This window comes from Apodemus sylvaticus, chromosome 19, assembly GCF_947179515.1.
Source record: "Apodemus sylvaticus chromosome 19, mApoSyl1.1, whole genome shotgun sequence".
Classification (NCBI taxonomy): Eukaryota; Metazoa; Chordata; class Mammalia; order Rodentia; family Muridae; genus Apodemus; species Apodemus sylvaticus.
The window spans coordinates 16,238,463-16,381,897 of record NC_067490.1 but is presented as its reverse complement, the minus strand read 5'-3'; the positions used below and the strand labels follow the sequence as shown (position 1 = coordinate 16,381,897).

Sequence of the window (143,435 nt, the reverse complement as noted above, 5' to 3'; positions counted from 1 at the left end):
CGCCTGCCTCCCCGGCACTGGATTGCAAGCTCATTCAGACTCTTATATGAACACTCTGGTCCCCATTCTTATGTATAGCAGGCACGTCCCCCACTAACTCATTGCCACAGGCAAAGGCTGCTTTCCAAAGAGATGATACAGACAAAACCCACAGGGGCAGGAGGCGGGTAAAGAAAGCCATGACCCAGGTGCCTTTGTCCTGTTGGTGTGCATCGGGACCAGAGTCCAATTTAGAACAGAATGTGGAGGTAAGGATAGGGAGTATTTTCTACCCAACGTGTCATTTACCCATGGGGTAAAGGTGTCTGTTGCAGTCAGAGCAGAGACCTATCAGGATTAGGAGTCGGACAGATGTCACTAAGGCATCCAGGCGTGCCCTGGATGGCAGGGGGAGGAGTCTGAAGAGATTCAACACCAAACAATCTTGAAGACTTAACTTGAAGAGCCAAGCAAAGGGCGGGGATGGTTGGGTCAGAGAATCTCCAGAGAGCCCTTGGGTGTTCTCCCCTTCTCCCTTCCATGCCCTCCCGCCATGGACCCAGCTAAAGACACTTGAATGGGAACAGCTCTTTGGATTTTCCCACTGTACTGGCTGGTTTTGTGTGTCAACTTGACACAGGCTGGAGATATCACTGAGCAAGGAGCTTCAGCTGGGGAAATGCCTCCATGAGATCCAGCTGTGGGGCATTTTCTCAATTAGTGATCAAGTAGGGAGGGCCCCTTGTGGGTGGGGCCATCCCTGGGCTGGTATTCTTGGGTTCTATAAGAAAGCAGGCTGAGCAAGCCAGGGGAAGCAAGCCAGTAAGGAACATCCCTCCATGCCTCTGACTCAGCTCCTGCTTCCAACCCTGCTTGAGTTCTAGTCCTGACTTCCTTTTGTGATGAACAGCAATGCAGAAGTGTAAGCTGAATAAACCCTTTTCTCCCCCCCCAACTTGCTTCTTAGTCATGTTTGTGCAGGAATAGAAACCCTGACTAAGATAACCACTTAACACACTGCTGACACCAACATCCATGTCAGGCATCTACAATAGCTTCCATCTATTGTAAAGTAAGGTTTACAGCTGGGGTGGTGGTATCTGCTGCTGATGGTTCTCAGAACTCAGGATGCAGAGAATCCAGGATTTGAAGCTGGCCTGGGCTGCCCAGTAACTTTAAGGCAAACTGAGACTACACAGCTAGGCCCAGTCTTGAAAGAAAGAAAAGAAAGAAGAAAGAAAGAAAGAAAGAAAGAAAGAAAGAAAGAAAGAAAGAAAGAAAGAAAGAAAGAAAGAAAGAAAGAGAGAGAGAAAGAGAAGGAGAGAAAGAGAAAGAAAGAGAAAGAACGAGAGAAAGAAAGAAAAAGAGAGAAAGAAAGACAGACAAAAAGAGAGAAAGAGAGAGAAAAGAGAGAAAGACAGAAAGACAGGAAGACAGAGAAAGACAGAAAGACAGACAGACAGAAAGAAAGAAAGAAAAGACATCTTTGCCCTACTCAAGATGATTTTCAATTTTTCTAAAATACTATCTTGTCTGTACTGTTCAACATGACTTCCTGTTAGGAATTTTCTTTCTTTCTTCTTTTTTTTTTTTTTTTTTTTTTTGGTTTTTTTGGATTTGGTTTTTTCGAGACAGGGTTTCTCTGTGTAGCCCTGGCTGTCCTGGAACTCACCCTGTAGACCAGCTTGGCCTCGAACTCAGAAATCAGCCTTCCCTTGCCTCCCAAGTACTAGGATTAAAGGCGTGCACCACCACTGCCTGGCAGGAATTTTCTTAATCACCTCCCCTCTCAACTTACACACACACATTCATATTCATTCTCTCTCTCTCTCTCTCTCTCTCTCTCCCCCCTCTCTCTCCCTCCCCCTCTCCCCTCCCCTTGCCAATTAATTTTTACCAATCTCACCTTTTATCTTCAGGACTTACCATAAACATCAGCAGTTTTCTCTTACCCTCTATGGGTCCCTACTCTATTCCCAGAATCCCTTGCCTGCCTTTGTCCAGGACATTCATCAGAATAACACTGTGTACAGAAAATGACACTGCATCCTGCCCAGCCAGCCCCACATTACTAGACGTTTCATGGCTTCTCCAGGCAGGCTCTGCATTGAGTAGATAATTCTCAGCATGGCCCTTCCAGGTCCTCCATTTACCAAGGTCCCAGGCCTTTCCCCATCGATGCTTCCCAAAGGCGTAGTTATCTGCTCCAAATTAGGCAAGTCTAGTGTCTGGAGTTCTATAGTTTTCTGTACAAATAGGGAGTATCTATGTCTTTCACCCTCCTCCAGATCTACATGTAAGTCCATCTTTTCTACTGAAGTGCTCCTAATTTCCTCCAAATGAATTTGCTCCACCCCACCCCGGTCTGTTACTTTCTCTCAGCATAGATACATTCTTCTTTCCTTGTGGTTGGTATTTCCCTACATCTATCTATTTATACTTACAGTTTTCATCTTACCCTTATTACTAGTTATACCTACTTTCCCATGAATCCTCACTCACTTAGTATACCTTGTATCAGAAGGTATTCTGTAAATATATCACTCAGGATCCCTACAAACTCTTCGTAGCTGCAGCTATGTAAGGCAGCTCTCTCTAATTACCTGGAAAAAAACAACCCTTAAAGGACCAAGACACCTGTCAAAGAGACAGAAGCTAAACAGAATTAGAAAAGTGCATTACAGTACCAGCCCGCCACAGAAACACTTATTTGCACCACAAATAACTGATCTCTAATCAGAGGACCCACTAACAGTCTATTACACATTATGATGCCAACACTGAAAATTTCTTACATCTCAAAGACATCAGAATTTACCTCATACGGCTGCAGAACACACAGCTCAATTTTTTTTTAACCTTTGTGACAAAGGTTATAAAAGGTTTTCAGATATTTGCTGAAACAAAACAAAATGCAAATGACATTTAAGTTTGCTTGAAATTATAGAAGGGAGGCTCTGGCTATCACTCACGGGGAGAGTCCTTTGCATGGCGTGTGGGTTTGATCCCCCACCACAGTGGGGAGTAGAATTAGAGGTTGCTATTATGTATACACACATACACACACACACACACACATATGTATAATGGACACAGCGCATATATGCACAGGAGGGACCGTTGAGATGCTCGAATTCACTCATCTAGAAGATGGGGCTTTCCTGGGCAAGGTCAAATGGTAAAACCAAGGTTTGGACTGTTTGACCTCCAGTCCAGCACTCTTCTTACCCAGATCCACTCACCCCAGGACCATGACAACTGGTGTGCTCTGCTCTCCATGACACCCCTGTGCTGGAGTGAGGCTATGTTTATGTGCTCAAGAGAAACACACAGGAGTAAGCGAATAAAAAAACGATATTCTCTCTCTCTCTCTCTCTCTCTCTCTCTCTCTCTCTCTCTCTCTCTCTCTCCAACTTTGGAGCTCACAAAAGGTTTGAAATGACACTACTTCATAAGCTTTGAGAAAAATTTGTGTTCAAAGACACTCTCAGAACCAAGAAAAACAAGACCGGACATGACTGCACACTTCACAAAATTCATGCAGACTCTGAACGTAAGGAATATGCCACAGGACACCTCTCCCCACTTAATCTTATTTGCTCGTTTTAAATGGTTGACCTTGTCTTGTTTTGTTTTTTGGGTTTTGTTTTTTCAAGACAGGGTTTCTCTGTATAGCCCTAGTTCTCCTGGAACTCACTCTGTAGACCAGGCTGGCCTCGAACTCGGAAATCCACCTGCCTCTGCCTCCCAGAGTGCTGGGATTACAGGCGTGCGCCACCACCGCCTGGCTCTTAAATGGTTAATTTTTTTAAATGAGTTTTATTTTTATTATTTTTGTATGCACAGGTGTTTTGCTTAACTGAATGGCCATAATGTCCGGAGCCCATGGAGGCTGGAAGAAGGTGACAAGTTCCCTGGAACTGGAATCATAGACAGTTGTGAGGCATTGTGTGGGTATGAGAATCAAACACCAGTGTCCTCAGGAAGAGCATCCAGTACCTTAACCACTGAGCGAGCCATCTCTCCTGCCCCAATACCGCCTTTTGATTGCTACATTGTCAAACCTTACCCTCTAGTTCATTTTAACCAAGAGAGATGGTGTTTCTGGAAAAAAAAATAGAAAAAGAGAGAAAACCTATTTTTAAAATGTGCATAAAACATGAACGTACATACCAAGCACTTCTTATTAAACACTGCTTTTCACAGCTCTACTTTTTTTTTTTAAAAAAACTTAATCTTAGTTTTGTCTCTCTGTGTATATGCACATGTGTGTGGCTTCCTGTAGAGACCAGGAGAGGGCATGAGATCCCCTACGGCTGGAGTTGCAGGCAATTGTAAACCTCCAGACAGAGTGTGGATGGGAACCAAACTCCTCTGGAATAAGAGCAAACACACTTTGAGTCATCTCTTCTCTCTCCAGTCCCCAGAGTGCTCTCTTCTATTTTTTAAAAAAGTTATTTTTATTTATTTTTTATGTATATGAGTACACTGTAGCTGCCTTCAAACACACCAGAAGAGGGCATCAGATCCCATTACAGATGGTTGTGAGCCACCATATGGTTGCTGGGAATTGAACTCAGGACCTCTGGAAGAGCTGTCAGTGCTCTTAACCACTGAGCCATCTCTCCAGCCCCAGAGTTCCCTTCTTAATCACTGGCAAAGAGTAGGTCCTTAAAAAAAAAAAAAAAAGAAAGAAAGCTGGGCGGTGGTGGCACACGTCTGTAATCCCAGCACTTGGGAGGCAGAGGTAGGCGGATTTCTGAGTTCGAGGCCAGCCTGGTCTACAGAGTGAGTTCCAGGACAGCCAGAGCTGAACAGAGAAACCGTGTCTCAAAAAAACAAAAAAAACAAAAACAAAAAAAAAAAAACCAAAAAAACAAAACAAAACAAAACAAAAAAATAGGAAAAAAATGAGTAGGTCCTTAATAATTATTTGAAAAAAAAAATTCAGCCAGGCAGTGGTAGTGCACGCCTGTAATCCCAGCACTCTGGGAGGCAGAGGCAGGCGGATTTCTGAGTTCGAGGCCAGCCTGGTCTACAGAGTGAGCTCCAGGACAGCCAGGGCTATACAGAGAAACCCTGTCTCGAAAAAAAAAACAAATAAAAAAATCAAAAAAAACCAAAAAAAAATAAAAAAAAAAATCCATCTTAAATTGGGCATGGTATTGCACACAAATGGATCCCAGCACTCAGGGGGCTAATGCAGAAAGAACTTTGGTTTGAGGCAGGCTATACAGAATCTGTCTCAAAGTAACAATTATTAAAATAATCAAGGTACTACTCTTGAACACTAAGGTGGGACATCACTGACTGTATACTTTGTTGCTACTTGAGACAGAAAACAACCAGCGGCTGAGTGGGGACACTTTGTATCAACTGGAAATGTGTCCAAGCCCAGAGCATTTTATCTTAAGTGTGGGTGACAGGGCGGGCCTTGCTTTTTGAAGTAAGAGTTGGAATTTAAAGTAAAGATTTTAACAGAGATTTCAGCGCAGGTGGTAAGGGAGAGACAGTATGTATAGCCAAGGGCAGGGCTTCCCGGGAGAGCTGCCTCTTGTCACATTAGTTAGTGATTTTCAAAATGTTCAGCTGTAAACATTAAGAAACAGGCTTTACATCATGACTTGGTAATCACATATACATAGTTCTCTGCAGCACCACCCAGCTATATACTCCCAAACTCTGTGGCACCAGTGGAAAGTAGCCACACTAAGTGTGCACATGTATGTGCACGTGCATGTCACACACACAAGGAGGGGAGGGAGGGATGAAGGGAGAAAGGGAGAAAAAGGGGGTTATCTGAACAAGTTTAAAGAGGAAGGATGGGTGTGGCTGTGGCCCAGTCCAATCCTTTGAAGAGGATACTTTAAACCTTCCCATTAAGCAATATGGTATCCCTTAAGATAAGTAGCATACACAGATCAGGAAGAGAGAATGGCAAAAATACCCAGGAAGAGGTGAGACAGCAAGATTCGGAGCTTCTAAGGTGTACATTGCTTCCTCTCTACCCCAAGGAGAACCGCATATGGAAGGCCTTTGTGCTATCTGTGTGAAGCTGAACCAGAGGGAAACTAAATGAACACGATCTCAGCTTCTTGGGGAGGGAAGGGGTTACATAGACCAAGAGAGTCTGCATTCCCCCACATATGTTCTCTGGTAGGTGGCCCCCACATTACAAATCCAGGCCTACTGTGCAACCCAATGATGCCACTCCAGGACTTTGATAGGCAAGAGAAGGGTCAAGTTACTTAATACCTGTTTTCAATAAAACATCATTTCTTCCGATATTTAAATGGGGGTGGGATGGGGAACCAACATATTGCTAAGCAAACATTAGCTTCCCTGTATCACTTTTGACTATCAACACTGAAGGAAAATACAGGCCCCGATGCTTTTTGTGTATTTCAGGGAGCACAAGGGGCAGGGATGCTCCTGGCTTCCTGGAGGCAATCTATATCCATCCTTTGGTTTTTAATGTGTCTGGCTCCCATGAACAGATAGATGTCAACAGTCTCATCTAAGTCTATTTATCCCCTCAGAGAAGGGGGTCTCAGAACCCCCTTTCATCTATGATAAATTATCTCATCTTCCTGCGTCTTTGAAAGAAAAAAAGTACAGACAGAGTAGACTGAGTGTCATTACAGGGGCTTAAGGACAGGAAAATTCCTACCATAGATTCTTCCTTGAGAAGGAATAATGCCTCCTCTCTTGAGGCAAACTGACCATCTACAAATAATAAAGATACTTTGCCCCATGTGTTTTCTTTGGGGCTATCTCTCTCCTTCCGTAATCTTCCGTTTGATCTTCTGTAAAAAATGGCTCATTACAACCTTCTAATGTGAATTACCATCCAAAGCCTCGCCAGGCTCTTAAACGATTGGACCAATTGGCAATGATGGCAAATGAAAATACCACAATAAAATGATACCATCGGACTATCTAAAGAACTCCAGGCAGTTGTTTTTCTAAACCCCTCTGGAGGAGTCCACGTTTCCAGGGGCACAGGGAGATGAATGAAGCTGTTATTCTCCAGCGTTTGGTGGCAAGGGTCATCTCTGAGGAGCAGGGTGACCGAGCATCACTCAGAGCTGAGCTGTGGTGGCGATTAAACATGCAGAGTCCTAATTACAGGGTTGACCATCATCCCACTGAGCATCCGTCTTCATTAAATTCATCTGACTGAAATCTTTCTTACGTGTTTGCCTTTGAGATGGGGGTCTCTTATAGTCCAGTCTGGCTGCCACCTCAGGATGAAACTGAGGGTGACCTTGAGCCGATCCTTCCCAGCCCCGTCTCCTGAGTGCTGAGATAACGGGAATGAGCCACCATACTAGGGGTGTGTGCATGCTGGGGGAGCACTTTACCAACTGAGCTAAACCTCCAGCCCTTTGGCTTCATGTCTTTCAGTTGAAAACAAAAGCAACCAAGCAAACAACCAACAACATAAAGGGACAATGGAGGAAGAAACCTGTGCTTTCTAACTGTCCCATTACTCATTTCCATATACCACATATGTGGTCCTGTGAACGCCAGTTAACATCTCCTGCCTTTGCTTCATCATCTGCAGAATGGGAATAAGATGGTTTCTAGGTCTACGGCTTCAGGAAGGGACAGACAACTCCCAAAGGATAAAAGCTTTTGGCGTGGTGTTAGGCAGGGTGACCTCCACACATGGTGTGGTTGTCATCCTTTGGGATCGTGTATGGGGAAGAAAACTGAAGTCAGTCACAGAGCTGGGAACAAAACCTGGAACCTCTCTTGCCCTTGGTGGCCCAGGCACAGAGGATATGGCTGCTTAAAATACCGTGTTTCCTAGAGCAGCACAGATGGACACTGTGATTTTTAGGATCATACAGCTCAAAACAGTTATGAAATCTGCATTTTTCATTTACATTCGCACACACAATTTAGATTAATTATTAAAAAGCCAAAATGTTCAATTTGGGGGAACCAAAGGCTTCTTTTCTTGTTCATTCTTGGGGCGCTGGCATTGGAACCCTGAGCCTTGAAAGCAGTAGGTGTGTGTTTTAGCACTGAGCCACACTCCCAGGCCCCAAATGTTTCATTTTGAGACAGAACACTATACAGGGAAGGATAATTATCTGTGTCACGATATTTATGGAAGAAAAGCCTTTTGTTTCACTCTTCACTCTTCAGAAGACAGACCAAAAAAAAAAAAAAAGAAGAAGAAGAAGAAGACTGAGGTCTAGCACATAGCATGTAGCATGATTATTACCTAAAATTCTTTCTAGTAAACACAAAGGAAGAGAGGCCGAATTGTTGACAATGGCTGCATTAGGGTTCTTTCTCCTTCAGGTCTTTAAGTGTTCAGTATTGTAACATTTATCGTTTAAAAAAAAAGTCATTTTTTTTTCAAAGCAAAGTGTACTGAGGACTGAAAAACAGTGTTCGCAGAAGAAACACCTAGAAAACAACTAACAATAGACACCCAGCCGATAGCTGCTCTCTTTTGTCAAATCCGCCGCAGGCTTCTCCCCTCAGATTTTGCTCAAACTTTATCCCTTCAGTGATTTAGGCGGCGGCTGTAATAACATCTTTCTCTATGTCTAAAAATAGGCCACGGGTGTGCAAATTTATGAGCTGAAATGCAGAACTGGCACAGGGTGTCTAAATTAGAGCATTAAATCCTTTCGTCTACTCGAGCACGGGGATCTATTTGAAGCGCCTGTGTCCACACGCTTTGTAGAAAGACACAGTTTTAATGCAACATCTTTGTTCTTTTCATAGGTGGAGAAACGGAAGCTGTGAACATTATTCTCAGACGTGCCAAATCACTTCTCCAGAGATGAAGCCTGGGCAAAACTCATCCCAACTCCAGCCTCTGGTTCCCTCTTTAAAGAGAACAGAGGAGAACATCAGGGCTTTTGACCTTTTCTTGTTAACCTCACCTCAACCTCAGGGTTCAGCATCTTTCCACCGGCAGCCCTGGGCTCTGCAGTGACTCTGCTCCTGCCCTAGGGACTGTCTCTTTGCTTGCACTCTTGACTACATGATTGCAAACCTTGGGTTCTATGAACTTTGAGAGGCCTGATACTTTACGTAAAGAAATAGCACTGCACAATAGCCTGAAGTTATCTGCTTGCTTTAAAAGATACTCAAAAAAATAAAAAATAAAAAATAAATAAAAAAGAAGAAGAAGAAGGCTAGGGGCTTGAGAGATGGCTCAGCAGTGAAGAACATTACTTCTCCAGAGGACCCAGGTTCAATTCCCAGCACCCACATCAGACAGCTTACACCCTCCTATGGCTCTGGCATCAGGATACCTACCTGATGCCCTGTCTTTCCTCTTGTAGCCTCTGTGGCCACCCCCATACATGTGGCATGTACTCACAGATACACACACTAAAAATAAATCTTTTTTTTTTTTTAAAGGCCAAAGGTTAGCACTGAACTTCATTTGTTGGACTGAACAAGATGCACATGAGAGTCTGAACACAGGATGTCAGAGGGTGCTGTGGCAGCTCATGGGCCAGCCTGTTCAACTTGGACTTGGTTCTAAGCAAGATGACAGTCGAGGAGGAAGAAAGCGGGGGAGTATCAGTTGGGGGTGACGGGGTGGCTGGCTTGTGTGACTGATGTGATTTGTGGCAGCCAATGACAGGAACAGAATCCTGTGACCTCCGATGCCTTCTCCAAAATACCAGTTCGTCACAGATTCGCCATCGGCTATATTTAAGGTTATCTTCATACTAGACAACTCTGTTTAACACACAAGATCTACTGAAAAAAAAAAGGAAGATAAAAAGAAAGAAAAAAGGAAAAAGAAAAGATGTGGACATTTGCCATGCTAACATAAGTCAAACATGTGAGCTTAGCATGAGCAACAAGATGTATCAAACCTACACATTCAATAATGTCTTGTTTCTCTGAGTGGATATATACTATAGATAACCCCTATGGTATCTAAGAGTTATTGTGTGTGTGCGTGAGAGAGAGAGAGCACAACGCCACATTGAAATGCCTCACCATTATGAAAGGAAGCAAAGTTTGAAAACTTCCAAATGGGAACCAACAGTACATCAGCGTTCAGGAGTCGGTACGGTAATGACGACTGCATCTTCAAAGCCAGGCTTGTTTATATGGTTAAAAATAAAGTGCAGCCGCGTTATCGTCAAAAAAAAAAAAAAAAAAGAAAACGTCATTATTTAATAAATGCTGATCTTACATTTTATACTGAGTTGACCTTCAGCAGCACAAAGAACAGCGACGATCTACACAGCTAATGCTTGTACCAGAAAAAGAAAAAGAACCCTAAAATTTGGCTGCGTGTAAAAGTTGCTGTCCTCTGTACCGAAAGACGCCTGCTTCCTACTACCCTAACTCAGAACATTTGCAGTCAAGTGTAGCTGGAAAGGTTGATAAAACGTTTGGGGAGCCACCTATTTCTTGTGAAATCAATTACCAAACACATTATCCAATGTTGGCGCATTTGCTTCCAAAGTGCTCCCAAACACCACGTTCCCGGCAGCAAGGACTACCGCCGTAAAATGTTAGAAGACACTTGAGTCAGGGGACAGGCCAACACTAGAAATGGGTGCGGTAAAGAATACAAAGACAGGGTAGGGACAGATCCTGTGTGTTGACTGACCCTCCGATTGTCTTCCTCATTCTCTGCTCACACATCAAAGCATCCAAACGATTTAATTTGTGGTCCTTGGTGTTGTGTCTTCAACTCTACATCTAAGTTTATCGTGAGGGTGTAAATATATATATATATATACAAAACAAAACCAACAACCTGCTTGGCTTGACTTGTCATGAATCACAGCCAGGAGGTCATCTTGCTGTGTATCAGCAACTATGTGTACAGCTATGTGACCTGAAGTGGCAGCTGCGTGCAGAACCACCAAAATAGCAGGGGCAAGAGCTTTCTGCTGGCTCCTCGGCCCCAATCTCGCTTTCCCAGCCCTTCCCTCCCACTGAACACCAGCCGACTGCAGAGCCCAGAAAGACCCAGCCCCACGCTCTGAGAATAAAGGCTGAAGGCCCACCACACCTTCCCTGTCCTCCCGGGGAATCCGGGGTGCGAACACAGGAAGGAGGGCTCTAGGGACATTGTGAGGACGCACGGCGTGATCGGGGACGCAGGCCGCCCGTTGCTGAGCAAACCCCGGCCCAGCGGGGATGCACACACCCCGGGACAATCTGGCCACCCTACGAGCACCCGCACCGGCGATTCTAGGCTCAGCCTGGAAAAGGCACGACCGGATCGGGTCGCCCCGGGTTCCAAGCACCCGGACCCTGCGGATGCACGCCTCACCTGTACGGGCCGATCGATCGGGACCCGGCCTCCCTAGTGCCCGCGCCCCTCCCACGCCGTGCGCCCGGGGTTCCTGGGGACCTCTTGGGGACACCCAGGCCAGACCTGGCAGCCACTCACTTTCTGGATCCGCTTCAGCGCCATGGGGCAGGCGGCAGGGGCTGCGGCGGGTCCGCGTGTCCCGGGCTGCCGCCTCGCGGGGCTGCTCCGTGTGCGCCCGGGCGCGGTGCGCGAGTGTGCGGGCGGCGGCGCCGGGCTCTTTTGTTTCCGCCTTCGCTTTGCTGGGAAGGAGCTTGCGCCCTCCCCGCCGCACCCCGCCCGCCTGGCACACTGGGAAGTGTAGTCCCTGGCTCGGCCTCTGCCGCCCGCGCGGACGTCGTCCGGTCACCCGTGGGTGACAGCTGCGACCAGGCTGCTGCTGCTCCCTGCAGCCGCTCTGCAGAGCAAGGTCCCAAATCTGCAAAAAATCGGGACAGCAGGTGAGCTGTCGCTCTTAGGAGCGGCTGCGAACCACGGATTGCTCCTCCTCGCACAGACTCTGCAGAGGATCTTAACTTCCTTTGCAGATATTTCTGTCTCTTTTCCGCTCGCCCCTGGGGGAGTGAGGAGTCTTCGCCAATTGCATTCCACCTATTTTTTTTTTTTGAGACAGGGTTTCCCTTTATGTCTTTTGTCTCCACCTCCCAGAAATGGGATTGTAGCTTCCCGCACACCCAACCCTTAACGTGGTCTCCGGCATCCGAAGTCAGGTCCTCTGGGCTTGTGTGGCAAGCAGTTTACCTACTGAGGTGCCCTCCATTCCCTTCTCAGTTCTCGTGATCTCAGATCTTGCTCGTCCTTTCAACCATGACTCTTTGGCTTAGCACCTGCAGGTTGAGTTTTCGCTTTGGTCAGTCTCGGATTTCTGACAGCCTTGGTCAGTCTTAGGTTTCTGATGAAACTAAAGTCAAGCCATTCCTTATCTGAAATGGTTTTGAATCCCATTTTGCTTCTCAAAACACACACTACCCCAGCTTCCACAGTGTCTCTGCAGCTGGATCAACCACTTCTGGGAAATTCTCATCTCCGGGCTTTGCAGTATTCCACAGAAGAACAAGCCCACGCCCTCTACAGAAACTAGAGATGGGCTGCAGCCCAGAAAGCTCCGGGGAGACTGTGCCTTGCAGAGGTCCCCTTGCTGTATTTGCAAATTGGTCTACTTTCCTGTTCCCCAGGACCTATCAGCTTCTTCTTCTTCTTCTTCTTCTTCTTCTTCTTCTTCTTCTTCTTCTTCTTCTTCTTCTTCTTCTTCTTCTTCTTCTTCTTCTTTTTAAGATTTATTTATTTAGCTGGGCGGTGGTGATGCATGCCTGTAATCCCAGCACTCTGGGAGGCAGAGGCAGGCAGATTTCTGAGTTCGAGGCCAGCCTGGTCTACAGAGTGAGTTCCAGGACAGCCAAGGCTGTGTACAGAGAAACCCTGTCTCGAAAAAACCAAATCAATCAAACAAACAAACAAAAACCCAAAGATTTATTTATTTATTATACGTGAGTACAATGAAGTTGTCTTCAGACACCCCAGAAGAGAGCATCAGATCTCATTACTGATGGTTGTGAGCCACCATGTAGTTGCTGGGATTTGAACTCAGGATCTTCGGAAGAGCAGTCAGTGCTCTTAACCACTAAGCCATCTCTCCAGCACCCCACCTCTCCTTCAGCTTCTCTTTCTCTCTCGTGGCATGGGCCCTTTGCAACCTTGGCTTTGTGAAATTATTTTCCAGGAGCTGTACTTGTTTTCTGAGACAGAGTCACTCACAGGGACCTGGAGCTTACCTGTTGGGTTAGCCTGGCCAGGTTTATTTATTGTTTTTACCTAATCAGCATCGACTTTACACACAAGCCCCACCATGCCTACATTTGTACATGGGTCCACGTGCTTGCTGGTCAACATTTTATAGACAGTGTCTTCCCACCCATTATGATTATTGTTATTGTTGTTGTTGTTATTGTTGTTTTATCTCACCCCAAAAGAAGAGTGGCATTAATGCAATTCATCTTTTTTTAGCTAGAGACCAAACCATAGATTGAAACTTCTTGTATCAGATCATGGGACTCAGGGTCTCATACACACTGGAATAAGCACACTGGGAACCATTTTTCGTTGAGCATACCCCGAAACCCAGCTTAGGAGTGTCAGGAAACACTCCTGATCAAAGAGACTTCTGGGAAATAGCTAAGTCCCGCCTTCCACAAAGAGCTGTACAGAGACAAGCTGGACCCCTGAGCACTGTCCTGCATCCTTGTTAATAGAGTCACACACCAGAAGAGGGCATCAGAGCTCTTTATGGATGATTGTGAGCCACCATGTGGTTGCTGGGATTTGAACTCAGGACCTTCAGAAGAGCAGTCGGTGCTCTTAACTGCTGAGCTATCTCTCCGGCCCCAGAGCCTTATTTTTAATATAGCCTAAGCAGCTCAATGGCTGGGCCACTCCCAAAGTCCACGTTGCTTATACCTCCCCTCCAATACTCGTGAATTATTACTTCTCAAGTCTATATTCCACCTTTGCTACCCAGTCGGGGAGGAGCCCCTTGGAGCCTCTCTTACCTGCTGTTCCATGATTGTTTCTCTGCCTTCTGCAGCTCTCCTGTCTGATCGGCTTGCTTCCCTGGCGTGGCAATCCTTCTTCTCTAGGTCCCCTGGCCCAGGAAATCTAAAGTCCTGCCTCTGTCTCTCTGCCCAGCCATTGGTTGCCAGCAACTTTATCTATTAGGGCAGGGACTCACCAAGTCTTACATGCAGGAACCCAATTAGCATAATATAAGCAATAAACCTAATCCACAGCACTGCGTCACTTGAGGACTTGTTCAGAAGGAACAAGGGTCTAGACCATTACTGCAGACATGCGTCTAACCTTGCAGTTGAGTGAGACCCTAGTTACCTTTCTCATTGATATAGCAGTGGCAACATAAGGGAGGGAAGGTTTATTTTTTCCCTCTCACAGTTTGAGCAAAGTTATTTTGGATGGATGTCACAGAGGCAGGGGAGGGCAACCGGCTTAACTGCATCCACCGTCAAGAAGCAGAGAGAGCATGGCTTTCTCCTTGTTATTCAGTCCAAGACCCCAGCCCATAGGATACACTGCCATACTCAGAATGGATCTTCCCTCCTTGGCTAAAGCTTTCAAGAAGCAACCTCAGATATACCTCAGTGGTGTGCTCCTGTGAGGATTCCATACGGAGTTGAAGATGATTCGGTGGATGGCTCAGAGGGTAAGGCCTTTGCCCTGCAAGCATGAATCCCTGGGTGCAATTCACAGGTCCAAACAAACCAGACATGGTCCTGAATGATTTGGAGCATGGCTCAGTAGGTTTTAGTCTACTGGCTAGAGTCCAAACAATGGGAAATAGGGGCAGAAATATCAGGAGATCAAGGTCAGGAGCTCAAGGTCACCTCATCTTTGGATACATAGTGAGCTCAAAGCTATAAGAGACTGTTTTCAAAGCAACAACAACAACAAAACCCAACAATAATAAAGGACAGCATCCTTTAACTTAAGGACAGCATCCAAGGCCCTCTTCCTACTTGAGTCATGGCCTATGAAGGAAGGGTCGCCATTTGAGAATTTGTCAGAAATGTAGGCTCTTAGGACCTAGATCTGACCTTTCAAGCTTCCAAGTCATGCTAAGCACATGGAGTCTAGAGTTTAAATATCCAGCACTACCACCCTCAGGATGCACACAGAGAGGGGGAGGGGGAGGGGACAGAGAGGGAGAGGGAGAAGGAGAGGGAGGGAGGGGGAGGGAGAGAGAAAAGGGGGAGGAGGAGGGGGAGGGAGAGGAAGGAAGGATAGTTAAATGAACTATCCATTTTGAAGGTATTGAGTATTGGCAAGGTAGAAGAGGATGTCTCCCCCCCCACACACACACACGCACACACACACATACACACACACACACACACACACACGCACGCACATGGATGGTGGGACTTTGAAATGGTGGAGGTCCTCTAAATGCTAAACACGGAGTTACCAAAGAGTAGTAAAGATTGCCAACCACACAGAAACTCCCCCGTGAGTATTCAGTCTGACATTTTTCATAATGAAAATGTATCAACAACAACAACAACAACAAAATCCATTCACTGCCAAATAAAAACAAGCTATGTGGCCCACCATAGTGGTGAATATTATTTTGCAATAACATGGAATCAGTGTCCCAATGTGCCAGCGAGGAGTCCAGTTGCAGAAAAAATTATACGCTGTGTGATCTGTTTATGTGAAGTGTCCAAAATGGGTTGCAAAGTAGATTAGAGGTTGTCAGGGTTCTGGGGAGAGGGCTGGACATGCTTAGAAGGGATTGGGTATGAAACTTGTCTGGAGATAATGAAATCATTCTAAAATTAGATTATGGCTATTGTTACAGAACTCTAAATATGTTTAGAATCACGGAATCCTTCAGGATGTGTAATTATATCCCAACAGAAGTGATACAAGGAAGGAAGTTCTAGGCACCATGCACGAATCTTTCTATGTCATTATAGACATTCCATTTCCTAGATTCTTCCCAGGGCCAGTCCTACATCAAAGAACATGGTTTTATATTTTTCATCTAAGCAAGAAAAGAGCCCCGAGTCCCCTATCTCAACCAGCATCTGTAAAGCAAGAAGATCCCTGACTGGGAACTCTGTGGTCATAGTTGAGAAACCCTAGTTGAAGCTGAGAGTATGGGGATGGGGGAGGGGCACTTGCGCTTACAGGGCTGGAGGCTAGCCCAGGCACAGGGAGCCCCCCCAGCAGCTCAGCTGTGCGGGGGTGGGGGGGGTGGGGGGTGTCCAATGACCTCAGTTCCCTGGGGCCCGACTCAGACAGCCCCAGAACAGAGTGAATGCTGGATCTTTATGTGTGTGCTTTTCCTTGTGTGGGTGTGGGTGTGGGTGTGTATGTGTGCGAGTTCGCGCATGCACAGATCTGTGTACATGTGTGTGTGGGTGTCTGCTCCCGTCCTTCGGTAACTTGTTTGAAGCAGGGCTTCCCACTTTTGACTGGAACTGGTCCATTTGGCTGGACTAGGCGTCCAAAGCGATCCTCCAAGGAAGGACCTTTGACCCGGCTAATGCTGGGGTCCCCAGCTCACACTCAGGTTCTAAGTCTTGCTAGACTGAACCATCGCCCCATCCCTGGATGCAGGATCTTGATGGAGAAATGTCCTGGCTCAGAAATTGAATGGAGGGGACTGGAACATGTAGAGAAAGGATTGCTGACTGCACGGAAGAGATGACCAAAGAGGACTCTGAAACGGACCCTGAAACCAGACAGGGCATGCCCACCGCGACACATCTACTTGATGGAGTCTGTGGTATGTGGGCAGTTTTCAAGGACCTTGGAGGAAATGGCGTGGTGACTGAGTCAGATATCCAAGAGATGTCAGATGTCCAAGAGTCAGCTGTCCAAGAGTGAACGGGGGATGTCAGCCTGGAATCGAGGCTGCACAGCCAGGGTTAAGGGAGGCAAGCAGACGGAGGCCGAGTTGTCCTCATCGGGACTTCCACCAGCTCCGCTGTCTCTGAAACGGAAGTCACCTGTTTTCTGATTGTGGATTTTGCATCTCCTCCATCTTGCCTTTATGGAGAAATGTCTCTTTCGTTGCAAATGCCTGAACCACTCTGTGTGTTCTCTCAGAGGCTGTGCTACCCAGTAGCTGCCCTTCCCTGTAGCAGGCTAAGCAAAAGTTGTTTTGCCCCCCCCTTCCCGCCCCGCCCCCCGCCCCGCCCCCGCCCCGCCCCCCAGGGCTGTTGGGAGCTCTTAATTGTCCCGAGACAGCTCTTAGCTTCTAGGCCACCCAGGCCTTCATATACAACAGAGCCTTTTCCTGCTTGTGGTTTAGGGGTCCCAGAGCAGTAAAACCAGAATCCCCAGGAGGCGGGGCTTCAGCGGGAGAGCTGGGGATGGCTGGCAACAGGTGTTTGGCTGGCTCACGCTGTATTACAGGCAGTCGTTCCTATGCTCCCAACAGCTGTCCGGGGTGTTGACTCTTGAATCCCACACCGCTGTCAGCTGCAGGCCAGAAGACTTTGGGGTTACATCCTTGGGCAGGCCCCTCTGCTGTCTTTATAGGCTCAGGGTTGACTGTGGCCCTGTTTGAAATTAGTACAGAAGAGCAGAAAGTGTCAATGGAGGCAGGAGGAACTAGAACCTTCTGGAACCTTCTCAAGAGCAATGAGCTTCCTCCTGGCGCGCTTCTGCCCTGTGTTCCTTACAGTATCCCAAGGCTGCTCCGTTCTAATGTTAAAACAAAAACAAACAAACTCTCCAAATAAAGCGCTGAATAGCCGGCAAACACACGTTTAAATATTTTTTGTTGTCTTTTGTTTCCTTTTTGTTTTTATATATCTATGGGTTTTTTTTAATCGATGAAGTCTGAAAAGGAACAATCTATTTGTGCTCTTAACTGTAATTGTCATAAGAAAGTTGTTATGAGCCAGGTGTGGTGGTGCACGCCTGTGAGCTGACCACGACAGAGGCAAAAGCAAAAGGGTCAGGAGTTCAAAGCTACCCTCCCACTGCGTATTGAGGGCAGCCTGGGCTAGATGAGTCCATGTCTCAAAAATGAATCAAGAGAGGAAGGGATGGGGAGGAGAAGGGAGGTAGGGGAGAGATTCTGTTCTAAGTTAGCCCTTCTCAAACTGGGCCAGGGTCTCACCCACATTAGGCTCAGTGGGCAGTGGACAGGTTCTGGCAGCCCACTCTGAAGCAGGAAGTACTTTCAGACAGAGCCAGGATGTTAACACCTGGACTGGGAATTGGGCTGTAAGGGTGGAGGAAGCTTGAGGCCCAGCTCTCTTGCTCTCTGCTGTCACCACAACGGTTGGAGGCCCTGGGTGATAGCATCCCCCTTGTCTGATAGTGAGAGGTGCTACCTTAGTTCATGCAGCAGTGTGGAGAGTGTAACACTTTTTCAAAAGACATTGTTACAGCTCTTGGATTTGTAGCCGGGCTGGTTAGAGAGGATGGCTTCTGGGCTCAGCCAGTAATATCTTGCCTCACAAGCATGAGGCCCTGAGTTTAACAGGCCAAAGTGACTTAAAAAGGCCGGGTGTGGTGGGCGGTACATGCTTGTAATCTCAGCACTGAGGATCAGATCCCTGGGCCTTGCTAACCAGTTAGCCTAACCTACTTATGGTTCTAGGCCAGTGTACTGGCTGGCTTTGTGTGTCAACCTGACACAGGCTGGAGTTATCACAGAGAAAGGAGTTTCAGTTGGGGAAGTGCCTCCATGAGATCCATCTGTGGGGCATTTTCTCAATTAGTGATCAAGGGGGAGGGCCCCTTGTGGGTGGTGCCACCTTTGGGCTGGTGCTCTTGGGTTCTATAAGAGAGCTGGCTGAGCAAGCCAGGGGAAGCAAGCCAGTAAGGAACATCCCTCCATGGCCTCTGCATCAGCTTCTGCTTCCTGACCTGCTTGAGTTCCAGTCCTGACTTCCTTTAGTGATGAACAGCAATGCAGAACTGTAAGCTGAATAAACCCTTTCCTCCCCAACTTGCTTCTTGGTCATGATGTTTGTGCAGGAATGGAAACCCTGACTAAGACAGCCAGCAAGAGAATCTGTTAAGTAATAAGGTGTCTGGTGAGTGTAGAAGGAGACCTGAGGTTTGACTTTTGGCTTCTACACACATGTAACCCCACACATACACAGACACAGACAGACAGACACGCAGACAGACGGACAGAGCAGGGGTGGCACTTCTAATACTTAAATTTTGAAACCTCTGACTTGGCCCACAGTCCTTGCCGAAAGGAACCTTTTTTTTTCCCCAATACTATTAATTATTTCTCCAGTACGTAAGAAGTCTGGTGACTGCCACAGGAATTTTCAGAACTGTAGTCTCTTTCTTCTTTGGTGTGGATCTTTGTATTGGGTTATGGTATAAATCCTCCCATCAGAGACTTTCAACCTGACCCTGACACTGGGTCACTCTGAGACTGTTTCCTCTGTAGAACCATTGCACACAGCTGTCCACTAAGTCGTCTTTTGTTACTATAGATGATTAATCAGCTCTAGCCTCCCAGTGGCAGTAGCGCAAGTTCCTTGCTACCTGTCCCAGTGTTCTGAGTTTCCAAATGAAACATACCACACACACACACAGTCTTTTTTTTTTTAAAAGATTTATTTATTATTATATCTAAGTTCACTGTAGCTGTCTTCAGGCACACCAGAAGAGGGCATCAGATCTCAATACAGATGGTTGTAAGCTACCATGTGGTTTCTGAGATTTGAACTCAGGACCGTCCAAAGAGGAGTCAGTGCTCCTAACCGCTGAGCCATCTCTCCAGCCCCCGGCACTTCTGCTTTCCGGGCATGGCAGTTCTAAATCATCCTCCTTCTCCCGGTCCCCTCGCCCAGGAATCCTAAAGTCCTGCCTCTGTCTCCTTGTCCAGCCATTATCGGCCAGCAACTTAATTTACCAATCAGAACCAACTGGGGACAGGGTTCCTTGGCATCTTACGTGAGAGATTCTCATACAATTTTGGGAACCCAATTAACATGATACAAGCTTTAGCTGAAATCTACAACATCTTTGGTGCCATAATTATTGTACTTCATTGCCCATTCTTAGAGTCATATAGGACAATATATTGCAATTTACAGAGAAAGGGATATTAGTAATTTCAACCCCACTATAAGCTGTAATAAGGGCCTGGAGAGATGGCTCAGAGGTTAAGAGCACTGACTGCTCTTCCAGAGGTCCTGAGTTCAATTCCCAGCAACCACATGGAGGCTCACAGCCATCTGTAATGGGATCCGAGGCACTTTTCTGGTGTGTGACTGAAGGCAGCTACAGTGTACTCATATAGATAAAAATAAATAAATCTTTAAGAAATGGCTGTAAAAAAACGTGTTAATTTTGTGAGAGTCGTTGAACAAGTCTACAACACACAACCCATTAACAAACAAACCTGCTTCCAAGAGCCCTGAGACATAGCTGGCTGCATTTTCGGCAAAGCTGAGCAGGATCTAATTATAGGCAATAGACACAGAACTGACTTTGTCATCAATTAAGAGAGAGAAAGACTCTAGGAACTTACCAGGACCTTCACAAAAAGCCAGGGTGTGTGTGTGTGTGTGTGTGTGTGTGTGTGTGCTTCTCTGTGCCTAAAGGACACAGGTGGTTTGACTTAGCCAGGGAAAATATAGTCCAAAATATATACCCTGGTGACATCCTTTAAAGTGTTTAGCTTATTTGTTTATTTTGTGTATGTGCATTTGTGTGTGCATGACACAGTTCTATGATGCATGAGTGGATCTCAGAGGACAAGTTTTGGGAGTGGGTTTCCCCCACTCTATCATGTAGCTTCTGGAGAATGAATTCAGGTCTTCAGGCATGGCGGAAGACATGTTTTGTTTTGAAGTTTATTTATTTATTATATGTGAGTACACTGTAGCTGTCTTCAGACACACCAGAAAATGACACCAGATCTCATTATGGATGGTTGTGAGCCACCATGTGATTGCTAGGATTTGAACTCGGGACCTCTGGAAGAGCAGTCAGTGCAGACACTTTTACCTGTTGTGCTTCCCCATCCCCCCATATCATCTTATTGCCCCCCCCAGTAGCTTACTATGTTTATGACTGTCTGGATCTTTTATTTATTTATTTATTATATGTAAGTACCCTGTAGCTGTCTTCAGACACATCAGAAGAGGGGGTCAGATCTCATTAGAGATGGTTGTGAGCCACCATGTGGTTGCTGAGATTTGAACTCAGGACCTTTGAAAGAACAGTCAGTGCTCTTAGCCGCTGAGCTATCTCTGCAGCCCCATGTCTGGCTCTTTACTCCCCAATATCCTTGCTCTTCCCTTCTTCCCTTCTTCTCCCTGACCATCCTCCACAACCAGGCTTGTAGTCAACTCCCTCAACCCTCAGGACTTCGGATACATCATCTCTCAGCAGCCCCAGAGCCCTTGCATCCTGTTGGTTTTGTATCTGGGCGGCTGTAACTCGGGTTGTGAGGTTCATGGGGGGGTGGGGGGGTGAGTCTAGATTCCTGGGTTTAGAGCCTTAAGTAGAACTCAGCTACAGCCATAATCACACACTATGGAATGTGACTGCTGATGAACCAAAGTGGGCAAGTGGATGCCAACTGGGGAGAGCTAGAGAATAACAGACAATACAAAAAAAAAAAAAAAGGCATACATTCACATCTTTCGAAGTATGTCAGAAATTAAAGGACCATCCCCAATGTCCTCCGTGGCTCTCTGTGGGGTTTTACAAACTCCTGTGTGCATATAATTCCTCAACGTAAAATCCATTCAAAAGTATGAAAGCTATGAATGCTTATATTTAGTGATATTTTTTTTAACCTTCCAAGTTTTGTTTTTTTTTTGTTTTTTTGTTTGTTTGTTTGTTTTGAGTCAGGGTTTCTCTGTGTAGTCCTGGCTGTCCTGGAACTCACTCTGTAGACCAGGCTGGCCTCGAACTCAGAAATCTGCCTGCCTCTGCCTCCCAAGTGCTGGGATTACAGGCGTGCACCACCACGTCCTGCGAACCTTCCAAGTTTTATTTACCAAACATGCTCACTGTTTTTATTTGCTTGTTAGTTGGGGGTCGGGCTTTTTTGGGTTTGTTTTTTTTTTTTTTTTTTTAGCATTTAAATTTATATAGGTGTAAACCTGGAATGCTTTCACTGACTGAATCTTAGTAATACGTGTAGAAGCTTCTTTTTTTTTTTAATTCAAAAATATATATTAGTGGGTTGGAGAGATGGCCCAGTGGTTAAGAGCACTGACTGCTCTTCCAAAGGTCCTGAGTTCAAATCTCAGCAACCACATGGTGGCTCACAACCATCTGTACTGGGGATCTGATGCCCTCTTCTGGTGTGTCTAAAGACAGCTACAGTGTAGTTACACAGAATAATAAATAAATATTTTATTATAACATGATAATGTTATTAAATATTTATTATAACATGATTAGAAGAACCTGCATTAAGAAACTGAGACAGGACAGGCAGTGGTGGAGCACACCTGGAATCCCAGCATCCTGGGAGGCAGAGGTAGGTGGATTTCTGAGTTTGGGGCCAGCCTGGTCTACAGAGTGAGCTCCAGGACAGCCAGGACTATACAGAGAAACCCTGTCTCGAAAAAAAAAAAAAACAAATCAAAAAAAAAAAAAAAGAAAGAAAGAAAGAAAGAAAGAGAAAAAAAAAGAAACTGAGATAGTTGATTTTTAACCCTTTACAAAGTTTCCTAGATGTTTTCCATTTACTATTTTTTATTTCATTTGAGTCATTATTAAAATTGTGTCCTGGTAAGACATAAAATGCATAAAATTACATAGAGAAATCGTGTCTCTTATAGAAGATTGGGAATCTAAAAATAAATCATTCTCAGAATTTCTGTCTTAAACATTTTTTTTTAGGTTTAGAAATGTTTAAAGTCTTGGGAATAATAGGTCTACATGAAGTTTTTGGTGATGTATTAAGGGAAAGGACCTTTTGAATAGAGTTCTATGGTTTATGGTAGAAAGTAGAACATTATATTAACATGAAAAGTAAGAGAGCTATGCATGTTTATACTTAGTGATTTTTAACCTTCAAGTTTTCATCAACTTATATTTCATGTTTCTGACAGTGTGTGGGGGCTTGGTTAAGAACGCACATTTTACCAATTCTGCTGACATACGCTGGGATCCAGGACTCAGGGCAGGAGAGTCAAGACCTCAGGTATAGCCTGGGACACGCCAAGACCTCATCTCAAAATAAAAAAATAAAAAAATAAAAAACGGCCGGCAGTGGTGCCTCACGCCTTTAATCCCAGCACTTGGGAGGCAGAGGCAGGCGGATTTCTGAGTTCAAGGCCAGCCTGGTCTACAGAGTGAGTTCCAGGACAGCCAGGGCTACACAGAGAAACCCTGTCTCGAAAAACCAAAAAGAGAAAAATAAATAAATTAAAATAAAATAAAAAACAAAGGAAGGAAAGTCAGAGTAGGACGCTTCTAATTAGCACATTTTCCTGCTGATGCCCACCAGCTTTGGGCAGGGTCTTACCCGGGAGACTTTCCAGTTGTGTGGATAGCAAGACACAATGGTTTCGCCGATTGAGATCAGAATACTGTGATCCTCTGGGCAGGCTTTGCCGCCACCTCCTGCGGTGTGTTAATCATGCCTGTAAGAACAGATGCAAACTAAACAGGAAAAGTTGTGAGATTGATCTAGTTCTCTATCTATGTATCATTTATATATCCATGTATGTATGTATTATGTATCTATGTATCTATGATCTATCTACCCATCCATGTATCTATATATCTATGTATCTATGTATCTATGATCTATCTACCCATCCATGTATCTATGTATTATGTATCTATGTATCTATGATCTATCTACCCATCCATGTATCTATGTAGCTATGTATCTATGTTGTATCTATCTTATCCCTCTTTTCTATCTATTCTATCTAGCTGTCTATCAATCCTATCTATCTATCTATCCATTCATCTATCTCTATCTACCTATCTATCTATAATCTATGTATCTATCTATCTGTCTATCCACCCATCCATCTCTATCTATCTATCTATCTATCTATCATCTATGTATCTGTCTGTCTATCTATCTATATATCTGTCTATCTATCTATCTATAATCTATGTATCTATGTATCTATGTATCTATCTATCTATCCTCTATCCTTTCCCTTTCTCTCAGTGCTGGGACCAAACTCCAGTCTCATCTAGCTTAAGCAAGTGTTGCAGCATCTAGTTAATCCATTCTTAACTCCTGCTCTAGATTCTTGAATGAAGGACACGCGGGCGCGCGCGCACGCGCACACACACACACACACACACACACACACACACACACATATACACACACACACACACACACACACACACAGTTATTTTTAATATGGCCTAAGCAGCTCAACAGCTGGGCCACTCCCAAGGTTCCAAGCTGCCAACACCTCCCCTTCGATACTCCTGAATTATTACTTCCTAAAATCTATATCCTGAGCCGGGCGTGGTGGCGCACGCCTGTAATCCCAGCACTTGGGAGGCTGAGGCAGGTGAATTTCTGAGTTCGAGGCCAGCCAGAGTCTACAGAGTGAGTTCCAGGACAGCCAGGACTACACAGAGAAACCCTGTCTCGAAAAACAAAAACAAAAACAAACAAACAAAAAAAAGATTAAAATATATATCCCATCTTTGCTATGGGAGCAGCCCCAGGGGCCACTCTTCCCAGGCTCTTATATGACTGTGGGCTCACACGTCTCCAGCTCTCAGACCTGATCTTTCTGGTCCCCCACCCCCACCCCATACCCCTCACGGTTCCCTTAAAATCTACAGTCCCCCCCCCCCCCCGTCTCTCTACTCAGCCATTGGCCACAGCAACTTTTATTTACCAATCAAAGCCAACTGGGGGCAGGGACCCTCAGCGTCTTATAGGCAGATATTTGGGGTCCCTGTAATTTTGGAGAACCAAATGAATACAAACGGCATTAGAACCAATCCACAACATTTGAGACATCTGAAATCCTCTATGATTGATTCAAAACGGAAATCTTCTTTGCAAGTTAGGTGAATCCCGGTCTTCTTGTGTTTACCAGTCAGGTTTTTTTTTTTTTGTTTTGTTGTTGTTGTTGTTTGTTTTGTTTTGTTTTGTTTTTTGTGACAGGTCCTATTAGTGAAGAGCCAGTCATTCCCAGGTGCCTTCAGGTTTATGGCTGGCTTTGCCGGGGTGGGGTAGGGGTGTGGGTGGGGCGTGGGAGGTAGGGCTGTAACACTCCTGCAGTTAACGCAACAGCATGGAGTCTGGGGACAACACTTGGCACTGACTTTTCCTGAAAGCGTGTGACATTTATATTATTGTACAGGTACGTCCCCCACCCCAGGGCTGGGGACCATGGGCAGAGGGGATGCACTATCTCTGCTTCTTTCTTTATCCCACGGTGGATCGTATAAATGGAGCTGCCTCCTTTCTTTGAACGGCTGCTTCTTGCCTATGGCTCTGGGCTGTGATTTTTTTTTTCTAAAGATTTATTTATTTATTATACGTAAGTATAATGTAGCTTTCTTCAGGCACTCCAGAAGAGGGCATCAGATCTTGTTACAGATGGTCATGCGCCACCATGTGGTTGCTGGGATTTGAACTCAGGACCTTCAGAAGAGCAGACAGTGCTCTTAACCACTGAGCCATCTCTCCAGCCCCTGTGGTTGGTTTTTATCTGGCGTCTATTTCTTTACTTCAAGGCCATCTCTTTTCACTTTCAATTATCACAAAAACACCATGCGATAATTTTAAGCTTACATCCTTTACAGGTTAGTAAATAATTCTGTTTTGGTTGGTTGGTTTTGTTTGTTTGAGACAATTTCTTCATGTAGCCCTGGCTGTCCTGGAACTTGCTTTGTAGACCAGGCTGGCCTTGAACTCACAAAGATCTGCCTGCTTCTGTCTCCTGAGCAGTGGAATAAAAGGCATGAATCACCATGGTCCAGCATGAATAAATTCTTGCGATGGATTCTCAGATGTGGAATCTCTAATGCCAAGTGACATACACATTTTAGATTTTTAGGGGCGGGCAGTGGTGGCACAGATTTTTAGAGGTAGCGTCATGAAATCCTTCATAAAGATTGATGCACTTCCCTTTTGAAATCTCATCTGAAATGTCATTATTTTCTTGTAAAAAAAAAAAAATGAGAGTCGGATCTGTTAGTGCTTTGAACTGCCCCTGCAGGCTCTCCCAAGGCAGCCTTCCACAAAGGCGAGTGGTTCTTAGATTACTCTCGCGTAATCTAAGCGCCGGGTGGGGGGTGGGGCAGGGGTCCCTTTTCACACAGGACCCTGGACAAGGAAGAGAGCCCAGTGCAGAGACATCTCAGGGGAAAATGGATTCTCTTCTTCCTTTGGTTCCTCTGAAAGTCTTGAGAAGTGGAGTGGAATTTTTTGTTAAGATTTATTTATTTTAGGTATATGAGTACACTGTCTCTGTCTCCAGGCACACCAGAAGAGGTCCTCAGATCCCATTACAGACAGTTGTGAGCCACCATGTGGATGCTGGGAATTGAACTCAGGGCCTCTGGAAGAACAGTCAGTGCTCATTTTGAGGAGGAAGATAAGTATGAGCCTGTTTGCCCTCCAGTCTGGGATGCTTATTAAGAGTTGTATAAGATAAATGTAACTTTTCCCTTATTTGCAGTCTTTTTTTTAAAAAAAAGAATTATTTATTTTTTAGAGGTCAGGAGGGGTGGGGGCTGGGGACATCCAGGTAGTGACAGGGGGATGGGGAGTAGGTATGGGATGTGGAGCAGTCAGATGATGGACCAGGGCGAGGGGTGGGGTGGGGGTGGGGGCGGATAAAATATGGAGTGTAAAAAATTCCGGGAGGACCCTGGTGGCACATGCCTTTAATTCCAGCACGTGGGAGGCAGAGGCAGGTAGACCTCTGAGTTCAAGGCCAGCCTGGTCTACAGAGTGAGTTCCAGGACAGCCAGGGCTACACAGAAAAACCCTGTCTCGAAAAAACACCAAAAAAAAAAAAAATTAAAATTTCAAAAGAAGAATTTTTTGCTTTGTTTTTTGAGACATGGTTTCTCTGTATAGACAGCAAATAACTATTTATTAATGTATATGAGTATACTGCTGCTGTCTTCAGACACACCAGAAGAGGGCATCAGATCTCATTACGGATGGTTGTGAGCTACTGTGTGGTTGCTGGGATTTGAGCTCAGTGCCCTTAACTGCTGAGCCATCTCTCCAGCCCCCTTACTTACATTCTTGAAGGGTCTTGTGGGTGAGGTCCTTGTTGTAAGGAGCCAATGTAGACCTTGAGCTACAAAACCCACCAGGAAGTGAGAACTACAACAAGCCACAGGCCACGCGGAGTGAAGTGGATCCTCCCACAACCAGTCTTGATGGGAAACCACAGTCTGACCCACATCTTGATTCCAAAGAGATCCCGGAATGATGCCAATGCTGGATTCCCGGCTGATGAAAATTATGAGCTAACCATTAAGGATGTTTGACGCTGCTCTGTCTCGGGCAATACCCAACAATAAATAGGTAGCTGGTGTGGTGGCCCAAGCCTGTCACCCCAGCGCTCAGGCAGTGAAGACAAAAGGGTGCTATGTCCACAGTAAGTTCAAGGGCATCCTGAAACCTGTGTCAGAACAACAAAAGCTTGCGGTGCGGCTCACAGGGCAGGATGTTTACCCAGCATGCACGAGGGGGAGGGGGAAAGGGGGAGAGGACGGGGGGGGGGGCGGGGGGCGGGGGTTTAACTCCCCCCTACCACGAGCAAGGCTAAGGGAACTCCTCCATTGGCAAAGTGTCTGCAGTACAAACAAGAGAACCTGAGCTCAGATCCCTGCACCACACATAAAAATCTGGGAGTGGGAGTGGGCGGCTGAACCCCTTAAGGCAGAAACGGGTTCACCCACGGAGCTTGCTGGCCAGAAGTCGGATTAGTCAGCTGGTGAGTTCTGGGTTCGCTGCCTCTATTTTCACATTCTCTTTTCTCTTCTCTTCTCTTCTCTTCTCTTCTCTTCTCTTCTCTTCTTTTCTTTTTTCTCTTCTCTTCTCTTCCTTCCTTCCTTCCTTTCTTTTAAGATTTCTTTCTTTCTTTCTTGCATATATTATTTCTTTCTTGCTGTCTTAAGACACACCAGAAGAGGGCATCAGATCCCATTACAGATGGTTGTGAGCCACCGTGTGGTTGCTGGGAATTAAACTCAGGACCTCTGGAAGAGCAGTCAATGTTCTTAACCACTGAGCCATCTTCCCAGCCCTCGTTGCCTCTAAACAACCAAACAAGACTAAGGTAGGTGGACTGGTGCTGGAGGGATGGCTCAATGGTTAAGACCTGGCTCTTCCAAAGAACCCAGATACAATTCCCGGCATCCACACGGTGGCTCACAACTATCTGTAATTCCAGTTAGTCTCAAGGGATTGGACACCCTGCCCTGGCCTCCTCCGGTACTAGGTACACACATGGTTCACAGACATACATACAGGCAAACACCCATAAACATATACATAACTAAAACAAAACAAAAAAAACTAACAGCCCCCCCCCCAAGAAATCCCGCCCACATGTAAATAAAAATAACTAGGAAGCAATAAAGCAAGACACCTGGTATCAGCCTTCGATTTCATGGGAAGGCTTGTGCAGCTGCACACATACATGTACCTTATATATGCACAAGAACCTAAAAAACCTAAACTAAACCTAAAACGAAGTCTCATTCTAACTCTCCGTTTTTTTGTTTTTGTTTTTTTAATTTAATCCCCCCTCGCCGCCATCTTCTTTCCTTCACCTGTGTTTGCTCTACCACCTCGCCTCATCCGATGATGCCTTCTTTCCTCCAGCGTTCGTCTTTATCCAGCACTGAGCAAGAAAAGAAACTCGAAGACTTTCAATTTTTAGAGTCAGAATCGAGTTTGACTCCCAATCCGTCTCCGAAGCGGCTGGGTAAAACCGGATGCGTTACTTAGCTTCTCCGGAGTTCTCTTGTTCGGTGGGTATAGAAAGACTACGTGCTGGATTGAGCCGGGTCAGAACTAACAAACTCTTGGGCAATGCCAGTAATTGCAAACTCCTGCTGGGAGTACCTCAAAGAAAGCTAACCTTTCACTGTGAAATTTAGCTTCCAGCCCTCCACAGCTCCACCTACTGGAAGGTGCCTGCCTGTCTGCTTCTTATTCTCGGCTCCTCGATTTCACAGCCTTAGCAACCAAAGAAAAGGAGCAAGCTCTAAAGACCTATACCATGTCTGGCAAGGCGCTGTCTTCTGGAACTCAAAGAGACTTTATCTGCAGTTCACAGTTGCAGGATTTCTTTCTCTTAGCAGCCAGATCTCCACAGCGAACTTTGGGCATTAGCTCATCCTGAGGATGGAGGCTTGGCTTAGTGAGACTCTGAATGGAAGTCATGTGTCTTAGTCTTAGACAGAGAAAGGTCAAAGATGCCATTTAAAAGCCATTAGAACTGACAAATGAGGATACAAAGTAACCAGGTATAAAATCAAACTGGGCCACAGCGGTGGTTTTGCCGGTATTCCTGTGTAATAATGATAAGCAAAAAGAATCAAGATTGCAAACCATAAGCACAAGGAAACCAAGTGCTCAGGAATATATTTAACCAAAGAGGTGAGAGATTTCATGCATACATACACAAATGTACACACCTACGGACATTCATACAGACAGACACATATACATAAACACAGAGACATATGCACATATATGCAAATATGTCTATACACACATATATACACATACATGTACACATACATGCACACAGACACATAGACACAAACACACACACACACACACAAATACATGCACACAAATTGAAAGACATCTGCTTATAGAATGGAAGCATCAAGGATATTAAACCATTCAGGGACTGGAGAGATGGCTCAGCGGTTAAGAGCACTGACTGCTCTTCCAGAGGCCCTGAGTTCAATTCCCAGCAACCACACAGTGGCTCGTAACCATCTGTCATGGGATCTGACGCCCTCTTCTGGTGTGTCTGAAGACAGCTACAGTGTACTCATACACAAAAAATAAATAGGTAAATCTCAAAAAGAAAAAAAAAAAAAGAAAAGTTCAGAAAGGTGCAGACTGGGTGAGAGAAATTCTCCACAGAACTAGGAATAACAGTTGTAATCTTTGTGGGGATCAGAGCCAGTCAGATGGCTCACAACATAAAGGGCCGTGCTAGAATTCCTTGTCTTGAGAACATGTTACAAAGTCACGGCAGTCACAACAGGGTAGTACCCCAATAAGAAGGTCACAGACTGCAGGGACAGAGGAGAAGACAGGGACGTGCTCTCCTCCACAGTCAACTGGGGGCTTTTGTTTTGTTCTTTTTTGAGACAGGCTCTCATGTGGCTCAGGGTGATCTATAACTCACTCTGTAGCTGAGGCTAGCCTTGAACACCTGATCCTCCTGCTCCAACCTCCCAAGGGTTGTGCGTGTCACCCTACCCAAGTGTCAACTGATTTTTGGAAAGGTGCTAAGGGACACACACTGGAGGAAGGATAGCTTTCTTCCTTTAGATTTATGAATATTCATTATGTTCTCTGGGTTTACAATTCAGTTCCCTGTGTTGCATAAATGATTCTGATTTCTGTTCTCCTTTGATGAAGGACGGTTAACACCGCTCCTTCCTGCTTTTAAATTATTTATTTTACAACGATGGCTTAATTGTGTAAGTATGTTTGGTTAGCGTTTAATAATTAATTATACCTGGGGATGGAGAGTTGGCACAGTGGTTAAGAGCACTGACTGCTCTTCCAGAGGTCCTGAGTTCAAATCCCAGCAACCACATAGTGGCTCACAACCATCCATAATGGGATCTGACGATCTCTGCTGGGTGTCTGAAGACAGCTACAGTGTACTCATATACATGAAATCAATAAACATTTAAAAAATAATTATTGTTTGTAATAACAGATTTCACTATGGCAATATATGTGATGAATTTATATATGGTGCATATATATGGCATATATATATATATATATATATATATATATATATATATATATATAATATATGGTGAATATATGTATGGCGAATATATGGTGAATATATATATGGTGAATATATATGGTGAATATATGGCAGATATATGTGTGTGTGTATATATATATATATATATTATATATATATAGAGAGAGAGAATTTTAATCATCATCATCCATTACTGACTCCCTCTCCCTCCCGCCAACCATCTTCCTGTCCCTAACTGGTCTCCCCTCTCTCTCATGTCTTCTCTCTTTCCCCTTTTTATGACTCCGTGAGTGTCACTGTTTCCAGGACATGCGTCAGGACCATCTCCCCCTCCCAGCAACACTAACTGCCTCCAGAGCCTCCGGGAGGGGCGCCTTGGTAACTTCTCCCCAGTAGTAGGTTTTCCTATAGTACCACTCTTACTGGCTAGCCCCACTGTCTTCCTCGGTACCCCCTCCTCCTCTGGCTGGACCTTTCCCTCCCCACAAATAGCCCCCTCCTCTGTCTCGTCATACAGGTATGTAGAGGTAAACCTAGATTCTGCATACAGAAATGGGGGGATTTCCTCTTTTTAATACTCGCACTACCCTCTCGGGTACCCCTATACTTTCCTTTTAGTCTTCCTCCTCCCCCTCGTAGAGCCCCCTCTACTTGCTCAGTTGTGTGTGTGTGTGTGTGTGTGTGTGCTTGAATCTAGAGTCTGCATATGAGAGAAAATACTCTTTACTGTATTCAACATGATGTTGTGCAGCCCCGTCACTCTCTTGCGACTGGCAGGATTTCATTCTTCCTTACTTCCCTGGTGAGCGGGAGTCACATTTTCTTCCATTTGTACAATGGAGCTCTACTCTAGCGTGTACGGGGTTCTAGGTTCAATAACTAGTCACACACACACACACACACACACACACACACACGCAAACACACAGAAAGAAGGAGGAAGAGGAAAAAGGAGGAGGACGATGATGACGAGGAGGAGGAGAAGAAGAAAATGGATTCTTGACCATCACTGGTGAAAACGTAAATTAGTACAGACATTATGCATAACAGAAGTGCGTTCCTCAAAAGATTAAAAACAAAAATATAGCATGGATCGGGAATCCCTTCAGCACATCCAAGCACGGAAAGACCTTCGGATGTGAGATCAAAAACAGTTCTCATAGGAACCGGAAGTGGGAGGCAAGGTGGAGGGACCCAGAGCTAAGCAGAAGGGCGGGTCAGAGGAGTCCACTTTACAACGCTGCATTCCCATAACCCAGCACTAGGGGGCAGGACAGCCCCGAGTCCAGAGCCAGTCTGAGCCAATTGGGGAGATCATTCATTTTTGTTTGTTTCATTGTCTGTCTTCCTGCCTGCCTGCCTGCTTCCAGGTCTATGTATGTATGTATGTATGTATGTATGTATGTATGTATGTATGTATGTATGCGTGTATGTATGCGTGTATGTGTGTATGCATGTATTATGCATGTATGTATGCATATATGTATGTATGTATTCACTTTACATCCCACATCCCGATAACAGCCCCTGTTCCCTCCTCTCCTTCCAGTCTTACCCTCTCCTCCCAGTCTCACCCTCAGATCTCTCTACCCATGACCTTCCCCCGCCCTTGGAGAAGAGGAAGCTCCTCTGGGGAGCACCCACCACCCCCAGCCCTGGGACTGCAAGTCGCAGCAGGACTAAGCATCCAGGAAACCCTATCTTAATTGAGACAAAAGCAACGAACAAAACCCCAGAGTTAAGACAGGAGGGAGACATCCTGGTGTGCTGACTGAGGTAGAGTGACCATGAATAGAAGCTATATGCTGAGTACCTCAAGAAGCCAGAACAGCTGGGCGGTGGTGGCACTTGGGAGGCAGAGGCAGAGGCAGGCAGATTTCTGAGTTCGAGGCCAGCCTGGTCTACAGAGTGAGTTCCAGGACAGCCAGGGCTACACAGAGAAACCCTGTCTTGAAAAAAAACCAAAAAAAAAAAAAAAAAAAAAAAAAAAAAAGAAAAGAAAAGAAAAAAAAAGCCAGAACAAAGAAGTATGAATTTTTTTTTAAACCATGAAAAAACTGTTGGAGAGGATGTTTAACCTGATTAAAAATTTACATAAAACCACAATTTTACATAAAAACTCATGTACCAAGTAGCACTTGCTAGGACTGTTAATGGGTACTTTATTTCGTATCTGTTACAGTTCATTTAAAAAAGGAAACACTGATGGGGAAGTTGCAAAAATAAAAATAAAATAAAAAAGGAAACAGCATGATGTGTCACTTAAAATTCCTTTAAGGCCTGGGCATGAGATTAAGATCACCCACTTTTCTTTCTCTCTCTCTCCTTAAATTATGACATATATAGACATTTGAAAAATGTAGAAATTATGTGCCCCAATTGTATGCACACTAGCTGTATTTAATGTTTGTATATATATATATCATAATATATTTCATGTATCATATGTATGTGTGATATGATAATGCATTATATGTGTGTGTGGTATTTAATGTGCAGATAAAGCTATGTTCATTATGATTTTTTTCTAAAGAGATTGTTCCTATGCCACATTGCTGCATTAATTATGAATGCCACTCAAATTAGCCCCTCCCCACCTATGGCCGCACATTCCTCACCCCCCTCCGAAATGCTCTGGATTCTCGACAGCAGCACAATGGTTGGGCCACTCCCTAATAAACATTTTTATTTATTATAAATTTATATATTTATTTATTGTTTATACATTATATATTTATGTATGATTATATATTTATATATTGTATATTATAATACTATAAATATGTAAGTATATATTTAAATTATTATATGTTTATATATTACACACATACACATAAATGTGCACAGATTGGTATGTGTAAGTACGAGTGCCCTCGGAGGCCAGAAAAGGATATTATTCTGGAACTGGAATTATAGGGTGTTGTGTGTCATGGGGCAGGGGTTCTCAGAACTGAATTCTGGTACTCTGGAAGAGCCACAACCGCAAGCACTCTTTTTATTTTTTATTTTTTATGTTTCCAGTGAGTTTTCATTAGTAGTTGCATCATGATTCAGGGTCCCAGGGTAGGAAGCACCGTATACTGAGGTCCTCCTTTTCTATCTGGGGAAAAAGACAAAGAACAGAGGAGGGGTGGGCGGAGCCAGGTCACATCTTCCCAGGAAATGTGCCTTCTGCTATGCAGTCATCCTAGGCTGAGACCCATGATACTGGGCAGAGGGACTAGTTCTCACGCCAGTACCACTCACACACGAAGCCATCACTCCTCTTGGTGGTCATTGCCTTCTCTTAACTATCTGTGGTGGTTCGAATGAAAATGGCCCCCACATCACAGGGATACTTACTAGGAAGTGTAGTCCTGGAGGCCTTGCTGGAGTGGGTGTGGCTTTGTTGGAGTGGGTGTGGCTTTGTTGGAGTGGGTGTGGCTTTGTTGGACTGGGTGTGGCTTTGTTGGAGTAGGTGTGGCTTTGTTGGAGTGGGTGTGGCTTTGTTGGAGTGGGTGTGGCCTTGATGGAAGAAGTTTATCACTGGAGATGATGGGCTTTGAGGTTTCAAATGCTCAAGCCCGGCCAACTGTCACTCTCTTCTCTTGCTGCCAGAGTGAGGATCCAGATGCAGAACTCTTAGCTCCTTCTCCAGCACCATGTCTGCCTGCATGCTGCCATGCTTCCCTCTATAACAATAACGGAATAAACCTCTGAACTGTAAGCCAGCCCCAGTTAAATGCTTTCCTTCATAAAGAGCTGCTGTGGACATTCACAGGCAATGAAACCCCAACTAAGACTCTGTCCAGCCTTGTGTTTATGCTTTTTATTTATTAATTTAAATACTTAATTTTGCTTTGTAACCCAGGCGACTCCCAAAGTTGCAACCCTCCTGTCTCAACCTTCACAGTATGGGAATTACAGGATTGACCCACCAGATCAAGCTCTGTATATTTTTTATAATTTTGTAGCGTGTGCATGAACATGTAGCGGTGTAGCTATTATCACTGATTATAATATTACTTAATTTGTACTTTAAATACCACATTTACCAACTTGCCAGCTTCCTCCCTTGCACGACAAATGTTTGGGGGACTTCCTTGATGCGTCCGAGCCCATTAAACACTTTAAAATGGTTAATGTTTTTATGTGAACATCACAGGATTTATGCACTAGCTCGGTGTTTTCCAACTTTCCTAACACTGCGCGACCCTTTCATACAGTTCCTCATGTTGTGATGACCCTCAAACACAAAACTGTTCCACCGCTACTTCATAATTGTAATTTTGCTGGCGTTATGAATCATGATGTAAATATCTGATATGCAGAATACCTGGTATGGAACTCCCAAAGGGGTTGTGACCCCCAGATTGAGAACTGCTCAACTATCTCACGTCCGTGGGGATTTTGATTGTCTGGGTTTATGCTACAAGTAATAAAGTACTTGCAGTGGTGGCGCATAACTTGAATCCCAGCACTTGGGAGGCAGAGGCAAGTGGATTTCTGAGTTCGAGGCCAGCCTGATCTACAGAGTGAGTTCCAGGACAGCCAGGGCTACACGGAGAAACCCTGTCTCGAAAAAACAAACAAACAAACAAACAAACAAATAAAGGTGACATAACAAAGTATCATTAATGCCTTTTGCTTTTAACTTCTGAACCATTTTGCTGCTCTGAGCAAAGGAGTTTTGGGATGAAACTCTAGACATAAAGTTTCTGGATTTTTTTTTTTTTTTGGATTTGGTGTTTTCAAGACAAGGTTTCTCTGTTTAGCCCTGGCTGTCCTGGAACTTACTCTGTAGATCAGGCTGGCCTCGAACTCAGAAATCTGCCTGCTTCTGTCTCCCAGAGTGCTGGGATTACAGGTGTGTGCCACTACCACCCACCTGGAATTTTTTTTTAAAGATTTATTTATTTATTATATGTGAGTACACTGTAACTGTCTTCAGACACATGAGAAGAGGGCGTTGAAGGATGATGAGGCTTAAAGGGGGTAATATAGGGGGTTAGGTGAGAATATAGGTGAGTTAGGTGAGTGTGGCTAGGCGGCGTGGGGGAAGGTGTCCAGGCGGGCCCTTGCCTGGGCACCTCTGCCCCTGAGAGACCACACACACACAGACATGGTATAGAATAGAGTTTATTCAGAATAGGGGATGGGAGTTAGTGGTAGAGAGAGAGAGGTAGAGAGAGAGGTAGAGAGAGAGGTAGAGAGAGAGAGAGTGAGTGGAGGCCGGCCATGACCACGTGGAGGGGGGGGGAAGAGCCCCAGGGGCAGAGAGGTGAGAGTATGTGGGAGAGCGGTGAGCAAAGAGAGAGAGGAGGGGCAAGTAGCCCCGTTTATAGTGGGCCAGATCTCTGGGGCGGGGCATACCTGGCTATTGCCAGGTAGGTGTGGGGTGGAGCTTACACAAAACCCCAACAGGCATCAGATCTCATTACAGATGGTTGTGAGCCACCATGCAGTTGCTGGGATTTGAACTCAGGACCTTTGGAAGAGCACCGGGTGGTCTAGGCTAGCTCTAGGTTAAGTGTCCTTAACCGCTGAGCCATCTCTCCCAGCCCCAAAAACAATAATTTAAGAAAACAAAATTCAGTGTGATTATATTGTCCTCATAATCATATGCACCTTCACTGGCATCTTATTGTTATTTTTAAATTAGCAGTTTTCTGGTCACTCAGAGCATCTTCCACCTGCTCAGGTGTCCCTGCATGCATAATGAATACCTTTGCATATCTTTTGTTGTTTACAACGCCTTGCTCCTGGGGCTCCCAGGAGCAGGTTTTCTCCTTCCACCTTAGGGAAAGGCCTGAATCAGGTTGTCGGGCTTGGCCACAAGCCCCTTCACCCACTGATCCATCTCGCTGGTCCTTCTTTTTTTCTTTTGTTTTTTTTTTAAACCTTATTCTTCTTTATATATGCATATTAGATGCAAGTTTTAATATTTATGTAATCAGATCTGCAAGGGATTTCTGCAATCAGCTCTTTCCCTTTTGGGTTTGAGTTTTTTCCAGAGTCTTATTTAGGAATTCTCTCCTTATCTCAAGGTCATTAAAGCATTCTGGGTTTGTTTGTGTTTGTTTGTGGATTCGTTTGTTTGCTTGCTTGTTTTGTTTTTGTATTTTGTTTTTTCCTCTAGAACCTTGTTTTTGTTTGAGTCCTAGGCTGGCCTAGAAATCTGGCTGTCCCTGCCTTCAAATCCTGAACGCTTGGCTACAGTGTAATTCTAGGTATATGTCACTAAACGTAGCTTTTCTTTTTGTTTTTTGTTTTTTGTGTGTGTTGTTTTGTTGTTGTTGTTGTTGTTTGGATTTGGATTTTTTTGAGTCAGGGTTTCTCAGTGTAGCTCTGGCTGTCCTGGAACTCACTCTGTAGACCAGGCTGGCCTCCAACTCAGAAATCCGCCTGCCTCTGCCTCCCAGAGTGCTGGCTAAACCTAGTTTTTCTAAGCACTTCAGGGTTTGCATTTTATTCTTGAATTTCAACTGGGAATGTATGTGGGCCACTCTTTGAAGTTAGTCTGTCATATTCTCAGTGGGACAGTGTGTCTTGTCCCTGTCTAAGCTCTGTAGATCTTTACAGTGCCTCTGGTGTTATTATACCACATTGAATCATGCTATTTCTATTGCTGTAGCCTTAAAATAAGCTGTATTTAGCTTATTCTTCATTTCTTTGAGACAGAGTCTCACAGCCTAGTCTAGGCTAGCTCAGAACTCACTATGTAGCCCAGGTTAGCCTCAAGCTCCACCTTCAGTATCAACTGTCCAGGGGCTGAGATTTCACCTTTGAAAAACCAGAATGAAAGTAATCTTTATTGTTTTATATGAATTTTAAGATCAGCCTGTCAAAGTCCAGAGAAACCATGGGGATTTGGATGTAATTGTGTTAAATGCAGAGATTGCTCTGGGGAAAACTGTATTTGCTAACATAGCCATCCTGACTGGTCTGTACGCTGGAAGCTCCATCTATACTCGTTACGTCCTTGTATGTGTTTGCCTGCTTGGCTTTTTAAATCCCCAACCCGTGTGTGTGTGTGTGTGTGTGTGTGTGTGTGTATGTGTGTGTGTTTATGTGTGTATGTGTATGTGTGTGTATGTATGTATGTGCATGTGTGTGCATGTGTGTATAGACATGTATGTGTGTATGTGCATATGTATGTATAGGTGTGTATGTATGTAGGTGCATGTGTGTATAGGCATGTATGTGTGTGTATGTATGTGTGTGTATGTGTGTATAGGTGTGTATGTGTGTATGTATGTGTATTTGTGTGCATGTATGTATATATGTATGTATATGTATGTGTGTATGTGTATGCATGTGTGCATGTGTATATGTGTGTATGTGTACATATGTGTGTATATGTGTGAATGTGTCTGTATATATGAGTGTGTGTGCACGTGTGTATATATATGTGTGTGCACGCATGTGTATATGTGTATGTGCACATGTGTATGTGCACATGTGTATGTGTGTATATGTGTGTGCATGTGTGTATATATATGTGTGTGTGTTGTATGTATATGTTCACATGTGAATGTGCACATGAGCCCGGAGCTCATCTATTTGGCTGTGCCGACTGAACAACAATGAGGATCCACCTGTCTCCACCTCCTAGAAAGTTCGAGATGCACTCCACCTGTTCCGGCTTTTCACGTGGGTGTCGGGGCTCCAAAGCCAGGTCCTCATGTTTGCATGTCAAGCACGTAATGACTGGCTCATCCCAGCTCTACAACCTCCCTGTTGGCTTGTTTTTAACTGAAAGCTTAGAATTTTTTTCCTCCATAAAATTCTATGTATCTTCTGTTATATTTATGTCCTGCCATTTGAATTTGATGTCTTGGATTCAATCATTATCCAGATTGCTGCTGCTGCTGTCTGTATCCATGGTTCCAGAATTTAACTGACCAGGCAGTGGTGGTGCACATCTTTGATCCCAGAGCTCGGCAGGCAGAGGCAGGCAGATCCCTGAGAGTTCGAAACCATCCTGCTCTATAAAGCAAATTCTAGGACAGCCAGGGCTACACAGAGAAACCCAGTCTTGAAAAGGCAAAATAAATATATAAATAGTTAGGATAGATGATGTGATAGATAGATAGATAGATAGACAGACAGACAGACAGACAGACAGATAGATGAAAATAGACTTACCTGATTTTTAGTAACTATTATAGTTCAGATCTTGAATGTTGTACTCCCAAGACTCAGGCGCTTGATGCCCAACCAATGGAGCTATGGGGAGACGTACAATCCTTCAGGAAGGTACTTAAGCTGGAGAGAATTAGGTCGTTGGAGGTGTGCTATTGAAGACTCTGAGACCCTGGTCCCCCCCCTTTCTTTCTGCTCCCAGCTGGACTGATGTGAACCGACTTCTTTTGCCTTGAGCTGCAAGCAAGATATACCTGCCATGCTGTCCTAGTCCTGAAGCAGCAGCGCTGGGTCACCATGGACTAAAACCCCATTTGTGAGCCACACTCCCCTCCACAAGTGTGTGTGTGTGTGTGTGTGTGTGTGTGTGTGAGCGCCAGGATTTGTCTGTGTCAGTTTTAATTATCAGGTAATACTACATGTTTATAAGCACAAAACAGGGCCATCCTTTCTCAGATCTCCAGTTTTTGCAAAAACCGGGGTTAATATTTATTTTATATATGTGAGTACAGATGGTTGTGAGGCACCATGTGGTTGCTGGGAATTGAACTCAGGACCTCTGGAAGAACAGTCAGTGCTCTTAACCTCTGAGCCATCTCTCCAGCCCTGAGATTAATAATTGACCGAATGACTATGGTGAGGTAAGTGATTTCAGCACAGAAGGTTACCCTTTGCTTGGTCTGGTGCTAGGAATCCAACTCAGGTTTCTAGCAAGGAGTAATGAGTTCCCAGTGGGCCACAGCCCTCAGGTTCCCTGTCCTAACACTTGGACTGAAGCGAAAAATCTTCAAATAATCTTCTCTCTGTTGTTTGTTTGCTTCTCATTTCCATACAAGCTGTCTACCTCAGACATCTGTAGTCTTTGGCTCTCTGGTCTCAGTTTGAAGTGATGGGTGGGTCTACTTTAGGGATCGCTGAGTGTCAACATTTTCTTCTGTTTTTTATGTTGGGATGGGGTGAGGAGGGGATTGGTAAGGGAGAAAAATGGAAGGAAAGGGTGCGGGTCTCCTTGTTTAACGTATAGAATTTCCTCCAGCTCCGTTAGAGGTGCTCTGGTCCAGCCTGTTGCCGTGTGAAACTCTGGGTCTGAGTCCTCCTCCATAGTGACATCTGCTCACAGTGACCCCTCACTGGTACTTCTGAGTGTAGGGAAGGGGATGCTCTCCTCCCAATGAGCCTGACAGGAGATTTGTGGAGAGGGGTCCACGGGTATCTAGGCAGAGATTCAACTCTCCTGTTCCCAGTGATCTGCCTCATGCCACCATGTATAAGGTGGCACCCTTTGGACATCTGCAACCCCGATACTCCGGGGGCTGAGACAAGAAAAAAATAGAAGTACAACCAACTCTTGAATTTCTCCAGAGTTCTATTCGTCTAAATGTTATGAGTTGTTTTTTTTTTTTATTAAATAAAAAATTTCGGAGCTGGAGAGATGGCTCTTTGCACCAACTGCTCTTCCAAAGGTCATGAGTTCAAATCCCAGCACCCACATGGTGGCTCACAACCATCTGTAAAGAGATCTGATGCCCTCTTCTGGTACATCTGAAGACAGCTACAGTGTACTTACATATAATAAATAAATCTTAAAAAAAATTTCATCAATATAAAGTATTGAAAAGGAATATTTGAATGTCTGTGATTTTCTGCAGACTTCTATTTTTCTAAGCAGTAAAATATTTTAAAACAGAAATTCTGGCCCGAAGGTGGTGGGGCACACCTTTAATCCCAGCACTTGGGAGGCAGAAGAAGACAGAGATCTGAATTTGAAGCCAGTCTGGTCTAGAGAGTGAGTTTCAGGCTAGCTAGGGCGACACAGAGAAACTCTGTCTCAAAAGTGAGTGAGTGAATGAATGAATGAATGAATATGTTGCTGGGCAGTGGTGGCACACACCTTTAATCCCAGCACTTGGGAGGCAGAGGCAGGCGGATTTCTGAGTTCGAGGCCAGCCTGGTCTACAGAGTGAGTTCCAGGACAGCCAGGGCTACACAGAGAAACCCTGTCTCGAAAAAACCAAATCTAAACAAACAAACAAACAAACAAAAACAAAAACAAAAAAAGAAAGAAAAAACAAAACAAAACCAAAAAAAACAATAAATATGTTATTCATAGAGCCAGGCAGATGGCCTTGGTCTGTGCTGCTGCCAAAGCCTGTGATGGCATTTATGGCCCATGCAGTGACAGGGGGCCGTGTTGATGTCTGCGGTCTGTACCACCACTGGAGACCACGTTGAGGTCTGTAGCACATGCTGGTGATGTGGAAGTCCACGATCATGCTCCCGCTACCTCTCAAGGGCAAGGAAGTGACCTTTGCTGTGCTTCAGATGACAGTAGACTCAGCTGAGAAAGAGGGACATAGAAACTTCTGTGACAATCCCTGTCCCTTCTTAAAAAAAAAAAAAAAAAAAAGAGAAAACTAACAGTTTAGACAGAAAGCCATCAAAGAGAACTCGTAAAAATTGTGATGACTGTGCTGTAGTGCTGTCTTCACGATTGATAGCTTCTGGCAGGGGTGCGGGTCAGGAAGGACTCAGCTTTCTTTAAGGGACTGGCCACTGTGGTGTTTGACCATGCTCCAGATAGTATATGGGGAATATGAATTGGACTTACTTTTTCTTCTTTCGGGGGAGGAGGGCTGTCACAAGGGTTGGGGGATGGACCTGAGAGGACCAGGAAATGAGCATGATCGAAATGTATGATGTGAAATTCCCAGTCGGTGAAAATATTACATTGGAAAAAGAAAAAGAAGATTGTTGTGGCAGGAAAAGGTACAGCTGGAAGTAATAATAAACAAATCATCCTCCACAAAGACAAAAGTGTTATTAATGTAGACATGTCATTATAAACTCTTTATTTAAAAATCTAAAAATATCATGCTCTCTTCCAAAACTATATAGTCTCTTGGGAGAGGAGGTGAATCTGGAACTTGATTTAAAATTCTTCATTAGTGAACTAATCTTTGGGTTTGTTGTTATATTTAATCTTCAGTGTTGTATAGGAAAGGGGCTAAGATTTTTTTCACTTCAGCAACATCCCTTGAATGATTTATCTTTTGCACACCTAGAGTTTTCAAAACCTACTTTAATAAGAGTTCTCAAAATGTTTGGCCCCCTCCTTCTAGCCCACCATCCAAAGGTAGGGGAGAGAAGTTGGAAAACAGGACAAGGAGAAGTAGACCTGTTTAGAAACGGTTCTTTGGGACAATTCCAATTTCCATTTGTCAGAACACCAACAGTACAGTTCAAAAATGTCACCAAACTTGAATCAGCAGCGGTGGCACGATCCAGCAGAAACAGCCAGGCTCTACCAAGTAGACACGAGTCAGTGGGAGTGACCACAACCAGCCAGGGTTGCCTGCGCCTTTTAATAAAGACACCAAATAGGGGGCTGGAGAGATGGCTCAGCAGGTAACAACACTGACTGCTCTTCCGAAGGTCCTGAGTTCAAATCCCAGCAACCACATGGTGGCTCACAACCATCTGTAATGAGATCTGATGCCCTCTTCTGGTGTGTCTGAAGACAACTACAGTGTACTTAGATATAATAAATAAAACTTTAAAAAAAAAAAAAAGACACCAAATAGGCAACCCAAGGCTAGCTGTGCAAAGGCCCCATCACTGTCTGTTGAGTTTTATTTAAACTCTCTCCAAACACCAGTGTCCTCTCAGGGGCCTTGTTTCAGCAAAACATTACACGAGTCTGGATCACATGACACAACCAGAAATTTCCACTTCAAGTTTTTTTTTTTCTTTCTTTTTTTGATTTTTGGGATTTTTTTTTTTTTTTTTTTGAGACAGGGTTTCTCTGTGTAGCCCTGGCTATCCTGGAACTCACTCTGTAGACCAAGCTGGCCTATAACTCAGAAATCCACCTGCCTCTGCCTCCCAGAGAGCTGAAATTACAGGCATGCGTCACCACTGCCCGGCTAAGTTTTTTTTTCTTTGATGGCTTGAAATGACTTCTATGCTAAACTCTCTTTGAGTTAAGGTCCTTTCTAGGTTTCTCCCATTGTTTCTTTTTCATTTGTTTGTTTGTTTGGTTTTTAATTTTCCATTCTGTTTCTCACATCTCCTTTGTCGCTGAAGTCTAACCATAGGTGCGACTCTCCGACTCTCCGCTCTGCGGGTTTGAGGTTAATCTCCCTGCTCTTTCTGCAGCATCCCAGGCTGCACGCCCTTCCAAAGCCTGCGGCAACAATCTGTTCTCTTCTCCCACTCGCTACATTCAGTCATCTCCTGCTGTGTGTATTAATCTGCAGACGGTAGATGCTACGGAACACATACATGGATAAATACACTTTGTCACAAAGGAAAAAAAAAATAACAAAAGTTACAGGCTTTTAAATTCGACAAAAGAAAACTCCCAAACCAACTGCAAGACGCTACACAGAGTGAAGCATCACTTTTTAAAAGAAGCTAAAAATAAATAATTTAAAATTATGGGACGGAAACAGTCCAAACACAATAAGTTATAATAAAAGAAAGAATAGTTGGGTTATAAGCAAATAACAATATCTATCTATCTATCTATCTATCTATCTATCTATCTATCTATCTACCTATCTAAGATCTGAGGCTACCCTGGAACTTGCTACATAGACCAGGCTGGCCTTGAACTCACAGTCATCTTCTTATCTCTGCTTCTGGGGTACTGGGACTAACCACACCCTGCCACAAGTTAGATTTATATGATATACTTCATACACAGAGCATGGCCAATTAAAATCACTCAGAAATCAAGAGTACAAGAGCAGAAAGACTTTCTGAGGAAATGCATGTAAGAGGAAAGTCATTCAAGACTGGAGGTCTAACTCAGCTTACCTCGCCTGCGCGAGGCCCCAAGTTCACTATCCGGCATCATGAGACAAGAGTGAGGTAGGAATGTCGCACAGATGGAATCCTGTAAGCAGACACGGGGGCTGGGATTCAGAGATGAGTGGGAAACACTGAACAGTAAGCAGAGCGTTAAACACCAGGCAGGTGAGGGAGTATGTATGGCAGAGGAAATGATAAGAAGGGCCTTGGTCTGGAGACTGGATAGATGGCTCAGTGGTTAAGTCTGCTCTTCTAGAGGTTCTGAGTTCGATTCCCAGCAAAGGCACGGTGGCTCACAACCGTCTGTAATGGGATCGGATGCCCTCTTCTGGTGTGTCTGAAGACAGCTACAGTGTACTCAAATATATAAGATGAATAAACCTTAAAAAGAAGAGGAAGAGGAGGAGGAGGAGGAGGAGGAGGAGGAGGAGGAGGAGGAGGAAGAAGAAGAAGAAGAAGAAGAAGAAGAAGAAGAAGAAGAAGAAGAAGAAGAAGAAGAAGAAAAGAAGAAGAAGAAGAAGAAGAAGAAGAAGAAGAAGAAGAAGAAGAAGAAGAAGAAGAAGAAGAAGAAGAAGAAGAAAAGAAGAAGAAGAAAAAGAAAAAGAAGAAGAAGAAAAGAAGAGGAGGAGGAGGAAGAGGAGGAGGAGGAGGAGGAGGAGGAGGAGGAGGAGGAGAAGGAGAAGAAGAAGAAGAAGAAGAAGAAGAAGAAGAAGAAGAAGAAGAAGAAGAAGAAGAAGAAGAAGAAGAAGAAGAAGAAGTTGATTGTCCACAAGTAATGTGAGATGTGAGATGGGTGGGGGCCTATATCTGTGTTGTCTGTCAACAGTCCCCTCACATAGGAGAGAAATAAAAGATGGCACTGGGATGTAGCTCAGCTGGTGGGTTTCTTCCTTAGTGCACACAACCTCCCACAGGCCATGAAGTGGTCTTATTGCTCACGTAACACACACTGCCCACTTACCACGTTAATGAACACATGCAGTAAAAGAACAAAACATACAACTAGAGTGTTAGTCTAATGCTTCTTACCCAGAGGGGGCAAAGTCAAATTCATTATCCTTCAGAAAGTTGTGCTTCTCATAGTTTAGGATCCATGTGAAGGTAATGCAAACTTGGGTGCTTTCATTTCATCCTGTATGTGGAGTTTCATTATTATTATTTTTTCCTTAAAACATGTTTCAGCTGGGCAGTGGTGGCGCACGCCTTTAATCCCAGCACTTGGGAGGCAGAGGCAGGCGGATCTCTGAATACGAGGCCAGCCTGGTCTACAGAGTGAGTTCCAGGACGGCCAGGGCTACACAGAGAAACCCTGTCCCGGAAACAAACAAACAAACAAACAAACAAACAAACAAACAAACCCAAAACCATGTTTAATACATTTGACCATATTTATCCATCTCTCAACTCTTCCAAGATCCTCTCTCCCTCCTTACCCACCCAACTTCATTCTTCTGTCTCAAAAACAAAACACAAAACATCTGTTGCCAGATACAACAAACAAAATTCCAGTAAGATGACGACGGAGGAGAACAACAAATCCCAAAGCAAAAAAAGCACACAAAGAAACAGTCCATTTTGCGTTGACCAACTACTCTTGGGTATGGGGCTCGCCAGGTGGCTGACATCCTCAGTGAAACTCCCATTGGAGAAAACCGATTTTTTACCTTTCCCAGCAAGTGCTTTTGGGTAAGGTATAGGACTGTGTCCCTTACTTCTCCCTCTGCTGAAATTTTGTCTGGGTTTAAATCTGAGACAGGTTTGCCGGGCGGTGGTGGCGCACGCCTGTAATCCCAGCACTCTGGGAGGCAGAGGCAGGCGGATTTCTGAGTTCGAGACCAGCCTGGTCTACAGAGTGAGTTCCAGGACATCCAGGGCTATACAGAGAAACCCTGTCTCAAAAAACCAAATCCAAAAAACAAAAAAATAAATAAGTAAATAAATAAATAAATAAATAAATAAATCGAGACAGTTTTGCATGTGCTGCCACAGTTACTGGGTTCGCATGTTTATCAGTCCTGCTCTGTCTGGAAGCCACTGTCACTCCCTGGTGTCCTCCATCCCCTCTGACTCTCACATTGCTTCTGCCTCCTCCTCCACACAGCTCCCTGAGCCTGAGAGGAAGGGTTTAATGAAGACATCCAGGCGGATATCTTCCTGTAAGGAGTGTTCCTGAAAGGGTCCAGGATTCCCAAAGAATGATACCCAGAATCAAATAGTATGTAAATGCGGGGACTCAAATAGTATGTAAATGCAAGGAGTGTCTTATTCTGCAGAAGTCCAGCATGCTGGAGTCTCTCCATTACCAAGAAGGACACCCAAGTGAGCTCGCAGGACTTAAAGCACATTAGGGGATTCTAGGAGTAGGCGACCTTTATCCTACTCCATCTCTGAGGACATTCCATTACTGGGGTATGGGGGCTAGAAACTGTTGCTGGGGAAGCCTGGAAACCACTGCTGAGGAAGTCTGGAAACTGCTGGTGACCCATCGTCCTTGTTTCAGGCCAGGTGGTGGGGCAGCTTCTGAGGCCTGGACTTGCCCAGTTCTTGGAATCAGAGATTTTGGCCTGAGCTGCTGATTTGAAGCCTGTCACGGAGTCAGCCTGTCTAATCATGAAGTCTCTCACTGTCTGCACATTGTCTAGTCATGGGCCTCTGGGTCAGTTCCCATTCCCCGTGAGAAGCTTCTATGACCGTGAGGGCAGAGCAGTGCTTGGGGTCTGGGTCCCAGCCTAGCGTGGTGGTTCTGAGTCCCTGGTAGAAATTAGCTGTGTGTCACAGAGACGTGGAGATGGATGGGCTTGAAGGAAAGGCTGGGAGGGGCAGTGGAGGAGGGGGAGAATTACGTTTTTGGAGTTTCTTAAAGCTCTTAGCTGTGAGCAGAGTCTCCACTCTAACCCTGAACATGTGTTCTTCTGTGCCTTTTCCTGGAAGGACACCTGAGGTCCCTTTTCTCTTCTCTTCTCTTCTCTTCTCTTCTCTTCTCTTCTCTTCTCTTCTCTTCTTTTTTCTTTTCTTTTTCTTTTCCTTTTCTTTTCTTTTCCTTTCCTTTTCTTTCCTTCCTTCTTTCCTTCTTTCCTTCCTTCCTTCCTTCCTTCCTTCCTTTCTTTCTTTCTTTCTTTCTTTCTTTCTTTCTTTCTTTCTTTCTTTCTTTCTTTCTTTCTTTCTTTCTTTCTTTCTTTCTTTCTTTCTTTCTTTCTTCTTTCTTTCTTCTTCTTTCTTTCTTTCTTTCTTTCTTCCTTTCTCCCTGATGGAGTTGCTTTGATCAGTTACTGTCCAATGCTCAATCCCACCCCCGAGGGTTTCTATCTTTCCCCCATTTCCTTAGAGGCCAGCAAAAGCCTCTTGGAAGCTTGGTTGGAGCTGCCTTTTTGAAGTCAGAACGTGCACTGTCTTAGTCGACAGTGCTACAGTCTTTCCAGTTTTGATGAAGCTATCAGGTATTTGGAAGATTGGTGTGGTTGGTCTAATGGTCACTTGGTAAGCAAAAAGTGGGGGAGACTGGGCACCAGGAAGGGGTGAACCAAGAAAGGCTGGGGTGGGGGACTGGTGGCAGTGGCATGGCAGGGCTGTCCCTACTGCTCCTCATTCACTGCCCGTGTCCGCCCCTCGTGTGGGTGGGTGTTTATTCTTATCCTTCGCCTTCTCCAGTTTCCTCCTAGGGACTCGGATGGAACAAGGGCCGCCTAGCCCTGTAGGAAGAAGCAGCTGGTCCGTCGTGATTATGATTAAGCTGTAGACTGTGGTCCAGCAAACAGCCACTCAGACAGGAAGCAGAGTCCCTAGGGCATGGCGGCATTCAGTGTGTCATGACAGTGACTAACTGAACATGTAGCGGATGCTAGGCAAACATTATGGGATGTTGTTGTTCAGAGCAAGCTCCTGCTGCAGGCTCCAAGAGTCCAAAGTCAGAGTGGAGAGAAGGGCAGTGGTGGTGCACGCCTGTAATCCCAGCACTCTGGGAGGCAGAGGCAGGCGGATTTCTGAGTTCTAGGCCAGCCTGGTCTACAAAGTGAGTTCCAGGACAGCCAGAGCTACATAGAGAGGTAGTAGAGGCTAAATCAGCCTCTCCCTTCCGGCCTACACGCTCTCTGACCTGTCTCTTCCAGGAGGGGAGGGGTGCCTACGTGCTCCGGAGTCTGGTGGGATTTTCCAAGGGTTTTGAACTGACCTCTTCAGTAGTGCTTTGCTGACAGAAATTTGCCTTATCTTTTTTTTTTTTTTTTTGGATTTGGTCTTTCAAGACAGGGTTCTCTGTATAGCCCTGGCTGTCCTGGAACTCACTCTGTAGACCAGGCTGGCCTCGAACTCAGAAATCCGCCCGCCTCTGCCTCCCAGAATGCTGGGATTATAGGCCTGCGCCACCACTGCTGGGCAATTTGCCTTATCTAATTTATTGATCCAGTCTTACCTTACTCTAGAACACAGAGAACACCACCACCAATTATCTGGCAGATTATCTGGGTGCCCCGTGTTCTACCCAGTTGACACATAAAACTAACCATTAAAGAGAATAATCTCAACAGTCTCTGTCTGAGTTGGAAGTTTACGATCTCTACACGGATCCATGCTGGCCCAGAGGTTGTTAGCAGGCTTTGCAGACCAATAGTTTCAGTTTTTTTTTTGTTTTGTTTTGTTTTTTTGCTTATAGTTAATTAAGTATGCATTTGTTCTTCCTTCTGTCTAACTCTGAGCCAACCACTTTGCCCAGGCTCGTCAGGGACACAGGGGTGACCATACATACCGGACAAAAGGGAGACAGAGCAAGGGGAGGTGGAGATACTCTTTCACATATGCCAGAGGGTAAGAAAGGCCAAATAGACAAGGAGCCCTGGCTTTCAGAGGGACAAACCCCCAGACTGGTGTAGAAGGTGTGTTGCTTCAAAGGGTTCCTAGGATCCCAATACAGCCTGCCCCAGTTCCAGAGCCTTGCACCCAATTATGACAGCAGCTGCCATTATCAGGTTACTAGAAACAGCTTTGGAAGCTGTGACTTAGGGTTGAGAGAAGTCAGTGGAACGGAAGACTAGCAGGCTGGCAAGGCTGGCTATCACCTTGTACCAGGAGTGGCTGTCTGAGCACCACTGCAGACAGTGGTCAGAGCTCAGCCACTGAGGGGCTCTCTTAAAGAGTGGGCGGGGGATTGCCTGGAGAAATGGCTCAGCCATTAGGAAGAAGCCCTCGGTGCTCTTGCAGAGAACCCCGGTCCTGGTACCTACGCCAGACAGCTCACAACTGCAACTTGTGACTCCAACTTCAGGGGGATCTGATGTCTTCTTCTGACTTCTCTGGCTGGGCACCGGTGCTTGTGCGTTACACATACACACAAGACAGCAAACACGTACACACGTAAAAATAAAAAATTTCATTATGCATATGCATGTGTCTGTAGTGGGTACATGAACACGTGTGCAGGTGTCCTTGGAAGCTCAGAGGTGTGAAATCCCCTGGAGCTGGGGTTACAGGTGTCTGGGAGCTGCCCTGTGTGTGTCCTGCAAACCCAAACTGGGTCCTCTGTGAGAGCACTGACTACGTACTGAAGGAGACACTTTAAGGGTTCTTTGGACAGTCGGTTGTGTCAGATGGTGTTTTGCTGGGACAAACACATGAAGGAGTATTTTCCTGAAGTGGACACAGGGAAGACTAAGGCAGAACGGTGAAGGAACGTTTCACTAAAGCAGACCCAGGAGAGAGGATGTTCTGCTAAAGCAAACGTGTGACGGGACACGTGATGGGGGACACGTGATGGAGGATTCTCTGTTAACAACACATGTATTGGTCCGCCTCACACGGAGTACTCGAGCTGCATTTGCTGGGACTCCGAGGATTGGAGGACTCAAATTGGATGCACAGGGTGGGGCAAGACCGATCGGTGCTAAGGCAAGGACCGTGGGAGGACACGTGCTGTTTGGAGGGTCTGAATAGGACGGAGTGACGGAGAGCAGAGATGGGACTGCTGGGACAGCTGGCTGTGCAATGCTTGTGGGTCTTGAGTCTTTGCTGATCTTCGCTTTGCTGAGAGAGGTGCAGCGGAGAACTTCTCCTGGTGTTCCTTACGGTCCCCGCCTGTCGACTTGAGCCAAGGCCGAGGCCTGGCTGTCTCTGTCACCATTGCTGATTCTTGCTTGCCACCCAGGCTGTCCTGAAGTGGACTGCTGATTTATCTGTGACGTGTTTGTAAATGGAGTGAGCTGCCACCCGCTAACCTGTGAACTGAACTGCTAATTTCTAGACAACACAGACAGGAGTTGCTCCAAAGTACCTTTCTAAACAGGTCCACCCCATCCTTTCTTTTCTACTGCCTCTGGTAGGTGGTGGGCTAAAAGGGAGGTTTAAAGCATTTGAGAAGCACCATTAAATGTAAGGGTTGTAAAACTTAGTTACAATATACTCTTAATCTCTAAGTCACGTCTTCAGCCCCGAAATGGGGGGTGGGGTGGGGACAAATGAAGCGGGTGACCTTGTGTTGGGGTGATGGGCTGTATCAGGAACGCTGCTGTGTCACAGGGCTTCCTGAGCATGCTGGTTCGGAAGGGCCTGGACACAGGTGTACGGCTTTTACCTTTGCAGTGCTGGGGTCAGCCACACTAGGTGAGCACCCTGCCACCTAGCTGCTCCCTCAGCCGGGTCACCTGCACAGGAATGTTGGTTCACGGATTGTTTTTTCCGCCGGCTGAACCATAGCTTTAGTGCTGATTGGATACATTACAGTCAGACCTGTCAGGGCAGGTTATAAGGCATGTTTTCAAGATTGGGGGGCAACAACACAAACAACAACAACAAAAAAACAACAAAAACAAAAAAAACCCCACCAAGTTTAGCGTAGCAGACCAAACAATACAACACACACACACACACACACACACACACACACACTCACACACACAAGCAAAATGGATTTTCAGGTTTGGAGAGGACATGGCGGCAGGGAGGTTGGCGTCTGGAAATTATCTTTGTAGCAGCTAAAGCTGCATTCTGTTTCAGGTGTGAACCTGAAACACTATTCACTGAAATGTTCTTGCTCTAGGCATTAACATTAACGACCCAAAAATTGAAAACTTTCCCCTCAGGGATTAAGAACATTACAGGTGATTTCCCAAACCAGATGCCCAAATCACAGGGAAGTCACAAATGTCAGCTGCTGAAAGTGACCCCGCTTTGGTGGGGTTGGGGTGGGTGTGTGCGAAACACAAGCACAGTGATGTCAGTACCCAATCAGAAGAGCGGTTAGGGTTTGGTGTCAGTAAGAGTCTGTACACTAGGTGGCGCTCAGAGCCAAGACTGAAGCCAAGAGGGATCATGAAATTATGACTTGCAGGGTTCTGAGGGACAAAAATGAAATTCTCAGAAGAGTTCACAGTGGGGCTGGTGTGTTGGAAACATGACAACATGACGGCGGAGAAATTTAGAGTCACAATAATAATCTGAACATGTAGCCAGATAGTGCCAATAAAGAGGGAAGAACAAGGATTCTGGATTGGGATGGTGTCTGTGTGCCTGCGTTTGTTTGCTTGCTTGCTTGCATTTGCACTGAGGCAGGAGGATTGGGAGTCCAAGGTCAGGGCTACATAGGGAGATCCTGGCTCAACAAACACAAAAGAAAACAAAATCACAAGAAAGAAAACAAACCTAAATAAACCCAAGACAAAAGGATTGCTCGCAGAGACAGCATAAGAGATTGTATTTTCCAGTAGATGAACCGCTGCCCGGCCCAATAGACACAATTTGGGCTTGTGATGGCTGTGATTAAATTGATAACAATTTATCCCCAAGTCATAAGCTGGCAGTCAGTTGATAAAAATCATTCTCAATGAAAAAACTGGGAGCCGGAGAGATGGCACAGCAGGTAACGTGCCTACCCGACGCCAAGTGCTGACCTTGTTACGTCCCCAGACCCACATGAAGGTTCCGATCTCCACGTGCCACACACACATCATTCACACACAGGAATAATAAATGATAATCTGGGAAATCTACGCAACTCTGTAGATTCACAGAGGCCTTGTAAAGAATTTCTGGTTGTCCTCTGTGGGAATGGTTGGAAGCATGAGGACTATTCTGTCACCAGACACACAGAGGGAACGACTGCGACCGGGAAGAATACATTCCTCCCACAAGGCTGGCCTGACACTCTCCCAGCATGTCTGAGGTGGCTTTTGTTGTTGTGCAGGGATATGGTGGTTAATATTGACTGTCAACCTGATGGGCTCGAGAACTGCCTAAGGGCCACCTCTGGACCTGTCTGTGAGGGGTGGATGTCTGTGAGGGCTAGACCTAGCTGAGATGGCAGGATCCGTTCACCGCGTGGCACCTGTGGGACGTGCGCGGTGCTTGTGTGCTCAGGCGGAGGTCTGAGGCTGGTACCTGTCTTCCTGTATGGCTCTTGTTAACACACACTTCATTAGTTATGGCTGGTGAGGTCAGCTTGTTCTGGTGCTCCTCCCCCTGCCTCCAAGGGCCTGGATGACAGGCAGGCCGCCATGCCTGCCTGGCTTTCATGTGGGCACTCAATCCAGAGCCATCGCCCCAACATTCTTTGTGACTACCTAACCCACATCACAGTGGCCTAGACCTCGGCCAGCAGTGCCTACAGTGGATCAGTTACACATCCACAGAGATGGACACAAAGCAAGTTGCTGCCCCTTTATTGGTGACCCGGGCAAGTTTAAGGAGAACAACATCAAAGCACACAAACCGAATCCATGCCATCACCCCAACCAGGAGAGTCGGGTCTCGGCTCTCCTCCCGCAGAAGAAACCAGCGAGACTTCTTCACACCCGTTACTTTCCAAGTTAACGAACTAATAAGCAAAGATTTCCCTTGAACTACAAGTACAATGTACATGTACATGATTTTGGAATAATTTAATATTTTAACCTCAAGATACAACTATATTCTAAGACCATTATTTTAAAGGAACGGATCCTTACAAGACCAAAATAACCCACATAGCATGAGATTGGTTTAGCCTTTCCCTTTCTTCTTCTTTCAACAAATGCACACCGCAATGTGTCAGTAGCAAGGCCGACACCATGGATATGAGATCTGTGATTGGTAGGCACCAACCACACCTAGACCCCGGGGACCAATCAGACGGTGGGTTGGTGCATTCTACTTAAATCGTCAGGTGACATCACAACACGCTGGGGTGCAGCCTCACAACTGTCCATTAGGCTTCTTTTTTCTTGATGATCAGAGGTCCCACGTTGTCTCCAGTCTCTTCGTTGTGTTTTATGTGAGCCCCATCGCAGAATGGGAACTGGGAAGAGAGAAAGAAAGACTGAGTGATCTATGCCTACTGCCTGATGATAATTATCACAGAGGTGCACTGAGGGCTGAATCCCAGGTTCTGTGCAGGAAGGCACTCTGCCCACAGTTATGCCCATGGCTCTGTTTGCAAGAGTTCAAGCTTATTGTACGAAAACCAATCTGTAGTCAGGTGTGGTGGCACACACCTGCAATGCCAACAAATGGAGAATCAAGAGTTAAAGGCCACAGTGTTTGGGATGTCCCCATTCCAGTTGTTCAGGACCCACATGAAGGCCAAGATGCACATCTGTTATGTATGAGGATGTAAAGTAAATAAGAAAGAAAAAAAAAAAGAAAAAGAAAAGAAAAGTTAAAGGCCAGCCTAGGCTGCATGAAATCCTGTTTCAAAAAATAAGAAAAAAATAAATTTGCTTACTTTCCACCTCCCTCAACCCCCCCCCCCCCCGGTATTTTCCCTTTAATGTGGTTCATGGAGACATTTTCTTCTGGAAGTAAGATTTCCAATGTCCGTTCATCTTTACAAATTCCACAACATAGGCAGAGGAGGATAAACTAATCTATGCCAGTGTTTTCCAGAGCAACATCTGCAGGACACAGGCTTGCCTTTGCTGTGCTAATAAAACAAACCAGGGAGCCCCGAGTCAGGGCACGCTTTGTCAAAAAAACGATTTTTATTTTATGTGTATGCCTACTTTGCCTCCATGCATGCCAGTGCACCACGTGTGTGCAATGTCCACAAAGGCCAGAAGAGGGCGTCAGATTCCTAGAACTGGAGTTACACACAGTTGTGAGCAGCTCACAATATTGGACACTGGACGGCACGGCATTCCTGGTCTTAACTATGAAGTCGAGGGGCACTGCTAGGGCAGCTGGTGGACTCCTCACACAGTTTAACAGGCGTTTAGAGCACTGGCTTGTGTCCGTTCTTGATTCCTCCTGAGATGCTGAGATCTCAGCTCTAACCAAGTCCGTATTTACTTTAAGGGACAAGTCAATGCAAGGCCGTTCCCTCCCTCCTGTCTCTGCGACTCATTTCCCGTCTCCTCTCATGGAGAGAAGCTCATACTTGTGGCGTTTGTCTTTCAGCAACACAGGCTTCTCCGACTTGGACGCAGAGTCTTAATTCCTGTTGAAATGGCAGCAAAGGTCAGGGGCTAATTTCTTAATCCGAGGGTGTCTCCATCACCACTCACCCACTCACCTGGCTGTGCGGGGAGGCCGGCTCAGCACCAGGTCCTGCCCCTGTCCTTCCCTTCCCACTCAGTTGCTCTCTTCACTTCTCCCCCACGCCTGGCCCATCTCCAGACTCTGTGCTGTCCAGGGGCAGAATATTGAGATTTCATCTCGGATTCCTTTTATTTTTTTAAGATTTATTTATTTATTATATGTAAGTACACTGCTGTCTTCAGACACCCCAGAAGAGGGCGTCTGATCTCATTACAGATGGTTGTGAGCCACCATGTGGTTGCTGGGATTTGAACTCAGGACCTTCAGAAGAGCAGTCAGTGCTCTTAACCACTGAGCCATCTCACCAGCCCCTCATCTCTGACTCTTATCGAGTCTGCCTGGACTCCCCAGTCCCGCTGGCTTCTGCTGCCACCGTGTCCCCTACATGAGGGCCACTGCTGCTGCACATCTCCTCTCAACTGCTGCCTCAAACACACCTGCAACTCAACGCCTCAGCCAGGCCGTGGAAACATCAGCTTTCCGAGCAGAGTTGCTTGTTTCTGCTGAGGGCCTGGCTCCCTTTAGACCACACACTTAGACGCTGTAGTTTCTGCCCTAGTCTCCCTGATTCGTCACTGTCAGGGCGGGGAGATGTCAGCCTTAAGTTAAATGTGTGCTGTTCTCCCAGAGGGCCTGGGTTTGGTTCCCAGTATCCACGTCAGGCGCTTCAAAACTGTACAACTCTAGCTGCAGGGGCACGGATCCTCACATGCGTACATATAATTAATCAGAGTAAGTCTTTAAAAGTCACTGTTTCCTACTGGTCCTCTTCTTTTCTCTCCATTTCCACAGCCAGCATCCTACTGTGTCATAACGTCTGAAAGACCCACACCCCGAACGAACCACAAGGCAAAGCTCTCGTCCCGATTCTCCTCACGTCTCATCCCTGGCGGGCCTGAGTCCTCATCCACCCCTTTCCTCATGTCTGCTTACTTGCACATTTTGAGACCGCGTTCCTAGGACTTGCATACGCTTGTGCATGTGTCTCCATTTCCCAGAGGCAGCCTACCTCTCAGAAACTTCAGCCCACGGCATAAGCACTTCCATTTACCAAAGCTGCCCCGGAACAGCACAGACTGGGCTCCCTGAGGTTTGCATGTGAGCACTTTAGCTACTAGATGTGCTTCCTGAAATACACTTCCTAGGGACAGGGATGGGGATGAGGGAGGGCGGAGCGGAGCAGGACAAGGCACTGGGGTCCACAGGGTATTAAAGCTGCAAGGGGAACACTTAGGGCTTAGAGACGGGACCAGGAAGAGGTGACGGAGGACAGTGTGGTGCAACAACAGAATACGATGACAACACAGAGTTGTGGCCCAGAAGTCCACTTCTCAGTGTGCTAACTACAAACTAAACTGTGTTCCCTCCCTCCCCACAGGGCTGCAGAGAGGGCTCAGCAGGCATGTGTGTGTGTGTGTGTGTGCGCGCACGCATTGCTCCTGGAGAAGAGCAGAGTTGGAATTCTAGCCCCCCTGCTTTACTCCCCCCACTCATAGTGGGCATCTTCTAAAACTCAAGCCCCAGGGAATGTGATGCCTCTGGCTGCTGCAGGCACTTGCACTCAGGTGAACAACACACACACACTATTAAAATTTTTTAAATTAAAAAATAATGAAACACTCCCTATACACACTTCCCACGAGGCCTGAGATAGCCTTTCATGTTTATGACCCATGATCCATGACAGTCTCCACCATACTGCAATTTCAGAAAACGGGATTTAATGAAAATCTATCTTTCTTTCTCTCTTTAGACCAAGAGATCAGACTCATGGCTTCTGGCAAGCTGGCCGCCACTGCCTGTACTCGCCGCTCACACGCCCCAGCCCCTGAAGCTTTGGAAACCTGTTTTCCACGAGTGTGAACAGCAGCACACTCAGGGTTAACACTGGGACTCTCTGGACACCCCACACTCTGATGTCACCCAGCACATCACCCTGTCAACATGTTTAGAAAGAGGGTCCCGGCGTCCACGTCTCGAGCCTGCAGGTGTCACGAGCAACCCTTCAATACGGCCAGGTATTCAGTTAGAGGAACTGCAGTGACAAGAGTGCCTGGGGTCCTTAGACTGGGACATCTGAGCCGGGGGAGGTGCCTGCTGCACACCTATAGCCCGCACTCAGGAGCCATGGCAGGAAGGCTGCACCAGTGCAGGGCCAGCCTGGCTAAAGAGTGACCCTGTGGGCTCCCAGGCTACACAGCCAGAGCCTGTCTGTCTCTCACTGGGCCCAGGCTGCAGACTTTCCTCCTGAGATCCCCTTGGGGAAGGAATCCCAAGAGTCAGTCAAAGAACAAGATGGTTACTCGGTTTAACCCTGCGAGGGTGTGATGTGTGTGCACTTCCTGGCAGCTGTGCATTTTAGAGATGGTGAGTCTAAGGTCAGCCTGAGCTACCTGGCAAGAAGGAGGGTTTTCTACCAGCTGTATGTGGCGTCCCACTGGTGTGGCTCTTACCTTTTTAGACCTCCAGCATCGGCAGTACACGGCCTTATCCCCCAGGTCCTCCATGTCGAAGGCGTGAACCACCTTCGGGTTGTCCTTCTGGATCTGAAGATTCACCATGGCTTTGGTGCGGTTCTCTTTCGCGTAGAACTTTTTGTAGGCCAGGTAACCGAGGGCGGCTGTGCCAGCAGCAAAGGTCACGGCCGCTATCCACTCAACTGCAACAGGCAAGGGAAACAGACTGCTCGTGAACCCCGACACGCGTGCGATGCTTAAAACCACACACCTCATCTATGTGTAGGTTGCGTGTGCCCACAGCACACACGCTGAGGTCAGAGGGCAACTTCTGGGAGCTGGTTGTCCCCCACATCACATGGGCCCTGGGAGTCTAACTCAGGTGTCCAGCCTTGGTGGCAAGCACCTTTGCCTGCTGAGCCATCCTGCCAGACTGATAAAGATTTCAGTGTTAATAAACGAACCCAACACAGTGGGTTTCCACGGCTCTGACCAATGCAGATGTGTTTTTACTGCTGAGTGGACAGCTAAGTTCATATAAAAAAGGGAAAAACCAAACAAAGATTGTTTTTCCTTCCCTAAGACAGAAAAGGGACAGCAAGGCTTGGTCATCTTTGATGAATCTCACATGTTTGTCAACCTTTTCAGTAGCATGTGCACCTGCAAGGGCCAATTGCTTAAAGAAGGAAACAGAATCTGAAAAATAAGGCCGAGGTTATAAAGAAAACAAAGATCAAGAGGTGAGATCATGAGCAGAATGAGTTTATTTAATTTACCAAAACCCAATGCAACTCTCCATCAACACAAAGAGGATCAGATCTAGACAAGACAAAGAAAGGTCTGTAGCCTCCCCATCACCGAGCAGCCCCAGGATCTGCCTGGCAGGGCTGGCCCTAGGTCTGAAGTCATTCAAAGGCCAGGATGGATCTGTAAATTGCCTTCTCTCTAAAATATAGAGCCGACGACAATAGTCTCACATGAAACAGTAAATTCCATATTCCTAATTTCTTTCTAGGTTTCCAAAACTTCATTTTAAGCAAAACACTACTAATTGTCTGACGAGAATAAGAAACTGTTGGACTAACAGGCCGTGCATTTACTCCTTGTGTACCCTAAGACTCCTTAGAAACCCAGGTGCTTAGTGACCACCCTGGTTCCAGGCAGAAGCCAAGGTCTGTGTGATCTGGTTGGCCTCAGCCTTAGAGGAGACTTGTCTGGTCCCAGCATGGAGAGGAGGATGTCAAACAGGGTCTGGATAAACACACTGGACTGCTTCCTAGCCTTCCTCAGTGTTTGAAATAAGCCTCCAGACTATCAAGTAAAGTCCTGAAGAGATAAGTACAAAACCACGTTTTATCGTCAAACCCAGCCCCAAGGCCACAGGGGACCCCGGGATGCTTCCATGGGCTCCTGAGTCAAACTCCTCACAGGTGGGATGGAGCTAATGATGCCTACCCAAGCCAAAACTGGAGCCCGTCCTAGCTGCCCACACTAACCCAGCTCAGCCCTGCCGTTACTCTATAGCTCACACCCAGCGTTGCTCATGGGCACACTCTAAGGACCATAGACTCTATGTGCAGCTACAGTTGAATTTTTCTCCTCAAAGAAATTTAGATTGTTTCCCACCCCAGGTCATTTCCATTTCTTCCAGCGGTGACACTGAAAATAAATATTAACTAGTGTTGTGTTGTTCCCAGGTACCATGTGACCAGGGTCACTTGACAGCTTCAAACCTTTCACCTCAACAGGAATATTTCTCATTTTATAGTACTGGGAACCGACCCAAGGCTTCGACTATGTTAGACACATGCTTTGCCTCTATATAATATCCCCAGCCCATCAGGATGGCTTTGTACCTATGCATTTTGTGTAAATGTATCCTGAAGTCAATGCTTGCGCTCAGCTGTAATTTACGGTGATCTGTCTGACTTCTAGCCTGCCTTTTCAACGAATAACACAGGAAGCAGCTAGATCCAATGGGAAGTCACTGACAACTTAGGATGGAAGAGTTTGAGGCCAGCCTTAGACAATGGGTCTCAAAAGATGAAAACCTCAACTTTACAGCATCTGCTGACACTGTCATACAAGCTCCAAAAGCAGCTACAACAACTCCTCCTAAATTAAGAGAACAGTTCCTTGAATGCTGTGATCTTAGGGTTCTCCCCCCACCCAGGAACTTATTTTGCAGGTAAATGATTAATTACCCCACCCCTGCTGCCCATTTGCTGGAATGGAGCCCAGCCTCTGCCTCCTGAGCAAGTCCTTTCTGTTTTAACTATCCCTACAAACTTCAAATGCCCCGAGATTCATAGAACAAGAGGCTGGTATTAATTTGCTTTGAGGTATTAAATCCATTTTCTCTTCTCATATTACCACATTTAATATATAGGGTGATATTATAAAACAAATCCCCAAAATCAGCTTTTACCTTCTCCAGATTTTTTTGACCAGGGAAGAAATGACAGAGGAAGTGAGGAAGCGATACAGGAGACACAGGAGGTGCACACCCTGGGCACACACAGGCTCTGTGACCAAACACCTGGCAAGGGCACCGGTCACCCTGATGAGGGTCCGACAGTAGTGCCAATGTGCCAGAGAAACAGAGCTGCTTCAGTTCCAAGTGTGTGCTTTAGCCTCACAGAGCTACAGGTCTTGGTGTGTGTGTGTGTGTGTGTGTTCTAGTCTTCTAATTTTTCTTTCTAAAATTCTAATTTTCTAATCTCACCAGGGACAAACTGCTAGTTTCCAGAAGGAAGAAAGCTGTTTCTATTTTTATCATTCCATTGCTAGGGCCTCCATCCATTTTTTTTTTCCAGGCAAAAAGCAGCAAACACCCCTGGCTACTCTGGGGCAAACATGAAAAAGGGAAAAAAGGATAGATAAAAAATAATTCAAAAGCCAGCCCATAGGAGAGAGAACCAGAGAGTAAACAGCCAGTGCGTGGTGGGTCTAGTCTCTTCAGGCTGGGAGCATTTGTCCCACTGCTAGCCTGTGGTCTGGCAGCTATGCTCCCTGTGGGGCCAGCCTCTTCAGGTCAGGAACACTCACAGTAGGGTTCGCCTTAGACTCACAACTGTCAGAGACTAGCCAGGGCTCCTGTGAGGAGGCTGTTATTGGCTTTTCTATTGGTTCCTTTCAGAAAGTAGGGTCAGACACTCCCCTACTGTGAGCACCCTCCTGCCTCCAGGGCCATCTTCTTCCCTTTCCTATAATATGGTTCTCAAGGGTGGGTTTTTCACACAGAGCCATCACACCTGTTTTCTTCTACAGAAACACCACTAAAGGCAGTGCAGAGCCCGGTGACAGGCGACCATGCTCTCTGCTTCCTTAGGCCGCCTTGGGCCTGCGTCATAGCCTCTGCGTTCTCTTGGAACTGCTCCCAAGCCCACAGCCCTCTGGATAACGGGTCCCTTGGGTCTACTTTATTGTGAGGGTTACTTTGCTTTGACTTAGAAACCTCACCCTTCACTAGTTTCTGCCCAAGGGACCTTCACCTACCCATCACTACCAACTGCCACAGAACCGGAATGTGCATGTGTCGGCAGAGGGGGAGGGGCACCAGGCTTTCCTCCTCCAAGGTTTGGTGGCACCAGTGGCGGTCACTGTTGAGGGAGCGATATGCAGTGATGAGTGACCAATTCGCCTTCATTTTCACCTGTCCCTTCTATGGCCCTAGTGCTCTATACCAAACAGTTCCTTCCAGACTTCCATAACATTTACTTTCTCAGACTAAGAAAACAAACAACACAGCATGGGGTACCTCAGGTACCCCAGGCTCCCACAGGGATGCACTGGGTTACTCTTCCCCATCCAGAAACCATCCACCACAGACAACAGCTTACTGTAGCAACAGCTCCAAATCCCTGGCCTCAGTACCTGCTTACTAGTTTCTTGGTGGGACCTGTACATTTTTTCTCAGGAAAAAAAAATCCATTAAATAACTTTCCAAGACTCAAAATATGTACTGAATGAATATTCTGTGATACAACGAACTGGAAAAATATAAAGGAGTCTAAAGAAAACAAGGATATAAACAACGTATGAACGGGCTGGCTGGCATTGGTGATGTGTCTGCGATGACCAGGGTTTGGAACAAACAAGAAAGCACACACAAACACATAAATCCTCCTTACGACCTGTGGACAAGGCCAGGTAGGAAAATGCTACAAGAGAAGGCAGGGCAGGGTAGCCACTGAGACATGGGCTTCGGGCTGGAGAGATGACTTAGCAGACACCAGGTGCCTGCCGCCAAGTTTGCCTCCTTGAGTTGGATCCCTGACCTGCATCGTGGGAGGAGAGATAACACCCATAAGTTGTCCTCTGACCTCCACCTAGGTGCTGTGAACCACATCCCCTAAACTCATACAAAAGAAGTGATTTATTAAACAAGAATTTCCATCTAAGAGGCTGGTGGGATAGCTCAGTGATTATAGAGATTATAGACCCTTGCTGGGAAAGCCAGACGACCTGAATTCTTCACAACTGAAGAGCTGACTCCACAAGGCTGTCCCAGACCTCTGCTCGGCAGCATGCACACCTCCCTCCACATCACGGGCACAGGCATGCATGCATGCATGAACACACACACACACACACACACACACACACACACACACACACCTGGGGGAGGCAGGCAGCGAACACAAATACAGCACTTGATGTGCAATGCTAGCCCTGGGGCTGGATTTCCAGAACCCGCTAAGGCTGGGGAGGCACGGTGACTGCCTGTAACCCCAGCATTTGGGAACCAGAGACAGGGATCCCCCGGAGCAAGCAGCTTAGCTAGACGCCAGAATCAATGAGCTCAGACCCCATCTCAATAAAGTGGAGAGTTGTAAAGGCAGGCGTGTGTACCACACACCTGTGAGTGAATGTGGACGAAAACATGCACACACAAAAGAACTGGTTTAGAGGATTCAAAAGGTGTCTCCGTTGGTAAGGTGCTTGTCCCGGAAACAGGAAGAACCACGTTCAGTAACCAGCACCCATGGAAAAATGCTGAGTGCAAAATAGGCACTGAGGTGTGTGTGTGTGTGTGAGTGTGTGTGTGTGTGTGTGTGTGTGTGAGAGAGAGAGAGAGAGAGAGAGAGAGAGAGAGATTGATTTTTTTTCTGGGGTAAGCCAGGCATCTGACTTCAGTGAGTCCTAGGCTAGTGGCTCAGAAAAAGGTGAATGATATTTGAGGAATGTCATGAGGTTGACCTCTGTTAGTGTGACCATACGTGAGCATGCATGCTCATGTGCGCGCGCACGCGCACACACACACACACACACACACACACACACACACACACACAAGGTGGGGGTAGGATATTTGCTATAGCTGCCTTCTTCGTTTTACAGGTAAAGGTGACTTTTGGTTAACTTTTAGCTGCACAGAGTGGAGCTTCTTTTAAAACAAGTAGTCGGGTGCAGCAGCTCACACATTTAACTCAGCACTGGGAGACAGAGTCAGGCAGACCTCTGTGAGTTTGAGGCCAGCCTACTCTACATAGAAAGTTCCAGCCCAGACAGGGGTTAGCTCAAAGAAATAAAAGAACAAAACCAATAATAATAATAATAATAATAATAATAATACCGAAGCACTGGCAAGAGCCCCAGGAAGTAACAGACAGTGCTGTTCAGGGGAAGCTTTAGTCAGCCTTGTGGAAACGGAAGGATAAGAGAGATGACAGCTGACTCTGGGAGGTGCAGGTGTTAAGAGTGAGTTCAGAAAGGCCATCTATTGGGCAAGAATCATGAGACTGCATACGTGGGCAGCAAAGGCTACTTCCCAGCAACCACCATGAGCTCACTGGTATGTGCCCAAACCAGCCCATGCTGACCATGGGAAGGGTCTCTTCTGTATTGCCCCTCTCAAAACTCCAGTCCTGGTCTGGCGCTCACTTATTAATAACCACTGTCCCTCTGCACCCCAGGCTCTCCCTCCCCAATATAAAGAATTCTGGAAATACATTCTTTCTCTCCTTAATTTTTTTTTTCTTGAGACTGTCAAGTTACATAACCCAAGCTGGCCTCCAACTCTTGATTCCCCAGCCTCAGCCTCCAGAGGGCTGGGATAGCAGGTGTTTGCAACCACACCTGGCTGTAAGTCAATACTTTAGCTTTCAACTAAATACCAGTAGGAATGCAACTCTGGGAGTCTTGGGGGTGGTTCAATTGGCACACTGCTTGCTTTGTTGGCACAAAGCACTGAGTTCAATCCCCAGCCCCAGATAAAATGGGAGTGATACAGCATGCCTATAATCCCAGCACCCAAGAGGCAGGGGCAGGATCATCGGTAGTTCAGAGTGATCACCTGCTGTACAGCATTTGAAAAGTCGCCTGGGCTGCTAGAGGCTCCTTGTAAGAAAGGTAAATAAACAAACCACAGCAGTTTTACAAGACACAAGAGGCAAACATTAAAAGGTATATTGCAGGGGCTGGAGAGACGGCTCAGTACTTATGAACACAGGATGCTTTTCCTGAGGACCAGGGTTCCTCCATCCCAGCATCCATGTCTAAGGCCAGTTCCAGGATTACTCAGACACCCCCCTTCTGGACTTTGTGGGCACTTCATGCATATGACACACCAACATAAAAGCAGGCAGAACTCCCATATACACAAAGGTAAGTAAATCTTTAAAAACAAGGTTGGGGGGGGTGTATTTACAAAGCATTCTATAGTCCAACTCTAAGTGGCTGGTAGAAGAGACTTGTAAAGCCTTTGGGACTCTCCCTGTGGTCTTCATAATGATCTCTTATGCTTTTCATATAAACAAAAAAGTTACCAAGCACAACAAAGGTGAGTACTTCAAGTTGAAGCCAACTGGGGGCTTCACCAAGAAGTTTCATATTCCTTAGATAATAAAAGACTAATAATGAGCAGCCACTTTAAGGCAAACTAAACCCTTACCTTTTGGCTGCAGGAAAGATTAGCCTGCAAATCATGACTAGTTCTTGGGGCTCCCTCCTTCCATCTTCAACAGCTCATTATCTAAATCAGGACCTAGTGTCTACTTACGAAATATGATCCCAGATTTCAAACAAAAACACATTTCGCAAATCTTTTGCCCAACCTCACCCACGTACAACAGTGTTCCTACAAAATTAAGACAACTGCACCACAAGTCACGTGAGCACTTTATTTTATGCAACAGTCTTATTGCCAAGAACATTGTTTTTCCAGGTGCAATAGCAGGCCTATAGGTTCAGCACTGCAGAGGTTGATACCAGAGGATTTCAAGGCTAGCCTGGGCTATAAAGATCATGTCTCAAAAAGACAAAACAAACAGATTTTTAAAAGCCACAGAAAAAATTTAAACTCACCAAAGCGGATGCATTTAAAGGCGTCCCCAGATGGCTAGCCTTTAAAATAAAGTTTGCAGCGGGGCGGTGGTGGCACACACCTATAATCCCAGTACTCTGGGAGGCAGAGGCAGGCGGATTTCTGAGTTCGAGGCCAGCCTGGTCTACAGAGTGAGTTCCTGGACAGCCCGGGCTATACAGAGAAACCCTATCTTGAAAAGAAAACAAACAAAAAAACTAAATCTAAATAAATAAATAAATAAGTTTGTAGAGAGTTATCTTTTTGTCTTTAGTATTGTAAAACTATTTGCATGGGCTTTAGCATAATTAATGGCTCTGTGGGAAAAGGTGCCTGCCCTCAAGTTTGATGACCTGGGTTTGATCCCTGGGACTCACAGGGTGGAAGAGAATCTGCTCCTACAAAATATCCAGGGGTGGGAATCAGCTCCTACAAGTTATCCATTCACTTCCACAACAAGCCACAGCACCAGGTACAGACACACTCACACAAATAAATGCCAAAAAATGAAAAAGGTGTTCTCCCTATCTGCCCAATCAGTTTCGTCAACATTAAGCAGAACTTTCAAGTGTATAGAATCAACCTAACTACTACAAAATTAAGGTCCCACTTCCCTGCTCAGTCACTCTGTGGGCAACCAGGCTAGAGGGGCACAGTTCACCCCCCAAACACCCCATCCTTCCAGACACCCTGACATCGGGGACTGGTCCCCTTAGGGATGGTTACAGAACCGAGCAGTATAGATGATCCCTGTTTGCTGAGTGAATCAGTGGGGATCATTGCAATTTATTTTTTTACTTTTACTCAACTAAAGGTCAGAAGTAACCAAACCCTGGGGTGTGGCGTTTGATATCACGGCAGTCAGTCACGTATATCGCACAGGTTGTGAACAATTTTAACAGTTGATTACCAGGGACTTTACACCAGCTAAGTTTCACAAATTCAATTCTAGTCAGATTTCTACAAACTTGTTTTCGACGCTAGGGGAATAGGCTATTTTTTTTAGTGGTTTCTCAGACCACTGTCACCAGCGGCCGGATGCAAAGTACGAAAGAAACTTGGGAATTGAAGACCTCCGATTGGGTTTCTTTACCCAGAATTACCAAGCCAGCAAAACATCTACGACGTGACCAGTGCCCGATGTCAGGGTGTCAGGAAGCGCAGGAGTGTTTTGGGGTGGACTGCGCCCCGCTAGCCTGGTTGCTCACTGCGTGGCTGGCCGGGGAAGTGGTCCAGGGCCGGGATGTCGGGCCGCACCAGCAGCCGGCGAGCGCCCCGCAGGCCTGCGCCTGCCCTTGTGATGGTCAAGGTGAAAGTCCCGAAAAGGGTGGCGGGGACCGGCCGAGGGCGGCTCACCTCGCACAGCTGAGTCGGAGCTGAGGCCCATGGCGCGGGCAGCAGGAAGGCCGTGGCAGGACCGCGCGAGCGAGCGCTGGGGACCGCGGAGACCTGAGCAAGCCGCGACCTCGGGGCCCACTCACAGCCACTGCGCAGGCGCCGCGGCAAGCTGGGAGCGCGTGTGCCGGCGCGCCGGTAGAGTCGCGCATGCGCAGCTGGCCCAACCCGGCAGACCGGTGAGGATTTGACAACCGCGGGATAGCCTTGGGCGCCTAGGCGGTGACTGCATCTGCGCCGCCGCGGCGAGCCTATCCCGGCCGGGTTTTACGGGTGGTCCCCCCCCTTGAGAGCGTCTCAGGTGACACAGGACAAGTACCTGACGGACTGTCGCCTGATGGCCTGCCGATCCTTTGACTTTTGGTAATAAGTAACACAAGGTGTGGCCAGCTAGGCTGTGGGTTTTGCAAATCTGGCCAGCTCCACTGTGGGACCCGCAAAGACAGAGTTTGCTATAGGATGCCAGTGCAGGCACACCGGCATCGGATGGAGCTGTGTCTAGAGCCTCTGCTAGCCATATTGGGCCTCCATCCCTTCTGCCTCTGACCCTGCCACTCGTGCACCCAGAGAGTCCCAGAAAGACGAAAACAAAAACAACTTGCTCGGGCTGGCCGCAGGCGAAGCAGCTCAGCGGCTCTCTGCTTGCACAACGGTACAGTGTTTGCCCAACATGCACAATGCTCTGCCTTCAATTCCCAGCATTGCCATGAATAAATAAACATAAGTAGATTGTCCACTTAGAAAAAAAAAAAACGATTTAGAAGGCTGCAGAGGCTTAGATGCCTAGGACCAGCCTCTGCATGGAGAGGGGTTCTGAGAGATGGGGTGTCTGGGAGCGGCGAAAACAAACGACTTGAAGCCAAATCATGGGTCCAAGCTGGCGGCCTTGGCTCTGCTAAGGCCCAAGATTGCCCGTCCTCCCTCCCTCCCTCCCTCTATCTGTCTCTGTCTCTGTGTGTGTGTGTTCTGCTCTAATCTAGACAGATTTTCTTCCTATTTTACAAACTTCTGATTGAGATAGCTTTCTCTAGTAAAAATTCTAAAAGCTATCAGAAAGCTTCTATAAAAAATAATTGATCTTACAACCAAGTCAGAAATCCTCTCAAGAAAATATTCTTTTTTTAAAATTTTTTTGATTTGTTTATTATGTGAGTACATTGTAGCTGTCTTCAGACGCCAGAAGAGGGCAGCAGATCTTATTACAGATGGTTGTAAGCCACCACGTGGTGGCTGGAAATTGAACTCAGGACCTCTGGAAGAGTAGTAGTCAGTGTGCCCTTAACTGCTGAGCCACCTCTCCAGCTTCTGAGAAACTATTATTAAGTTTATTATGTATTTTTAAGGTTTATTTATTTATGTATATACGTACACTAAAGCTGTACAGATGGCTATGAGCCATCATGTGGTTGCTGGGATTTGAACTCAGGCCTCTGGAAGAGCAGTCGGTGCTCTTACCCACTGAGACATCTCTCCAGCCCCTAAAAAACTATTCTTGGCTGTCCTGGAATTCACTCTGTAGACCTGGCTGGTCTCGAACTCAGAAATCCTCCTGCCTCTGCCTCCCAAGTGCTGGGATTAAAGGCGTGTGCCACCACTGCCCTGCACCCAAGAAACTATTCTTGAAGAGCTATTTTCACTCTCGAGATCTCCAGACAACTCAGCTCTCACTAGAGGAAATTCTAAAGAACTGCTGTTGCTTCTGCTAGCTCATCTCATGCAGACCAAAAGTTCATTGTTTTAAAAAATAATTTACCTCTCAATTCAGTTATTTATTCCGTGTTTCCTTTGATTACCCTGTGAATCAGCATCCCCTGACCCCACCCCTTGGTTCTTAGGAAACAGCAAGCACCCATTTTCTTTTAATGTTGCAAAAGAATTCAGAGATCTGCCTGAGTCTGTTACTCACAGATGCTAAACTAACTGGGTAGGATAATGTCCTAAAAAGTCCATTTCTACCTGGGCCTAGATTTGCTGTGTCCCAGGCTGACCTTGAACTTAGGAATCTGCCTGCCTTTGTATCTTTCTGACAAGCTGGTTCATTAGCGCAGCTGCCTCTGCTCCTTTGGATTCGTGAAGCCCCTCATAATTCATATTGCATCCTTATATCTTCACATAGTTGAGAGATTATATATTTTTGAATTCACGTATTTAAAGTTCTTTCCCATAGGCAAAAGGGCTGCCCTGAAGGTGCCAGGTTTACAATTTTGCGGAGACATTAACCACACCTTTGCCTCCTGGACTCATGCTGTCTCAGATTATCATGGACTCATTAACATTAGGAGAGAGGATAGTCCCTGAAGGGATGTGAAAATATGTACATTATTACACAAACAAGCCTTACGCCCACAGAAGACACTGGGCACTTGCCAGGCTGGGCTTAGCAACTCCTAGAGGCTCATACCGGGGCCCTGTACCAGGAGCAGGAACCGTGTTCCTCAGTTCCCACCAGAGCTTGGCACTATAGAGATTAAAAGCAATAAATCTTTTGCATAGGACCCAAGTTTGATTCCCAGAGTCCTCATCGGTGTGCCCACAAAATGCCTGTTACTCCAGTTCCAAGAAACCCAACTCTTCTGGCTTCCCTGAGCACAATGAACAATCTTAGAAAAAAAAATGAATTAAGATGACTGTCAATGTCTAACATAAAAACTTGTCATGAGTACTTTGAGGTAGTGGTCGGGCTGGGTGCCAAATGGAAGGTGTGGGAAGAGACATCTTCACTCGGGATGATGCTCCAGTCTCTTTGATCTGATCTGGCAGGGCAGGACGTTGTGGGAGGTCTGCCCATAACCAGTTACCTCTCTGGGTTGCCCTGCTGCAGGACTCCTAGGCCGAATGCGCTTTTCACATCGGCATCCCGGACGCTAGTTTGCTCCCTGGAAGTTCTGAGATGCTTGCTGGGGATGATGCAAGCATTGGGCATTGAGACAAGAGTCCTAACCTGCGGCCTCTGAGCATGCTCAGTGCGGGTCAGCAGCGGGCGCGGGCTCGGACTCTAGACCAGTTTGGTGCTTGCTGGTCTACCTTCTGGACGTGCTCGGTGGAAGGGGGTGAACAGGTCTGGTCGGGTAGCTTCTGCGCATGATCCGTGTGGAGCTGGCCGGGAGCCAGTAGCGTAGCCTCTGGGCATGCTCAGCACCGCTGGGCCGGATCCCGGCGAGTAGCTGTTGCGCATGCTCAGAGTGGTGCTCGCCCGGCCGGAGCGCGCAGGGGGCGGGCAGAGGCGGGGCCGCGGCGCCCTTATCCCGGGCGCGGGCGGCCGGGGTTCAGAGTGCGGGCTGCGGAGCGGGCAGCGCGGTCTCGGCATGGGTCCGCGCGCTGGGCCTGCGCTGGCGATGCCGCCCGGTCCTCCCTGACGTCTGACGCCGACTGTCGCCGCCCCGATGGCCGCCGAGTCCCCAGCGCTGTGCCTGCGGCCGCCGGGAAACACCGGAGACAGCCCGCCGGTGCCGCGCCTGCTCGGAGGCTGCGTGCCGCTGTCGCATCAGGTGGCTGGCCACATGTACGGCAAGGACAAAGTGGGTGAGTGCGACCTCGGGTCCCCTTCCCCAGTCCTCGCTGTGCTCTGTCCCGGCAGTCCCCGGCCTCCGCCGTGCACTGCTCCGGCAGTCCCCGGCCTCGGCTGTCCCCAGCCTTGGTGGTGCACTGGGCTTAGCCGTCGCCACCCCTACAGTCACTGGTCTCTAACTCTCCCCACCCCGGCAGTCTCAGGCCTCCGGATCACTGTCTCAGCTGTCCCCAGCTCTTCTGTCCCCACCCTGGCGGTCCCTGGCCTCCCATCCCGGTCACAGCTGTCCACAGCTCTTCTGTCCCCTACACGGCAGTCCCCGGTCCCAGGTGTCCCGCAGCCTAGAGTCCTCGGCTCCGCTGTCCCGAGTGTCCCCTGTGCCCGGGGGTAGGAAGCCCGGCGCCCCCAGGAGCAGCCACTGGCTCCTAGTGGCGCGGAGAGGCGTGCCTCTTCGCCCCAGGGAAGGCGAGTGTTGATTGGAGAAAGCGTTGTTAGTAAAAATAAGGAACTTGGTTTTCTTTTCTGGACCGGGAAGTAAATTCTCCCCGGAGCTCAAGATCTGTTTATTACCAGGAATAGTAATTGCTAGAGGGACCCAAACGCTTAAGATGGTAACCCATCGCTGGAGGGAGAGAAAAAACAAACTGCTATATGTTTTTAAACTTGCCTCGGCTCATCCAGGATCACTCCCGTCCCTTGAGGAGGATTCTCCCGGCGTCTTTGATTGCGCTGGGAGGCGTGGTTCGGCGGTGCAGATCCTTGCCTCCTGGGTAGGCTACACACCCGGTTGTTACACAGAACAGTACACATATAAAATGTGCATTCTTTCCGTATTCATTTTTATAGACTGTTCCCTGGTATTTGTCATGTGCTCTGTGAATTCAATATTCGTAGAACCGAGCAGGTTCTACAACAGGGCAGAGACTGTAATTCAACCTGCTGCTCACAAGAGTATGGGCACAGTGGTCATGCGAAGTCTAGGATGAACTTGGGACTCTGGTGGATATCTGACCCGGAACAACCGTTACAGATGGTTTGCATTTTGCTGACAAAGTGATTCAGGTTTAGGCTGGTAAGGTAATACATTTATATCTTTTCTTTCTTCAGTGGTGTAGCGGATTGATTCTAAGACTTTAGGCAGACTAGGTAAGAGCATTACCACTGACCTACATTCTCCAGGGCTTCATCTTTTTCTTTTAAGACAGGGCACCCTAAGTACCACTTGGAACTCACTATAGCCTAGGCAGGTCTTGAACTTTGGATCCTCCTGAGTGACTGATGGTGCAAGCATGAGCCGGCTAAGGTTAGTGCATTTTAAGACAAGCCTGGTTAAGCGTCACACTGACACAGTGTCCCAGAACCAAACCAACACCCACTGTATATTGTGCTTGTGGGAAGCACACAGACTGGAACCCAGCTGCGATCAGGAAATGTTGAAAGACTACGTCAGAGTTAGGAAACTGCACTCTCGAGGTTCTTGGCTAAGATATTTCCTCCTGCGCATCATATCTGGAGTCTGCTTGACCTGTAACAATGGGATTCCTCCAATCTAAAGTGATTGTTTCCCTAGAGGTCCTGGAGACTACGTAAAGAACAGACCCAAATAGAGACCATTTGTGATTGGCACCTGGGACGAGCTTACGATGCTAGCTGGCGACCGGTTTAGAGTCACTCGTGATTGATTACAGAGTGACTTTAACCTGCATCACAAACAAACAGCACCAAAAGAGCTAAGTTCTCACCTAAACTGCCTGACTGAAAGAACAATGGAGCCAGGCAGTCCCAGCACTTTGGAGGCAGAGGCGGTGGGTGCCTGAGTTCGAGACCAGCCTGCTCTACAGAGTGAGTTCCAGGACAGCCAGAGAGAAACCCTGTCTCGAAAAACCAAAATGGTAATAATAATAATAATAATAATAATAATAATGATGATGATAATAAGTGAGATTTCAGAGAAAGTAGTCCCCAATTTTACTATTAAATTATTTTTTTTTCAATTTCACTAGATTCTTTTGACTGAGAGAACAAATTCTTCATGTCGTACCAGCAGCCTGATGTTTGTTTGTTCCTCTGGATTCTCAGATATTTACAGTGTGGACAGCACGAGTCATCTTCCCTACTCATAGATAGTGAGGTAGTCAGCAGTTCAAAGTTCAGCTCTTTTTATTATTGTCCCTCCCTTGTTGCAGATGGGTCACATTGCTTAAAGCAGGGTTCTCAGCCTTCCCAGTGCTGTGATCCTCATTACAGTTCCGCATGTTGTGGTGACGCCCACCCCCCACCATAGAACTGCTTTCATTGCTACTTCTTAACTGTCTATAACTTGGCTACCATTGTGAATCGTAAATATCCACGTTTTCCTATGGTCTTAGGTGACTCCTGTGAAAAAGGGTCTTTCTATCCCCAAAGGGGTCATGACCCACAAGTTGAGGAGAACCACTGTTTAGATCCTACTCCGCACTGCCAAGGGTCCACCACCACCTTAGTCCTCAGTAAGCTGTGGAACACATCCTGGAGGTTGTATTTATTATCATTTTTAACTGCACTTACTCACTGTGTAACGGAGGTTTTCATTTCAGGATTAATCTTGTCTCAAGGACAGGAAAAGAAATCATGGCACCCCTTACTGTGGTGGCCCTAGGGTCAATAACTGCCAACTGCATTCGCAGTGCCCTTGGGCCATTGTTTTGGGGTACTTTACACGCTGACAGCATTCTGAACCTTCCCTCAGACACTATAGTAGCACATACTGGTTTCTTTTTGATCTGGGCTGCATCTTGTAGTTAAACCATGTTCATTTATGTATCGATGCTTCTTGACCTGGGATGGGACAGTAAGCCTCATCTCACACACGTACACACCACACACACACACACACACACACACACAGCCGCCTGTGTGAGCTTCTGCCTTTGAACAGTCAGAAATGACTGAATGCTCCAGTCAGACACGTACACCCTGAGTCGCATCCTGTGGAACCTTCAAGAAGCCAGACCAGAAAGCATTTCATAAAGTGTGTGACGGGCGCTCTTCAGTGTCAGCAACACTGGAGAGAAAGACCGAGGCTTTGTCACAAGCTAAAGCAGAGAAGACGTAAGTAATGGAAGGCTGCTGGTAAGGATGGAGGATGCTGTCCTGAGGAATATGGGTGGGAAGAGCGTTCAGTCTTTGGAACGGAGTGCACATATCAGACTTTGCTTACCCGTTCCTCTCTGACTAGACGTGCTTGTTTGTGCTTGCCATGCAGAAGATGCCTTAGGAAGTTCCTGGACATCATAGCGCCTCTTGCTAATCAGACCACCAAAATGCAAATCGCTGTATCAATTTAAATCCCTGGTATTCTCAGATGCTTGTGTACAATCTTTTTTTCCCCCGTTCCTGTATTTTATCACATGCCAGTGGCTTCACTGAAAAGCCCTTAACATTTTAAACAAGTGGCTCAAAGCAGGAATTTGCGCCTTGGGTATGCAGAAATGTGGTCTGTGGGGGAAGGTTTGAGCTGACACCTGCGGTAGGCAGCCTCACGCTATTTCACGGCGCTGGGCTGTTCCGTGTGTAGTGGAGAGCAGGGAGGAGACACAGGAACAGCAGAGGGAAGGAGCCTCGTACCCGGCTGTTCTCAACTGCTCGCACGTGACTTTTTTCCTCCCTGAACTTTCTGTAAGTAGGTTGCATATGTCCTGCCATTTATATAGTGACACTTCTGTGTAGATTTCCTAAGAAAATCTGTACTCTCTCCTGTAGCCAGAGTGTATTTATGCCTTGTGGGGATTTAAGCGCTGAGGCTCTGTAGTGATAATCTCAGCCTCATTTAGTCTTATTTGAATAATTTTTTTTTTTTTTTGTTCCCGCCCGTGTTCCTCAGGACAGCATCCGTCATCCTTACCAGCAGCCTTCCATTACTTACGTCTTCTCTGCTTTAGCTTGTGACAAAGCCTCGGTCTTTCTCTCCAGTGTTGCTGACAGTGAAGAGCGCCCGTCACACACTTTATAAAATGCTTTCTGGTCTGGCTTCACGAAGGTCCCACAGGATGCGACTCAGGGTGTACGTGTGTGACTGGAGCGTAGTACTCATCTGGAGACCCACAGTGGCTGTCTGACCTTTATTAGTGGTTTCTTTTGGTCAGCTGGTTCGAGTATGGTCCGACTTTTCACTGTGCAGTTAGTATCTTCCCCCCAGAATGAGTAAGCTATCTGTCCGAGAGACGTGAAGGTCCTGTGAGTGTGTGGATCATCGCTGGCCCTCACCACTAGATTTTGACTTACATTGATGATTCTTGTCTGAAGCAAACGGTTGTGAAATTAGGATTTTCTCCTTAATTCTGCACCGCCATTAACAATCAGGTTTCTAAGAAGTTGCCCCTCTTTACCCCTGCACATGCGCATCCTTATTTATGAACATTTGGGATTCATGTCTGACCTGACCACAGAGATGGTTTTTCCTTTGTCAGTGGGACTTCCTTTCTGTTCCAAGTTATTGTAGAATAAGGGCATTACCCCTCCTCGGCTGGAGAACCGGCCTTTTGTGCAAGGAACCCTGCTCCCTTTAGCGGCAAACGCTGTTTCTGTTTAACCTTTTACTTCAGTTCCTCGATTTAACTCAGGGCCACAGAATCACTTCCCTGACTGACCGAGGAAATAACCCCAGGATGAAGACCTGGGTGTCAGGGATGTTGATATTGGGGTGTCACTGCTGGCAAGCCCTTTGTAGCTGCAGCTGATAGTGTGTAGATATTTTAGAAGTCACAACTGCACAGCTACAGTTTCATCCCAACCTGAGACCTTCTTTTAGAACTTCGCCTTTCTCTTCCACAGTGAGAATCCTGGCTTCCGGCATTCTCGCTCTATTTCTCCTGTGACGTAGTCATATCATTTTTAGAATTTCTATACTAAAATTCAGCAGAAAACAAGCCTACAATACAGAGCTCAGAGTCAAGTCTTCTTTTATTTTACAATTAATTTATTGTATTTACGTGTATATGTGCCTGTGTGAGTTTAGACCTGCCACAATTGGGCGGTGCCTGTGGAAGTCAGAGGACATCAGCCCCCTGAAATTGGAGTTACAGGTGATTGCCAGCCACCCGATGTAGGTGCTAGGAACTGAACCTGGGTACTCTGCAAAGCAGTAAATGCATCATCTCTCCAGACCTGTGGTCAGGCTACCTATACAGAGAGAGATTATGAAATTAGAAGCTGTTCAGAATTTCTTTTTGGGGGAGGTTACTTTTTTTTTTCTCTCCCCTCCCATTCATAGCCCCATTTATTTGAATCTAGTTGAAAGAAAGTGTCAGGTCTGGTCAGAGGCAGAAGCAGGTAGATCTCTGTGAGTTGGAGGCCAGCCTGGTCTACAGAATGAGTTCCAGGACAGCCAGGGCTACACAGAGAAACCCTGTCTCGAAAAAGACAAAAAACAAAACAAAACAAACAAAAACAACAAAAACCATACCTTTTTTCCTCCTGTGCCTGGCATAAAGTATGGTAATGCCATAGATACCTTTCCACAGGTGGCTCACACCATCACTTTAAAAAAAAAATCAACATCTTGTCTGTCAGCGCACAGCTTTTCTTCCTAGCCCTCTGTGCCCAGGGCGTGTGTGGACCACAGTTTATTCAGCAAGTGTCTCGGGTCTGCCCTGCCCTACCCCACCGCTCAGTGCTGGCTAGTTGGCATCAGGATAATTGAATAACCATCCCTTCTCTTTGAGGCTTGTCTTGACGGTTTCTGACCCTTAGTGGCCCTCTGTAGATTTCCAGTCAGTCACGTTCTGTGAGAGACCCAAGGAAGTCTTGCTCAGCAGAGCTTTTTCGTTCCACAGTTACCCTTCCTCTCCTTCCCTAGAGTCTGCCAGGGAGTGGGAAGGGAGCAGTCATACACAGAAGCCACTAGGCTTCCCTCATGCTGCTCTCAATTGTTCTGACGTTTAGGCGCATTTTTTGGGGAGAGGAAGACTTTCAAATATATAAAACATAGCCAGAATGGCAGTGAACCAACCATGTCCAGTCGCTAAGCTGACCCCGTGACTGTAGATGGTGGTTTGCAGGACTGTTTCAGAGTAAGTTCTCTTGTGACCTTTTGTTCTAATAATTGTGTGTCTCCTAAAAAAATGACCTTTTTTTTTTTTTTTTTTTTTTTGCCTACTTAGGATAAAACAATGAAATTCAGAATACAGTTTGGCATTTACCATCTTTGCAATCAGACCCAACGTCAAATATGGTTTAAATGTGGGGCTGAGGTAGCAGCCCCCAGTGTTGTGAGACTTTCCGGTTACTGTTACTTCTTCGAGCACTGAGTAGCCCACGCGGGTTATCACGGTGTCAGTATTTTGTCCTTTGGAGCAGGGTTTTTTTTAAGTGAATTTTTATTTTTAAAACTGAACCTAGAATCTTGTGAACTAAGCATATCCTCTGCTATGGAGTTACACGTCCAAATCTCCTTACGTTTTTAGCCATGAATATATTTTACTTACTTATGTGCATATGTGTATGAGAGAGAGGTGTGCACATGCTCACATGTGTGGCAGTCTGAGGTTTCTACTGCGTGCCTTTGTCCGTATTGCCTCCATCTTATTCCCTCCCCTGTGGGTGTAAATAGAGTTATTTAAAGGGCACATTGGAGGGCACCTCACGCCTATTTAGCAAAGCCTCATCAGTGGCTTCCCTACGAGGGCTGTGGCCTCCTCGGTCTGAGCTAACAGTCTCAGAAGTCAATTCCCTTCCACCCACTAAGAAAAGTGGTTGGTTACTCCCAGACTTGGCACGCATTGTTACACTATAGCAGCCACAATATGGGTAATATCTGCTGACGGAGGCTGAGGTGTCCATCCTGGAGAGGAAGGCTTGAGAAGTGTGTCCGCAATGCCCACTGCTGGAGAGGTGTAGCCTTCAGTGAAGCGTGAGCTTGGCAATTCTCTGTGGATGCTTACGACATCTTAAGAGAGTAAAGGGGTAAATAACACTCAAATATCCCTCCACCATTGAGTCTGAGTGCTGGTGACAATTCTTCGTAGCAACCTGCATAGCACCTGTGCTATTGCGGGCCACCAGCAGAGTGGAAGTTTCTAACCCTGTCTACCTTGACTACTGTGTCCTGCAACGAGGGCGTATGTTTTCTTCGGCCGTTGGATCTTACAGTCTAGTTCTCTCCGCCTTATTTGTGGAGGCCAGGTCTCTCATTGAACAAGGAACGTGGGCTAGACTAGTTGGCTAGCAAACCCCAAGGATCCTTGTTTTGGGCTCCCCAGGGCGGGGACTATAGGCGTCCTTGCCAGGGTTTTATGTGGGCCCCCGGGGAACGCAGAGCCTCATGATTACCTAGGAAGCATTTTGCCAACTGAGTCATCTTGACCTACTTTCTCTTATTTGTATGTATGTGGTGTATGTGCATCTATGCCTGCATGTTCATGTTTGTACATGCGTGCACGTGTGTGTGTGTGTGTGTGTGTGTGTGTGTGTGTGTACATAGATCTGTGTGGTACAGGCATGTGGAGACCCAGAGTTGACATCAGTTGTGTTTTTCTATTGCTCCCCACTATATTTGTCAACAGAGGGACTCATGGTGGACCCGGAGCTCACTGGCCCTGCTTGGGCCTAGCCAGTGCTCCCAGGCATCTGTTGGTTCTGCCGCCCAGGAGGAGCCACCCTGCTTTCTTGGCTGTATGTGAGTTCAGGGCATCAAAACATGGGGCCTCACATGCGTGATAAGTGCTTCATCCTCCGAGCCATCTCCTCTTTATTTGTTTTTTAAAATTTATTTATTTATTTATTGAAGTGGACTCTTAATGTAGGCCAGCCTGGCCCCGTAGCTGTACAGCCTGGCATGGATCCCACTGTGTAGTTGAGGATGAATTGATTCTCCTGCCTTGGTTTCCCAAGTTCGGGATTATAGGTGCACACTACTACACCAGATAGCCCCAACCTGGCTGCAACAGCTCAGTTGTGAGATTGTCACATACCTTTTATACAGTTGGGCTGATTGTTTCATTACAGTCAGGTTCAGGGTCAGATTGTACAGCGTTGCCTGAGAGTTCGTGTCATCTCAGACTACAAGGCACAGGTTAGCTAAGTGCCAGCTGTCGTTATTTCCAGCATGGAGTTACACCATTTTTTTGCCATTGTAATTAAGTAACTTGGGAGGAATATTCGAGTGTTATTTACCCCTTTACTCTTTTAATGTCGTAAGCATCCATGGAGAATTGCCAAGCTCACGGATCACTGGAGGCTACACCGGAAGTGTCCACCAGCAGTGGGCATTGTGCACACGCTTGTCCAGCCTTCTTCTCTAGGAGGGACTAGGACGCCTGCCTCAGCCTCCGTCAGCGGATATTACCCATATTGTGGCTGCTGCATTTAATCATGCCCCAAATGCCATTCTCCTAAATTTGGACAGAGGCAGCTCCCGGAGGCTTTGGCTCCTGTGTCTTTTTGACATTTCCTGTTTTTTTTCCCCTCTTGAAGTGTCTTCTCCGTTTCTGACATAAAACATTGATGCGAGGTTGTTTTGAATCTTCCTCATTCCCGGCCCGGAACTGGAAGGAACTGCCTGTGTCCTTTAAAGCAGAGTGACGTTTCGAATCTGCATACCAGGTGTGTGGTTCTGCGTGTCCTTTGAGCAGACACCCTCCATGCATCGGGGTCACGTGTGTTTACCAGTGTGCATGTGCGGGCATGCTTGCACGCCCTGGAGACTTCAGGCAGGGCGCCGCATGTGCACTGGCTGGAGCGGCCTCTCCCCGGGCCTGAGCCCAGGCCTGTTATTTTGAGCTCAGCACCTGAGGGCTTCGTCTTCCATCTCAGTGAGGGCTCCATCTTCTCAAAGAAATTATTATGTTTACTTACTTTGAAATCCTAAATTAACTTTCATTCCTGAAAAAGGTAATATATATGTATCGCTGTATTAATCCTACCTTTTTTTATTTGTTGTTTGAAACAGGGTCTCCCCCTGTAACTTAGGCTGACTTGGAATTCCTGTGTAGCCCAGGCTCACCTAGACTTCCTGTAGGCACAAGACACTGCAAGATATTGCTCCTGTTTTGTTTTGTTTTGTGGTTGGTTTTGTTTTTTTTTATCTTTGTGAACTTTATTTTTTCTGTGCACAGCTTGCAAGCCCTCTGGTGCTCATGGAGGCGAGACGAGGGCTTCAGATCCCTGGAACTGGAGTTGTGGACTCGACTATGGAGAGTCCTGTTGTAGGTGCTGTGAATTGAACCTGGGTCCTTTGGAAGTGCTCTTAACCACTGATCCATCTCTCCAGTCCCTTTACCGTGTGTGTGTGTGTGTGTGTGTGTGTGTGTGTGTGTGTGTGTGTATGTGTGTGTATTTATGTATTTGTAATTATGATTATTATTTTCTAAAGATGGAGCGTCTTACAACCCAGTCAGACCTTGAACTCCGGTACTCCTGTTTCCCTCCCAACCTCCTAAGCTGGGATTAAGGGTACGTGCCATCATGCCTAACTTTGGCAGTGCTGAGGATTGGTTTGGGGCCTCTAGCACTTAAACCCATCTTTGTTGGGGCTTTTAGAAATCACATTTACACTGCCTTGTATAGAGCAGTGGCTCTCACCCTTCCTAATGCTGTGACCTTTTAATACAGTTCCTTGTAGTGACCACCCCAACCATAAAATTATTCCACTGCTACTTCACAACAGGCTGAGAACCACACATGTAGACCCTTGCCTATAGAGAACAGTTCTTGGGAGGGTGAAGTGGAAAGATCAAGGCCCGCCTGGGCTGCATAGTAAGTTCTGATTCATTCAGGGTAAGCAGTGTCTCACCACAGAACCCTCTGAGACTGCCTTCAAGACAAACAAAAAAGAGTTGAGAAAGATACTATCTTGTTTCCTGAGAAATTTGATGAGATTACTGCTGCTATTTTTGTTTGTTTGATATCATTGTGTTGGAACAGTCACTAGGAGGCCATTTTGGTTGCCTTGGCACTGCCTTCTCCTCCCCGCCCCCACCTGCTCTCTGAAGATTAAATCCAGGGACCTCAGGCCCGAGCATGCAGGGGAGCTCTCTGTCAGCAGCGCCCCCCCCCCCTTTGTTTCTTCCTGTGCTAGTTTTAGTACTGTGATTTGTCTTATCGCTGTTGTGGCATTTGCTGGGGGGAACCTCGTGTCTCTTCCTTTGAATGGTCATTTATTCCTAATAATGATCTTTTATCTCCTTTCTCCTTGATCTGTTTAGTGAGATGCTCACCAGTTTTCTAGGTCAGTCACTTTTGATTTCCTTGAATTTTTTTTATTTTTTTATTTTTTTATTTTTTGTCTGTTGGTCTCTGACAGGATGATTTAGTGAGACATGCTCTCTCTGTGCCTCAGGCTGGCCCTTAACTCCTGACCTGCTCCCTTGCCTTGCCTTGCCTTGCCTTCCTGGTGCAGGACTTGCTATGCCCAGCATCCAGTTCTTATTGAATTGGCTTTTTGTTCATGTGCACTTATTGAAAGTTAACACATCTTTCTTGGACAGAAGTGTGGTTCCTGAATTAATGTCTTCTTACATTTATTGATTTGGTGGTGGGAGGGATAGAAAGGCAGGGTGCCCACAGAGGGCAGCAGATAACTTGTGGAACGGTCTCCCTTCCACCGTGTGGTTCACAGGGCTTGAACTCGGGTCCTTAGGTTTAGCTGTAGTCACCCTCATCCACCGAGCCCTCCACCAGCAGCCGCTGTTAGACATAGTGAAAACTACGCGGTTCACAGCGAGCTGCACCATGCAAACTTTGTTTTCACTCAGCACGTGGAGTGCTTTCTCATTTCTCCCGTGGTTTCGATCCACGTGTAATTACAGCGGTGTCAGTTACTTTCCTATTATCCGGCGTCTCTCCACGAGTCTTGCTGTTACTGCTGTGGTGTGAGGGCATCTCTGCAGACTTCCAGTCCTCGTAGATTGGGGGCTTGTGTAGCAGAGTGCTTCTTATCCTTGAAGGGCTTGTGTGTTCTGCTGGACAGTTTTCCCTCCTGTCCCCTCCCCAGACCACCCTGAACTGTGCAGGGTGTTCTACCTCGGCTGGGACCGTGGTGACAAGCGGGACACAGGATCTCTGCACTGGGTGTAAACTGGCCGATTCGCTACAGTTGGTGTTTTGTGTATCCTGACAATGCCTTCTCCACCAAATACCAGGAAATGTTTGTGAGCTTGTTTATGGTTGTGTCTTGGAGCTATGTTATTGCAAGCTCTGTTACACGTCTGTGATTTTTTTGTATCGTAATCACCTGACCATGTCATTATGAAATGTCTTTCTTAAATATGATAAGATTTCCTTCCTTGCGGCTGGAGAGATTGCTCAGAGCACCCAGCCGGTCAGCTCACAACCACTGTAACTCTGCTTCCAAAGGCTCCGACAGTCTCACGCTTCTTCTGATCTCTTCAGGTGTACACCGCAAGAAGAAGACTGAAATCAAAATTCCTTCTCTTAGTCAGGCAAGGTGGCAAATGCCTTTAATCCCAGCACTCAGGAAGCACAGGCAGGCAGATCATTGTGAATTCAAGGCCAGCCTGGTCTATGCAGCAAATTCCAGAACAGCTAGGGCTACACAGAGAAACCTCAAAAAAAAAACAAAAAGTCTTGTCCTGGAGCTTGCTGTGTGATGTGACAGGGCTTGCAAGCCCTGTCTCCCTCCCACCCGCTTCCTGCTGAGAGGCTGAATCCAGGGCCTCAACAGGTTATGCAAGCGTGCACCTGTGGACTGTGTCTCCAACTCACTTTTTTTTTTTAACTTATAACCAACCTGTGTCTTTATATTTGAAGTGTCCAGGGGGTATGTATTTCCCCACGTACTAGAATTCTAGCTGTCTTTGGCTATGGATTAAAAAAAAAAAATTCTTAAATTTGTTTTAGAATATCTTAATTTTGTCATATTTCTACGATCTCATTTTTTTTAAAGATTTATTTATTTATTATATGTAAGTACATTGTAGCTGTCTTCAGACACTCCAGAAGAGGGAGTCAGATCTCATTACAAAATGGTTGTGAGCCATCATGTGGTTGCTGGGATTTGAACTCAGGACCTTTAGAAGAGCAGTCAGTGCTCTTAGCCACTGAGCCATCTCTCCAGCCCCCTATGATCTCATTTTTAAACACTTCCGTTACTTTTAGATATCACCTTATAATAATTACCTTAAATAGAACATGCAGTTCTTTTAGTATATGCTTGTTTTTTTGTGTGTGTGTGTGTGTGACACAGTTCTATTTCTAATAATAAAAGGACTATGTGTTAGCTGGTATATGGTGTTAGCCGGTATGTGGTGTTAGCCGGTATGTGGTGTTAGCCGGTATGTGGTGTTAGCCGGTATATGGTGGCCCGTCAGAGAAAGATAGAAAAGCCACTGAGGAGCTAAGAGCGTGGTGCAAGCCTTTAGTCTCAGGATTTAGGAGACAGATGTAGGTAGGTCTCTTGAGTTCCAGGTCCGCCAGGAGACCCTGTCTCAAAAAATAAACAAAAACAAAAACCCTCATATTATGTTCATCATAATAATTTCTAGAAGGAAAAGCATAAAAGATGAAATTTTAAACTATATAGAATACTCTTTACATTAATATGATGTTGTTTTTTTGTTTGTTTGTTTGTTTGTTTGTTTTTGGTGTTTTTGAGACTGGAAGGGTCTTACTCTGTAGGTTTCTGGCCTGGCCTTGCCCTGCCAGACTGGCCTTGAACTTGAAAGTGTGCCTGCTTTTGTCTCACAGAGTGCCAGAATTGAAGGCATGTGCCACCACACCTGGCTACCGTCCACCACAGAGATTTTTAGCAGGTTGTCGTTGTGAGCCTTCCCAATGCTTCCTGGAGTGTTGAGATCTTACAGCAGTGATTATTGACTGGTAAAAGACCCAGCATCAAACTTAATCATGTGAACATGCAATAGCATCAGTCTGCACACGATCAGGTGTACTCTTTGTTAAAGTGCCGGTTTTATGTGCAGCCTTTGCACTGTGTGCAGACGCCTGTGGAAGGCAGAAGACCGTGTCAGGACACCTGGAGCTGCAGTTGCAGAGAGCTGGGAGCCACTGAGCGGCTGAGAGTTGAGCTGAGCTGCAGGCTCTCCCTGCCGCTGAGTGCCTCTCCCACCCAAGCCCGAGACCCTGGGACTTCTACATCTTTGAGAGCTCCATGCCTGCCGAACCCTGGCCTGTCCCTGTTTCTAGCCTTTACCAGCCACCGTTCTGCTTTCTAAGAGCGGGGGGAATTTTGGTTCCTCGTGGAAGCCGGATCCAGAAGGCCTGGCTCTTTTGCAGCACATCTGAGGCATTTTGGCACAGCAGCTTCACCCCCTAATAATCAGGCTGTGAAACAGGCCTTGGGTGTCCGTTCTCGCGGGCTGACTTGCCAGAGGATTCTTCTCGGCTGGTGTCCTTTGTCTTGGACGCTCCTGACTCAGAGCCAGACCCTCTCGTGCCCCTCTTGAGGGTACACTGGGTGGTTGCTGGCCTGCAACTCAGCTGGAGTGAAAGGCGTTTGCCAGCATGCCTGGCCCTTCCCCCTTTTATTATTATTATTGTTGTTGTTATTGTTGTTGTTGTTATTATTTTGGTTTTTAGAAACCCTCTTTGCAGCCCAGGCTGTCCTGGAACCTGCTCTGTCGACCAGGCTGGCCTAGAACTCAAAGATCCGACTGCTCCCGCCTCCAGATCACTGGATTAAAGGCGGGTGCTGCCCTAGCCAACGCTCCTTGCTCCTCGTATTCGGAGACCTCTCCATCTTGCTCTGGCTGGCCTTGAGCTTGGGTGACCCTTCCTCAGCCGTCCTTGGTGCCACAGCCCTGCTTGCTCTTGGCATCTCTTAAGGTTCATTTTGCTCTTTTCCTCTGTGGTAGTTGACTTATCTCCCAAGTCATTTCCATCCCACAGGCTTCGGTTTGTTTGTTTGTTTTGTTTTCAGTTCTGGAATTTCCTTGGGTTCTCTCGGCCTCTGCACTTTTCTCTGATTTCTGTAGCATGCATGGGATTTTTGTTAATCATGCTTGCTTCCTAATTATGATCATGTGACCCGTCTTGCGTCAGCCTCTGCTGACGATGCCCTCTTCCTGTTCTTCGGTATGCCTCGTAACTTGCTGCTGAGCACAGGACATCCTGCTGACAGCATGCTGGAAAGCAGGGTGGACGGCTCTGCTCTCCCCTCTGTCTCCTCAGGAGGCCCATGGCGCATCTTAGTTACGTGGGCTTGCTGGCGGGGACTCGGTTCTGGTCTCTGATGCTGTAACTCAGCTGGATCTTGGCCTCATTCACGTCGCTCTGGGACTACTACCTTCAGTTTTCTCAGAACACTTGGTTATTTTGTAGGACCCAGAGGGTCCGTTCGTGTGGGGTTGATGTCTCTCTGGTCTAGTCAGCTTCTACTCCACACGACTGGCTGCAGTTGCCGGATCCCTGCCTGTAAATACTCTGGGAAACTGACTGAGAAGACCTGGAGCCTGCTGTGGGGAGAAGGGGGTGGGTGTGCGTCTCTCCTGGCTGTTGATGCCTCGGTTTCTCCCTCTGGGAGTCAGCCCAGGCGACCATGCACTTGTCGGTATTTCTGGCTGCAGGAGGGGAGGGCATTCTCACCCGAAAGCCCCTCTTCAGAAACAGGTTTCTCTTCAGTCCTTCGTAGTCAGGTTAGACTAATCCTGGAGTCCCCAAACCTTCTGACCAGCCAAGCTTTCCCTTGTAACTCACTGCCTCCCTTCCTTCTGTCCTGCTGATGTCTAGATCTTAGACACACTTGCCTGAGACTTCTGCTTTGACACTCTTTAAATGAATTCATTTTCCGCCATTGTTAACAAGCTCATGTCACTTGCCAAAAAGAAGCATAGATGCAAGCGGAGTACTGTCTAAAATTCTAATTTTATAAACTTCATTTTGTTCCAATTGTCATGAGTCTGTGAAATCACAATATGTAAAGATTAAAATTTTCAATTTGCACTGAATGGTCATTCCTACTTCCACTGATCGGGCTGGTGTTGGTGTGCATATGATGACTTGGAAAAGGACTTCTGTACTGCATGGACTGATTGCAGAGGGGCATCCCTGACGTCTCACACTGGGACCCAGCACGGCTGTGCACAGTGTACCCAAGCTGGGAGGTTGGGAGAATTCTAGAACATTGCCAACTATGAAACTCACAGATAGCTACTGGAAACACATTTTCCTTGTCTATAAAATGAGCTGGGTTGTATTACTTTTTTTGTTTGTTTGCTTTGTTTTTGTTGTTGCCATAACCGATCATAGAAAGTTTATTACCGAGAAGTTTCTAGAAAATCAAGGGTCCATAGGAGAATCTCCCAGGGGAGAACTGAAGACGAGAAAGCTGGGTGACTTGAGGGTGTGCTGGTCTCTCTCTTAGAAACAAGTATTGAGAACGTTGGTTGAATGTTATTAAGACTTCTAAAACAAGCACCAGTGACACTTTCCATCTGTGAGAGTGGTTGCCTGCTGTTGGAGGAGCGGCCGTGCCCTGGGAAACAGGGCACCTCAACCAAAGCACTGACTGCACCTCACTTCTGTCGTGCAGGCATCCTCCAACACCCGGATGGCACAGTTCTGAAACAGCTGCAGCCACCGCCACGGGGCCCGAGAGAGCTGGAATTTTATACCACGGTAAGTGACGTAAGATGCTCTGTTGTTGTACGTGCTCCTCAGCTTTCTGCTGTGACTCAGAGTGAGAAACGTGCCTGACAGCGTGCCCCGGGTCCCCTCGTGACAAACAAGCTTCACGCGAGCAAGGCTCATCTCCCGGTGTTCCTGCGGCAACCTCGAATTTCCCGTTCATTTCATATCTTACGCATTCTTATTCTGAGTCACTAAATGGATTTCAATCAACTGGTCCTGACCCACAGTTTGAAAGACACTCAACAGAGAGAGTTTGTCACTCCCAGAAACGCTAAGCTAGTGTTCTTATTACAGCTTCCGAGAGTCTTGCTTACTTCCTTACGCAGGGTCTCTCTGTACCTTGCAGGCTTGGCAGAGGACTCCAGTGCCCCTGCCTCAGCCTCCCTGGTGCCGTGGGCCACAGTGTCCTGCCTCTTGGCATCTTCAGCGTTTCCCTGCACTGTGGAAGGAGGACTCGTTCTTGATACCTAATTCATCCTGTGACTCAGGATACTTTTTAGCGCGTTCACAGTGTTCCGTGACCACCAATTATTTCTTAACTGCAAAACATTTAAACCATGAAGCTCTGCCTTCTCTGCCCACCAGCCACAGATCCGCTTTCTTTCCATGAGCGTGCTGGCTTTTGTGTCTTCTCCAGGAGGGTGCTTGTGCAGACCCCACCCCCACCCCCATTTTGCAGTTGAAGCGTGTGTGCAGTGTTGTGTCATTAAAGAAGCATACTGTGGATGTGAAACCCTGATCTACCCTTCTGCAGTTGGCTTCTCACTGTCTTGGTAGTGCCCTTTTAGACACAAAGTCATGGATTTTGATGAGGCCCAACTTATATTTGCTCTTTCTTGTTGCTGTTTTGAGAAAGGGTCTTCTCCTCTGGCCTGGAAGACAGGATGGCCTGGCGCCCGCAGCACTCATCCTCAGTCTCCTGGGTGCTGGGAATACAGGTGTGCGCAACACACAGGTGTGTGCAACACACAGGTGTGCGCCACCTCGCCCAAGCCTCTGGCAGGTTTCGTTTGGGCCCGTGTTGACTTTCCTTGCCCTGATTAAGAGAGCATGACGATACCTCTTCCCCACCAGGAGATGCTCTGTCCTTTATCGGTCCCCACGGTTCTGTCCTGCGCTATCTCTGACCCTCTCATGGAACCCTCCTTCCATGTGGTAATCCCCTAACAGAAGAAGTGCTCACTGGCCGGGGCTGGATGACAGAGGGACACCAGTGGTTCAGCTTGAAAGACAGAAATCAAGTTTTTCTCGCTTGGCCTCCTAGTGTGACTGCAGTCAGGGGTTTCTCCGAAAGGCCTCCCCATCTCCTGCTCAGGGGCTGTCTCTCAGATCTTCTTCTGTGGGCTTACGTCCCGATGCACTTTCTGAGAACCCCCTCAGCGTGGGGAACCCCCGTTCTCACCGTGATGATCATCCTGGAAGTCATCTCCAGAGGTGCTCACGGTCTGGGCCCTGGGCGTGGCTCATGCAGCTGTGTGCTGGCCCACAGCTCACCCTGGAACAGTGATCGATTGCGAGAATTGAAGATTTGTTTTCTTTCCTCCTGAGAGAAATGGCAAAATCCTGGGGCGGAGACTGTAATTAGACCGTTGAGCAGTTTGGTGTGTGCGTGACTGTCCGCTATGGCCTGTGGGACGGGACAACACCCTGCACTGCTGAGGCACGCTTGGCTCACTCAGTCAGCCTTTCTCGGGAGATTTCTGGTAGAAAAACAATAACTTATTTTCTTTCCTTCCCTTTAGATGTGAGGTTCAGCGTCTGGTAAACAAAATTCCATCCTAAACTTTTAACTCTTGAAGTGTCCTTACTCATAAAATTATGTGTCGTTTAGATGTATGTTAATTTTCACCTCAAATTTTACAATAAATGAAACTGGTCTCATAGAGATAAAATAAACAATATGTAAAATATTTGCTTAGTGAGAAAACTAGGTAAGTGTTACAAGTGGTTCAGGGGGGCTAGCGAGATGGCTGAGCCAGTAAGGGGCCGTGCCTTAGGCTGATAACCTAAGTGTGGTTGGGATCTATATGGTAGAAGGAAAGAATTGGTGTCCTAAAGTTGTACACACACACACACACACACACACACACACACACACTAAATGAAGGAATGTAAAAAATTCAAATAAAAGTAGCCCAAAAAGTTAGCCAAGGAACACGCCCCAACCTTGGCCCTCCAGCCAGAAGTACTTGCCCCGTGTTCAGAAAATTATTTTGAATTTGGTGAATTTACGCACAACTCACATAGTGGCAAAAAATAGTTGGATGATGTTGACGGGGAGGATGTATCAGCAGGAGAGTGCTCCTGGGGAGCACGGCAGCATGCTGCGGTGAGTAGCTGCTTGTGTTACTTGGGATTCCCTGCCACCACACCTCACTCAGGGCAGATGAGACTGTCACGTACACTTGGTTTTCTTGAGGCGTTATGGCTTTGTGGAATGCTGACCAGCCCTGCACCTCTGTTCAGGTTTACGCTGCTGACTGTGCCGACGCTGTCCTCCTGGAGCTGCGGAAACACCTGCCCAGATACTACGGCGTCTGGTCCCCTCCCACCGCGCCAAACGGTAATGTTTCTTACATCTCGCTGCTCGGGTCTTAAGGGTCCGTGTGAAGGCTGGAAAGCAGGGGATGTTTGCCCTCTCCTTTCCTCCCCACTAAAGGAAACCCACCTGCGCCTTCACTGTCGCCATGTCCTTAAATGATGTGTTACAGGTTAACTGATAAACCTGTTACATTTTGGTGAGCACAGCTTAGCACTATATTGATTTACACATGTCCATTTCTGTGTAAAGAATAAACCATGAAGAACCCAAGCAGAAGAACCCCTCCTGCATGTCTCTGCTCCCAAGTCACGAGCTTTAGTTTTCAGTATTTTGGGGAAACCTGGGAAGTACCACAGTGGAGAAATGAGCAGGTCTTAGAGTCTGGCGGTGAGATCACCCATCAAGGCTTTGCCGATGTAGGTCTTGAACCACATGGTAGCACTGTGTGACCTTTGGTCCCTAACTTAGTGTGTGAGATGCCACTGCTGTGGCCGTCTTGGCTCTTCTCTGTGGGAGTCCCTGGATGAACAGCGGTCAGTCTCGAGCTGCTCAGAGTAAGAACTGCCTGTACTTCACTAGTTCAGAGAAGGCAAGCGACTGGGGCTCTGTGCACTTCAGGGGAGTGCCGCTTACTTAAAGAGCTCAGGACCAGACAGACGTGTTTGCAGTCTGGGAATACTCGCACATACAGAGGTGTCATGGTGGTCGGATCCAGGTGCAGACTAGGGACCTGCTTTCGTGGGACTGAAGGCAGCTAGCTCTCTGATCTTGGTGCTGTGCTTGGTTACCGTAGTCTAACCTGCGAGGCCAGGGTGGCACCTTCCTCTGTGGCACCTGTCACGTAGCTGCCCATACACTTTCAGATTGTGACCCATAGTGGATTCCAGACTTTTGGATTAGCAATGTTGGATTCATCTACTTACCTTTTTCCTGTCTGTCTGTCTGTCTGTCTGTCTGTCTTGCTCCCCGGCTTAAAGATCTTAGCCCCAAATACATGCAGATCTTTATGACAGAGAATAGCATTCTGAGTAATTACCCCATAGACCATTGTGACTGCACTCGAGTCTTTTTGATTTTCTAGAAACTAAGGTCTCAATATGTAGCCCTGGCTGGCCGGCCTCTGCTGCATGGGTGCTGGCATTAAAGGCATCTGCTCCTCGTCCATGGGTCCCTCTTGTCTGACGTCTGTCCAACCTGTGCCTATAGACACATCTTGTATTGTGGCACCTGTCAGGCCTGCCAGGAAGACCCGAGAAAGCAGCGTGGCTCTCTTTCCGGGTCCTTGAGCTGTGCTGATTGCTGCTGCTAAATGCTGAACAGCTGATCCTGAGGCCGGTGTGTGTGTAGAGATCGGCGGTGAACAGCTGAACAAGGTTCTTAGAAGGGACTGGGGAGGTGGCTCAGGTTAAGAGCACTGGCTCCACTTATAGAGCTCTTGGGTTCAGTTCCCAGCACACATAAGATGGCTCACAACCACCTGTAACTCCGGGGGATCCAGTCCCCTCTCCTGGCTTTGGAGGCATCTGCACACACACGGTGCATGTACATATGTACAGACAAAACAGTCATGCACATAATATAAAAAGAAACCTTTCAAAAGAAATGCTTTTTGAGAAGATTATTTGGAGACCTTGTGATACTAGTTATGACTTAGCCATTCACAAGCATCCATAATATGTATATCTAACCAGCACTTTTTTTCTTTTTCTTTTTCTTTTCTTTTTTGTTTTTATTTTTAAAGACAGGGTCTCTATAACTCAGGCTGCCTTGGATGTCTTCATGCAGACCTGGTGGCCCAGGACTCACCGAGTGCTGGGATCCAAGGCGTGTGCTACCACACCTGCACACCTGGACTTTTTGTTTGTTTGTTTGTTTTGCCATTATCTCTTTGTTATGGGTATAACAGATAAAAAACAAAAAACAAAAAAAAAAAAAAACCAGCATCAGAAAAGCAATTCCGCCATCTTTTGCAGTACTTTTTCTGTCTCTGATAGAAACTAATCCGTAAGGCTTTCGGGAGGCACTGGTGTGGCTGGCAACGATGTGAACAGGATGTCTGTGTGGGAAGAGGGGAGACTTGGAAAATACAGCGCCACAGTCAAGCACATGCAAGACCTGAGGCCCGCTTGAGCCTGGCGATCAGATTGCATTTCGCTGTCTTAGCTCTTTTCAGCTTGAGATAAAAATCAATGTGTAATAAATAGATGTTCTTGGTAATGTTTAACTGTGGGCCCAGGCCTGGGATTAGCTACAGGCTGGAGAGTCTCCATTATCCAGTGCCTGGCTGGGTTGTGATAGTGCCCTTTAATTTTGTGGTTGTTCCCTTGGATTTTTCTTACTGGGAAGGGGCAGGGCTCGCTCCAGGGACTCAGCCTGCCTTTGCCTTTATTCTGGATGTCGGAGTTGGAGCTTGCACACATGGTGACCCAGCATGGGTTTTAATACCTGTCCGTCATGCTCATGTTTAATAGTTAGTGTGTCCATCCAGGCCAATCCCTGTGCACAGTGAGCACTACGGGACCCCAGGCTCTGTGCTGAATAAAATGTCACTTCTGTTCCTCATGAGCAGCTCTGGAAGGCCAGGCTCTCTTTCATGCTGTTGCCTGTGTGCCTCAGAGCATTGTCCTTTCGTGTGAGGTACTCTTAGAGCTAGCTGTACTGACACAGCCCGAGCACTGTGGACCATGATGCCTCCGTGTCCTAGTGGGCCTCTGACTCAGCAGTTCTCAACCTGTGGGTCGCCATCCCTTGGAGTGGGGGGGTCGAATGACCCTTTCACAGGGGTCGCCTAAGACCATCAGAAAACACACACATGAGGAACTGTATTAAGGGTGCAGCGTTAGGAAGGCTGAGGACCACCGCTCCAGTCTTTATGTGCTGCTAAGGTAGAGGACATGCACGCATGGCCCAGGCTAACATGCTGGGGCTCACATTTCACTGTAGTTTCTGTGCTGGTAAAAATTGCTTTAAGTGCTATCATTTTGTGTAAGATTTTGTGAGTATAAGTTGTACAAACAAACATTTAATTAAACAAGAAGGGCATTTTATTATAAGGATATAGGGATGTCTTACAAAACTCAGCGATGGGCAGCTGAGTCATGCTGGGACCGGAACTAGCAACCAGAATGGACTCGGGAACGTTGCTGCGCATGCCCTAGCCCACCAAGGGATCACCCACCTTTCACACGTTGTGCCCTGTGCCGAAGATCCAGACAGAGAAAAGTCACAAGCAGCTTGTCTGTCTGTGGGACGTTTGCCCATTCAATGGCTGTGATTGGGACTTGGGTTCCTGTGTGACAGGAACACTCCTGAGGTCTGTGGGTAGCACTGGAATCGGATTACACCATGACACACCGCAGGCCGTCTCTGCTTGAGACCAGCCCACGTCAGTACTTCCTATGTCTCTTCCTCCTTCCATTCAGTCCACAGTTCATTTGACGGCTGCATCCCACACATGGACAAACACTGCTCCACTCTGGACCCAGAGGGGCCTGGCCGAGAAGACGTCTTTTGTTACTGGTCTGGAGTTACCTCAGGAGACTGTCCTGCAGCGAAATGCCTTTGTTCTTTACATAACTGAGTCTCAAGACTGACCTATTTTGACTTGAGCTTTAGTCTCTTGAAATCACTGAAAGAATCTGCTAACCTTGGTCTTCAGGGTGAATCAGTGTTCAGGCTTACTGACATGACAGCTGTCAGTCTGTTAACAGTCTGCCGCTCAGGCTGTGTCCCACTTTCTTAGTTCTCTCCTCCAAAAGCTTCTGATAAGCCCTCCACACCCAGGCTCAGTTCTCTCCTGAGTTCACGTGTGTTCCTTTTCTCTTTTGATTGTGTTGGGACAAGCTCTCGCTGTGTACCCCAGACTGGCCTGATAACCCTGTTGCCCAGATTGGTCTTTAGTCGGAAGTCCTCCTGCCTCAGCCTCCTGAGATAACAGATTGTCCTCAGGGGCCTGGAACGCTACATCCCTGAGGCAGGATTTGACGTTTATTGTTTACAACTTAGAAGGGAAGCTGCAGATGAGGATCCCTGCGGTGTGGCGCTTCACCCCTGTAATCCTGGCACTTTGTATTAGTCTGGGTTCTCTAGAGTCACAGAACATATGGATAGTCTTTATATAGTAAGGGAATTTGTCGATGACTTACAGTCTATAGTCCAACTCCCCAACAATGTTCCGCAGCAGCTGTGGACGGAAGTCCAAGGATCTAGCAGTTGCTCAGTCCCACGAGGCAAACAGGCAAGGAAGAGTGAGTAAATCTTCCTTCTTCCAATGTCCTTATATATCTCCAGCAGAGGGTCTAGCCCAGATTAAAGGCTGTAGGTCTCCAACAGAGGGTGTGGCCCAGATTAAAGGCTAAAGGCTAAAGGCAAGTGCCTCCACGCCTTTAATCCCAGATGATCTTGAACTCAGAGATCTCCTTGTCTTAATCTTCTGAAATTCATTGCCACTATGCTTCGAAGATCTCCATGCCAAGATCCAGGTCAGAAACTTACACCTCTAAGCCTTCAGATTAGGATCATAGGTGAGCCTTCCAATTCTAGATTGTAGTTCATTCCAGATATAGTCAGGTTGACCACCAGGAATAGCCACTACACACTTGAAGGCTGGAGTGGGGAGGACTGTGAGTTGAAGACCAGCCTAGCAAGATGGCGTGTCAAAACACCAGAGTGCATGGGCTCGCAAGTGTAACAGAAGCCAGGGAATGGAAAGGAGACACCTGCCCAATCCTCAGAAGACCTTAACTCAGTTTCAGGTTGAAGCGATCTAGCGGTGATGTAATTCCAGGCACGGATACGAGAACCAGTAAATAAAAGGAGCTCACGTGTGGCCAGTTGAGCTGAACACAAGTAAAACTGTGTAGGCCCTATTCGTTGACTGAATGACTCAGTCTGTTATAGCGCAGGGTGGGCTGGGTCCACAGTGCCCGGGACAGTGGGAAAGCTACACCCATGTTGAGCAGGGGTTCACTGTATGAGAGGAGAAGAAGTCTGTGTTTGGGGTTTGCAGGACCCTGTCTAAATCATCAAGACACACGTATTTGATACAAAGAAAATAGCCTTCTCTTGGTGTGTGCCGGGCCTCCAGCCGACGGCACGCTCTCACATCCCGCCTTACTGCAGTGACTGCGACGTCTCACCTGCAAGTCAATGATGAAGCCTCCGGGATGCTGGGTGTCCAACTCCGTGTGGAGGAGTTACTAACCCTTTACTAACACTTGGGATGTGAGCCTGGTCGAAGCTCTGCAGCCCTGTAGTGAGGGCGGAGCTGGCCTTTCCCAGGCTCTCCGTCCTGAGGCTGCCTCTCACTCCGGCTTCTCTTACCCAGCTGGATAGAGGAGATGTGCACTTTTCTTAACTTCGCTATGTGTGTGTGCACCCACACGTCCCATGCATGCACACGTATGAGCAATGGCACACACTGGAGCAGTCAGAGGACAACCCTGGGTGTGGCCTCTCACTTCCACCTTGTTTGGGACAGGCTCTCCTATTGGCTTCTGCAGAGGCCACGTCCACCTGTACATTCCAAAGGTTCTTACCTCTGCCTCCCATCTCTGTAGGAGGCTGGGATTGCACTACGTGGTTCCGGGGAGCTGACTTCCTCCTGGTTCCTGTCCACACTGTGCCCACCCAGCTCTCTCCTCCAGCCTTAAGAATGATGACATGAATCATAGTTTCATTGAAAATTTGGACAGGATTGTTTGCCTCACGAACAGGGAGAACTATTTCTTTTCTTTTTCTCCCCACACCCAAATCCGTGCTTTCATGGTAAAGTGTGAGAGGGGGCGTGACAGCAAGGTTTCTGTGGGCAGGTGTGTGCAGGGCTCTGAGATGCGCCCGTGACAGAGCAGCAGTGCGTGGGAGATTAGCAAGAGAGAAGTTGGTGCTGTCATTTGGATTTAGCCGCCCCCCCCCTTACTGATGTCAAACAAACTTTACAAAAGCCTTAAAATACTAAGAAATCTTGTTCTGAGCCAGACAGTATTGAATTTGTGGGGCTGTGCCCACAACTTTGCTGTGCCCAAGATGTCTGGTTACATGCAGCAGGAGTTTGTCTGAGGTTGATGCTTGTTACTATGTCCGTTGGCTCTAGATCTACCTGAGTCTTCTCTCCTTCAGTGTCTCCTCGTTTTTTCTTTTCTCTGGGGGTTGTTTAAATGGTACAATTGCCAGTCACTAATTAAGGTTCTTCTCCAATAGCAGATGTGTACCTAAAACTGGAAGACGTGACTCACAAGTTTAACAAGCCCTGTATAATGGACGTGAAGATTGGGCGGAAGAGCTACGATCCCTTTGCCTCTTCAGAGAAGATTCAGCAGCAGGTCAGCAAGTACCCTCTGATGGAGGAGATCGGGTTCCTGGTGCTCGGCATGAGGGTAAGAATGGTTTCCGTGAGGCGTCCATATTTTCCTTACGCAACATCATTTGCACGTAGTTCTATGCATTAGCACTTAAGTCTTTTCTTTTTTTTTAAACTGATTTGTAAGAAGCTCGTGTTTCTGCTTTGATATGCACACATACTGGTCACCTCAGGATAGTCACGGGCTGCTGTCATCTGGGCTGCTTGAGTGTCCCTACCCTGGGACCACTTCTGAGGGGACAGAGCGGGAGTTACAGAGGCAGATGACCTGCTGTCATCCTGGAGGGCTAGCACAGGGTTGCTCCCCACCTCTGATGTCACAATGCGAATACCAGAACGCATATGGTGGGAAGAAAGAATTATCAGAGGTATTTCGCATACCTCACCACAGCTGGGAAGTAACACAGCACGCTGTCCTCTAAGCCAGTAGTAGTGTTTCTTCTAGATGTGTTGGACGGTTACAGTGAGCAGCCGTGGTCAAGTGACAGATGATCTTCCTTGTGCAGCTTAAACAGGAAGTTTGTGGGCGATTGCTAGTGTGCCAGTGATAGCAGCATAGCAGATCTGGGTTTGGATATAATTTTGTGATCAATGGAGTAGGAGGATTATTCAAGCAGATGTTCATTTTAGGAAACTATAGCAAACATGAGCGTATAAGAAAAGACAGAAAGTAGCTGGGCAGTAGGTGGCGCACGCCTGTAATCCCAGCACTCTGGGAGGCAGAGGCAGGTGGATTTCTGAGTTCGAGGCCAGCCTGGTCTACAGAGTGAGCTCCAGGACAGCCAGGGCTATACAGAGAAACTCTGTCTTAAAAAAACCAAAAATAAAATAAAATAAAATAAAGAAAAGAAAAGACAGAAGGGGCAGCAGGACGGCTCACTGGGCAAGGGGGCTGGCAGGGAAAGCTGGGCAGGTTGTCCCCTGGGACTCACTCAGAGGCAGAAAGAGGGAGCCGGCTTTGTGGGAACAAGCACTTGTTTGTAGAATGTTCAGTGTATATCTGAGATAAAAGAGCCTTTTGAATTGGACAAGAAGGGGGAATGTAGCTGCTTGTATTACGAATGCTAATTATATTCCCCAAAACTGCTTGTGTGTGTGTGTGTGTGTGTGTGTGTGTGTAGCTTCTCGGCCCCCAATTGGTTCTGATTAGTAAATAAAGATGCCAACAATCAATAGCCATGAAGGACAGACAGAGACGGGATTTTAGAATTCCTGGGCTTGGAACCGGTAGGAGAGAGGAACGGGGGATCAGACACCATGTCTGAGAAGAGTGCAGGACAGAGAGGCATGGCTGCCCTGTGAAGGAGCCGGGAGAGCGCGGCCCAGAGGGCTGCCCAGCTGGGCCCAGAGCAGTCAAGACAGAACGAGTAAAGAATTAGTAATACCTCGGGATTAGCAGCACGGAGTTAGGCAGTGGCCCAGCTACTGTGCTGAATAGGGCATATTAAAATATAAAGGGTGTGTGTGTGTCATTCATTTGGGAACATAAATTATTGGGGCGGATAGTGACCCTGTGATGGGATAATTAATAGTAATTGTACACGTGTTCATAGAGTCTCTATTCATACTGGGTTTCCTCAGGACAGAAGCACAAGCTGGGCGGCGTGACGATTTCGTCATTGGTCAGTTCCTCAAGAACTCTAGTGTGACCTTTGAAGACCTGCCATTGTTTTATTTTGTGCATTGTGATCTTTGATGTATTTTGGATTTATTGTGGCATAGACTGACACCACCTAGTGAGTGGTCCGTGTTTTCTCACTGAACTCAGTTTTTGTTGTATACCAAAGGCTCACGCATACTTGACTCAAATGTGTTTTAGGATCAGACAGTGTGCTTTCATTTGCCCCCTTTTGTAAGGCCCTGGTCTTCCAGTTGTGCCTTATTCTCCTGTATGAACGTTCCCCAGCTGAAATGAGCCTGTTGCTGAGGTCTCCTTGGTGGGCACTGTAGGCACCAAGCACAGCAGCGGGCACTCTGTGAACTTCGGAATTAGTTTATATGATTAAGAGATGGTGGCGGTTGTACTGTGGTTGTGTTTTAGTTATAGGTTGCCTTTAGTGTAGCTGCTGACATTTTGGTATTGACTGACTTATTTGGGAGGAGTGACTTGGGGTATTTTATGAACATAGCGACCTTAATTGCCGTCTGGATGACATCTATGGCTCTGTTACACTTGCTAACCAATCAGACCGTGTGTGTGTGTGTGTGTGTGTGTGTGTGTGTGTGTGTGTGTGTGTGTGTGAGAGGGAAGGAGGGAGGGGGAGGGAGGGAGGCTAGATGCACCAGGATCCTGGTGCCTGGCCTCTGGTCCTGGAGCTGAAGTTACAGATGACTGTGAGCCACACAATGTAGGTGCTGGGAATTGAACATGGGTCGGTTCTTTGCGAGAGCAGGATAGGCTCCCCCCCCCCCCCCTTTTCAGGCAGTGCCTTGGTACATAGCCCTGACTAGAACTCATTCATTATCAGGCTGGCCTTGAGCTCAGAGATCTTCCTGCCTCTGTCTCCTGAGTGCTGGGGCCAAAGGTGTGCACCACCACACCTGGGCTTCAGTACAAGCTCATAAAGGCTGAATCATGTCTGTAGCTTCTCCTTGCTTTTTCTCATCTGTTTGCTTTTGTTAATGACTAACATGATTCTATCTATCCTTCCCATCTGTCTGTCTGTCTGTCTGTCTGTCTATCTATCTATCTATCTATCTATGTATGTATGTATGTATGTATCTATCATTTTGGTTTTTCAAGACAGGGTTTCTTTGTGTAGTCCTTACTATCCTGCAACTCACTTTAGACCAGGCTGGCCTTAAACTCAGAAATCAGCCTGCCTCTGCCTCCCAGGGGACTTTAGAATAATTTTTAGGTGGAAATAAGGACAAAAGACATTGATTGTGGCAAAAGCACTCTTTATGGAAGCTTTTGGTTTTGTTGTTTAAACACAGCGTCTCATGTAGCACAGCCTGGTGTCTTCGCTGTGTAGGTGAGCTAGCTCTCCTTGAACTTGTGATTCCCCTTGCCTCTGACTCAGACCAGGCGCTGGTACTGCAGGTGTGTGCAGCCACACCTGCTTTTATTGGTGCTGAGCGTGAGCCAAGGGCAGGTTGCTTGCCGGGATAGTTTTACTGTGTTATTTTCCCCGCCCCTCTCCACTTCCTTCTCCTTGGCTGAGTTTGTGTAATCTGTTGCTTTAAACTTGCCGCGCTGCCAAGGATGGCCTTGAACTCCTGACCTGCTGCTACTTCCCCAAGTGCCTCCATATTCAGTGGAACTTAAATATTAGGAAATGCTTTCCTCTTGGCTCTGTAAATTTGTAGTTGATCTCGATGGATTGAGATAGACAGTTCTGTCATACTGAGAATCTTTGTTAGTCTTAGCAGCTTTTCGAAGTGTGGCATCTAAATACTAGGTGCTCTTTCGCCTGTATTCCTGTGGCTGATTCTCCTCATGTCTGTCTGTGGGATCATGTAACTAGCCATGAAACCGTTACCCTTTGGGGCCAAAGGCCCCCGATATTACTGTTTGAATGCACATTGTTCTTTTGTTTTGACAGGTTTATCATCTTCACTCTGACAGCTACGAGACACAGAACCAGCACTATGGAAGGGGTCTGACGAAAGAGACTCTGAAGGAAGGTAAGCGCCCAGTGGGGCTGACTGCTACAGTGAGCAAGATGGCACTCAGCCGGATTTAATTCTCCTTTGGAGCAATGAGGCAACTCATAACCTTTTAAGTTAGTAATGTAGGGAGAGAAAAGTGTGTGTACATTATCCCCGGACCCTAAGACGCCCGCGTGTGGGCTGCGAGCACCCTCCTCCTTTCACTCACCAGTGTCTGTAATATGGTTGCTGGCCCACTTGCTGTGATAAAATCCCTAAGACCACCGACCCCTGAAGGAGCCTTTATTTTTGGTTCAGTTTCAGTGTGTATCTGGCTGCTTCTTTGCTTTGGGCGCAACAAGGCAGCAGCCATGGGGAGCAAATCAGTTCTGTTTCCCGGTGACCAGGAAGCAGAGAGGCCCAGGCCCTTCATGGCCTGTGTGCTGTTAGCCTGCCTCTCAAAATCCTGCACGGCCTCGTCCCCGTGTTCACCGTGGGCTCTCAGGGAGCTGTCCCAGAGCTGTTCTGGGGCAAGGGCAAAAAGCTGAGCACCGTTGTCCAGCTCAGTACCGAGCTTCAGATTCACACTCTGCTGGCCTGCTGGCACACACCCGAACTCCCAGCATTTGCGGGATTAAATTATACATTAATAAAGTGTGTAAGTGTAATTGTATCTAAAGCTGCCCCTGTGTGGTTGGGTGATAGTCAAGCTTCCAAAGTTACCGATGATGGGCAGGCAGTGGGTGATTTGTTTAATAAGCCCATTAACACCTGTGCTTTGGTAAAATGCTGGTGACCTAGACATTATAAGACAAGGCATTCTGTCTTTGTTTGTTTGTTTGTTTGTTTGTTTTGTTTTGAGACAGGGTTTCTCTGTGTAGCCCTGGCTGTCCTGGAACTCACTCTGTAGACCAGGCTGGCCTTGAACTCAGAAATCCACCTGCCTCTGCCTCCTAGAGTGCTGGGATTACAGGCATGCGCCACCGGCTGGGCATTCTGTCTTTTAAAAATAATCTTACATTAGGTTCTTTTCAGCTTTATGAAAAGTTGGCCTGTAGAGCCCAAGGGAGAGCGCTGGTGTTCTACCCAGAAAGCGCATCTTCTTATATAGCTCTGTGCTTAGTTCCTGGCTGACGGCATACTTGATCAAAACTTAATTTGAATATTAAAAAATAGAGTTTAAAAAAAGCTGTTTAAGGGGCTGGAGAGATGGCTCAGCAGGTAAAAGCACCGACTGTTCTTCCAAAGGTCATGAGTTCAAATCCCAGCACCCACATGGTGGCTCACAACCATCCGTAAAGAGATCTGATGTCTAAAGACAGCTACAGTGTACTTGCATATAATAAATAATCTTTTAAAAAAAAAAAGCTGTTTAAAAAAGCTGTTGATAGGGCTCAGCAGTTGGGCACTAACTGCTCTTCCAAAGGTCCTGAGTTCAAATCTCAGCAACCACATGGCGGCTCACGACCATCTGTAATGAAAAACCAAAAAAAAAAAAAAAAAAGTTAAATTTTTGCCAGGCCGTGGTGGCTACGCCTGTGATCCCAGCACTTGGGAGGCAGAGGCAGGTGGATTTCTGAGTTCGAGGCCAGCCTGGTCTACAGAGTGAGTTCCAGGACAGCCGGGGCTATACAGAGGAACCCTGTCTCAAAAAAAACCAATTTAAAAAAAAAAATAGAATTTAAATGAAATGAAAAAATAGAGTTCCCCCCCCCTCCTTAGGCCGCAGTTTCCTGGATTGATTTAATTTATAATGATTTCTTTATTCTCCTTTCTTTTTTTTAATTGAAAATAGATTTTTTAATACATTATATTCTGATTACACTTTCCTTTTCCCCCAATTTCTCCCTGATACTTTTCACTTTCCCATCCACCCAAATCTAAACCTTTTCATTCTCTCATGGGGAAACGTCTGTCTGTCTGTCTGTCTATCTATCTATCTATCTATCTATCTATCTATAGATATACACACACATCCATATATAGTGGTGGGACACATCTTTAATCCTAGCAGGAGAATCTCTGTGAGTTTAAGGCCAGGCTGGTTTACAAAGAGAGTTCCAGGACAGCCAGGGCAACACAGAGAAATCCTGTCTCAAAAGAAAAAAGAAAAAAGAAAGAAAGAAAAGAAAAAGAAAAAAAAAATCAAACAAACAAAGAACTGGGGGCTGGAGAGATGGCTCAGCAGTTAGAGCTCTTCCAGAGGATCTGAGTTCAATTCCCAGCATCCACATGGTGGCTCACACCCATCTGTAATGGGATCCAATGCCCTTTTCTGGTGTGTCTGAAGACAGTGACAGTGTACTTATATACATTAAAAAAAAAACTTAAAAAAAAAGAAAAGAAAAAACCCAACCAAACAACAACAAAAAAGAAAAGATATAATAAAAACAAACGAGAATAGAACAAAACAAACCACCACCACACTTACATATGCAGAAATCTCATAGAAACCCAGAACCAGAAGCCATAATCTATGCAAAGGATCTGGTAATATAAAGAAAGGAAAAAAGAGGCTCCAAAACTGCCATTGAGTTTGTTTTGTGTTGGCTGTCTACTGCTGGCATGGACTTAAGAGTCCTTGGTATTCCCAGTGAAGCTCCACTCAAGAGAACTGATTTCCCTTTTGAGCAGTTATCAACCGGAGAGAGCTCCCGTGTTAGGGTTGGGATCCTGTGCCCACTTCCCCATCAGGCCCAGAGCCGTGCCGGCCCCGTGTGTGTGTGTGTGTGTGTGTGTGTGTGTGTGTGTGTGTGTTGCTGCGGTTTCTGTGCGTTCACATGTGTGGCCCTGCTGTGTTAAGGCCGTGTTTTCTCGGTGTCTCCCATCCTGCTCTTACACTGCCTCCTCCTCCCCCTCTTCTTCATCCCCTCCTCCCCACTTCTTCTCCACAGAGTTCCCTGATGCATCAGGGGAGCAGCTGCTTGATAGAGACATCCCGTTTAGGGCTGAGTGTTTCACGTCTCTGCACATCGTCTGGCTGCGGCCTCTGCATTTGTTCCCATCTGATGACGCAGGAGAAAGCTTCTCTGAGCAAAGGCACCCATGCATGAGTATAGCCCAGTGTCATTACGTAGCATTTCACCGCTCCAATCTGTAGTGGTTGGTTTCCCCTAGGTTCCTGGCCTATCTGCTCTCTGGTTCTTGGCCACTTGAGCAGTATTGGGGATGGGTTCCCATGTCACAGAGTGAGCCTTACTTCAACTCGGATATTGGTTGGTTAGTCCCGCCATTGTATATGAAAGGGTCCATAGCTGGGTTGGTGTTTACCGTCCTCCGTTGGTAGCGTGCACAGTACCTTCCAGTACTGTAACCACTAGGCATCAGGGGTGAAGGCTCTAGGTAGGACCAGCCCCACTTCTTCATGTTCAACAAGTTGTGTAGGTATTTCAGCAATAGGGCCGGACTATCAGTTCGTGCATAGCAGCCAACAGTCTTGGCAACAGCCTGAGTTGCTTGGGAGTTCCCACAGGATCTCTTTGGCCAACAACTCAATTAGATGTGACCCATTCCTTCAACTGGAGGCCTCCTTTGGTGATTAGAGATGTCTAGTTGGGGGCTCTGTCTCCCAGTTATTCGGCAATTTCATTTAGATCGCCTTCATGATAGGTATATATTTGGATTTGGTTTTTTTTTTCCCCCCGAGACAGGGTTTCTCTGTATAGCCCTGGCTATCCTGGAACTCACTCTGTAGACCAGGATGGCCTCGAACTCAGAAATCCGCCTGCCTCTGCCTCCCAAGTGCTGGGATTACAGGCGTGCGCCACCACCGCCCGGCTAATAGGTATATATTTTAGGAAGCTTCTACCTCTCAAATGGCCTTTCCCTGTCATTGCCATGAGAGGAGGTGCTGTGGTCACGGGAAAGCATTTCCTCGGGGCTTGCTAACAGTTTTAGAGGTGTAAGTCCATTACCCTCATGGTGGAGAGCATGGCAGTGTACAGGCAGGCCAGGTAGCTGAGAGTCCTGCCTGCGGGCCTAAGGCAGCATGAAGAGAGAGCCTGTGCCCGGCTTGGCTGCTCAGAACCTCAGAGCCTACCCCAGTGACACACTTTCTCCAACAAGGCCATACCTACTCCAGCAAGGCCACACCTCCTAATCCTTTCCATCAATGCCACTCCCTGGTGACCAAACATTCAGATCTGTGAGCCTATGAAGGCCACTGTCATCCAACCTTGCCTCCCCAATAACAATCCTGTTTCTCCTCCCTAGGGTGATCAACCCCTCCCTTTGGTCCCTTACTGTAGCCCTAACCTCTGTGGTTATATGGACTGTGGCCTGCTTAGTGAAGATTGACATGCACATTCATAAATGAATGCATACTCTATTTGTCTGTTTTGGGGGGTCTGGGCAATCTCACTGAGATGATTTTTTTTTCTTCCTAACTCCATCCATTTACCTATGAATTTCATAATTCCTTCCTTCCTTCCTTCCTTCCTTCCTTCCTTCCTTCCTTCCTTCCTTCCTTCCTTCTATCCATCCATCCATTAGCTGAATACTACTCATTGTTGAGTACATGTTAACTGTACAACATCTCCTGTATTCATCTGCTGACACATGTCTAGGTTGTTCCCAGTCTCTGGCTGTTATAACTAGAGCAGCAGTGGACCTGGGTGAGCGAGTGTCTCTGTAGTGGGATGAAGCACCTTTGGGTGCCCAAGAGAGGTCTAGCTGGGTCTTCAGGTAGAGCTATTCCCAGCTTCCTGAGGAAACCCATGCTGACTTCCATGGTGGTTGTACAAGTTTGCACTCCCACCAGCAATGGGTGAGAGTTGTTCTTACTCCACATCCTCTCCAGCGTGACCCGTCACTTGTTTTATTCATCTCGGCCATTCTGACCAGTGTTACATGAAATCTCAAATCGGTTTTGACTTGCGTTTTCCTGTTGATTGAGTTTATTTCTTAAAAGTTTGTGTCTCATAGTGGGAACAAGTTACATAAAAGCATTTTGCCTAAGCTGTACATTCCCAAGTGAGATTAAATATTAAGGTTTATTGTTGTTGTTGTTGTTGTTATTATTATTGGTGTTTTGAGATAGGATTTCTCTGTGTAGCCCTGACTGTCCTGGAACTCACTCTGTAGACCACGCTGGCCCTAAACTCAGATCCACCTGCCTCTGCCTCCAGAATGCTGGGATTAAAAGTGTGAGGCACCTGGCCAAAGTGAAGAATTTTATCTGCTGTGAGCTCACTCTACAAGTGACAGGGCTGCACAGTTTATTTAACCCTGACTCTGATGTATTTTGTTACAGGTGTCTCCAAGTTTTTCCACAATGGCTTCTGTTTAAGAAAAGATGCGATTGCAGCCAGCATTCAGAAGGTCGAGAAGATTCTCCAGTGGTTTGAAAATCAGAAGCAGCTTAACTTTTATGCAAGTTCTTTACTGTTTGTTTATGAAGGTTCATCTCAGCCAGCTACTACAAAAGCAAACGATAGAACTTTGGCGGGGAGGTTTCTCTCCAAAGGCCCCCTGTCGGACGCGGATGTCCTGGAGTGTAACAACAACCTGCACCTGTTCGGCTCTCCGGCCAACGGGACGGCAGTGGGCAAAAGCTTTTCTAAGGCGTACTCAAGGCACAGAAAGCTGTATGCCAGAAAGCACCAGAGTCAGACTTCCCTGAAAGTTGAAACTCTGGAGCAAGACAACGGGTGGAAAAGCATGTCCCAGGAACACTTGAACGGAAACGTGTTTTCCCAACTGGAAAAGGTGTTCTACCACCTTCCGGCGGGGCGTCAGGAGATCGCGAAGGTGGACGTGCGGATGATAGACTTTGCTCATGTGTTCCCTAGCAACACAGTAGACGAGGGCTATGTTTACGGTCTGAAGCATCTACTTGCGGTGCTTCGGAGTATTTTAGACAGTTGAGTCTTGCTGCAGTGTGTGAAGGAGCGGGCCAATCACCACGGAGGGCTGCAGGCATCAGCCGCACACCTGTACTGCTCTGTAAAAATTTGTATTGTGAGTCAGCGTTTGTTTGTTTTTTTTTTGTTTTTGTTTTTTGTGTTTTTTTGTTTTTTTTTGTTTTTTGTTTTTTTGTCTTTATACTTTTGGTAGATGGTTAACTTTTTTATATTCTTACTCAGGAATACTAATTTGTTCATTAGAAAACTATGAAGAATAAAGAAACAGGAATGTCGAGCAGGGAACGCGTGGGACACGGGGCAAACAGCTGTAACACTCGAAAGTCATTACGCAGTCATTTAGAGGTCACGTAGCTTTCTGTAGCCAGTCACCATGAAATCTCTGTCTCTAAACTATGACTTTATCAGACCACCCTGAAATCTAGAAAGCGCCCCTAAAACGGGAGAACATTCTACACAGAAAGGAGGCTCTGTGGGTTCTGTGTTAAAGGCAGAGCGCAGCGAGTGAAAGAACGGTGCTTAAAAGGGTGGGTGCGCTCCACCGGGGGCTCGCCCGGGTCCCTGCTGTGCTCGGCACCGAGCATCATGGGAAGGGAAGGGGAGTGGGTCAGATGGCCGGCACCAGCGACAGATCCCGGCACAAACTTTCCTCCCTACGGTCAAGGAGAAGAGAGATTGTAAAGAACACACTACCTTTTTCTTTTTTTCCAATGACTCATTGATGGAAAAGTCTTCATTTACTATGCTGTGAGAGCTGTCGTGAAGCACAATGCTCTTTATTACCAGTCTGAGGCTTCCGAGAGGTGAATGGTGGAAATTTTCTTATTTCTTCTTTAATTTTTTGAGAGTCTTTTCCATTTTAAAAAATCCAATTTTTTTTTTAAACGTGTCCCCATTTTTTTGCATAAACATTTCTTAGAGTTTGGCTAAGCATCCACAGGACGCTGTGCCCGGTGCGCTGGAGGAATCCTGTGTAGGTTTCACTCCCTTGGTGCCTAACAGAGAGATCCTAGTTAATTCCACTCGGAGCAACGGGCAGGCAACTTTCCCTTGAAAAGACAGATTTATAAGTGTCATGTTTATTTTACCACTGCCGCCTTTTTCAAACTAACTGTTTATTGTTAAAGTATTTCCAAAACTGAAATTAAATTTGCAAATCATTTTGCTGTGCATGCTTGCACTTTGACCCGCTGATGTGATAAAATAACTGAACAGCTTGTCCTTTCTGGATAATAGCTTTGAGTTACGACCTGACCTTTTTTTTTTTATTCCCTCCTTTTAGCCTCTTTTTCCTTGAGATTTACAAATCAAACTGCTAAATCCAACAACTATTTTCTGTAATGTGGAGGGACCTTTTCAGTCCAAACGTAGTTGCAAATACCCATGGTCAAACGTGAGCCCGAAGGGAATGGGGTCATTATCCCAAGTAGGTCTGGTTAAGTAGGTCCGGTTCACGTGCCTTTTGGGAGTTTTCTCTGGGAGGCTGCAGGTGTTCTTGGCAAGAACTTCTCATTCTCTGCCGAGGTAATGGACTACTATAGCTATTTCTGTTTCTCATTTTGTGTGAGTGAGTTTCAAGTGATAATTACTAGAAAACTTTCAGTTTTACCAGTTTTTCTTACAATATTGACTTGTTACCTGGTTGTGATTCAGGAACTCTCCAGCTCATCTGGTGAACACTATTTTGAATCTTAAGAGGCAGTTTGAGATGGTATCTGCCTGTATACAAGGAATTAGGAAAGCTTTGGGCACACTTCAGCTCAGTAAAGTCTTTGATCTACAGCTGTTTCCAGCCACTTCGGAAGCCAGCATCCTGCCTTTCTGACAACTAGGTCTTGTCTGAATAAAACAGGAAGTGATTCTAATCCCTGCTTCTCAGGGAAGGGATTTGCGCTCAGTTCTTCTCGTTTACATTTTACCAACTGCTGCCCACTCTGTTATTTTGTGTTCCTCGACGCCATGATCAATATGTTTATGATGTAAGTAAACAACCTGTGGCTGGCGTTTCCCGGTCTGTCCTGTCTTTAAAAATGATGGTGAGATTTGCCACTTTGGGGAAAGAGGCATCTATCACTAGCCACGCGTATGTGAACACAGATATATATTTAAGAAATAAGCAAATGAGGAGGCGGTTTGAACTGGTGGTTAATATTAGCCATCCCCTCCCCCCCAATATGATTTTAGTGTGTTCCTTATGGGATGCACTTGTGGAAAGGACTTGTGGGTGTGAATACATTTCTCAAATAAAAGTTTAAATTGTAAAATAGTTTTATAATAAAGTATTTACATTAATTATTTTAATATGGATGGAAGTTGCATAAATTATAATTGTTAAATATTTAAATAGTCTTTCAAGAGAGTTTTGAAAAATGTATGTAAGTGGCTTTGATGGCCGAGGTGTTCAGTTAGTATGGGAGGCTCTGTTTTGTGTGTTTGGAGAGGGCCTGGGCAGTCTGCCTGTCCACACTACATACAGATTGCTACCGTGGCCCTGCAGGCTGCCCAGCTGAGTGAGAACCGATTCCCGAATGCATTGCCGACGTCCTGTGGTGCAGTTGTCCTGTGATCTCCATGGCGTTGCCCTTGCTGTCAGGCCTGGGAACTATCGAATTTATAACATTTGGGGTGGGGGGAAATGAATTTCCATAGTTACTTCCATTGCACTCTTTTTGTTGATGTTAGGATTTGGAATGTATAGGCAGGAGGAAGGGCTGAACTGTGACCTGACCGGCTCAGACTGTTAATACTGCTTCCCTTGAGGTCTGCTGTCCAAACTTGCTTGGTTGAAAACAGCCGTTTCCACAGCTGTCCTTCTCTTCCAGATCCTGACTGTGTTTCTTGTGTATCCAAAGCCCTTTGTCTTGCCCCCTAAAAGGGTTCAATTACCCAGAAACATCAAGCCCCTTTTCAGAATGGTCTGTTTGGCTACTCTCAGGGTAGTGCCTGGGGCCTGGCCCCTCAGTTCACACAGACACAAGCCTGCACCTCACCAAGCATTTTCAACCGCTCTCCCTGAAGTGTGCATTTGTGAACCAGTCGGGACTGACCGTTTCCTGCATCTCTGTCTCGGTGGAGAGGTCTAGGTGGAGAGGTTCGTAGGGACATCTTTAAAACAGAGACACACTGACATCTGTATTTAAAGCTGTTAAGGATAGTGTTCAGGTAAAGATTAAGTGCTAAGTATTGAGCTACAGTGGAGGCAGATGATTTAGGGACTGAGATCAAGGGAATGTGAGCGGAGGTTAGAAGCCTCTGGTTGACTCTCCAGCTGGGTGGCAGTTACAGACAAAATAAAACAGCCTTAAAAAGAAGAACACTCTTAAAACATGCTCATAAAGGTACATTCAGCCTTTACCCTTAGAATAATAAATAGCACAGTGTGACTAAGGTTGCTAAGACAGTGCAAACCTCTTAAACCTCAAGTTTTCAAATCACTGGGATTCCAGATTTGTCATCGGACGTGAAGGTATTTCTTGGCTTCAGAACAACTCTGTTATAACACCTACTACCGATAATACCGATATCCTGAGAAAGATTCAGCAGCTTTGCTGTCCATAGTGTGTCTTCCCACTTGCTTCAATAGCTTCTGTTAAAAGCCTCCATGATTCATACCAATAAATCAGACAGTCAAATTAAAAACAAAACAAAAAGGTGTGGTGTGGTTAAACTTTGGCCTGGCGTCCACTTAAAAGATGGAAAGTTTAGTTATTAAAGGTAAGGTTTCTGGTCCCCTGAAGATAGGGAAAGGCCCACGTAGACACTTGGCTGTGGGTTCTATGGTGAAAGATGGGAAATCTCACCCAGTTGGGTTAGCAGTAACATCCAGGCAGCAGTGGCGGCACCTCTCCTGTGCCCCTTCCCCATGTTCCTCCCCTTCCCCCCTTACTTGATGAATGAATGTATTGCTGTACTTTGGTGTAAATGTCTCTAGCTTCCTTTTTCTCAGTGTTTGTAATTTGTACTATTGACGGGATATTCTTGGAGTGCAAGGGGCATCACTGTGTTTCTAGAATCATCCAATGTGATATACCAATTTTTTATAAGCGATATTTAGATAATTCTAATAACTGTACATTCAACAACTTATTAAAATGTTTTGCATTGGAGTGTCTTCCGTTGATTCCACATCTGAAGAAATTAGGGGTGACATAAGGGGTGACGTAAAAGACACTCATGGGCTGGAGAGATGGCTCAGCAGTTAAGGGCACTGGCTCCTCCTCTTCCAGAGGAACCAGGTTCAATTCCCAGCACCTACACGGCCACTCACATAGGGTTTGTCTTAGAAGACAATTCCCCCCTACTCCCTTGTAACCAGCTCCAAGAGATCCAACTCCCCTTACCCACACATACAGGCAGGCAGAACACCAGGGCACATAAAATAAAAATCATTAACGACAATAAAAGACACTCAACAACTCTTTGGGTGCTGTGGCATAGCCGGCGCGATCAGGAGGGATTCAAAGATATCGGAGTGGGAGGGACCCCTCCAACACTGAATGAGAGGCGGCAGAAGCAGTTTATATCAAGGCTGTTTTCTATCGGAGAAACGAAAATTGTGAGGGAGTCCGTGCTGCTGTGAAAATGTTGTGGGTTTTGTTTTTGAAAGATGGACTGATTATGTAGGTCAGGCTGGCCTCAAGTTCATAGTGATCTCGATGCTTGCCTTCAGAGTCCCGAGATTAACAATGTAGCCACCACACCCAGCTTTAAAATGCTGTGATTTTTAAAGTTAACTTGGAAAGACTTGTGTATCTGTAGATTTTGTGGATTGGTCTCCTACTGAGTAGCCAAGGTAAGATGGATTAGAGATATTTATCCCCTTGAGTTTTTAACTTAGGAAAATGATGTGTGTGGCTGTGTGCACAGGAGTGCAGGTGCCCTCGGAGGCCAGAGGCATCTCAGATCCTGCTGGAGCCAGAGTTAAGGCAGTAATGAGCTGATCTGTCTGTGTGTTAGGAACTAAACTCGGAACCCCTACAGTCCATACTGATAGGTTATTTCTCCAGTGGCGAAATGAGCCAGTTCAAGCCACGTCAAGACTTATTACTATTAAAGGCAGGCTTATTGGAAGCTGCTCTCGGGAGAGCTCCCTGGTTCCAAGGCCAGGAAAGTGACCATGAGAGACCATGGGGAGGAGTTGGGAGAGAGGGGAAGAAAGGGATGTTCAGGAAGAGAGAGAGCAAAGTGTCTGGATTACATAGGGAAGAGTCTCTGCGGAAGGGCAGCCCAGCCCCTGGGCTGGAAAGTTGAGGATTGGGGGCAGAGCATCTCCTGGGGGTTAGGTCTGCATAGTGTGTAATTTGCTCCTTAGTCTCTTGTCTTGGGGTCTGAGACCCCACAGTGCATTGCGAACTGTGCATGCTGTGCCATAACTGGATGCCAGAGGTCAGCTTTGGAACATGAGCTTTTTCCATGATGAGGTCTGGGAGGCTTTTCTGGCCAACACTTTTGCCTACCCACACTTGGCTTTTAAATGAGGCCAGCTTCGAACTTTCTATATAGATAAGGCTGGCCTTAATTTGTGTGTGTGTGTGTGTGTGTGTGTGTGTGTGTGTTTCCGAGACAGTGTTTCTCTATGTAGCCCTGGCTGTTCTGGAACTCACTCTGTAGCCCAGGCTGGCCTCGAACTCAGAAATCTGCCTGCCTCTGCCTCCCAAGTGCTGGGATTAAAGGCGTGCCCACCGCCGTCGGCTCCTTAAATTCTTGATGTCCCTGCTTTTGCTTCCACAGGGCTGGGATTACAAGTGTGTGCCCAAACACCTGGTCTGAGATTTTAAAAACCAGTTCAGCAAAGTCTTTCTCAATCAAAACTGGTGCTCTCTGGTACTGAGGAAAAGCAAGGTGGTTGGGTTAAGCTGCTCTGCAGGAGTGTAAGGGGAGCCAGTCAATGCTTGGTGAGATTTTGTTTTAAACTGGTTAAAACTGGCTGACTAGGTCCCAGAGTGTCACTGCTATGTAGTCCCGGTGTCATAACTAAGTACGGAGACTTAGTACCAATATGAACGGAAAATGAAGGTACCGAGCTGTGGAGGAAATTCTGAGTCTGGCTTTAGTTGCCATCTGAGGTACCATTGGCTGCCGCTGCATTGCGCTTGCAGGCAGCAAAACTTGAGAAAAGCTCCTGGGTATGGAAATTGCAATCCCAGGTGGGCTGCGTGGCCAGAGCTGGACCAGGAAACTGGAAAGAGAGAAATAGCGGCATTGAAATAGTGAGACTGCCACAAGTTTGAGGCTAGCCCGGGCTACAGGGTAACGACCCCTGTCCACATCGCAAACAAATATTAACAAGAGAAGTGAGAGGCGGCAGCTCTCACGTGGCTCAAGGCAGGAAAGGAAGGATTGTTAGGGACGTCCAGACCTTGGATCTACTTCCTGCTCTAGGTTGGCGTCCTGGGAGGATAGATTCATTGTCTATTATTTGTTCTTTGACCTATGCTCTTTATGATTGATGACAGCTTTGCCAATTCAGGAGTATGATCTGTATAAAACAGAGAACCTTGATATTTGTCTTAGGGTTTCTATTCCTGCACAAACATCATGACCAAGACGCAATTTGGGGAGGAAAGGGTTTATTCAGCTTACACTTCTGCATTGCTGTTCATCACCAAAGGAAGTCAGGACCGGAACTAAAGCAGGTCAGGAAGCAGGAGCTGATGCAGAGGCCATGGAGGGATGCTGCTTACTGGCTTGCTTCCCCTGCCTTGCTCAGCTTGCTCTCTTATAGAACCCAAGACCACCAGCCCAGGGATGGCACCACCCGCAAGGGGCCCTCCCACCTGGATCGCTAATTGAGACAATGGCTCACAGCTGGATCTCACGGAGGCATTTCCTCATCTGAAGCTCCTTTTTCTGTGATAACTCCAGCCTGTGTCAAGTGGACACACAAAACCAGCCAGCACAACATTTGAACATGGCACGGGTGTTTTCATTGTAAATGACCGTGGTATTTGGAGTTTGGTTCCATCCCTGCACATTTGATGTCGAAAGCGTTCTAACGTCGTGGCTGGTGGTTTTTCACTGTGTGTGTATTATGCCATTAAGGATCAAAACAAGACTTACGCAAATACTCTACCCCTGAGCCACATCCTTAAAATTACTGCTTAAGGGCCTGGAAGGCGAGGTGGATACGTGATTTGATTTTAAGAATTCCTACCCTCAGTGGAGGGTAAGAGTGCTTGCTATGTAAGCAATAAAGACCCGAGTTTCAAATCCCAGCACCAGTGTAAAAATAAAAATCAACCATGGTCCAGGCACTTGTAATCCTTGCATTGCAGGGCAGAGAGGCAGATCCTGTAGCTCTAGTCAGCACGCCTACTTTAAAAAATGAACTTCCGGGTCAGTGAGAGACCCCGGGTCAAGGTAGCCAGCTCTCAGCTCTAGCTCTGAAAAAGCAAACATACCTGCATGCAAGCATACCAAACCTGAGCCCCACCACCCATCGCCCACCACCCACCGCCCACTGCCCACATACAGTTACCATATGCTAACAAAACTGACCAAGTTTTTTTTTTCTCCTGCAGGTTTGAGAGTTGCACTGAGTCCTCACCCCCCCAGACCCCCTCCACCCCACTCAGCAGTGATTTTAGCTACATTGTTTTGACTTCCAGCCCGTTGAGTGCTTGCAGCCACCTGCCCAGGAGCTATCTGGATTCTCCAATGGAAGGAAGACACACACACACACACACACACACACACACACACCAGTTAATTTTAAAATGCCTTAGCTACTTCAAAGGTTGGGCACTCCTAAACCTTCCCCTGCTACCGGAGACCCAGACAGGGGAGCAGACACATGGCTGGTTGGAGTCATGGCAACTCTGTCTCCTTTTTCCCAGTTCCTAGCCTGAGCAAATCTAAAAGTCCTGACATGTCTCCATTTGCCCAGCCTTTGGCCACTGACATCTTTATTGATCCATCAAAAACCAACTGGGGACAAGGACCGTCGCGTGAAGATTCCTGGTTAAATCAAAGCATTAGAACCAATCCCAACAATCCCTATTGCCCCTGGACTATCAAAAGAAAGAAAGAAAGAAAGAAAGAAAGAAAGAAAGAAAGAAAGAAAGAAAGAAAGAAAGAAAGAAAGAAAGAAAGAAAGAAAGGAAAGGAAAGAAAGAAAGGAAAAAAAGAAAGAAAGAAAAAGAAAGAAAAGAAAGAAAAGAAAGAAAGAAAGAAAGAAAGAAAGAAAGAAAGAATTAAAAGAAAAAAAGGAATCACTTATTTTGGAAACAGTTGTAGTTTGTGAGCCCAGCATGAGGTCAGCTCTAAACAGTGTCACATAGAACAATGTGGGCCAGAGTTTCTATGGAGACTCACATGCATGCACACACACAACATACATGCACATGTATACACACAAATGTACACACAGAGACTTAAACACCCACACAGGCATGCACACCATTTGGAGAGGGAGATAACTGGCTGGGCAGAAAGTCTCCGGCAAGCCAGATCTGACTGGCTAATCAGGGTTCTCCCTGGTTAGCCATGTTTAAAGTAGGCAGTTACTGATTTCAGTCATTTATCCAGATCTGGAACTTTCTATGGCTCGATCTTTAGCTGTAGCTGTGTTTTCACAGGATAGGCACAAGAGAGGTGTGAGGTCTGAGAGGCTCACCCTACAAGGGCAAGGACCTTAAACATGGATGGAACAGGTACACAACTCAGGTTTGGATGCCTTTCAGAGAAATACCTTCCCACCTGTAAAGAAACTGCTACAGTGGGGCTGGAGAGATGGCTCAGTGGTTAAGAGCACTGACTGCTCTTCTGAGGGTCCTGAGTTCAATTTCCAGCAACCACATGGTAATTCACAACCATCTATAATAGGATCTGATGCCCTCTTCTGGTATGTCTGAAGACAACTACAATGTACTCATATAAATAAAATAAATAAATCTTTAAAAAGGAGAAGAAGAAGAAAAAAGAAATTGCTTCAGTCACTTGTGGCCCTCATCAGTCTTAATCTGCATTTCACTCTCTCTAAGTAATTGGTCCTAACTCATCTAGGTTAAGTCAGAACTATTTTGGTACTGGATAGGCCTGGCCACTCAAGCAGTAATTGACCTGCCTCCCACCCAAGTGTAACTGCATCCCACCAAGCTTAACTCTGCAGTGTGACTCAAGCTGAGTGGGTGGGTCTGTTCCTGTGGGCCCCACTTAATTCTCTCCAATAGGAGATGGACAGCTAGCATTGCACTTTGGGGTGTAGGGCAGTGAATTCAGGATATTTTCTGGATAGATTAGCCTATGGTCCAAGTGAAACTGAAGCATGCAGACAGTTTGCAAGGTTCTGTTTGAGTTTTCAAGTCAGTCCCTGTGGGTTGGCACTGGAGATGAGATCTGATGTTGGAGGCCACAGAGCAGTCAGTCACAGGCACCATATTCCAATCACACATTCGTAGGGGAATTTTGATCCAGCAACATGACTTCTCTGGCCAGGAATCACATCCAAAGACCTAGGTGTGTGTGATCCAGCTGAAATACAGACACATTCTTAGTACACAACTTTAAGGTAAAATTAGTTTGTAGAAGGAAGCAGCCGTGTTTGAAAGCGAGGTCTAATTGAGGGGAGGACAAAGTGATGCATCAGAGAAAGATTTGATGGATTGAGTCAGAGATAGTATACACCTAACTCTCAGGAGAACAGCACAGGCGGGGAAGCTATTTAAGAGCAGCTTGGGCAGTCAGTCAGTTGGGAGTCAGTGCAGTGAGTGCAGTGGAGTGGAGTTGAGTTTGTTTGTGAGTTCATGCAGCTCAGTGCAGGTTAGCAGAGGCTGCTGAAGCCAGAGAGTAAGAAGGAGACAGAAGATTAGTGTTGGAGTTTGGGAATCACCACACAAACCACTCATTTTAAACACCGATTTCAGTCAAATAGGGATGGTTTATTGAGCACCACACCCCAAGACTAGTCAATCAGGGCCATATTCCAGACGTGGGAGCTGAACCCATAACATTGAGTTAAGATCCTATAGTGCTTTTTACACCCGAGATCTACAAACATCTGTGTCAAGTTAGTCTACCAATCAGGACTTAGGGATAGGGATTTCCTTAGGAATATGACTTTGTTGCACATTTCTCCTGTTCCCATTGGTTGGGGTATTCAACCATGACAGGGGACTTGCTTTGTCTACCATTCATATCTTAACTTGTCAATCAGGATGGGGTTTGTCTACCATTCATGTCTTAACTTGCCAGCCAGGATGTCAGTTAACCATATACATGCTTCTTTCTGCCAAGTAGGATGTCAGTTTCCAGGGAGGTCTTGGGAACTTAAACTTTACTTGACCCCTTGTCAAAATAGAAGTCTTATTCTAAATAGATGCAAGTGTCTCTTTTATGTTGTGGTCCATCCCAGGCAAATACATAGGTGAGGATGTGCTACTGTATTCATGCTTATTGTGACTAACTATACAAAGCAGTTCTAACAGATTTTTGTGATTGGTTTCCAAGAGCACAGAATATAACAGAAAATGCAGTCAACTTGGGCGTGAGAAAGTTTCTTAGTAACAGCAATAACAACATATGAGAAAGTTTCCTAATGACATTAGCAACATGGCAGACTAGCCAGGTAACAGTTACCTAGGGCTTTACATTTTACCTTGGTCTTACCAATTAGAACAAATTGCCAGAGTTAATTTGAGGCCAAGCAGAGCAATTCAGTGAGAAGCTGAGAGAAGCCAGATTGAATCAGTCAGCTTGGAGAGGAATATGAGCCAGAAAAGCTGAATTGAACCAGCCAGCCAGAGTTCAGAATGAACTAGAAAGGGTGAGCTTATTCAGCAGTAAGCCTCTGAGACAACAATTACATCTCGTGAATAATAATTACATTTACATACACTGGCTGAGGCCAGATGTGCCTTCCCATGGTCCTTGGCCTCACTGGACAGCTATTATCATAAGCTTGAATACCTACCATAAATACCTTTAAAATCTCCTTTCTTTTGTCTTCTGCCCAGATTTCTACTCATTTCCCGTCCTCCTCAGTTTTTAAGCTTAGCATGTTTGCTCTCCTTTGCATCTTATTTATGAAATCTCTCAGTGATGACAGGTTCTGGCTGATGCTGCTTTCTTCTTGTTGAGAAACTGTTGCGAGTCTCTCAAAGTGGCTGGTGATCGTCTTTTCTGACACAGAAGGCTCAGTTTCGGTGTTAGAGCCACTTGGCTCTAATGCAGGATTTGAGCTCCAACATGCTCCTTGTTATTTTCCCAAGATTCCCTTCCTCTAACTCAGCATTTCGTGATAAGGCTTTGCCATGTTCTCTCTGCTTTTGCGAACTTTGTGAGGGAAGGTATCTTAGTTTGGGTTTTATGGCTGTGAAGAGAAACCATGACCAAGGCAACTGTTATAAAGGAAAATATTTAATTGGGGCTGGCTTACAGGTTCAGAGGTTCAGTACGTTATCATCATGGTGGGAAGCACAGCAGTGGTACAGGTAGCTATGGTGCTGGAGGATCAGAGAATTCTACACCTTGATCCAAAGCTGGCCATGAAGACTCTTCCACACTCAAGCAGAGCTTGAGCACTAGGAGACCTCAAAGCCTGCCTGCACAGTAACACACTTCCTCCAACAAGGCCACACCTCCTCCAACAAGGCCACACCCCCTCCAACAAGGTCACACCCCTCCAACAAAGGCCACACCTCCTCCAACAAGACCATATCACCTCCAACAAGGCCACACCTATTCCAACAAGTCTACCACCCCTCCTAATTGTGCCAACTCCCATAGGCCAAGCATATTCAAACCACCACTGAAGATAAAATTATAAGCATTAGGAAGGATGTCTAATAGTTATAATTATTCTACCTCATATGTTTCTCATGCATTTCTCCCAGAGGAGATGCTTGTTTTTAAGCAAGGGTTACTGTTTTGTGTTGCAAACACTAACATTTTGTCTAGGAACTGTATAAACTAACTATTCATTAGACTTTTAGTTCAGAGGCAGAAAAGTTATTCCATTTGCTTATTCTTAGGGTAAGGTGTTCTGCCTGTGTTGGGGCCTGGGGCCTGGGCTTGTGGTCGGTGATAGGTTGTTTCTTCACCAATGAAATAAGTCAATTCAAGTTAGATTAGAATATACTAAGGTTTATTGGAAAGCTGCTCTTGGGTGAGTTTGCTTGCCTCAAGGATTGAGGCCAGAAGAGTGGTCGCCATGGGAGGGGTGTAGGAGGAAGGGGAGAGAGGGGGGGGGGAGAGAGGGGGAGAGGGAAAGGGAGAGAGGAAGAGGGAGAGAGGGAGAGAGGGAGAGAGGGAGACGGAGAGAGGGAGAGGGAGAGAGGGAGAGAGGGAGAGGGAAAGAGAGCAAAAGGACACATGCTCACAGAGAGAGGAGAAGGAGAAGAAGAGAGAGACATTGTCTGGATTATATAGGGATGAGCGTCTGGTGGAAGGGCAGCCCAGCCCTGGGCTAGAAGGCTCAGGGTTGGGGACAGCCTATGCCAGGTAGGGACTGAGGGATGCTGGGACAACTTGGAGGCCTGGTCTGCTTTGGTGAATGTAAAATATGCACCTCAGTCCCTTGTCCTGGGGTCCCAAACCAAACAGCTGAAACTTTCCAAAGAGGGATAATGTAGAACCTGGGAAGCAAAAGAGAATCCAGGTGTCTTGTTCAGTCGCTATGACAACCTCCTCTGCTCTGTACCAATCCACTCCCAGTAGATCAGAATTAGTCTGTTTCAAGAGTAGAGTCCCCATGACCTAAGTACTTCCCTCTAGGTCCCACTTGTGAAAGGCCCTACCATCTGTCATTATGGTTGCATGGGGGCTGGGATTCTAGCACCCAAACCACCTCCATAGTGGAACCATGTGTCTAGTGTGCTTTGAGTATGTTTTTTGCTGAAATAGGAATGGCCCTGCACCTATCTTCTTGGAAGAATGATGTGTTGGTTACTGTTCTGTCAAGGTGACACAGGTTAGAGTCAGCTGAGAGGTGGAACCTCAGTTGAGAAAATACCACCATGAGACTAGTCCTCAGGCAATTAATGATTGATGTGGGGGAGCAGATAACAGAGGGTGGTGCTATCCCTGGGCAATATAAGAAAGACTGAGCAAGCTATGGGAGCCAGCCAGTAAGCAGAACTCTCTCTCTTTTGGCCTCAACATCAGTTCCTGTCTCCAGGTACCTGCCTAGAGTTCCTGTCCTGACTTCTCGCAATAATAAGCTATGATGTGAACTCAAATAAACCCTTTCCTCTTCAGGTTGCCTTTGTTATAGTTAGGGTTTCCATTGTTGTGAAGAGACCCATGACCAAGGCAACCCTCATTCCAGCTGCCTGGAAGTCAGTCTTCCACTAGCAGCCTTCAGATGAAAATGTAGAACTCTCAGCTCCTCCTGCGCCATGCCATGCCTGCCTGGATGCTGCCATGCTCCTGCCTTGATGATAATGGACTGAACCTCTGAACCTGTAAGCCAGCCCCCATTAAACGTTGTCCTTATAAGACTTGCATTGGTCATGGTGTCTGTTCACAGCAGTAAGACCCTCACTAAGACACTCTGCTTTGTGTTTAAAAAGCAAAGTATCTATTTCAAGTGTTAGCACATCCTTCACTTGTTCAAACGAGTCCTTCCAAAAGACATTGCTGAGGATATGCTGAGGGTCAGCAGTGGCGGTTCACTCCATATGCGAATAGCTCCAATAGCTTAGGCTCACTAGATTCCTTGATTCCTTTCTTTTTAAGAACAAAGGCAGGTGTCTGTGGAGTTGGGTCACCCCCCCACACTCCCCGCTGTAGTGATGTACTTACCCCCTACCACTGGGCCCACTCTGGTATCTGGCGCACTTCCCTTTCCAACCGGTGCTCTTAGTGAGTTCCGGTGCTCTTGGTGAGTTCCGGTGCTCTTGGTGAGTTCCGGTGTACGGAGGTGTCTTTTCCTGGCACCCAAACGACTGAGTCTCACATGCATTGAGCTCTAACCACTGTGCTTTCGAGCCCACTTCAGCCTCTTATCTGCATGGGGAGACCCTACAGGCTCCTGACTACCCCACTATATGTGCCATGCTCTCTTCTTGGGCTTCCTTCTAGGGAATTTCCACCCACAGGCAAGAACAGAAAAGGAAAATCCCGGGCATAGTGGAGCAATGATACCTCAAAGCACAGCTGGCTTGACCTCAGCAGCTGGATGGCACCTGGCTATGAATCACCCTCACCCCACACAGCTAAGCTGTTCACTGTTCTCTCCTTCATTTTCTCGTGGGGAAATCCCTTCTGATCGCTGCTATTTTCTTAGGGGGGAGGGAATTAAGAGAGGGTGAAGGGACCTGGTGATACGGGTCTGTGGAGGAACAGTGGCTCCTATGGGCTCCTTCACGGTACCCAGGTACTGCTGACGTTTGAAGCCATGAACTTCCAGGGCTGCTCCCGGATAGCTGTGTTTGCTGTGTTCCCTCCAAACACGTTCAGCTGTAAGGCACAGCTATTACGCTGATGGGAAGCTGGAGATAATCAAGGATCGACTTTCCAAAGATATTGATCATTTTTCTCGGGAGTGAAAGGTTAGGCTGTGATTCAGAGGCCAGAGATAAAACTGGCCCCAAGTGCAAGTGTATGTGAGTGTGTGTGTGTGTGTGTGTGTGTGTAAGTGCACATGCACAAAGACAACATCTCCACAAGCAACAGCTCCATTTCCACCAAACCACTAGGATAGGACTCCGTGAAAGAAGGCAGCCAGCCAGAGCTCCTCCCGGCCAGTTACCCAATCAGACTTCAGGACTGACTGAAATTGCCCTCCCCAGGGTGGGGCTTGCATGCCGGAAAGTCACCGAGAACAGTGATTCACCTTCGGAGGACTGCTCGCGCTAGGCAGTCCTGTTTCTGTTTGTAAGATACGCATCCTGTTTCCAATGAAACAAACTGGACCCTTCTAGGTTCACAGGACAGACAGGAGCGGCTGGAATGGGAAGTGTATTCTTCTCTATGAAGGTTAAAGATCCTTCCCCAGCCTTCGTTTCCACCCCTCACTGGATTTATAGCAAAGCAAAGTTAAGTTGGAGCTAGTCACACAATGGAACGTTCTTCCTTTACCTAGACAGACACAAGTCATTAAACCAGACAACCACAAGGGTACTTACTCATTAAAATAAGGGCTATCTTTATTTTTAGTTTGCTGGCTCTGGTTGTTTTGGAAAACGATTCACTTCGTTTAGAAGTTAAACTGTGAAATTAGCAGTAGCTAAATATTAGCGGTAGCTAAAGATTAGCGATTGTTACTGAGTCCGTACTCAGTCCCAGCCCCCTAGAAGCTTTAAGCCACTGGTTATTAGCAGGGAAAGTACTTTAGATTATACTCACAGTATAATTCAACCACACAAGAACCAAGCGCTTCAAAAATACTCAGAAAAATTACTTAGATTCATCCCTGGTAATCCCTAACTCAATCATGTCAACACCATTTCCCATCTGGTCTTGCATATAATTTGAAGGCTACTTCTTACTTTCGTTTTTTTTTTCCACGCACCACCTCAAATCGATTCCACTAGCAGATCTGGGGGCGTTTGATCTTTCTCAGACTTCCAGCTTCCGCCTTTCCCCTCTAGCTGGTCTCCTCAGCTCCACCCGGGGCTGCTCAGCAGAGCCCCGATGTTCCGCCCGAACTTCGCCCAGTGTAGCAACAACAAGAGTCACTAAAATGCAAATCAAGTGGTTCCGCTCTCTGGAAAAGAATCCTACAGTAATTTCCTCTCTCCCTTGGGTGGGGTCTGAAAGGGTTCACTATCTCTCCCAGAATCTTCCATTCCCTTATCTGTGACTAGTTCTCTTATCCCATTTCCTGCCACTCTTATCAGATACTGTACCTATCTGACAAATACAGCACCTGCAATTCTGTTTAGGGTAGCTTGCTGTTTGCACTCCGCCTAGCGGGGTGGGGTGGGTAGCAGACACCACCCTGACACGGATGGCGCCTAACTGTCACACACCCCTGAGTTCTGTAAGCTCCAAGTGTGTCACAGTCAGGAAGGTTTTTCCCTGGACAAAAAAACCAAACCAACCAACCAATCAACCAACCAAACAAACAAACCCAAAACATCCGGTGCCTTCTTACCGGGGAATGATTCTGATGTATGCCTTCAGGAACTTGATGAGATTGTTAACTTTAATGGTGAACTTTGTCATCTAACCTAGAATCGTCTGGGAACTGTATCTCAATAAGGAATTGTTTGGAATGGGTTTAGCCTGTGGGATTGTCTGCCGGGCTTGGGAAATTGCCCCCTTTAACTGAGGTGGAAAAATGCAGCCTGAAAGTGCGCGGGCATCATTCCTCCATGTGGCACCGAGGAATGTGTTAGCTGAATGTTTAGCGCGCACGCGTTCCTGTTCTCTCTGCTCTTGGCTGTGGATGGGATGCGATGAACCGCTTTGGATTCCCGCGGTCTCAGTTTCCCCTTCAGTACCGGACAGGAGCTTAGAGCTAAACAAACCCGTTCCCCCACCCCCGACCCCCCAAGCTGCTTTCTGTTGGGTGTAAATCAGGACGCCACCATTTGTCGTTCGTGGTTGCTTTTAGACCTCGCACTGCGACTCAGAAAATGATATCTCAAAGTTTGGGCCTGCGTCATGCTAAACTCCGAAGAATCCAAGGGCCCCGGGGGCAAGTCCCCTTGTGCCCTCCTGTCGTTTTTGGCCCTGGTTCTCCTCTTTCCTTTATGGGACAACTGGAATGTCTCCAAAGGCAGTCATAAAACTAAAAGTGGTAGAATGGCCGTTCCCTGGCCATCGAGAAATTCTGTGCACATCCCCCACCCCCACCCAGGCAATGGGCAGAGACACCTTGTTGGTGGTGGTATTCTTGTATCAGTCAGGGGCAGGGCAGATGGCAGGCCTTTGATCATCCTACCTTGATGCCTGGTTTGGTGGCCATAGGTGTTTTATGCCTAGGACTCATTAAAAAAAAGGAAGGAAGAAAGGAAGGAAGGAAGGAAGGAAAAAAATTCTATGAGTAGTCTGGTGGTGATGACACAAGACTTAAATCCCTCTAATCTTAGGAGGCAGAGGCAGGAAGATATCTGTGATCTGGTCTACAAGAGTGTCTAGCGGTGAATTTAGCTAAACCACTTTGTGTTCTTCTTGGGTTGAGCTCCTAGTCACCCTCTGGATTTGCAAATGTAAGCACACACACACACACACACACACACATTAGTTAATTTTTTGACATGTTGTGACTAGCTATATACATATGCTTATATACATACCAGGATGTCAGTTACCCATGTACATGTCTCTTCCTGCCAAGTAGGTTCCCAGAGAGGTCTTGGGAACTTTAGCTTTACTCAATCCCTACTCAAAATGGAAGTTTTAATCCAAATAGTTTTGTTTATTGGTGAAGATGTCTCTTGCACGTTGGGGTCTATCTCTAGGGCAGTTTATGAAAGCAAATACCACAAAAGCTTATACACAGGTGTAGGAAGTACCACTGGGTGATTGGTTTGGGTCCAGGTTTCTTGTGGGTGATTATACAAAGCAGTTCTACTGACTTCTGTCACAATCAGTTTCCAAGGGCACAGGACATAACAGAATATGTAATGAATGAACTTTGACACGGGGAAGTTTCCTAGCAACAGCAGAAACAACATGTGAGAAAGTTTCCTTATAATATTAGTAACAGCACAAAATGACAAGCTAGACAGGTAACAGTTACCTTGGCCTTAACATTCCACTAGGAATTAACACTTTTTTAAAATATTTATTTACTTATTTTATGTATATGAGTATGCTGTGGTTGCTGGGATTTGAACTCAGGACTGACCCAAGAACTTATTTATTGAAGAAGAAGACCAGAAGATGTCATCAGATCTCATTACAGATGGCTGGGAGGCACCATGTGGTTGCTGGGACTTGAACTCAAGACCTTCAGAAGAGCAGTCAGTGCTCTCAACCGCTGAGCCATCTCTCCAGCCCCAGATCTTGGCATATTTACCCAGGCCTTAACCTTGATAGGCTCACACCCCCAAGGAGGACTGACTGACCTTAACAAAGGATAGCCTCAAGGGGGCATTGTAGCTGTCAGCCTCGAGGGGGCGCTGCTGCTGCTGCTGCTGCTGCTGCTGCTGCTGCTGCTGCTGGCGGCAGAGTTGGTCAGGCTTTTGTTGTGGATGATGAGTTTGCTGTCTAGAAGATTGCTACCATGGCTTCTTTCCCTCTCTTTCTGCCTGCCAGTGTGCACCTCTGCCTCCGCTATGCCATAGATCCTCATGCCAATAGGACTGGAAGCATAGACCAGGATAGACCATTCCCTATCCTCCGTCAAACCAACGCCGCTTTCCCTTTGGTCTTGGGGCCTTCGCTTCTGAAGCCTCCCATGTCATGTAGGACCTTTTGCTTCTGTTTTTCTCTTGACCTGTCCCTTGTTACAGAGTTGGTGGCGGTGGGCTTTGTGGTGGTGTGGGGAACGATGCTACTCGTCGACGCCCCGATGACATCAATAACACAGCTTGGCCAAGAATAGATGCTCCTGTGTCTGCTCAAGGAGAGGAAAAGGGATAAAGATGCGTGATAGCTATTCTTGACTGTCAACTTGACTACATCTGGAACTAAAACCCCATCGTGGAGGACACACCTGTGAGGGATTTTTGCTTAATTTGAAGTAGGAAGATCTATTTCTTTATTTTAGTTTTTAAAGATTTATTTATTTATTATATGTAAGTACGCTGTAGCTATTTCCAGACACCCCAGAAGAGGCTGTCAGATCTTGTTAGGGATGGTTGTGAGCCACCATGTGGTTGTTGGGATTTGAACTCAGGACCTTCAGAAAAGCGGTCGGGACTCTTAACTGCTGAGCCATCTCACCAGCCCCGGAAGATCTACTTCTAATCTGGACCTCTGAGGTAAGAAAACACGTCTTTAATGCTGATCTTAACTCAGGAAGACACACCAAAGCAACTCGGGGAGGGAAGGGTTTCCTGGGCTCACCCTTCCACATCACAGTTCATCATCGAGAAAGTCAGGACAGGAACTCAAGCAGGACAGGAACCCGGAGGCAGGAGCTGATGCAGAGGCCTTGGAGGGGTGCTGCTTAGGGCTTGCAACTCACGCTTGCCCAGCCTGCTGTCTTTGGACCATCAGCTGAGGAGTGGTCCACCCACAATAGGCTTATTTCCCCTCAATCACTAGGAGAACGCCCTAGAGGCTTACTTAGAGCCTGATTTCCTTGTTTGTTTGTTTGAAACAGGGTTTCTCTGTGTAGCCTTGGCTGTTTTGGAACTCTCTCTGTAGACCAGGCTGGATTCAAACTCACCGAGATCTGCCTACCTCTGTCTCTGGAATGCTGGGATTAAAGGCCTGCACCACCACACCTGGCCCTACAGCCTGATTTTATGGGGGGGCCTTTTCTTAGTGGGGATTTCTTCTTCTCAGATGACTTTCACTTGTGTCAAGTTGGTATAAAATAAGCCAGTACAGATGTCTACTGAAGATGGGCTGAGACATCCAGTCTTGTAGATTGAGTAAGTACTGGATTCTTGAACTTAACATTTATAACCATTGTTAAATTAGCTGGACCACAGCTTATAAATCATTCTATTAAATCATACACACACACACACACACACACACACACACACACACACACACACAAAATCATTCTATAAGTTCTAGAGAACCCTGACTAGTACAATCAGGGTTATCTTTTCATCATCAAAATTCAGGAACTGATGACTCACAATACCACTGCCCAGTAACTTCAGGGCACTGGAGGAATACAAGCCTGACCACAGATGGGTTAGTTTAATGTTTAGTTTTAGCTCTCTTTCACCTCTCCTCCTCCTCCTCCTCCTCCTCCTCCTCCTCCTCCTCCTCCTCCTCCTCCTCCTCCTCCTCCTCCTCCTCCTCCTCCTCCTCCTCCTTCTTCTTCTTCTTCTTCTTCTTCTTCTTCTTCTTCTTCTTCTTCTTCTTCTTCTCTCTCTCTCTCTCTCTCTCTCTCTCTCTCTCAGATAGGCATATGTGAGTGTGGTTGCATATGTAACGGCTTGGATATGAAACTCAGAGCACAACTGTCTACTATTGCAGTGTTTCTCAGTCTGTGGGTCACAACCCCCTTGGGGGTTGAATGACCCTTTTCACAGGGGTTGCACATCAGATACCCTGCCTATCAGAAGGATATGTTACAATTCGTAACAGTAGCAAAATTACTTTTATGGAGTAGCAATACATGAAGTGATTTGGGGGGGGGAGGTCACCATAACATGAGGAACTGTATTAAGGGCCACAACATTAGGAAGGTTGGGAACCAGTGTGCAGTGGGTTCCAGGGATTGAACCCACGTGCCCCACTCAGGCTTAGCGGCAAGCCCCTTTACCCATTGAGCCATTCTTTGCTGTCTCTGGGAATTTGTTTTAGGGGGGTTCAAGAGAAGGAAGAATTAGGTTATTGGGGATATAGTTTGGATGGCTCTCTGTTTTGATTGGTAGTTTTCAAGTTATATAACCCCTTCCGTACTGTGCAAATCCCTTCCCATGATGCCTCTGATTTTAATCTTAGCCTCACCCCCCCCCCTAAGGCTGCACAGCCCTCAGGTTAGCACCACAAAGCTGGAGACAGAGTTGGAGTCATAACAATACGTATGTGTTATTCCTAGCTGTCATTACAGCTGTCTACGGTAGGTTTGCCTTTGTGAGGCTGGCTTCAAACTCACCCTGTACAGGCAAGGATGACCCTGAGCTCCTAATCCCTCTATCAACCAAGTGCTGAATGACAGACATGCTTCACCAGTCGTCTTGAATATTCCCATTCATCACTGAGAAATGAATTCAGGAGGAGGTCACCATGGTTGGTTTAAGGTGCTGTTAACAGTGAGAATCCAGGCAGTGGTGGCACACACCTTTAATCCCAGCACCTGGGAGGCAGAGACAGACGGATTTCTGAGTTCGAAGCCAGTCTGGTCCATAGAGTAAGTTCCAGGACAACCAGGGCTATACAGAGAAACCCTGTCTTGAAAAGCTGAGAGAGAGAGAGAGAGAGAGAGAGAGAGAGAGAAAGAGAGAGAGAGAGAGAGAGGCATGTACCACCATTGCCTTGGCAAAAATGAAGTCTTGGGCTGGAGAGATGGTTCAGTGGTTAAGAGCACTGGATGCTTTTCCAGAGGTCCTGAGTTCAATTCCCAGCAACCACATGGTGGCTCACAACCATCTATAGTGGGATCTGGTGTGTCTGAAGACAACTGCAGACTCATAAATAAAATAATAAAAAAAAAAACAACAACAAAACCAGTGAGAATCAGCCAGGATGAGAATCTAAGTTAGATATTTGTTATTATGTATTTATTATTATTATTATTACTACACCTCAGTTTATATAACTGCCAAACAGGTCATTTCTCTGAAGGAGTTTAAATTAGATTTAAAATTTGCTTATCTCCGCTCTCTGGGCTACTTGACAGAAGATTTTTTTTTTTGACAGAAGATTTTTAAAATAGATAAACAAACAAACAAACAGACAAATGCTGTCCAGTGTACTTCTGGCTGGAAAAAAAATCTATAATAGAATTAAAAGCAGAAAATAACACACAAATTAAAAGCATGGGTTTCTGGGCTCCTGGAGTTCGTGGAGATACCCTGCATGACAGAGGTGAAGAAATGAGGGTTGCCTCGTTCCCATTTGGGACCACTGCATACCCAGGAACAGACGTTTTAAATGTGTGCTGAATTATACTGGCTAATTAGTTATATTTGCGACACAACGGTGGTTTTCTGATAATGCCAGGCAGCTCTGAGAGGAGAAAAAGTGGAATGCTGGGAGTGTGGCCAGATAATATAAAATGTCAACCTGCACATATAACCACGGAAGCTTTTTATGGGCATACGTTAGCTCTCAAGATTCACCAGGGACAGAAAGTGTCTCTGTGTCTGGGACCACCCATATGGGAACCCCATAGCTTTACTAAGATTAATTCAAGATATTCTTAGTAAAATTTTAAATTTAAATGTGTAAGCTCCAAAATCTCGTTTTAGAAACTTTCCACCACCCTTAAATTTACGATTTAATGTAATGTAACCCTGTAAAGCCCTGTTGAATGTTGTAAAAGCATCTCTCCACCCCCTGGAAAAACTCTAGTGACACCTAGTGGTTAATACGCGCACTGCAAATTGAAAGTTGATAATGGTGTTCCTGCCGTTCAGAAAGAAAAGTTCTACCACAAGGATGTTAACCAGCTTCTAATATTTGGGGACTATCATTAAAAGCCACTCTTAAAATATTATCCACACGCTCATATAGAGTTCTTATATAAATATTTGTAGATGAGATATCGAAGTTTCAATCAAGCAATTAATGAATTTTGGTTTAATTTTTTGAGACAGGGTTTCTCTGTGAACCAGAGCCCTTGCTTTGTAGACCAGGCCAGCTTGGAACTCACAGAGATCCTCCTGCCTCTGCCTCCCTGCGAACGACACACTTTTCCTTTATAGGAGAGTTCATTTGGAGCCCAGGATGCTTAGGTATTTTGATTGATGCCAAAATTCTGTGTCTAGCCTATCTTCGTGAAAGGAAATTCTTTCCCCCGACTCATGACATCAGTTATATTTACAGGGATTGAGGAAGCAGTGGATTAGTGATTCAGAGATGGGATATATATATATATATATATATATATATATATATATATATGCAATATGTGAAAACAGAGTGCTGGTTATCTTTGGGTATTGGAAGAATCAACGAGGGGTTTCCTTTTGGGTTAGCTTTTCTCTTGAGTGTGTGCTTCTGCTATAGGATAAAGTAGAATAAACTGGATTTTAAAATGTCAACATAAAGTTTCAAAATAGTATAAAAAAGTGCTTGAAAAAAAAAACCCTGACTTCTCATGGGTACCGGTTTCCTTTCTTGCTGTCCTCTTAGTGGAAGGCAATAACTCCGGCAAGTCTCAGCCGAAGTCCAGGGCACCAGGGCGACTGGCCTCAGCCTTGAGTGACTCTCTGCAGTGGATTCTGAAAGCTGTTTGGCTTCGTGGAGCTCAAGATCTAAAGATTCATTAATGCTGGATGGAGTGAGTTTTATATTCACCATACTCCTGGAAAGCAGTGCTTTATTGCAGAAAAACCATCCAGAGAAACAATAACTTTAGCAGGGTCATGCAAATAGGAATGTATAGTACATTTAGATCCCAATCTTGCCTCTATTTGTTTTTTTTTTTTAAGAACTTGTTTATTTTAACCTTTTGTTTTATGTATTTATGTGTCTGCGTGGGAGCATGCACACATGCGCGTGGGTACCTTTGGTGGCCAGAAGGAGGTACTGGAGTTACATGCAGTTGCTCTCTGTGGTTTCAGTTACTGAACTTGGATCCTTTGCAGAAACAATAGGTGTTTTCGACCATTGAGTCAACTCTGCAATCCCCTGCCTCTGATTTGTATTGCCCACGTGACATGGAAACAAACCATTTAACTTCCCTTGAGTGAGGCCCGGTAGTTAATGTCCCCGCTAACCTGGAGATAATAAAAATACTTGTCATGGGACTGTTTGGGGAACTGGATGAATTGAACATTTATAGCATTGATTAGGTGATCAGCAAATGCCAGATCTTGTTGATTTTGTTTTACTATTGACTGTTCTTAGAGTTGTTTGTATGAGATGTTTTTTAACTGTGCCTCTGGGGACAGTGGGTAAGGTGGACTTTCCGTATAAGACCCTGCTTGTTGGGGGGTGGGTTGGCAATTGACAAGTGAGACCTCATAAAGCTAAGAAGTTAAAGAAAAATCATCTTAGTGAATAAGAAGCACTCAGGATGGGAGAAAATCTCTGCCAGCCATACATCTGACAGGATTGATATCCAGACTGTGGTGGTTTGAACAGGCTTGGCCCAGGGAGTGGCACTATTAGGAGGTGTGTCCTTGTTGGAGTGGGCGTGTCCTTGTTGGAGTGGGCGTGTCCTTGTTGGAGTGGGTGTGTCCTTGTTGGAGTGGGTGTGTCCTTGTTGGAGTAGGTGTGGCATTGTTGGAGCAGGTGTGTCACTGTGGGCATGGGCTTTAAGACACTTGTCCTCACAAGAGGTGGAACTCTCAGCTCCTCCAGTCCCAAGTCTGTCTGGACATTGCAATGTTCCTGCCTTGATGATAATAGACTAAACCTCTGAACCTGTAAGCCAGCCCCAACTAAATGTTGTCCTTGTAAGAGTTGCCTTGGTCATGGTGTCTCTTCGCAGCAGTAAAACCTTAACTAAGACACAGACTGTATAAAGAACTCAAAAAAAAAAAAAAGAGTCAAACAAAGAAAAAACAAAACAAAAATGAGCTATTTAAAAAAATGGGCTTGGGGGACTGGAGAGATGGCTCAGTAGTTAAGAGCACTGACTGCTCTTCCAGAGGTCCTGAGTTCAATTCCCAGCAACCACATGGTGGCTCACAACCGTCTGTAATGGGATCTGGTGTGTCTGAAGACAGCTACAGGGTACTCATATATATTAAATAAATAAAACTTAAAAAAAAGAGAGAAATAAGATCAGGGAGTATCATCAGTAAGTTAGGGGGTGAGTGGGGTATGAGTGATTTGAAGGAGAAAAGGCAAAAATGGAAGACATCTACAGTGTCTGAAGACATCTACAGTGTCTGAAGACATCTACAGTGTACTTATGTACATGAAATAAACAAATACATCTTTTAAAAAATGGGCTTGGAATCTGAACAGGGAGTTCTTGAAAGAAGAAATGGAAAAAACGAAGAAGGAACAACCCTAAAATTGTAAATGAGAATGCCAGTGAAAACAACTTTGAGACTTCCCCTGACCCCAATCTGGATGGCAAATGTCAACCAAACAACCAACAGTAAATGCTGCAGGAGGGGTTGGGGAAAGGGGACCCCCGTTTGCCGTTGACAGGATCGCAAACTGGTGCGGCCTCTCTGTAAATCAATGGGGAGGACTCTCAAAATAAATCTGCTGTAAGACTCAGCTGTGCCACTCGTTGGCAGAGGCTCCACGGACGTGAAATCCTACTCCACGGTTGCTTGCTCAGCCCTGTTAATTGCTGTCCTATTCTGAATAGCTAAGCAACGGAAGCGACCCACGCATCCTTCAGTGGGTGAATGGAGAACGGGAATGCGGCACATAGGCACTACAGACTGATCCTCTTAGCGCAAAGAGAAAAAGCAGTCATGAACTTGGCAGGCAAGTGACCCGATCTGGGAAAGATCACATGGTGGGAGTTAATCTATAAAGGGAAGCTTAAGATTTATTTATTTATTTATTTTATGTATATGAGTATACTGCAGCTGTACCGATGGTTGTGAGCCATCATGTGGTTGCTGGGATTTTGAATTCAGGACCTCTGCTTGCTGTGTATTATATCTAGGACACTGTAGCTGTCTTTAGCTGCACCAGAAGAGGGCGTCAGATTTCATTATAGATGGTTGTGAGCCACCATCTACTTGCTGGGATTTGAACCCAGGACCTTTGGAAAAGCAGTCGGTGCTCTTAACCGCTGAGCCATCTCTCCAGCCCCACATGTTCCCTCTTATCAAAAGTTCCTAGCTTCAAATGTTCCTGGAATGGGCTATTTTCCTCCTGGCCCCAAGTTTCCAGACTAATGGCTCTGAGACTCATTTTGTATTTCCAGACACCTAGGCCACATAGCTAGATATATTTCCTGACTAGGTCATAAGTGACTATCCCATTTATGCTGACCGAAGTTCTGCCACGTGGCAGGTTACCTCTGCTGGGGTTCCACGGATGTGTCCTCCTCACACGTCTCCCTGGCGATTCTTCCCCAGGTTGGCTTTATCCCAGAATGCAATCTGCCTCCCAGCTGTCCCACCTTCTATTCTACCCTTTCCTATAGGGCATAGGCTTTTTTTTTTTTTTTTTAATTGACAGGTGATCCAGCCATACAATGAACAAGATATTTTCTCTACATGTTCCGATAGAAGTACCTATTCTGGAGTAACTGTAGAGACCAGGAAAGTAAGAAGAGAAATAAAGGGGCTGGAGAGATGGCTCAGTGGTTAGAGCACTGGCTACTCTTCCAGAGGTCCTGAGTTCAATTCCCAGCAATCACATGGTGGCTCACAACCGTCTGTAATGGGATCTGCTGTGTCTGAAGACAGCTACAGGGTACTCATATATATTAAATAAATAAAACTTTAAAAAAAGAGAGAAATAAGATCAGGGAGTATCATCAGTAAGTTAGGGGGTGACTGGGGTATGAGTGATTTGAAGGAGAAAAGGCGAAAATGGGAGAATTTTAATTAGGTAGGAGAAGGGAGATACAGAAGGAGAGAGGAGGATAGAATAGCAAGAGGGGTGTTTGAAAAAGTTATGGGGAATCATACTATACACCTAAAAAGCCCTATAATATCTGTATGTTTGTGTACTGGACTAGCTGGTTTTGTGTCAACTTGACACAGGCTGGAGCTATCACAGAGAAAGGAGCTTCAGGTGAAGAAATGCCTCCATGAGATCCAGCTGTGAGGCATTTTCTCAATTAGTGATGGGGGGGCTTGTGGGTGGTGCCATCTCTGGGCTGGTAGTCTTGAGTTCTATAAGGAAGCAAGCTGAGCAAGCCAGGGGAAGCAAGCCAGTAAGGAACATCCCTCCATGGCCTCTGCATCAGCTCCTGCTTCCTGACTTGCTTGAGTTCCAGTTCTGACCTCCTTTGGTGATGAACAGCAATGTGGACATGTAAGCTGAATAAACCCTTTCCTCCCCAACTTGCTACTTGGTCATGATGTTTTGTTGAGGAATAGAAACCCTGGCTAAGACATCAGGGTTACTATTGCTGTGATGAAACGCCAGGACTGAAAGCAAGTTGGGGAGGAAAGGGTTTATTGGGCTTAGACTTCCACATCACAGTGACTTCCATCACTGAAGGAAGTCAGGACAGGAACTCAAGCAGAACTTGGACCTGGAGGCAGAAGCTGATATAGACAGAGGCTACAGGGTGGTGCTGATCCCCGCCTTGTTCCTCATGGCTTGCTCAGCCTGCTTTTTATAGAACCCAGGATCACCAGTCAGTCCAGGGATGGCACCACCCACAATGGGCTAGGCCCTCTTCCATCAACCACTAATTAATAAAATACCCTACAGGCTCTCCTACAGCACATATTTATGGAGGCATTTTCTCAGTTAAGGCTCCCTCCTCTCCGGTGACTCTAACTTGTGTCAAGGTGACCTAAAAACTAGTCAGTCCCAATAGGCAGCTGGAGAAGTCAAGAGTATAACTTCATATGCAGAATCCATCTTTCATAGATGCTAGAACATTTGGCCTTGTTAGTACAGGAGGAATCTGGGTACACCCGAAAGTGGAGTTGATTGAACTGATTCCAGACTCAAAGTAAGCCCAGAGAACGGAAGACTCTGTCTGCAGGATTGCATCATGGGAGACTCCACTTCCTTTGCATAGGCCAGGGTGAGTGCTCCAAGGGTCCAGAGGAAGAGTTTGCAGGTAGGAATTACACTGGTCTAGTAAGGTGGCTGTAGAGAGTTGAAACTAAAACTGAAGTCTAAGATCCATGACCTCATTCGTAGTTTTCTAGTGTCAGCCATGATTTCTCTCCTGTTGAGTATGCTTTAGGCCCAACTGGAGAGCTTTTGGTTACCGCCAACATATGAGTGCCATTTCTGTACTTTTAGATGTCACTGTTGTACTCCATAGACATCACAGCTGGGTAGGACTATTGACGTCTTCCTTCCCTTGGCAGTTTGCATAACACCTTCTGGTACTGTGGAAGTCAGACTTCAGAAAGGAAACTTTAAGGTCAGATCCAGCTCGAATCCTCCAAGTCCTGTGTCTGATTATGTCTTTAGCAATAGGGATTTAACTTAGACCAAGAGCAACAGGAAACAGCCTGTTATTTTGAGGAGTCTCCTGGGCTCCACTAACTAACAACTGGAAAGGGTTTTTTTTTTTTTTTTTTTTTTTATGCCTGGACATTGGTTTTTATTAGATAGTCTATAGTTCTTGGGGCATAGGAATCTGCCACGCGAGTTTAAATAAATATGACACAAGACAAGCCAGAAGGAAAATGGTGGGCTAGGCTTTATAATTCCAATTTCTGGTTTCGTTGGAAAGTTAGTTATGTCAACTGATGTTTTGCTGGGACACACAAGGGAAAGGATGTTTTGCTATAGCAAACATGTGAAAGGATATGTGATGTTTAGAAATAATATAAATACAACCCTACAGAGAGTGGCAGTCTTACATTGCATTGCTGAGCTTTGCTTGTGGTGACATCATAGACAGAAACTCACCAAAGAACTTCTTGTGAGGTTCTTGCAACTTTCTGCTGCTTCCGCAGACTCAAGTTGGTTGGAGAGCCTTGCGGTTTCTTCTGGATGGAACTGCCCTTGCTGATTCATGTCTGGTGTCTGCCAAGTGGACTGGACTGCACCTGCTGATTTGTGTGTGGTGTCTGCTGAGTGGACTGGTCTGCAGCTAGTGATTTGTGTTAGGTGGTTTGCGAGTAGACTGAACTGCTGATATCCTGACATTGAAGATTGGAGTCGCTCATATCCTGACATTGAAGATTGGAGTCGCTCCCAAAGAATTATTTCTAAACAGGTCCACTTCTTCCATGTCCTAATAACTTTTCTTTTCCACTACCTCTGGTGAGTGATGAGCTAGAGGAGAGGTTGAACCTTATTAAGGTAAGTTGTAAAAATTACATGCCTACACAGAACACTGAACAACTGTAATTCAAATTAGTTCTCATGACGGCAAAACCAAGAGGGAATCAGGAATAGTAAACAGTAGCCAATGTCAAAGTGGAACAGCCAGATGCTTTCAACACATCAGTTGAGCATCCTTAAGACAATACTAAGTAGTGATCACAGTGGGAGCCAGGCAGCCAGAGATGCCAAACCATGCATCACCCGCACAGCTCCAGACACTCACCAGAGACATGTCTTGGAGAGTAATGGTGATGTTGGAAATTTATAGTTTCAGATCAGATCATGTTGCTATGGTAACTGGTAGTTTGCATAACAAGGCTGAGAACATGATCCCTGTGGTGTTGTTAAGGAATCAGCATCAAAGCTAAGATGGCAATGTTCTCACAAACTCCACCCTGTAGGCAGACTAAAAAAATGAAGATCCTTGTAGCTAAAACTCACAAGTACTGATCCTTTTCCAGGTCTCCTGAAAGAATTTACAACCCTGTGTGGATATGGGGTATATTTACTCTCTCTTCACAATCTCCAAGCTTCCCAGTAAATCCTCAGGTATACATAGTGGCAAAACAACAGACTCCACCTTAAACAGAGTGAAGGGGAGGACAGATGCCAAGATTGTGCTTTCTGACCTCCACAAGTGACCAAGACAGCTCAGTCAGTCAACAGGGTCTCAAGGGAGGAGTGAGGATTGAAAAGACAAAGACGATTAGACCACACTATAACATGACTCCAGCCAGTGCTGAGGCTGAAGCGCCTTTAATTTTTCCCAGTCTGCTTTTCTGCCAGTCGAGGTACATCCAAAAGACATGGTCAGTTCTTAGCTCAAAGACAAAGTAATCAAGCAAGCCAATAAACAAAGAGATCACACAAGGTAGTCATCAAGCAAAGCAGTCAGCAGAGCCCCACGGCCACTGTTTCTAATATTCTTATCTGAGAATATTAGATAATATTGCCCCAGCCCAGATTCAAATGCCAAATTTCTAGAAGTCGCACCAAAAGCTCTCAGCACACAAGCAGACACTGGCACTCACACACATGTAGAAGAGTACATTGGTAAGGATGTGGAGACCCCTCCCTTTAAAAGGCGTGACCAGAGTGATGACATCATCACCACTGCACAGACCCCACTGAGCAGAACTCACCTTCCTGACCACCCAGCTGAGGATCTATAAATGAACACCCTCTAAAGGGCCTTATAGCTTCATGGTGAAAGAGGGGGCTTCCAATGCTACAGAAGAGATGGAGCAGACGGGTGGTGGTGGCGCACGCCTGTAATCCCAGCACTCTGGGAGGCAGAGGCAGGCAGATTTCTGAGTTTGAGGCCAGCCTGGTCTACAGAGTGAGTTATAGGACAGCCAGGGCTACACAGAGAAACCCTGTCTTGAAAAAACCAAATCCCAAAAAAAAAAAAAAAAAAAAAAACCAAAAATAAAGAGAGAGAGAGAGAGAGAGAGAGAGAGAGAGAGAGAGAGAGAGAGAGAGAGAGAGAGAAGAGACGGAGCCTGTGTCCTCTAGTGAAGGATATACTGAAGTGTTATACCCCTTGCTCAAATCCCAGAATCTGTGGAGGATTAGGGCCCTGTAAAATCCTCCAACAGATCATGGGAAATAAAGAGCTCTCTGCTGCTTAGAAGTCTGGATCTGAAAAATAGGTCAAAAGTAGCTTTAGTCTATGTTTAATTACTCTGGGAAAAATTAAGAGGCCTTGTGGTGGGGTTAGGGTTTTTGTACAAGACCAGAGAGTTCTATAGAAACCTCCATAGTCCTGCACTGCCTCCATGGGACTAAGAACACAGGAGCGGCCATTTGCAATGCAGGCAGTGGGTCCTCACTAGAACCTCATTAATACCCTTGATCTCACACCGGCAGACTTCCTGATTCTGGGAAAACAGCCATCTCTTGTTTCAGCCACATTGTCTGCAGTTCTTCATAATGACAACCTGAGCTGAGACATCAGTACTATCCTCCATCCTCAGAGGAGCACACACTGGGGACTCTGTTCCCATCCTCAACGACCTTGTTGTTTGGTCGCTAGTACTAACTACTGAGTGATTAGGTACAAATGTGAGTGACATACACCACTGAGAGCTTGAAAGAACAAATATAAACTCCCCTGCCCCCAACACACATATGTATGCACACATGCATAAACATGCACACACACACGCACATGTACACCCAAGCATACATGCACATGTGAACATATATATCCACACACATATACGTTCATGTACAATACACATGAGCACACATAAACACATGTGAACATATGTTCACCCATGCATACATGCACATGTGCACATATACATGCACACACTTAAGTACACACATGCACATAGCTCTGTGTCAGGCAAGATGTACATTTGAAAGCGACATAAATCATTGTCCCAACTGAGTGCTTTCCAGCTTGTTAGAAATGGACTCACTGGCTTTCCTATTCCTCCCTCCTTCTTCCGCTTTCTCTCCTTGTATATGTGTGTGTTTGTGAGATCACGCATGCATGTGTGCATGCCTTCCACTGCTTCCAGTTTCAGCCGCTAAGTTTTCCAACCGTCACTCTCTGACGGCGCCTGTGGTTTCAGCACCTAGGACAGCGCTTTGAGCAGCTCTCCAGGAGCCTTTTGGGGGAGGGGGTTGGTTGGTTTTGCGCTTCAGATTAAAATATAATTACAAAATTTTCCTCTCTCCAACACTTCCCACATACATCCTCACTCTCTTAAACTCATGGCTTCTATTTCTTTAATTGTTGTTTTATACACACACACTCAAATATTCTGTGTGTATATATGTAAATTCCTAAACACAAATACAATATGTTCAGTTCATATAATGTTACTATGATATATGACATATGCTAATATATATGACATATGCACACACACACACACACACACACACACACATATATATATATATATATATATATATATATATATACACACACATATATTGTTACACATAATGTACTTGTATTTCTGGACTGGTCACTTGGTATTGAATAACCAATATGGTTATTCAATGTGGGGCTCTTCCCCACCCCACCTCCACCCCTGCTCTCTATATTACTTAGTTGCTGCCTCTAGTTCTTTGTCTAGATCCCTCCTACCATCATAGCATATTTACTAGTGTTTTACTTGTTAGGTTCATCTTTATGCAGCCATGTTGATGAGTCTTCATTGGTGTAGCTTCTCTGACATCTCCAGGAGATGCAGTCTCATAGCAAACTTCCTATTAATCTGTTTCTTACAACCTTCCCACCCCCACTTTAGTTATGACCAATGATCTTTAGTTGTGTTGTCTGCATATATGTGTGAGTATGTGTGCAAGTATGTGTGCATGTGTGTGAGTGTGTGTATATGTATGTGCATGTGGGTGCACATGTGAGTATATGTGTTTAAGTGTGTGTGCATGTGTGTGTATGCATGTGAGTGTGTGTGCATTTGAGTGTGTGTACATGTGTGTGTGTGTGTGTGTGTAAACGAGGATTGGTTTGCATGGTCATTTGTTCATCACCGAAGGAAGTCAGGACTGGAACTCAAGCAGGTCAGGAAGCAGGAGCTGATGCAGAGGCCGTGGAGGGATGATGTTCCTTACTGGCTTGCTTCCCCGGACTTGCTCAGCTTGCTTCCTTATAGAACTCAAGACTACCAGCCTAGGGATGGCACCACCCACAATGGGCCCTCTTACCCTTGATCACTAATTGAGAAAACGCCTTACAGCTGGATCTCATGGAGGCATTTCTTCACCTGAAGCTCCTTTCTCTGTGATAACTCCAGCCTGTGTCAAGTTGACACACAAAAACAGCCAGTACACCTGTCTAAGACACACACACTTTATCTTTTAATCCTTTTTGCTTTCTTCTTTCCTTTCACGTAGCCCACAGATCACCAATTCTCTTGCAAGTCCTCAGCGTACAATTCATTTTGTGCTCAACTTGTGTACTCTGTCTAGCACAATGGGATCCCTGTGGGTTAGGAAAATGCAGGCCATGCTCCTCAGGTAACTTGGCTCATGTCCCTCTATGTTCAGAAAAATGAAACTTTTTATTTCTCTTTGTCCTTGGAGATACTACTTAGTTTGGTTGGGCTACAGCTTCATCTCTGGGGTTTGGGTCCAGGCAGGAAATGGAAACTACACAAACATTTGGTCAGGGGATGTATGACGTAAAAATTACAAAGCTACCATCCAAGAATAACTATATAAGCAAACCTCATAGGTGCTATAGAGCTGAGAAGAAGCTTGCACACGCAGATCGGGAAGCAGCTGGGGTCAGCTCTTTTGGGAGAAGGACCAATCACAGGCAATGAGTGGCAGAGATTTTTTGCTAGTTTGAGTGGGTCAGAGATGGTGTGTCATTTCTGGGCAAGCAGCTCTTTAGAACCAGCTCTACACAGTTAACTGTGGTTGGGATCTGTGTTCAGGAGGTTATGTCCAGGCAATAACTATGCAAGACAAGGCCAAGGCTTCCAGGAGAAGGGCCGGGCCTTCTGAACACACAGCTGGGGCCAACCACCCAATGCCCTCACATCCATGACTGAACATGCAGGAAACAGTAAGAGAACCTCTTCCTTTTGGGATACTACTGGTATGTTCACTGCAAAAGAGGAAGGCAGAGAGAAATAGACCATTTGTTGTTGTTTGTTTGTTCATTTTGTTTTTGTTTCTCAACACAGGGTTTCTCCATGTAGCCCTGGCAATCCTGGAACTCACATTGTAGATCAGGCTGACCTCAAAATCAGAGGCCCACCTCCCTTTGCCTCCCAAGTGCTAGGATTAAAGGAATACGCTACCACGGTCCAGCTGAGGAATGGATCCATTTAGTGCAGAATGTGAGCTGAATGGCGCTGAACAATGCAAGCTGGGGCTTACTTAATCGACCAAGGCTTCCTTCTCTGTGCTGCTAACAACCATCCAGCAAATGCTAGCTAGGCACCCTCCGTGAATATTAAAATACATCGTGGTTCAAACAGTACAACTGTTGCTATGCTATGGTGCTGGCTCTGTCATGAAATCGAAGGCTTCTTGGTTGCAGGGTAGGTGTTGATTCATTTCCTCCACAAGATTCCTTCTGTGTGATGTCGGTACCTAAGCAGTGGCTTGGAAGTCAGCAGTGGTTGTCTTCTAAGCAGTGACTGTTCATCTTCGTTGTGGTGAAGGAACGAGAATTTCACTCATTCCCTTTTCCATATCAGCTGGGCAGAAAGGAGCCAAATTTTCTCAGCTCTTTGTCAATTTCCAGCTTTCCCTCGTGGGAGCCGGCTATAGCGCAGGGCACAAGTTTCACGGCAGAGTTTCCGTATTGGCTTTATTTCTCTTGCTGTGATAAAATCACATGAGCAAGACAATTAGAGGAGGAAATGTCTATTTGGCTTATGGTTGCACAGTCGATTATGGTAGGAGGCATGGCAGTGGCCATGCAAGAAGGAAGCTGAAAGAACTCATATTCTTCTTCTTCTTCTTTTTTTCAAGACGGCTTTTCTGTGTAGCCCCGGCTGGCCTGGAACTCACTCTGTAGACCAGGCTGGCCTCAAACTCAGAAATCCACTGGGATTAAAGGTGTGTGCCACCACCACCCGGCAAGTTTAACTTAACTGCAAGCATGAAGTAGAGAGAGTAATAATTGAACTGAAACCGTTTCACACTCTCAAAGCTGCCGCCTAGGAAGGTATTTCCTTGAGCCAGGGTGTGTCCTTCACAAACCTCGATAGACAGCTCGAACAACTGGAGACCAAAGGTTCAGATGCCTGGGCCTAGGGTTGGGGAGGAACATTCTTATTCAAACCATTACAGCTTGTTCTTCAGCGTCTTCCTAAGAAAATAGCAAGTCAGCTAACGTAGTTCTCTCCCTGTAGATGTGATATTTATTCCCAGTGGATTAAATCCCATTTTGGATGAAGGCTGTCACAGGGGTGAGCAGGCTCCCTGCTGTCTTAGAAAGCAATAAATGATTCATGTGAAAGTGGAAAAATATCACACAGAGGAAGGTGTTTCTCGTATGCGAGAATACATTTGCAATTTGGTGGAGAGATTTAACATTTAAACGTCGGAAATTACAGCATAAAGTGGATCAGAGTGTCCCGGATGTGATGTTCTTGCTGGCACGGTAAACCCAGCCTCTTATTTTTGCGTGGGCAAATCAATAGTTTTATAGGTGGAAATATGTTTTCTCTGTCTGCCAATGTATTCTCTTTCCCTCGTTCTTATGTGAAATTGAATGTTTTCCAACTCTCTGATTAAATTGTGTCTTCCTTGAGATGCCGCTTGCCAGATCACTTAAGAATATCAGTACCTGAGGGGGCAGATATATCAACGCATCTGATAGAAGGTGAATTTAAAAAAATGACAGGATTAAATCTCGGTGGGCAAGTTTCATCTGGATGGGTGTTTTTGCCTGCCTGTGTGTCTGTGCAACACGGGCAAGCAGTGCCTGAGGAGGCCAGAAGAAGATGTTGGATTGCTGAGACTGGAATTATAGATGCTTGTGAGCTTCTATGTAGATATTAGGAATCAAAGCTGGGTCCCTTGGAAAAGCAGCCAGGACTCTTAACTGCTGAGCTACCTCTCTAGCCCCGTTATATCTGTTTTGAGTTATGGTGTCACAGATCCTGGGCTAATCTTAAACTCACTATGTAGTCAATGATGAGCCCAAAATCCCCGTCTTCCTGCCTGGATTACAGGTGTGTGCAACCATGCGGGGTTTATGTGGCATTAGGGATTAGTCCCAGGGCTCTGTTTATATGAGGCAAACACTCTGTCCATTGGGTCATACCCAGCCTTGTTTTTGTTTCATTAATGAATAGTACTTCTTGCAAAACAACCCTAGAAAGCATTTGATTTTTTTTTTTTTTTTTTTTTTTTGGGTAAGGATTGCTCTCCTGAGTGCGTTAATTCATTGGTTGTCTTCATACCTGTACTTATCTATCTTTGATAAAATTTTTAAAAAAAGATTCACCATATGGATTATAATTGCTTGGGTTGGCAGAGTGAAGCATGTTGGGAAAGAATTTACAACTCAGGAGGTTGCGAGTTCTGTCTTTCAGCTTCCAAGTCACTTGTTGGTGTAATAGTTGGTTGTAGGCTTAGATTTTTCAAATCCTACTTTAATAAGCGTTCTTAAACGCCTTAACCTCCTTTCAAGCCCACTTACCAGAGGCAGGAGAGAAGAATGGGGCTAATAGGAAATGGGGTGTGTGAACCTGTTTAGAAGAAGTAGTTCTTTGGGGGGAGATTCCAATCTTCACTGTCAGGATATCGGCCACCCAGTTCAAAACACCAACATGAATCTGCAGCTGCTCGACCCAGAAGAAACCTCAAGGCATCCAGAAGAAACCTCAAGGCATCCAGAAGAAACCTCAAGGCATCCAGAAGAAACCTCAAGGCTCCGCCAAATCTGAATGAGTCTTCAGAAAGCAGCAAGAAGCAGCAGAACACCACAAAAATTCTCTGGTCCTTTCCTCTCTATGAAGTCATGACAAGCAAAGTCCAGCAAAGTATTGTGAGGTATACCAATGCAAGAGCGTCGTCAGGGAAGACCAGTGGAGCGTTTGTAAGGCAAACCAACGCAAGAGCATCCCTCATCATCTGCAGGGTTATATTTATACGCTTTCTAAAACCACACCTCCTCTCAAGGGTCTGCTCCAGCAAAACATCACATGCCCTTTCACAAGACAAGTTCCAGAAAAACATCCACAATTGAGTCTCCAAAGAAACCAGAAATTTCCACTTCAGTTTTATTCCCCCCCCCTTATGGTTACACCTTTAATATTCTCTGATGATTTTCAGAAAAACACCAAGATTTAGGCTGAAGCCACGCCCCCTTTTGGAATAAGTTTCATGTAGCTCAGGCTAGTCCTTCAACTAACTCACTATACAGCCAGAGATAATTTTGAACTTTAGAACTTCTGTCTCCACTCACAAAATGCTAGGGTTACGGCTGTGTGGCACTAACAGCTGGTTTATGCGGTGCCGGGGATGGAATGCAGGCTTCATGTATGTTCGCCAAGCAACTGGCGCAACTGAGCCATAAGCCCCGCCCTAGCTGGACTGCTTCAAACTCACATTTCCTTCTTTCTCTCTGGGAACCCTGCCTGGTTACGTAAGAGTCACGTGTCTTTTCCTTAGACCTCGGACAGGCCAGGGCTTTTCATTTTATTCAAGAATTAAGGGAATTGGTGTCTTCCAGTTGTGTTTTCGGGAACCTGTAAGACTGATGTCAGGTCTGGCTTTCAAATCCAAGGCTTCCTATGACAGCCATTGGCTCTTTTCTGTCTTAAGAGAGTGCAGCTCTCGCTTCACGTGTTACATTGGTCATGCATGGCGCAGGCGCAGTACACAGACTCCTTAAGCTGGTCCCCGTGGAGGAACCTGGATGAGGGTGGGAAGTCTGTTCTTACAGCTTATAGGATGGTTTCAACAGACCCACAGCTAAAGCTCACCGTGCTTTCATAAAATGATTGCCCTGGACAACTTACTGAGGGAGCAAATGCTGGGAAATCATGGTCGCTTGGGCTTTGTGTTCCAGGAGCCGGGATCTCTTTAAAAAGCCTCCTCCCACCCGCCATATAACAACCAGGACATACTAGTGAGAAAGACCCAGCGAATTTACCAGACAGATGGAAAAGGAACCCGTGCCTTTAAAATGGAAAGAGCTACGTAGTTTTCTTTAAATGACATCAAAATTACCTGTCTATTTCTACCTGTAGTGAAATGGGGTTTGCATACGGAACACACGTTGGGGGTTGGAAATTGGAGCGTTTAAAAAAAAAATAGCCACCTATTTGGAAGAGCTATTTCTCTTCTGTACAATAATAACTTACAAAACACTCAGCAGCATTGGCATGCCCCATGAGCACCCAACCCAGCCCAGTGCTCACGGCCTTCAAAAGCTGTGGTTTATACAGGTCTGGTGGCAGGTTGGTAATCCAGCCACTTCGGAGGGTGAGGCAGGAGGATGGTAAATGCGAGGCCTGCCAGGGTTGTATTACAGATAAGCTCAAGTACAGTTCGGGAAGCTGAGTGAGAAATTAAGTTTCTGTCTCAGCATGGGCAGTAAGGCTGGAGAGATGGGTCCCAGGGTAAAACACTTGTCTTCAAGCACAGTGACCTGAGTTCAGTCCCTTAGACCAAGATGGTGAAGGGAACGAACTGACTCCTTTGCACATACAACACACACAGACACACAGACACACAGACACACACACAGAGTCTTAAAAAGTGTTAGAAGAAGACTCTGGGGGTACGGGTTGTCAAACCACCAACCAAAGAGTACACATGGAGGGACCCATGGCTGCAGCCGCATATGTAGCAGAGGATGGCTTTGTTGGACATCAATGAGAGGAGAGGCCCTAGGTCCTGTGAAGGCTCGATGCCCCAGTGTAGGGGAATGCCAGGACAGGGAAGCTGGAGTGGGTGGGTTAGTGAGCAGGGGGATAGGGGGTTTTCGGAAGGGAAATGAGGAAAGGGGTAACATTTGAAATGTAAATAAAGAAACTATCTGATGAAATTTAAAAACAAAAAGCTCTAAAAAAGAAAAAAAAAGACTCTGGCTGCAACACAGTGGAGAAGTACTCTCCTAGCATGCAAGAGACTCTAGGTTCAATCCCCAGCACCATTAGGAAAAGCAGTCAGAAGGTTCTAAATATGTGCTGTGGGTGTTTAGAGGTTCTAAATATGTGCGTGTGTATGAAGAGTATTGGAAGGTTCAGAGCTCTAACCTCAGAGAACGGGGCTCAGACTCCATCTAGGGAAGGGACACCAGGGAAGGCCTCTAGCTCCTGAGCCCCTTTCTATCCAGTCTTCCTAATCAATGCACCTTCCTCTGCTTCACCCCCCAATCCACCGATGCCTCAGAGAGCTTTGTTGGGGAGCAACCGTATACATCACGGTTTGTAAGATTCGTGCCCTGTTCTAGGGTCCAGCTCCCTTTAACTTTGGGGCTGTGTTGTCTGCCACTTTTTCATTAAGGATGGATGGAGTAGGAGCCTTCTTTGTCTTTCAGTTTAGGGCTAGAAGGTCGCAAGGAAGAGTTGTAGAAGAACCAGTGGCTAAGCTGCTTAACATGCTGATGGAAATTAACTGATTAACATTTTCTCAGTGCCGGGGACCACTGTGGGGGCACTGCGGGTTAGGCAATCTTTGTACCACTAGGTAGATCTTCATCCAAACCAGGAGGAAATCAATCTCATAGTCTTCTATTCTGTGTGCGTTGCTATAACAAAGAGTAGCAAGCTTGGGGTTTAGACATAGTAGCAATTCAGCTGGGTGGTGGTGGCGGCGCACGCCTGTAATCTCAGCACTCTGGGAGGCAGAGGCAGGCAGATTTCTGAGTTCGAGGCCAGCCTGGTCTACAGAATGAGTTCCAGGACAGCCAGGGCTACACAGAGAAACCCTGTCTCGAAAAAACCAAATCCGGAAAAAAAGAAAAGAAAAGAAAAGAAAAGAAAAGAAAAGAAAAGAAAAGAAAAGAAAAGAAAAGAAAAGAAATAGTAGTAATTCACTCCTCACAACTGTGAGGGGCTGGAAGTCGCAATCAAAGCTCTGGCAGACAGCTTCTTGCTGTCTTCTCAATAGGTGAATATGTCAACACTCCCTCTGGGACTTGTTTGTTTATTTATTATTTATTTATTTATAATTTATTACATCTCAAGTGCTATCCCCTTACCCGGTTTCCTCCTCTCCCGGCAACCCTATATCCCACTCCCCCCACCCCCTGCTTCTATGAGGGTGTTCCTCTACACACACACACACTCCCACCTTCCCACCCTCGATGCCCCTATACTGGGGCATCTATCGAACCTTCAGAGGACCAAGGACCCCTCTTCCCATTGATGCCCGAACAAGGCCATCCTCTGCTACATATGCAGCCGGAGCCACGTGTGCTCAGTTTAAATGTATTAACCTGGGGGACACAGCCTTGAGGTCATTTCAAGGATTTATTTATTTATTTATTTATTTATTTATTTATTTATTTATTTTTATTTAATGGGTGCCCTTGGAATCTGCACATTGGAGGAGTCAGAAAGAAAGCTGGTTTCTTCTAAGGCAGCAAAGGAAAGACCACAGCCTGCTCAAAGATCCTTTTAGTTTAGACACAGATAGAGTCAGAGGGCCAAGAATGAGATTAGAAGTCAGAGCCCTGAAGGGGAGATGGCTTACGGGATTTTTGGGGAGTGGAGAACCAGGAAAAGGGGACAATATTTGAAGTGTAAATAAAGAATATACCTAATTAAAGAAAAAAAATAAGTCAGAGCCCATCCGGGGCTGGCATGAATGCTCTGCGAGCAGACGCATACTGGAGGCCATCATCCAGGGAGGAGCTGCCCTGCTTGGCATCCAACACAGTGGAGTGCAGAGGGTGGACCATTCGTGCTTGCCCCTCCCCCATCGGGTCAGTCTGTCTTTCTCTCACGTAGAACCAAGTGGAAGAAGTAGGTGGCTGATAGAGTCATGCCCCTGAAAAGGTACAAGAGGCAAATACCTGACAAGCTGATGTGACCGTGGAGAGGAAGGAAAAGCAGGATGCCTGTCTCTGAAGCATAAGTCTCACCGACCATCAAGATGACTATGAGCTAAAAAAACAAAAATCAATTCTTGGGGAAGGCGGGGGCTGGAGAGATGGCTCAGTGGTTAAGAGCACTGACTGCTCTTCCAGAGGTCCTGAGTTCAATTCCCAGCAGCCACATGGTGGCTCTCATCCATCTGTCACGGGATCCGATGCCCTCTTCTGGTGTGCCTGAAGATAGCTACAGTGTGCTCATATATGTAAAGTAAATAAATGTTTAAAAAGACACAATTCTTGGGCCTCACTAGAGGTAGACTGGGGTGGGTTGAGGTGAAGTCCGTGCTTTTAAAACTGGAAGTTGCCATAGTTAATCTGAGAACAACTGGCCTGACTCCTGGAGTCATCTCCCCAGAGGGTTTGCACTGTCTTCACCTGGCATCAGTTGAACCCACGAGATTAACAACAACAACAACAACAACAACAACAACAACAACAACAGCAGCAGCAACAACAACACAGCACAAGGAAGAAAGCCAGAGAAATTGTCACCAGTTTAGATTGACTTCTTT

General features: G+C 46.2%; 3 protein-coding genes and 1 non-coding gene across 6 annotated transcripts in view; 2 read left to right on the top strand and 2 right to left on the bottom strand.

Annotated features, from left to right (window-relative positions):
• Positions 1-11,713, bottom strand: part of Ube2d1 (ubiquitin conjugating enzyme E2 D1) — a 35,170-nt gene extending 23,457 nt beyond the window's left edge. The window contains exon 1 of one of the 2 annotated variants that reach the window (XM_052163662.1): positions 11,381-11,713. In XM_052163662.1, the coding sequence (XP_052019622.1) occupies positions 11,381-11,404 (24 nt within the window). In that variant the 5' untranslated portion in view covers positions 11,405-11,713. The remainder of the gene's footprint in view (positions 1-11,380) is intronic. The other variant, XM_052163663.1, reaches the window with a different exon arrangement.
• A 40,608-nt stretch (positions 11,714-52,321) lies between these two features.
• Positions 52,322-65,453, bottom strand: Cisd1 (CDGSH iron sulfur domain 1). Its single transcript, XM_052164081.1, has 3 exons — positions 65,308-65,453; positions 56,643-56,848; positions 52,322-52,951 (listed from the first exon to the last, which is right to left on the bottom strand). Exons 1-3 carry the CDS (start codon positions 65,336-65,338, stop codon positions 52,862-52,864), a joined length of 327 nt encoding a protein of 108 aa, XP_052020041.1. The 5' UTR covers positions 65,339-65,453; the 3' UTR covers positions 52,322-52,861.
• A 3,110-nt stretch (positions 65,454-68,563) lies between these two features.
• On the top strand, positions 68,564-106,435 carry Ipmk (inositol polyphosphate multikinase). 2 transcript variants are annotated; one of them, XM_052163578.1, is made up of 6 exons: positions 68,564-68,868; positions 84,336-84,421; positions 86,900-86,996; positions 93,174-93,349; positions 96,879-96,960; positions 102,176-106,435. In XM_052163578.1, exons 1-6 carry the CDS (start codon positions 68,730-68,732, stop codon positions 102,787-102,789), a joined length of 1,194 nt encoding a protein of 397 aa, XP_052019538.1. In that variant the 5' UTR covers positions 68,564-68,729; the 3' UTR covers positions 102,790-106,435. The 2 variants fall into 2 exon arrangements, with proteins under 2 accessions (XP_052019538.1, XP_052019539.1); XM_052163579.1 differs by having other exon boundaries at positions 68,567-68,868; positions 93,177-93,349.
• Positions 106,436-119,522: 13,087 nt separating this feature from the next.
• Positions 119,523-119,663, top strand: LOC127670258 (small nucleolar RNA SNORA48). The gene has a single exon (XR_007974500.1). It is a non-coding gene; the product is annotated as a small nucleolar RNA SNORA48 (small nucleolar RNA).
• Positions 119,664-143,435: the final 23,772 nt, after the last annotated feature.

Bases quoted from the DNA above. Each gene is read 5' to 3' on its own strand.
- Cisd1 (XM_052164081.1), bottom strand. From the start codon at position 65,338: ATGGGCCTCAGCTCCGACTCAGCTGTGCGAG. The intron at 56,849-65,307 runs GTGAGCCGCCCT...TGCCTGTTGCAG, and splicing joins CTCCGACTCAGCTGTGCGAG to TTGAGTGGATAGCGGCCGTG. The intron at 52,952-56,642 runs GTAAGAGCCACA...CTCTCTTCCCAG, and splicing joins GATGCTGGAGGTCTAAAAAG to TTCCCATTCTGCGATGGGGC.
- Ipmk (XM_052163578.1), top strand. From the start codon at position 68,730: ATGGCCGCCGAGTCCCCAGCGCTGTGCCTGCGGCCGCCGGGAAACACC. The intron at 86,997-93,173 runs GTAATGTTTCTT...CTTCTCCAATAG, and splicing joins CCCTCCCACCGCGCCAAACG to CAGATGTGTACCTAAAACTG. The intron at 96,961-102,175 runs GTAAGCGCCCAG...ATTTTGTTACAG, and splicing joins GAAAGAGACTCTGAAGGAAG to GTGTCTCCAAGTTTTTCCAC.